We start from the raw sequence: 144,179 nt of genomic DNA on the forward strand, positions 1-144,179 counted from the left end.
TAGAAACCCAGGACAGATAAACCCCTCAGGACCAACAGTAAGAGTAGAGATACCAGAAGGACAAAGGGAAGGTGGGGGGCAGGTAGGGGGGGGGAAGGGCAGGACCAACAGTGAGAGTAGAGATACCAGGAGGATAAGGGAAAGGTGGAGGGAGAAAGAGGGAATAGATCACAAGGAGCAACATATAACCCCCTCCCAGAGGAACAAACAACAGAAAAGTGGGTGACGGGTGACAGAGGATGATGTAAGATAAGGAAATAATAATCTATAACTTATCAAGGGTCCATGAAGGAGGGAGGGGAGGGAGGGGGAAAATGAGGAGCTGATATAAAGGGCTGAAATAGAAAGAAAATACTTTCAAAATGATGATGGCAACATGCACAAATGTGCTTGACACAATGGATGAATGTATGGATTGTGATACAAGATGTAAGAGCCCCCAATAAAAGTAAAAAAATTTTTAAAAGAAGAAACAGACCTCAGAAAGACATGCACTGTCTAAAAATCAAAGCCTGGACAAAAGCATACCAAGCAAATGGCTACAAAAAAAAGTGTAACGATATTAATTTCTAGGGGAAAAAAGATTTTGAGACAAGAACAGATACTATATAATGATTAAAGGAATAGTCGCCTAAGAAGATATAACCATAATAAACATATATGCACCAATTGGAAAACCCTCAACATACATTAATCAAATTCTCACAGAGTTGAGGAGGGCTATAGAAAGCTTAACAGTAATAATAGGAGACTTCAGGAAGCTCTCAAGGAAAGACAGCTTCAGGAAAGAAACTCAATGCTCTTGAAGACACAAAAGAACTCAACAACACAATCCACAGCTTGATCTCCTAGACATGTCCAGCACATGCCATCCAACAAGAACTTACTATACATTTTTCTCCAAAGCACACGGAACATTCTCAAGAACAGACCACCTACTAGGCCACAAAACATGCCATAATAAAATTGAAAACCATGAGAATCTACAACCTATCTTCTCAGATCACAATGATAAAATAAAATAAATAAAATTCAAAACTAACAAAAAGAACAGAAAAATAAAGACAAATACGTTGAGATTGAACAATATAATACCTAAAAATTACAAAGACACCCCCCCAACACTCTACAAAAAATGTTTAATTTTTTAAAAAAGATTAACACATGCTGGCAAGGTCATTGAGGACAAATGATCATGATTAGATGTATTTTCTTTTTTTGGATAATTCATATGTACTTCAAAATTCCAAGCTTCCTTCTACATGGGACATGGATTTAGAATTATTTAGAAACTATTTTATTAGTGATAAAATGGTTCAAAGTAAAACTATTGATTTATTCTTCTACCAATTGAATGGGAGAGAAATGGTAAAGCTGTGGACAAAAGTTTATTGTGAAGTGGATTGTGTATGCATTCTGACCTTTAGGTATCTAAAGATTCATTTGAATTGAAATTTTTGGAAGAAACGAATTGTTTGTATGCTGCAGAAGGCCAAAAATTAATACAAGAAAGAGTAGTTGCAAAATATCTTAACCATGTAATAAACATTTAAAATAAGGAGACTGAGTATTCATGTATTTGGACCACAGTACACAAAACCCACTAGTTGCCTGTAAGGAACAACAGCTACTTAGAGAACATTAATCCTGTAGAAAGGGTTTGATAACTTACTTGTTGAGAGTAGAATATCTGACCTCACACACATTTCCATCAGGTCACAGGTGGTCAGCAGATAGTACTACAGCACTGGAGTTAATACGTGAAGACTTTGGGAACAATAGTTATCAATTCTGAAAAAGACACAGTGCAAGACCTACTGCCTTTTCAAGATAAAGTGGACCACATTACAGAAGTGTGCTTTCAGGAAAATGAAATGCTTATCAATTTGATGAAGGAATCCTTTGAAATGTTTATCAAGTGACCAAGTGAGCCTGCATAATTAATCTCAAAGTATGTTGAATCAAATTGGGTAATAACAAAGCAACAAATGAAAACTAAACCAAATCCTTGACAAAATTATGATAATAGTCATGTTTATTAATGGTGAAGATGTCTTTGAAGCCTTTTTATAAAAAGAATTTGGCAAAAAATCTCCTTGTTGAGGAAAGTGCCTCAGTGGATACTGAAAATTTATGTTGTCAAAATTAAAACATGAATCTGGTGTTGCTTCTCCGGCAAAACAAGGTCCATAGATCTAATAGTAAACACATCCACAGTGGGACACTGGCCAACACATTCCTATGGAAGTACATTTAACTCTAAAAATGATTCAACTTCAGGAAGTATTTAAGACATTTTATCTTCGAAAGCACTGTGGTGAAGACTCTATTGGCAGGCTACTTTGGGGCATGCTGTTTTAAAAATAGAGTTCAAAGAAAGGAAAAAGTATTTCCAGGTTTCCCTTTTTCAGACATTATTACATCTCATGTTCCATGAAGGGAGTGAATTCAGTTTTGAAGAAATAAAAATGGTTACTGGTATAGAAAATAGTGAATTATGAAGAATATTACCGTTTCTGGCTCATGATAAAGCACATGTACTGATCAAAAGTACACAAGGAAAGGATATAGAATATGGAGAAAAAATAATTTTAATGGCGAGTTCAGCACAAGCTGTTTAGAATAGAGATCAATCAAATTAAAAGAAATGAAAACAGCGAGGAACAATTTAACACCACTAAAAGAGTGGTTCAAGACCAACGAAACGAGACTGAAACTACTGTAGCTAAAATAATGAAGCTGAGACTTCTGGTTATAATCTACTTTATGAATTGCAAACTCAGTTGAAATTTCCAGTCAAATATAGGGATTTAAATAGAGAACTGAATCTCCCAGAGACAGAGACTCTATGGAGAGAGATAAAGATAATCTGAATCAATACCACTACATGGCAGAGTGAAAAAGAACTTCCTTTAGTAAAATACTATAATGCATCTTGAGAGCAATGAAAGACAATTAGGCTGTTTCCAACGGATCCAATACTTGTGGATTTGAATGAAAGGAAATGAATCTTGGACCATGCTTCATAAGATTTAAAGATTTTCGAATGGGATATGTATCTTTTCCCCACTCCTGTTCTTCTTGTTTTTGTAAGCATTTAAGTGGTTTCTACTGCTTTGCAACATAATTTTGAATTTGAACAAGAAGATATGAGTGAAAAGAAATTCTTTTGTAAGGTCTTATTCCTGTGGCAAAAGCTGAAACTTTGATTGTGTGTGTGTGTGTGTGACAGTGAATACACAATTTAAAGGGTCTGAATACTGCATTCTCTAGATGCAAATATTACTTAGGTATTTCCGAAGTCAAAATACTTAGTTGATGAACACTTAGATTGAAACTAAGAACCCTTAATTCGTGAGCATAGGAAGAAATGGTCAGTGTTAAAAGCTGGCTGATCACTGGTACTATTTTCCTAATTTAAAAATGTTGATCTAGTTTGAATCCAGCCCTTAGGGACCCAGCCCATCTTGTGGAGACTACTGGGATTTTTGACTGTTCTTTGAGAGGCACAACATTCTTCATAGGACACACCAGACAGACTCAGGTGGAAACCCCACTAAAGGAATTGGGCTTTATCTCAAACTCACCTGCAGCCCCTTGTCTACAGGTTGAAACGCTAGTGTGAGAAAAATCTGCTCCCCGAGGTTATAACACTGGGAGTCATTAGACTTTGGTTTGGATTTCTTTCCTTGGGGGAACTCAAGGAATGGAGGCCCAGGATTACCATATACTTATTATTGTATCTATTTATAATTTATTTCATTTTAAGTGAACTTCATATTTTAACTCTCTCCTTGCTTTATTATGACAGATATGAATCTGGTAGGCATGGTTCTGCCTTTGATAATGCACATTATTGAAAGTTTGCCCTACCACCAACTCCCATTGTTTGGGTAAATAGTGTCCAGTCATTTAAGAGTTTAGTCTGTGCAAGTCAACAATTCATGCATTGTGATATGTAGCCAGCCTATGCTTGCATGAGTTTTACATATCAACAGAGTTATAAATTCTACACAACCAGCAACACTAAGGATACTATCAATAGAATTGCCTTATGCCTTAGGGAGATGATTGGGAATGTTCTCTAACATAAAATGATAATGATGTCTTTAAGGTGAATCAGAAGCATATATAAACCATAAATATATGAGTGGATTAGAGGCTCGCAGTGAATTCTAGCCCCAATCTAAAAACAATCAGTTCTTATGACATGGCCCTGCCTGCAGAGATCACTGCAGTTTTGGGTGTATATCAAAGTGTGGTGAAGAAAGTTGACGGTGTTTGGCTATCAGAAAAAATAGTGTCTGGGCTCTTAAAGGCTTGCCTTCAAACAAGCAGCCATCTAAGTGAGGGGTATGGAAGAAACACACAAGCCTGTGTGACTCAATGTCTGTAAATAAAAGAATCCAAATCCGAAGGATGGAGTGTTATCAGAGCTTAAATCGTGAACACCTGATTTGAAGAAAACTACGGATGACCTTGAAAGCCCAAAATCATTAGTAGAATTCTTCAATTTCTTCATCACTAGCTTTTGTAGTTGGTATATATATTTGAAAAATAGTTGTATTGATTTTCATGAAGAGATATAATTCTATCACAGATAGCACTGTACTTCAAGATTAATTCTGTAGTGGCCTTTTGACAATGAATGCCAAACCATTCCTTTAGATTGTTATTGCCAGCATAGTAAATAATACAATTTACTGATTCAAAAAAAGCCAATACCAGCCCATTTCATTTCACTAATGCCCACAACATCGATTTTTATGTATTCCATTTCATTTTTGATGAATTCTAATATTCCTAGATTCAAACTTTGCACATCCCAAGTTCCAATTATGAACGGATTTATACAGTTGCTTCTCCTTACCTTGAATCATGCCCCATCAGCAAAAGAAGATGCCAAAGGCTTCAGTCCCCCAGGCTTTACCTGACTCACCTCACAATGGTACTCTATCCCTCCTCCTTAGTCACACTTCAGTGTTCTGCTCCAGTCATTCGGCTTTCAATATTTGACAATGTTTCGAAGCTAAACATAAGATGTTCAGTGGCTTCTTCTTCCTAAGTGATGAGCCAAGTCCTTCTTCATTGCTGTTCTTAGTATGGAAGCTCCTCTGAAACGTATTCACTTTCTGTGTCCCTATTAGGATTTGAAATACCACTGACATCGTGTCCAGCACCACAGCAGTGGTTAAAGTAATCCGTTTCCAGTGGAACGAGCGGTGGTTTGAACACACCAGATACTCTGCTGGGAAAATGTGTGGTGCTCTGTTTCCATCAAAGTCACTGGTGGCACAGCGGGTACCTGCTTGGCTGCTGTGCAGAAGAAAGATGTGGCAGTCAGCCTTGGAAACATTATGGTGCATAACTATTCTGATGTACAGGGTTTCTGTGCGTTATTATCAACTCAATACCAATAGACTTGATGCTGTGTATTTTATATGCTATTCTATAAAATACATATATTAGGATTATGTGTGTTTGAAAGTGACACAAAACCCAAGGTAAAGTTGTTTGTAATGCTCTGAGGCAAGCCGTACAAAGATGTGGCGGTTCCACATGATCGGGAAGCCAACTTTCTCCCATAGTCTTGTTCTGCCATTCTCAACATATTGCCTTCACCCCCTGGCCTTAGGTGGCTGCTTGAGTTCTATCCATCATGCTTGCTTCCCATTCAACAGAAAGCGGCAAGTTAGGAAGAAGAGTGCACCCCCATGCCCTTAGATATTATTCAGAAGTTTCTGGAAACTTCTCCTTAAATATCTGATAACCGGAATGTAGCTACATGGCTACCAAGGAAACCAAGAAATATAGTTTCAATTCTAGACTAGCATGTTCCTAACTGAAATTTAGAGCTTCTGTGACAGAGGAAGAAGATGGCAGATTGAGGAGGTCACCATGCTCTCTCTACTACACATACTTATTTCTGTAAAAACAAAACCAAACCAAAAATCCATTGTCTTTGAGTTATAAGAGTCCGAATCAACTCACTGGCAGTGGGTGGCAGTAGTGAAGTTGACTTTAACCCATGGCAATCCTGAAGGATCAAGTAGCAATGCGCATAGGGTTTGGAAGGCACACAACCACTTCCTTCTTGTACAGAGCAGTGGTCTTTCTGTTAGTAACCAAACACTTTTCTACTGGGCCACCAATTATGCACCTGATGATCTGAGGTGTTCTAGCTGAGAAGCAAGCCCAAGACATACAACTATGATTGGAATGGGGTGGACATCAATCTGAAACCTTGGGAGAATTTTGAAAATGTCGGACAAAAACGATCCAGAAAAGAACATAAACACCAAGTCAACCTCCAAACTCAACCACACTCTAGCCTCATCCCAGTTGTGAGTGTTTGCTCTGTTGATCTTCCGTCTTCAGTGGCCAACACCATTTGTCTCCAGCCTTCAGTGCCCAAGGATGACACAAGATAACATGTGTCTGTGATGTGTTCTTCTGAGAGAAACTCTTTCCAGTTGAATTGGAAACCTTGGTTTCTATTAGAATGAGCTTTACTAACGCTCTGGAGTGGGGTGGGGAAAACCACTAATGGTGGCGACTTCAGAGCATCGAGTCTAAATAATCCTCCTTCACTGGGAAAACCCAATGCACTGCCTGTAGCAGATTGTGACTTAGAGACACAGAGCAGATTCTGACATAGAGAATCATAGAACGTCCCCTGTGGATTTGAGACTCTTTATGGGAGTAGAAAGCCTCGCCTTTCTTCCACTAGCAGCTGGTGGTTTCAAATTGCGACTTTGCTGTTTGTAGCATAACCAGTACACCAGGGTTCTCATTACTTGGGAAAATAGGCTCATGGCTAGGTAAATGTGGGCAAGTGGTGTGTAAGGGAGAGAAGGACTGTGTGTGTGTGTGTGTGTGTGTGTATGTGTGTGTGTGTGTGTGTGTGTGTGTGAGAGAGAGAGAGAGAGAGAGAGAGAGAGAGAGAGAGAGAGAGAGAGAGAAGTTGCAGCAGGCAGTATGAGGCATAATTCTCAAGATGGGTAGGCTTGTTTATGGCCTAAATACTAAGGCCTATGTGTAGACTTTGGAAGGTTCTGGTCCCAGGCTCCTATATCCTCCCACATAAATCTCGCTTCCTGACCTGAACTGATAGTCACCAAGTAAGTAACAGTCATCATTACTGCTGTCTACATTCACCAATATAACATATCCCATTGATCATACGCTGCACATAAAAAGTATAACATATAGCTTTTGGAAGAAAACTCAGGAGCCACATAGTGAGTTATATGAAATTCATATAGAGAATAAATACTGATAAGAGTCATAAGCTCTATTAACACTCCATAGGGTGCCCCATGGTGAAGGAGAGTCGTGGAACAAACTCTGGGAGAAGGGGGAGGGAGGTGAGGCCTCATGAAGGAACAGTCAGCGCTCTCTCCCTTGCCAGATGCCAGCTAAGCAATGTAACAAACATGGGCTTAGCATGCAATGGGGTGCGGGTGGGTGGGGGGGGCCCTGAGAGCATTAAGGGGTCACGCATTCCCTTATGCATAGTTGGCCACAGAGACCTTTACCCAGGGGTGGAATTCAGATGTTCCAGCATAACAGATATCTAATTTTTTGTTGAGTTTGGTGAATTTGTTGTTAAAATAGTATTTGAAATTAGGGTTCTCTCTAAGGTGGGAGGCTGGGCAGCTGGAAATCACAAATTTACATTCTTTGCACTTTTTAATGTTCCTCTGGGAAACAGGGTATTCTAAGCACCAGTACTAATGTTCCTTCCATTCACAGGTATAAAAAATTAGATAAAAGTATGCTTGTAATATTTATTCATTTCATAAAACATAAAAAATGAAATGCTACATTTTTATTCCCTTGTATTTGTTACTTCAGTAAGCAAAAGTGTAACATAAAGAGAAACAAAAGTATAACAAAGAGAAAAGGTGCCAAATAATCAGGGTGACAAGCTGCCATCAGTTTAGCTTTGTGTTGTGCCTGAAATTCCCACAAGATATGTGAGTGTGCTGGTGTTCCCCATCAATAAAACCAGTAGGAATCTAGGCGACAATGAACCAATAGGAATGTATGGGGCCATATGGAAAAAATTGATAAATTCATTATTTCAGAGACCTTCAAAAATAAAATTTGCAGGAAATCATTGATTTTTTTTTCAGGCTCCTTTGGGAAAGAAACTTTTAGAAAGCACCGTAATAAGCTTGGGGGGAGAGGGAAGATGAATGGATTATGAATATTTAAAAGTAAGTTTCAAGCCAATTTCAAGTTAGGAATAAATTAAAATTTCTTAATTTTTTTGGATCCAGATTATTGGAATTTTGAAGAACTAGTCCCATGGAAAGCAGCTAAAGAAGAATTGCTCATATTTAATGAATTTTTAATTACCAAATTGATATTAATAATTATTGAGGCTTTGTGGAAAACATTATAAAAATTTCCCCAGAATCATATAATTCCCGAAAATTTCAAAGAGCTAAAAATTTGTCAGAACTATTGTTGTAAGTTCAGCAGAAGCGGAAAGGGGTTTCTCAAAGATGAACAGAATATATTCAAAGAAGAGAAATCGCCTGTACCTAATATCTCCAACACAATGACTATGAGCCTAATTGGCCTTCGACAGGAATGGGATCCTCTTCCTACAGTGAAAAGATAACCCCGGGTGAATACCATGGGTAGTAATGCTCAGATGAAAGCAGAGAATATTTCAAGTGAAGATGTCAAACAATAAACAATATGAAAATACCTTAAATAAGAGTTATATTGGTTTTGTCAGGTATTATTTACTATCTTTTCATTAATATTTTTAAACTCTTATAATCTAGTTTATATAGCTCTTTTATTGTACTTACTGAAGTATTAACTGTATGAAATAATAAACTACCTTTCAGGGTTTTTTTTTTTTAACACTTAAAGCGGTCATTAGGGCAGCAAACCTGTTGTTAAATTATTCTCACCTTTGCCTTCACTGCCCTGACCCAATGTATCCACGTACCAGCGTTCCTCCCTCTTACAATGTTCCTCCTGCGCCCTCTACTGAGCAAACTTGACATTGCGCTCAGTATGAAGGCGAGTAAATCCACGATCATCAGAGGTGTGAGGGTGATTATCTGAGAGCACTAGATTACTAGCTGGTACCGTGGGCCTGGATACAAAGAGACTTCTTGCACAAAACACCCAACAAGTAACCATAAAGCTTGATAATTGGATGTCATATCATTTAAAACCTCTGTTTCCCCCCAAATTAAGAAAATAATAGGCAAGAACATTTGGAGTAATATTTTTAAAGCATAGTATACCTGAAAATCAAATTAGCTATATGCATGGGAAGATATTATGGAGAGGTTTAATATTATCAGCAAAAAATGAGACCAGGGGCTTCCTGTGGAACAGATCATCAATTGCTCTTATGCAAACTCAGCTAAAGAAAATGAACAAGTCCACAAGAACCAAAAACACAACCTTGAGTATATTTCACCCAAGTTTAGAAAAGATGCCAAGATTATATTTGATGATTTGAACACGAGTGACACAATATCTGGTAGGTTGTGGGACAACATAAACAACATTATACATGAAAGAAGCAAAAGGTAATTTAAAAGGCAAGAAAGAAAGAAACACTAAAGTGGATGGATGTCAGAAGAGACTCAAACTTGCTCTTGAAGAAAATGGTTAGGGCAAAGAATGTACAGATGTGCTTTATACAATTGATGTATGTATATGTATGGACTGTGATAAGAGTTGTATGAGCCCCTAATAAAACGTTTTAAAAAATTTTCAAAGGGAAGCTCAAGAAGATGCTAAGTTTTCTAATGAAGTGTGCAGAGACCTTGAGAGCATGGTCAGTGTATCTCAAGCTGAAAGAATTGAGAAAAAAGTCAAGGCTGGAGGTGTAATGTTGAAGGATGTGCTGAGTAATATCCAACACTTATATGTCAGATTGGCAGTGGCTTGTGTGTTGCTGTGATACTCGAAGCTATGGCAACGAACAGATTATGAAGAAATAGACTGCCTACTTCTGAGATATTAGCCACTGAAAATCTTATTCATAGCAATGACACAGTGGCTAAAACAATAGGCTTAAACATAACAAGTGTTTAATTCATTTTTGTGATAGCAGGTTTATTTATTCTGCCAAATAGAGCAACGGGAACATGTGGACAGAGTTTAATCAGGTCGCAGCTTGATTGGAGGATGACCAAAGTAAATAAAGACAGCTGGCAGCCCATCTCTTTCTAGCTTACTGGTGATAGGACCAGCGTGTTGCTGCTGCCTCAACCTGTGTGCGTGCGACACTCCGTGTGGGCTAAGCCAGCTTGTGCATCTTGTCTCTAGAGCTTGAGGCTCCTTCGAGACTTGCTGTGCTGCTGTATACGTTGCTAGAGCTCGAGGCTGGTAGATCCTGTTGTTGTGCTTGAGTCTGAGATCCCATCATGGTCTGCTTTGCGAAGCTCCCGAGCTATTGTTGCTGACTCACCCTGCTGTCTGCTGCCTGTGGGCAGACTCTGCCTGCCTTGCCTGAGAAGGACCCTGCTGTCTTGACCCTGATTAGACCCAGCAGCCCACGTGAGTTGAAGGACTTCCAGTACATTAACTGTTCCATGAAAGTGGGTTGAGCTGAGTCCTCTGTACTATAGCGTATGGACTAATTAACTGTTATATTCCTTCTTGCAGTATAAGTCTATCCTCTTACATATATATATAAGTGTCCTGGTTTTGTTTTTCTAGGGAACCCTGCCGAGCACAGTTTTGTTGTACATTGGGTAGCTATGAGTCAGAATTCACTTCACAGTGCTTAACAACGCAAAACAAAAACACTCAACTTCACTGCCATTGATTGATTGGTAATAACCCTATAGAAGAGAGTAGAACTATTCCAATGCTTTTCAAAGACTATAATTCTTTATAGGAATAAAGAATTTCTTCCATGGATCAACTGATATTTCTCCTGCTGGTACTTTCGAACTGCTAACTTTGTAGTTACCAACCTAATATGTATGTCACCAGGGCTCCTGTGCCTAACAACAACACGGGCAATTTATTGAACAATACAGGAAGAACCAAAAGAAAATAGAAGGAATGCATAGAGTCAGTGTACAAAAAAAAAGAGTAAGAATTGCTCAGTGTGCACCGTTTCAAGAGATAGCATTTATCAAGAACCAATGACATTGAAGGAAGAAGTCTAAGCTGTATTGAAGACACTGACTAAAAACAACGCTCCAGGAATTGATAGAATGCCAGTAGAAATGTTTCAACAAACTGGTGATGCACGGAAAGCACTCACTCGTCTATGTCAACGATTAGGAGAGATTCATATCTGAGCCTATTACAAAGTAAAATCACCCAACAGAATGTTAAAATGATTGAGCACTATCATATGCAAGTAAAAGTTTGCTGAACATAATTTTAAAGTCGTTACAGCAGCACATCAACAGGGAGCGGCCAGAAATCCAAGCAGATCCAGGAGAGGACATGGCATGAGGGATAGCGTGGCTGGCATCAGCTGGATCTTAGCTCAAAACAGAGAATTCCAGTAGGACGTTTACTTGTGTTTTGTTGGGTATGCAAAACATTCGACTGTGTGAATCATAACATTGTGATAATTTTGTGAAGAACGGTAATTCTAGAACACTTCATTACATTAATGTGGTTCTATACATGGGTCAAGAGGCAAATGTTCAAGCAGAATAAGGGCGTTTTGTGTGATTTAAGATCAGGAAACGTGTGCAGTAGGGTTGTGTCTTATCACCACATTTATTTATTCTGTATGCTGAACAAATAATCAAGAAGTTGGACTACACGAAGTAGCATGTGGTATCAGGATTAGAGGAAGCCATATTGAACACCTCCTATATGCAGAAGACCCTGTCTTGCTTGGCTCAAGGTGAGTAGGATGCAAAGCACTTACTGATGAAAATCAAAGTGTGGATTTCAGCACGACTTAAAGAATATCCTCCCAACTGGGCCAATGGGCAATATCATGATAAACAGAGATAAGATTGAAGTTGTCAAGGATTTTGAGGTTTCTTGAACCCACAATTAATGTTCATGAAAACAGCAGCCAAGAAATCAAAGAATATATTGCATCAGACACATCAGCAGCCAAAACTTCTTTAAAGTGTTGAAGAGCAAGGATGTCACTTTAAGGACTAAGATGCCCCTGACTTAACCCATGGTATTCTCAATCACTTCATACGCATGTGAAAGTTGGGCAGTGAATAAGTAAGGAAGACCACAGAAGAACTGATGCATTTGAACCATGATATTGATAAAGAAAATGCAAATGCTATCGAGTCTCAGAACAACAATCAAATCTGTCTCGGAAGAAGTAGAGCTGGAATGTTCCTTAGACATGAGGATGGTTTGATTTTGTCTCATGTACTTTGTACATGTTATTAGGAAAGACCAGTCCCTGGAAAGGGTTAACATGGTTGGTAAAGTGAGGGTCAGCCGGTCTTTGGAAGACTCTCAAGGAAATGAATTGACAGAGTGTGTTAGGCTGGGTTGAGTAGAGAAACAAATCCAGTGGTACCTACATATATGTAAGAAAGTTTTATATCAAGAAGTAATTATATATCAAAAACATCCCAGGCCAGTCCAGATCCAGTCCATAAGTCTGATACTAGTCCATAAGTCCCTCTTCAGACTAATACAACCATATGCATTGATGCAGAATGGAGGAAGATTGCAGCCCAGTGGGTGCAAAGTTAGGTGAATCCAATGGCAGTGACCACATCACAGGGCTCTGGCAGGTCTCAGCATGGTTTGCCAGCAAGAAGGTGAAGGTGAAGGTGAGGATGGGTGGGGTCGGGGGAGGTTCCCAGGACCCTCCTTATGAGAAGGCCATGCCCACAAGGAGGCACCATCAGGCTGTGACCTGATTGACAGGTTGAATACCACCCCAACACGATTACATATCTTCAAGTTAGCATGAAATTATGTAACTACCATACACAGTGTCTGAAATAATAGGCTAAATGTTTATTACTGCCAGATGTACATCATTAATGTGCAAAATATTTGGATAGTAGATTTTTTTTACTATTGGGGTAAATGCAAAATATCAGATATAGAGATAGTAAATGAGAACTAGCTATATATATGCTTTTCTTGTATTAATGTCCCCATTAGGACTTCTAATACAATATTGAATAGAAGTGGTGAGAGTGGACATCTTTGTCTTCTTCCTGATTTCAAAGGAGAAATTCTCAATCATTCTCCATAAAGTGTAATGTTGGTTGTTGATGTTTCATATATTCCCTGAATCATATTGAGGAACTTCCCTTCTATTTCAATATTCTTGAGAGTTTTTGACTCGAAAGGATGCTGTGTTTTGTAAGCTACTGTTTCTGCATTGATATAGATGACCATGTGGTTCTTATCCTTTGTTCTACCAAAGTATGTATTGCATGGGGCAAATCTGATACCTACATTCTTTTAAGGTTTTGAAGAGCAAAGATGTCACCTTGAGGACTAAAGTCTCTCTTCTAGATGTTCATGACCTAGGCCATGGTATTTTCTATCGTTTCATACGCTAAAATTTGGACAATGAATAAGAAAAAACAAAGAACTGATGTATTTGAATTATTGCCATGGGCAGCTAGGAGAACAAGCGAATCTGTCTTGGAAGAAGAACATCCAGTGTTCCTTCGAGACAAAATGGCAAGACTTCGTTCCTTAGCGACAAAATGGCAAGTCTCAAGTATTTTGAACGTGTCATCAGGGGGAATCAGGCCCCAGAAAAGGCAATGATGCTTCATGAAGTAGAGGGTAAGCAAAAAAAGAAGGACACCCTGGAGGAGATGGATTGACTCTGTGGCTGCAACAATGGGTTCAAACATCGGAACGCTTGTGAGGATGGCTAAGGACGAGGTAGTGTTTCAGTCGGTTGCACACAAGGTTGCTATGAGTTGAAACTGACCTGGCAGCACCCAATAACAACATTAATTTTATAAAGGCAAACAATCTCCACATTTCTGGAATAATCCTACTCGGTCATGATGGATGCTTCTTTTAATATACTTGAGCAATCGGATCATAAGTACGTTGTTGACGATTTCGTCTCTATAGTCATAAGGGAAATTGCCTCTTTTCTTGTGGTATCTTGGTCTAGTTTTGGCATTAGGATTATGTTCGATTCATATATAATTTAGGGAGTAATTTTTCCTTCTCTATCTTTTAGGAAGGTTTAAGCAGGATTAGTGATAATTCTTCTCTAAATATGTTTCTGAATGTTTGATGCAGGATTTTTGGGGGATAGCATGTGGCATCAGGGTTAGAGGAACACCTCCTATACGCAGAGTATACTGTCTTGCTTGGCTCAAGGTGAGTAGGATGCAAAGCACTTACTGATGAAAATCAAAGTGTGGATGGCAGCACGACTTAAGTCTGTTAAGACTTTCTGTTTCCTCTTGAGTCAGTTTTGGTAGGATGGGTGCTTCTACATTTGTCCATTTCATCTGTATCTAGTTTGTTGGCATACTGTTGTGTGTAATATTCCATCATAATTCTCTTTATTTTAATCAATTCAGTTGTAATGTCTCTTTTTTTCCCTTATTTTGGTTATGTGTGACTTTCATCTTCTTCTTTGCATCAGATTAGCTAAATGCTTGTCAATTTTATTCATCTTTTTCCAAGAAACAACTTCTGGTGTTCTTGATTGACTATTATTTTGCTGTTTTTGCTTTTATTGATTTCTACTCTTGTTTATTTTTCTTATTCTGATAGTTTTAAGCTTAGTTTGATCTACCCTTTCCAGTTCCTGGAATTGTCTAATTAGATTGTCTCTCCTCCTCCTCCTCTTTCTTCTTCTTCTTTTCATGGGACATTTTTCGCTATAGCTTTCTGAGTATCCCCTTTCCTGTATCCTATACAGTTTAGCATCTTGGGCTCCCATTACGATTTGACTTTTAAAAATTTAGAAGTTCTCTTTTGATTTCTTCCTCGATCCTTTCCAGTATTTTGTGCTGTTGTTCTTTCTGTTATTGCTTTCTAGCTTTACTCCATTGTAGTCAAAGAAAATATTTTGTGGAATTTAAATCTTCCTTAATTAGTGGCTACTGATTTGTTACCTAACATGTGGTCTATCCTGGAAGATAATCACTGTGTACTGGAGCATAATGTATATTGTACTATTTTTTAATGAAATATCCCATATGTCTGTTAATTCTAGATGGCTTATAGTGTCACCCAGGTACTCCATTTCCTTGTCGACTTCTTTCTAGATGTCCTACTCAATATTGAAATGGTGTATTGAAGTTTCTGATTATTATTGTAGTATAGTTATCTATTTCTTCAATTATAATGTGTTTGCTTTAGATATTTAGGTGTTCAAATGTTTACTGCTCTTGAACTGAGTTGTGCCCCGCCCACAAAAAATATGTGTAACTTTGCTTGACCGTGATTCTTAGTGGTTTGGAATTTACATAACTGACATATGTTGACAGTTATGTAATACTGTAACCATCCCCAATGATGTGATCTAGTATGATCAGTCAATCAGTTCACAATTTTGATTCAATGTAAGGGGTGTGGCCTACCTCACCTTTTATCTTACAAAAGACAAAAAGGAAAGAAACAGAGCTTATAAAGAGGATGAATTACCACTAAGCAGAAAGCATTGGCCCATGGTCCAAATCTATCAATCACTCTGCAGAAGAAAGATGAAGCTGTCTGCTTCTGTGAAGTCTATGATCTCAGAACCAAAGGAGTAGTTCTATTCTATAGGATAGTTATGAGTTGAAATACATTTGATAGCAGCGGATTTGGGTAAGCCTTCTTTGTCTTTGCCCTTTCCTCAAAATTCACTGACAAAGAGTTGATTCCAACTTATAGTGTCCTAATAGGACACAATAGAACTGCCTCTGTGGGTTCCTGAGGTTTTAAATTTTTATGAGACCAAGAAACCTCATCTTTCTTCTGCAGAGTGACTGTTGTATTAGAACTGCTGACCTTTCAGTTAGCAGCCCAAAGAGTAACCTGCTATGTCACCAGGACTCTTTACTATTGTCTGCTTTTGAGTTCTGTTGGTTACTTGTAGTCAGCCATTAAAATTCCCTTCTCCCCTTTCTTTTCGCGCAGTTGACTATTGAACAATACCAGTTTGAACTGCTTGGGACCACATAAACACAGGCTTAAAAACAGAACAAAATGCTAGCCATCTCTCCATGAGAAGGTTATCTCTCCAATAAATTATGTATCATAGTAAAAAGTCATCTCTCATACTTCTTGTGTCATGTTTTATCATGTTTAGTGCAATACTTTTTATTTTGCTCAGTGCATCTTCTGAGCATGGTTCGTTCAATACTGTAAATCTTGAATAACATAAAACTCATATGAAATGCCACTAGTGATGCTGGAAGTGCTCCCAAGAAGCAAAGTTATGACACTACAAGAAAAATTGAACTGCTTAATATGTACTATTGATTGAGGTCAGCATATGCAATTTCCAATCATGCCAAATTAAACAAATCATTGTGAAGGACCATTGTAAAAAATAGAAAGAAAGAAAGAGAAAGAAAGAAAACTGAAGCCATCACTATGCCTGTAGGGCGGTAGAATTTTGCACTTTGTTCAATTATTTTTTAATCTTATATGGAAAATGCAGCTTTTATGTGACTGTATAAAGTATATAATAATACAGAGTCTGGGTTAAACAACTCTTTGCTGTTGACAAGGTTTCCAGTCATTAGTAGCCATTTCGGGAGAGTCAGAAGTTGTATTCAGAATATCAACTGCCATGGAGCCAGTTCCTAGTGATTATTACAAACCTTCTACTTGTATTTATAACGTCCTAGGACAAGTGAGCTGCACATTGTGCAGGCCAGAATTTCAAAACCACCAGCTGCTCAAAGGGAGAAAGACAAGGCTTTCTACTCCCGTAAAGACCTGCCGTTTTAGAAGCCCACGGGGGCAACTGTACTCTGTCCTATAGGGTTGCGATGAGTTGGAATCAACTCAATGGCAGTGAGTTTGTTTTTGTTGTTTTTTGAGAGGGTAAGTTCATCTTGATAGCACAATAATTAAAGTACTCAGCTGCTAAAGGAGAGATGGAAAGTTTGAACTCATTAGCTGCTCTGTGTGAGAAAAAGAATATAATCTGCTTCTATAAAAATTACAGCCTTGAAAACTCTATGTAGCAGTTCTACTCTGTCCTCTAGGGTCATTATGAATCAAAAGCTTGACAGAAATGGATATGGGTAGGGTAAGTTGGTACCAATTTGACATCAGCAATAAACAAGAAATTGTACACCTTTACCATTCTTCCCTTCCCCTCATTGTGTTTATATCAGTAAGTACAACTTTATATTTCATCTTCCTTGTAACAGAATCTTATCCTTGCATCTTATATATTTTTCATTAAAAACCACGAAGAACAGCTAGGAGGCAAAGGGCATTTATAGAGGTCTAAATAAAGGCATGTACATATGCAAATATATTTATATATGAAGATTGGGAAATAGATCTATGTGCATATATTTATAGGTTTAGTATTAAGGTAGCAGAAGGACATTTGGCCTCCACTCAAGTACTCCCTCAATGCAAGAATACTTTCTTCTATTAAATTGACATTTTATGATGCTCACCTTCCCGACACAACCACTGAAGACAAAGCGGGTGAATAAGTAAATGTGGTGAAGAAAGCTGATGGTGCCCGGCTATCAAAAGATATAGCGTCTGGGATCTTAAAAGCTTGAAGGTAAACAAGTGGACATCTAGTTCAGAAGCAACAAAGCCCACATGGAAGAAGCACACCAGCCTGTGTGATCATGAGGTGCCGAAGGGATCACCTATCAGACATCAAAGAACAAAACATCATATCATTATGTGCTCACCTCCCTGATACGATCGCTGAAGACAAATGGGTGCATAAGCAAATGTAGCAAAGAAAGCTGATGGTGCCCGGCTATCAAAAGGTATAGCATTTGGGGTCTTAAAGGCTTGAAGGTAAACAATTGGCCATCTAGCTCAGAAGCAACAAAGCCCACATGGAAGAAGCACACCAGCCTGTGCAATCACGAGGTGTTGAAGGGATCAGGCATCAGGCATCATCAGAACAAAAAACCATATCATAGTGAATAAGGGGGGAAGTGTGGAGTGGAGACCGAAAACCCATTTGTAGGCCACTGGACATCCCCCTTACAGAAGGGTCTCGGGGAGGAGATGAGCCAGTCAGGGTGTGATGTAGCAACAATGAAACATACAACTTTCCTCTAGTTCTTAAATGCTTCCTCCTCCCCTACTATCATGATCCCAATTCTACCTTGCAAGTCTGGCAAGACCAGAGAATGTACACTGGTACAGATAGGAACTGGAAACACAGAGAATCCAGAGCAGATGATCCCTTCAGGACCAGTGATGTGAGTTGTGATACTGGGAGCTTGGAAAGGGGGAACCGATGACAAGGATCGACATGTGACCTCCTCCCTGGGGGATGGACAGCAGAGGAGTGGGTAAGGGGAGACGTCAGACAGGGAAAGATATGACAAAATAATAATTTATAAATTATCAAGGGTTCATGAGGGAGGGCGAAGGGGTGGGAGGGGAACAAATGACATTCTGATGTCCGGGGCTTAGGTGGAGAGCAAATGTTTTGAGAATGATGAGGGCAATGAATGTACAAATGTGCTTTATACAATTGATGTATGTATGGATTGTGATAAGAGTTGTATGAGCCCCTAATTTAAAAAAAAACCATGAAGAACAAAATTATTATAATTACCTTGGATGAATACTAGCCCTTACAATTCCATTTCTTAGGAAACTTTCTTTTTATGAATAGCTTTGCATTACTTAAAGTCTGGTGTATATGAATTCTCAGCTGCTGCTTGGCTGGGAATATTTAAAATTTCCCCTTATTCTTGAAGAATAGTTCTGTTGGTTATAATAGTCTTCACTAGCAGAATTTTCTTTTTCCTTTAGCACTTTAAATATATCACTCCATTGCTTTCCCTTCTCTATTTGTGCAGTCATGTTTTCATTTTAAAGATCTGCACCCAGTAAGCCCTGTTCAAGGCTGGGTGTTGCCCTGTGGTTTTGCCCAATGCTTCCTCCCTGCTGTGTGGAGTTTACATCTGAACTGTCATTTCAAGGGAAGCACATGCTGACACCTTTCTTTTTCAAGAGGAGGAGAAGGCACTCTGAGAAGGATGTCTGCAATCTCTCTTGTTGGATGCAGAGTTCTAGTTTCACTGTGTGGACTGCTTATATGACTCACTGCTTGCATGTGGGTCATATAAGTAGATTCCACTTATATATGACCCATTTCTTGGCTCCACTGTAGGAATTCGTATCAGTTCAGTAGCTGACAGTTACCTTATAGGGAAGGGGGGCAGTCGTGCTCTGAAAAGATTCTCAAGGTCTGCCTAGTTGCTATCAGAGGCCCTAATTCCCACCCCATCTGAGCTGTAGTATGTTAGCTGTGGTTGTAATTACCCCTCAAGACACCTGTATCCTAGCACACAGTCACTTTAATCAGAAATTCTCAATCCCTATAGGCAGGGGGAGCAGACAGACCTGAGCTGATCCTCAGGGCGAAATGTCTTATTGGTAATAGAGGCCTTGGCTAGAGGGTACACAGAAGGAGCTTCATTTATTTATCTATTTATTTTCTACTGTGGAGCAAACAGCACTTCATGTGGCCTTCTGTAGCAATTTGAAGTAGCTGAGGTGATGTTGTCATGCCAGGATGTTCTGAACAGACCGCAGGGGTCTTATCTCTTTTTACAGGTATGGTAAATAAGGAAGAAGAATTTTTTTGCTAGGACCACTTCTCCAGTTAACAGCAGCTGGTGGCTATGAGGAAGTAGAGATTATTGTGAATTCATTGATTCTTTTTCCATCTGCAGTTATTTGCTGCTATTCTCTGCACACAAAGTCAGAATCCCTAAAAGCTGAGCACTGTTTTTTTGTATTTGTGGGGGAAGTGAAAAATGATGGTCTGTTGATATCAGCATCTTCCCAGTATCTTCACAGCATTGTTTTGGGAAGCTAATAATAATGATAATAATAATAATAATAAATGTTTATTAGAGCTTAAATTCTGAGCACCAGGTTTGCAGAAGTCTATGGCTTATAGTGACACCCCAAATCCATTTGCAGAGTCCCTGTGTGGATCAAATCTCCACTGAATTCCTCATGACTGCTTTTTAAAATTCATTTTATGGAGCTCCTACAGATATCATAACATCCCACAGTTCAATTGCATTAAGCAGTGCTGTAAAGTCGCTACCATAGTCAGTTTCAAAACATTTTCTTTCTTCTTGAACTCCTTGATATCAGCTCCCTTTTATCTCCTCCCTCCCCCCCCACACCCCTCCAGGAACCTTCTTCTTCTTTTGTCTATAACAGTGTGGGTTTGGTGATTGTTTGTTTGCCTTCTCTTACACAGTCCAATATATCCATTCCCACCGAGTGGGGTTATACAGTCATCAATGCTGTCCGTTCCCCATTCCTCCTCTCCCCCCTTCCCTCAGGGAACCACTACTCCTGTTACTGTTTCTGAAGTGTTATCTATCTTGACTTTCTTATATCAAAGATCTTCACTATACAAATGACCATATGCAAATCTAACATGATTAATAAAATAAAACAAAGAAAAACCATAATAGTAAGGGGAGGAAATATTAAAGAACAAGAGAATATTTATGGGGTTCATCAGTGCCACACCACACCCTGGATTTATCATCTCTTCTCTGTGGCCCTTCTGAGAGGCACTGTCTAATCATTTTACTGGTGGGTTTGGGGTCTCCACTACATCCACACCCCTTCACATTGATTTGGTTGCTTGGGTTTGAACTTCTGATGCCTCCACCTGTTGACCCCTTATGATCACACAGGCTGTTCTTTTTCCATGTGGGCTTCCCTGCTAGATGCTTCCTGCTAGAAGGCCACTTGTTTAACTACAAGCGGTAAGACATCAGATGTTATATCTTTTAATAGCCGGGCACCACCAGCTTTTTCACCACATTTGCTATGCACCCATTTTGTCTTCAGCAATCATGTCAGGAAGGTGAGAGTCATAAAAGTGTTACATTATTAGAACAAGTTGTTCTTGTACTGAGGTAAGATTTAAGTAGAGGACCAAAGTTCATCTGCTTCATTGTTGCATTTGCATATATATGCATATATAAACAAACATATTTTTTCCCTTTCTGCCTTCCTCTCCCCCCCCCTCCTACCCCACTATTATGTTTAGCCATCGTTCACCTCTCAGTAATTCCTCTCAGATACATGTCAATTGGTCAAACAGGACCAAGAAAGCTACACCCTCCTCGCCATCAATTTTAGAACACTTACTACTCCCCTGTACCCATTATTGTTGGCTCCCATTTATCTCCACCCCCACAAGAATCATTGGTCCAGTAGCTGTGCCCGTAAGATTGCCTATCCTTTCTATCTTGTACAGATAAATTAACAAAAAGAAAGAAAGAAAAAGTGAACAGAGTTGTCCTCAGGCAGAAAGTGGATGCCTTAGAAAGTGGATGGCCTCCTCTGATTTAACCAGCCTGGGGCATGATAATCTCTTTCAGATGATTGCCTAGGTGTGTGCTCGGTGAAGACATCCATACTGCGGTCTCTTAGTTATGAGTCATGCCAGGTGAGAAAGTTAAGGTTGAGTGTGCCGAGCTGGCTGATAAACACATGTGGGGTTAATTGAAGGGCAGGGAGATAAATGGCTCAATGAGCCTCGCCTTTCTAGTTCTCAGGTCTCCTGATTTCTGATGGTCAGACCAGGGTGCAGCTGCCTTAGCCAGTTCCCTGCTTCAGCTGGCAAGGCTCACTTCCTGCAAGACACCCCCAAGGAGAAGCCCATGAACCTACCCCGATGCAGCCCTGCCAGTACTGGGATGCTTACACGTTCACTGACTCGGCTTTCCTCCTGCAGTTGGCGTCACTGCGTGTGTTTTGTGAGATGGAGGAGGACATTGTGGATTGGTGTTGGACATATGAACTAATGTTGGACTTGTGGGCTTGGGCAGCACTGGGTTGGGATGCTTTCTTAATGGACACTTACCCTTTAAGTAAAACTCTCTCTTATACATATAAATTTCTATAGATTTATTTCCCTAATTTATGCAGACTAAAACACCAGGACTGCCTTGGTCAGAAGGTCCTGGAACCAATCTCAAAAGCTCTTCTGTCTAACATACTGTACTTACTCAATCGTAGGCACATCCCAGCTTCTGTAGTCCCACCTGTAATGGTGATGTATTCATCTGCCACCAATCATGAGTTTATGGCGGTTTCCTTTGCCTTTTCCTGTTTTTATTTTCTCAAATCTTAGTAAACCTTTGGAGACCATTAATAACTTCATGGTAATGGTTTCCCTTATTTGGATAATGTGTCTTTGTTCTTGCCTTGCTTTGTCCTGTTTAAGACTTAATAATATTCACCTTAAATTATATTTGAGATTTGGGGTCTCCTTTTGTACCATAAACCAAGGGGAAACAACATGAATGTTCGTCATGATGAATCAGTCATGAGATGAGGGTGTATGTGACAGAGAGAAGTGCCTATTTTCTCGCATGACCAAAAGAAGCTGAGAGAGTTGTCCTGCACTGAAGAAGGGAGAGGTGTTTTCCACTTCGGAAGGAGCCTTCCAGACTTGCCCTTCCTGCTTCCTGATTCTGATTTGCAGGCTGTTGATCTTGATCCTGATTTGTCCTGTTCCTTCCCTAATAAACCCCATAACCGTGTGTGAGTTCCAGGTGGCCATTGCAACAAGTTATCAAACTCAGCAGAGAAGTTGCAAGTGCAGTGGGAGGGAAGATGGTGTAAAAAGTTGGAGGGATGACACATGTCTGAATTCCTAGGAATCAACCTTGGGCTGATGCTGACCTTGATTCTCTCTCCTCCCCCTGGTGAAGTTAGAGGAAGTCCTAACACCATTTTCACGGTGGATCATCTCCGTCATTTGCAGTCCTGCGGTCACTTGAAGGTAGCAGCTGCACTTTATGGAATGCACAGAAGAAGGAGCGCAGTAACGTTAGGGCGGATCCTTTGGTCTCACTGCGCCGGTCAGGCTTTTCCTGTAAGAGAAACATTGTATCAGGGAAGCCTTTGAATTGTAGATATCTGTCACTTGTAACCAAGTTACTTCTTAACCTCTCCAAAACACTATCAACATTGGTTTTTAGCACATTAAAATTTTGGGGGTTTTTTTAAAAACAATTTATTAGGGGCTCATACAACTCTTATCACAGTTCATACATATACATACATCAATTGTATAAAGCACATCTGTACAGTCTTTGCCCTAATCATTTTTTTCTCTTTTCTTCTTTTACATTTTATTAGGGACTCCAACAACTCTTACCACAATCCATACATATACATACATCAATTGTATAAAGCACATCCATACACTCCCTGCCCCAATCATTCTCAAGGCATTTGCTCTCCACTTAAGCCCCTTGCATCAGGTCCTCTTTTTTTTTTCCCCTCCCTCCCCTTTCCCCCCTCCCTCATGTGCCCTTGGTAATTTATACCTCGTTATTTTGTCATATCTTGCCCTATCCGGAGTCTCCCTTTCCCCCTTCTCTGCTGTCCCTCTCCCAGGGAAGAGGTCACATGTGGATCCTTGTAATCAGTTCCCCCTTTCCAACCCACTCACCCTCCACTCGCCCAGAATCGTCCCTCACACCCTTGGTCCTGAAGGTATCATCCACCCTGGATTTCCTGTACCTCCAGCCCTCATATGTACCAGTGTACAGCCTCTGTCCTATCCAGCCCTGCAAGCTAGAATCCGGATCATGGTAGTTGGGGGGAGGAAGCATCCAGGATCTGGGGGAAAGCTGTGTTCTTCATCGGTACTACATCACACCCTAATTAACCCATCTCCTCTCCTAAACCCCTCTATGAGGGGATCTCCATTGGCCGACACTTGGGCCTTGGGTCTCCACTCTGAACTTCCCCCTTCATTTAATATGGTATATATATATACATATACATATATACATATACACATACATACATACACTTATATCTTTTTTTTTTTGCATGATGCCTTATACCTGGTCCCTTGGCACCTCGTGATCGCACTGGCCGGTGTGCTTCTTCCATGTGGGCTTTTTTGCTTCTGAGCTAGATGGCCGCTTATTCACCTTCAAGCCTTTAAGACCCCAGACACTACCTCTTTTGATAGCCGGGCACCATCAGCTTTCTTCACCACATTTGCTTATGCACCCATTTGTCTTCAGCGATCCTATCATGGAGGTGTGCAGTCAATTATATGATTTTTTGTTCTTTGATGCCTGGTAACTGATCCCTTTGGGACCACTCGATCACACAGGCTGGTGTGTTCTTCCATGTGGACTTTGTTGCTTCTGAGCTAGATGGCCGCTTGTTTATCTTCAAGCCTTTAAGACCCCAGTCACTATCTCTTTTGATAGCCGGGCACCATCAGCTTTCTTCACCACATTTACTTGTTCACCCACTTTGGCTCCAGCCGTTGTGTCGGGAAGCACATTAAAATTAAAAAATATATTTTTAGGTGCCAAATAGAACCTAATTATTGTTTGAATGTGCATATTTGTAGGGATATTATAGGCAGAAGAAATAATACAAGCAAGGTTGTACAAGATGGAAAAGATAAGGCATTTTCAGGAACACGTAGACTTCACTTTCCTGGGCCTTGAGCTCTCTCTGATTCCTAAGAGAAGAAAGGTGAGGCCATCTGGTGGGGGCCCTTGTATACTTTGTGAGATTTAAATTCTGCAGGTAATAGGGAACTATTAAGGCAAATGTCCCAACACAGACGTTTCCCTTCTAAACTCCCCACCGTCTGATCTCCCTTCCTTGCCTTTTCTCTCTTTCTCCCCTGCAGCAGCAGAAGTGCCCAGGAGTTCTCTGTCCAGGACAGGGCGGATAGCTAGCTCACTGATGCATATGGAAATTGCACAACTTGGAGAAAGAGTCGGAAAACTGACACCCTCTGGAGTAGGAGAGTCCCACCCTGCTGGCACTCTCTGAACGGCTAATTCTGTCCTCTCTGCTCAGACAGAGACACACCAGGCCAGCACGATAAATGCCCCTTTGTGCAGACCAGGCTCTCATCAACTCCCGAGAAGCCCTCATCTAAAGCTTACAACATTCTGCCCAGCAACCGGCCTGCCAGGGCCTGGCCCTCTGCCAGTCAAACGCCCTCAGAGCCAGAGGCAGGAAACATTACACTGTAGGGTACTACCTGGAGGCTGTAGCCCTTCCAAAGCACAGGACCTCTTAGTGTTGTGATCCACAAACTGCACAGGCCACTCCCCGCAGGATTCCTATGTGGGGTCCATTATAAGAAAGGCTGGGCAGGTACGTGTGGGCTAACCCGCCTAGCTAGCTGTGATGAAATGTGCGGCTGATTAGGATTGAATGTGGGGTGGGAGATGCCAGGGGCATCACTGGCTCTGCCTCTTGCATCTAGCAGGCACCCAGAGCTGCTCAAGGTGGCAGTAGCCACGCGGTAAGGTGGGCTTCTGCCACACCTGCCACAGCTGGACTACAAGGGCACGCTGGGTGCCCACCTGCTCCTGAGTGGACAGAGTAAATCTCACAGGCCTGTTTGGGTGGGCAGTGCTGGCTTCCTGAGTAGGCCACGCCACTCCCATACCTCCATATCCAATTCCTTAGAACAAAGACAATGGCTGTGGAAGTGAAATATATATCAAGTTCTTCATTCAAGCCTTGGTTAAAAGTAGGAGGTAGTACCGATGAAGAACACAGCTTTCCCCCGAGTCCTGGATGCTTCCTCTCCCCAACTACAGGGAATCCAGGGTGGATGATACCTTCAGGACCAGGTGTGTGAGCGGCGATGCTGGGAGAGCAGACGGTGAGTGGGTTGGAAAGGGGGAACTGATTACAGGGGTCCACGTGTGACCTCCTCACTGGGAGAGGGATGGCAGAGAGGGGGGGGAGGGAGACTCTGGATAGGGCAAGATATGACAAAATAACGATGTATAAATTACCAAGGGCACATTGGGAGCAGGGAGTGGGGAGGGAGGGGAAAAAAAAAAGAGGACCTGATGCAAAGGGCTTAAGTGGAGAGCGAATGCTTTGAGAATGATTGGGGCGGGGAATGTATGGATGTGCTTTATACAATTAATGTATGTATATGTAAGGATTATGATAAGAGTTGTGTGAGTCCCTAATAAAATGTAAAAAAAGAAAATGATTAGGGCAAAGAATGTACAGATGTGCTTTATACAATTGATGTATATATATGTATGGACTGTGATAAGAGTTGTATGAGCCCCTAATAAATTGTTTTTAAAAAGTCAGCAGTCAGCAATATCTCAACGACAAACTTGGAAGAAAAAAAGCGAGTTGTTGACACACACAGTTTGAGAATACAACGCACAGGCTAGCCATTCAAATTAAGGTGGGCACTGACCAACGGGAAAAACACAGAAGGTATATTTAAAGCTAAATTATTGCCCTGTGCCCTGCGTTTGGCCATCCTGAAAACAAACTCTCCTGGGACAGCTGCTTTTCAGAGCAATTGTCTCCCTGATAGTCTCTCCTTACCTGAGATTCTGTCATTGTTTGCCTTTCTGTTAAGTTAGCATTGTGCCCCAGCTCCAATGAGAAGGCATCACTAGTCTGGTTATTATTGACCCCGCATGCGGACACTGTGGGGATCAACCATAAAGATTTGGGAAAGGATTCCTCTTTAGGTCTCTTCCCTTCATGGATTTAGGTAAGTGGAATAATTTAAAGTAGTGTTTTTTTCATATGTTTTCCTCTAAGAGACACACAAACGAGTCTTGGCTTCTCTGCAGGGAAGTGATGGCTGACTTGGGGTGAGAAAGAATTAACAAAGGGGATCTTTGTGAAAGTAGTGGCAGGGACTTGCTCACTGCAGGTGCTCAAAAGTGAGTCTCTTTCCCTCCTTTTGCCCTGACCCATCTCCACACCTCCACAACTTGGCCCAGATCCTCCCTCCAGGAGCTGCCAAGGATGACCCAGCCCAGTGTGTTAAACACACTCCTGGGAATTGGCTAGAATTGCAATTCTTGGGTGTGCTTGTATTTTAGCAGGTCCTCCAGGGGATTCTGATGTAGCTAGACTTTGAGGACCTCCCCACCCGCACCCCAGCCAACAAAGGGCTAGGTAAAGGAGTGCTTCTCTGGAAGGCAGAATTCAGACTTCCTGTCCCCATCTGTTGGAGATGTCAGGCTGCCCCCTCATGAGGTCTCAGAATGGCTGGTTTGGCTTCACGTCCTTTATCACGTCCTTTATCACCTGAACTGTACTGCCATGGTCCTCAAAAGGTGGCAGGGACCACTGGGCTGGGATCATACCAAGGTTGTCTTGAGATGTCAATCCCAGGGCCTTCTCAGGTAAATAGGCCCCTTTGAATCCTCAAGGTTATAGAACAGACTGTGACTAAGGGGCTGAGACTGAGACCTCACTGCTCTTTCACACCAGGTTGCAAAACATCCTCCATGGGGTCCCATTCTCTTCAGAGGTCTGGTTTTACAAAGGTGGGAAGGCATCCCAAGTTACACAGCTAATAAGTGTCAGATGTGATTCAACACAGTGCTTGCCCTCCAATAATTACAGAGCCCCAATATCAACAGGAGAGGGTTATATGGAGGAGGCTCTCTGGCCTGCTCATCACCCCCTGTTCACGCCTGCTCCCCCAGTCTCCCGGGGACTCCTGCACACACAGAGAATACCCTGGGAATTGTGTCCAAAGAGGTGCTCTCTGGATACTACATAAGACCCTGGACACAAAAAGAATCTGAAGCCAGTTAGGCCAAGAATAGGCTTTGTGTTACTCTGGGGACTTTAGAGAAACAAATCCACAGAAACTCATGTATAAGAGAGAGTTTTAGATAAAGGTTAAGTGCAAATCAAGAAAACATCCCAACCCAGTGCTGCCCAAGCCCACAAGTCCAGCATTAGCCTATTTGTCTGATACCAATCCACAAAGTCCTCCTCCATCTCACAAAACACACGCAAAGATGCTGACTGCAGGAGGAAAGCTGAGTCAGTGAATGTGTAAGCATCTCAGCACTGGCAGGGGTCTCCACACAGCTGCTCCAGCACTCAGGGCTGCATCAGGGTAGGTCCATGTGGCTTCTCCTCAGGGATGTCTTGCAGGGAGGGACCTGGACACTGTTTTAAAAAAAACTTGACACTGGATATTATTCACAATAGCAAAAAGATGGAAACAACCTAAATGCCTATCCATGGCTGAAAGGATAAACAAACTACAGTATATATGTATATATGCAATGGTACATACACACAACTATGCTAAAGAATGATTTTGAATTTGTAAATCACCTTATAACATGGATAGGCCTGGAGAACATTATGCTTAATGAAATGAGTCAATCACCAAATCACAAAAAGACAAATAATGTATCAGAGCTTTATTATAAAGTCAGGATCAGGTTTACTCACAGAAAGAAACAATTTTGAAGTTCATCAGACTAGGCGAGGGAAGGAAAGCAAATCTTTAACTGGAAGATAGATACTTATTAACTCGGGTGAAGGGAAAGGCAAGAGGAGGCCAGCACATGTGCATGGCAAAGGAAGACACTGGCAAGACCTTAGGAGTTAAAGGCAACAAAATATAAGTATGATTACATGTGTGATCTTTTAATAAGAGTAATAACAGTGATCTACGAGATTATTATGTATCTACACCGTACACATACTCATTGAACAGGGATGGAAAGTGGAGTGAGACACTCACAAATAGCTAGCTAGCTAGGTAGCTACATATATGTTTGGTAGAGGATACTTCTATCTATGTATTTATATTTGCTGAAAACATATCCATGAATATAGTAGAGTGTGTAGGGGTCAAAGTCATGAAAACTTCAAACCCAGAACCAAACACCTTTGAAGGAGGAGTCATTGGTGTGGGGCATATCAAGACCACCATCTTAGGAGGCATCAAAGTCAATTGGCATAACCCGGTCCACCATGATGATGCTCTAGAGCAGCGGTTTTCAATCTGTGGGTTGCAGCCCCTTCAGGGTGTCGAATGACCCTTTCTCAGCAGTTGCCTGATTCATAACAGTATCAAAATTACAGTTATGAAGTAGCAACAAAAATAATTTTCTGGTTGGGGGGGGTCACCACCACATGAGGAACTGTATTACAGGGTCACAGCTTAGAAAGGTTGAGAAGCCCCGCTCTATAGCCTGCTTTGCTGAGTAGAAACTGGAGTCTTAAGAGCTTCTGAGAAACTATCTAAGGTGCAGCTATTGGTCTACTCCCATCCAGATCAGAGCAACTAATCTGACCTTGAACCCCAGCCTCCACTAGCCTGAGACCAGAACCACCAGAGGGTGCCCAGCTGCGACTGCTGACTGGTCTGACAGGGATAGCAATCGGAAGTCCTGGATAATGTGGGAGGAAAATGTAGAACGAAACGTTACATACTCGGGCCTACTGATCTCATAGAAACTGGTGGGACCCTTGACAATAGAGCTCCTTATCACCCTGGAACACTTTAAGCCACCCTCATGACTCAACTGTCAGCTAAACGTCACTAGCGCAGCTCGGTGTGGCCGAGAAGAAAACAAAAAGACTGGATGAAATGAAAGGGGAAAGCTTTTCTTTTGGTTGATCAAGAATGAGCAAGCCAGGGCTAACACCATCAACGAAAGCACCCGGAAAAGGAGACCTGCAGTTTTCTGTGTGTGCACCAGGCAGTAAGGTGAGGCGCTTGGGAATATGTGACAGATTTCACAGGAGTGGTCGTGAAGACACTTTTGTCAGTAGTATGATTCTTGACAGAATATGACTCATCAGATGCCTCGCTTTCAAATGTCTTCTGAGACGGTCTGGTGACGTCTTTTTGGTGACTCTGGCTTCCTTTGCTAGAGTACTTTTGTTCCAGGATGACCTGAAAGTTGTGACTCTCCTTTCTGCACACGGTCGCTCTGGCCATAAATGATACTTGCTTGTTGTGAAGAAATTCTTTCCCCTGAGGCGAAGGGCTCAGAAAAGACCAGTTATCAGGAAGGAAAATACAGGTTAATTATAGACAATACATGATGTATAATATTCTAATAGCCCATGAAAGCATCTGATGTCTTACGTGTAGGCTCCTTGGCCAAGCTATAGAATTTACGTTACACAGTACTAATCAGGTTGGGGAGCAGTCTGGGTAACAATAGACTGGATTAGAAGGTGACCAAATAGCCAGGGAGGTGTGCACTCCTTAGAGCAACCAACCATGTGAGATCCAAAGGGTAGTACTTGCCCAGGAAGAAAAGTCAGAAGGCAGGAGGGTCAGGGAAGAAGGTCACAGGGAAATGGCAAACACCGGGAGAACCAGTGAAGCATGCTGCTACATTGTGGGGGTTGTAATGCAATTAATATCACAAACCAAAATGTGTATAAATTATTGAATAGAAAATCAACTTGCTCTGTAAACCATCCAAACCACATTTTTTTAAGTTAAAAAAAAGGTTTAATAAATAAATTAAACTTGTCACTGGAGTCATGCCTGCCTGGTAAACACAATCCCTGCCCATTATACAGCTGAAGACTCTGAAACTCAGAAAGGAGATGTGACTTGCCTGGAGCCAGTGCCAGCCAGTGGGAGAATGTACTTACTAATCTGAAATCTAAATTTCGAATTGTTATGACACAATCTTTCCCGACTTCTTTATTTTGAAAAAATGGGGGTGATGAACCTTGAGTCACAAAGGGTGAAACTGAAAGCAAGCCCAAGATAAGAGCCATAACCCCCTGAGAGCCCCTGGCACAGTGGGAGCCTCATGTCAGCTCAGAAATGCCTCCCAGGATCCAGTACATTCCTGCCAAAATGCTTCTGATGTGACCAGACAGAGACAAGCCCATCTATGCTTCTCCCCTCTCCCCATTCAGCCTTCTCTCCAGGGGACTCTGGCCCCCGGGTCCGTTTTCTCCCCTTGTCCCTTTCAGACAGGACATTTTGGGCCAAGCTTTCTGGTCTCTGGTTTCCAGTAGAGTGAGCAGCTGTCCCCAGCAGACCGAGTGCTGCCTCCTGAAGACAAGGATGATTTTGTGTTTGTGAATGGTGCCAACATTTAAAACTGCCCATGGAGATGGACAACAGGAAAGTGGGTGAAGGGAGACATCGGTCAGTGTAAGACATGAAAATATAATAATAATTGATAAATTATCAAGGGTTCATGAAGGAGGGAGGATAGAACAGGCCAGGGAAATGAGGAGTCGATACTAAGGACTCAAGGAGAAGGAAAATGTTTTGAAAATGATGATGGCAACATATCTACAAATGTACTTGATAGAATAAATGGACTCAATGGCAGTGAGTTTGGCTTGGTTTGGTGGCCCCTCTTCATCCCATCTGGCCTCAAATGCCTGAGAGAGAGGAAGTGCCTAGACCTGCTGCAGGTATGGTGGGACCTCCCAAGGAACAAGGAGGGACTCAAGTAAGGCTAGAAGAGCTGAGGGCTCTGGCCTGGCAAGGGAGTCCGAGGGGTAACTATGAGGGGTGCTGGTGTCAGTTGGAACAAGGTGCATTCTGCCCATGCCTCCTCCCAGAGCTAGGGCACCTGAAGACTGATCTAAGAGGAGGCAAGGGGGCCGGGTAGGTATATCAAACAAAACTGACTGTCATTGAATCCATTCGGATTCATAGCAACCCTACAGGACAGAATACAACTGCCCCCTGTGAGTTTCTGAGACTGTAACTCTTTACAGGGGTAGACAACCTCAGCTTTCTCCTGGGGCAACTGGTGATTTTCTAATTGCTGACCAACCTGTAAGCCAGTACGTCACCAGGGTTTGGGGGAGGGCACATAGTGGGTATATATATATATATATATATATATATATATATATATATATATATATATATATATATATATATAGAGAGAGAGAGAGAGAGAGAGAGAGAGAGAGAGAGAGAGAGAGATCCCTGCTCTTCTCTCCCCTCCTTCAGCCCATGCCAGGAATGTCATACCCCTTCCATCTTAGAAAGCTAAGGCGCAGTGGGAGCCACGAGTTGGGGCACTCCAAACGGTAATCTGACTCGGTTACAAAAACACAGTGGGGAGCGAGCGCAATGGCAAGCCAGCCTGGGCAGTTTCACGCCCTGTTAGTACTGGGCCTCCCAGTTTGCCAAGGGACTTGGAAACCGGAGACCGGATATGGAGAGTATGCAAACGGACAGGGCACTTGGGCCGTCCCAAACACACACAGGAAGAACTGGGAGCGGCAGGATTCCGGGAGAGTGACTTCCACTGCCTAGAATAATGTTAAATCTTAATCTAGCAGTCACCCGACTCCTAAGCTAATTTTAAACCCCGACATCAGCAACCCTGTGAGCCTTTTGACGGACTCTAGCCTGAGTCTGAGTACATGCTCCTGCAAGACCCCAGGGTGGACACACAGTGAACCGGCTCGTGACAGGACCAGGTCCTGGATTGGTCCGTTCCTACCCTGGAAAGACAGGCAAGCTGAGTGCCCCACCTCTAATAAATAAACTCCTGAGACAGGGCTCTTTCAGTGGCAACTCCAGAGCCCACCCGCTGTGTCAGCGCTTCTGGCCTTTCTTCTTGCTATTGGTGGTTGATGAGCCCGTTTAGTCGGAGAAACCAACTGGGGGGGGGGTGCATCAAAGCAGGTGCAACAAAAGGCTGATCAGAGGCTCCCTTTTATAGATTGGAGACCAAGATGGAGTTTCTGAGCGGGGGGGAGGGGCAAGAGACCAGCGTCTGGGAGTCAGACTGGAGGTGCCTAGGAATGGGGGGAGTGCGCGGGGGAAGGGGTTACAAGTCTGCCCTAGCAGGGGGACGCCTGTGTGGTGCCCTGGAGGCCCCTCCAGACCTTAGCTCACCTTAGGGGGGCATGCTAGGCTCGGTCCCAGAGTTGCACCTGCTGTGATGCGTCCCAGGGAGGGGTTCGTGCTCATGTGAACCAAAGAAAGGACCCACGGATCACGGCGAGAGGAAAGCAAAGTTTATTTAGAAAGAAGTCCTCGACGCAGCAGGTGGGGGTCTCTAGTGAGTTGCTGTCGCAAGAGCTCTGTCTAGGGGTTTAATGAGATGTGGGGTACTTGGCCTGTGCCTCCAGGTTCAGAACGGACGGATCCAGGATCTGGTTACATTTCTCAGGTCCGGCCTTGAACCTGTCCACCGGCTGCCCACCTCGGGGTCTTGCAGGAGCCTGGGTGAGGAAGTCCTCAGGCAATGGGTGTGCAGAAGGGGTCACGGTTTGCTGGCTTTGGAGTCTGCGATTAGCCAAGGGGACGGGGAGCCTGCTGGTTGGAGGTTTCCAAGGATCCCAGGCCGCGGAAGTCCTCCCGGCCGCTCCAGCGCTTCCCGCGGGGCCGCTGGCCCTCTCTGCCGCGAGCTCTCGGTGCAGGCGCCCCGCGGGCCCAGGCGGCGGAGGAGTCGGGTGTCAGGCCCCGGCAAGTTGGGGCCTCCCCGGTCAGGTCCCGCCCCGCGGCAGGGCGGGGTCTGCGGGCTGCGAGCGCGGCGGCGGAGCCGGCTGGGAGTCGAGGGAGGCGGCGCCCGGCGGGAAGCCGGCCTGGAGGCGGTCTGCGGCGGCGGCGGAGCAGACGGGCTCTTAGGCCGCGAGCAAAGCGGTCCCGGCGGCCCCGCCATGGACTCGGGCGCGGAGGAGCACGAGCTCAACGGCGTCCTGCAGCTGGGCTCCCCGGACACCTCGGTAATCCCCGCCCCATCGCGGCCACGCGGTGTGACCTTGGCAGCGGCCGCCGTCGCCGGGCCCCTCGCGCGGGCACCTGTGGCGCTGCGTGCGCACTGCGGTCGGCCCCCCGCCCTAGGGCGCCCAGCGCTGTGGGCTGCGTCCCGGTGTTCTGTTTTCCCCGGGGGAGGTAGGAGCGGGCGGCGCCGAGGGGTTCGGGGGCCACCGAGTCAGCCCCAGCCGGCTGGCACCCTGCCTAGCGGCAAGCTAGAGCGCGCACCCCAGTGGCCTGCCGGCGCCCACACCTGGCAGCCTGCGCTGGCCGCCAGCCGGGCGCCCCCTCGAAGCCCCAAGCTCCCCCCTACTCATCTCCGGCCTAGTTCCAGTCCGCCCGTCTCCCCTCGTTATCTTCCTAACTTCCAACCGCACTGTCTCCCAGTGGGTGGAGAGATGTCCCGGCTTCCCGGGCGCCAAGCCAGCAGCGGCCAAACAGTTAGGTCACTGCTCAGCGGTGACCACAGATTCTGATGCGTAACTTTGACCCAGCTGCCTTGTTGAGCCCCGGTCTCCCCAGAGCTAGGGAATGTCGTCTCGTTCACACTCACCCCCAATCCAGGCTGCGTAGCGCGTCCCCACAGACTTCGAGGACAGAGTGCCTGCGCTTCCCCGTGGCATGGACGGGCAGCGCCCCGCCTCCCCCAAGAAGGCTGGTGGCACTCCGGGCACTATCTTCCCGTTCCCCACTCCAGTCCGCAGCCGCTCCCCCCGCCCCCCATTCCTCCCACCACACCTAAGTGGAATTCGTGCCCTGGGCTTCATCCCAGCACACACACGTCTCTTGTGTGCCCGACTGGCCCTCTGAAACTTGTTTGTTGACTTTGGACATCCTTTCGTTTTCCAACTGCTTGGGATGGAGGTAGGGGATAGTGGCCTCTGGGCTCTTCATACCCGGGCAGACGCTGCTACAGCCCAGAGGCTGCAGATGATGGAGACCTCCTGGGCCCGGGCAGTGGTGACAGGCAGTGTTCTGAAGCAGGGCCCAAGAGGTGTAGGGAAGTTGAGGCACCTCCTTGTGGCCCCTCTGGCCATCTGCCACACTCCGCTCCATCTTTTTGGAACTTTTCTAAGTCTGGAACCACTAGGCCAGGGCCTCCACATGTCTTTTCACTAAGTGCTCAGGCCAGCCCTGACTTACCTGCGACTACCCATTCCCGAACGCACCGTAGAAACCGAGGACAGAGGTGGCCAGGGGTCAACAGCCACGGCTGGGACCCACCCAGGGGCCCTGCACTCTCCTCCCCCTTTCCGCCAGAGGCAAATCTGTGGGAAATAGCACGAATGACAAGCACTGGAATTGCTCATCTGACGCCACCTTGTAGATAATTTTATCAGATCAAATATTTTCAGCTCAGAAATGTGAGTTAAGCTCCGTAATCTTTTACTTACTGCATTATGGCACCACAGAAAAATTAAAACAATGCCTTCCGTGCTTTACTGATGAAAAGTAGTCTAATACGTACTCAAAGCCAGTTGTCAGTTTTTTCTCTTTCTCTACTCAGTAGAGTGAGCTTACGTCTTGTGCCTGGACCAGTACAGGCTCTCGAATGTGAAAATACTCATTTTAACCTTTTTGTGTCCCATGGGACACAGGGTGCCCACCTACATTTTCTTCCTCTTAGGTTAAGTGGGAAACTGGTTTCCCAGTTTTAGTGCATCCAGCCATTTGGTGAAGGCCTGAATAACTCTAACCCTGCAGGGATGGGCCTCATCCCATCAGTCCCAGCACCAGAGACTCTTCAAGAGTTACCTACATGGTCCTACTAATAGGATCAAATCCATATTACCTAAAAAAATTTTCTCATTTCATTCAAAATGCCTTTCATTATCAAAAACACCTAGTTTCAGCAAAAACAAAACAAAGCTGAAAACAATTTGATCTTAAAAGTGTTAACTTACTGATCTCTCACAGCTGGTGAGTGAACCAGTTCTGACTAATAAAAACCACTCAGTGGCACCCCTTTCAAGTGACACTCAGGGTGTGTGTCACCCCCCCCCCCCCCGCCACATTCTGCCCTCCTGGGGCTGGCCCACCCCCTGTGGTTGCAATTCGAGGCCATGTTGGGGGTACATCCTGGCTGTGTCACCTTGGGGAAGTTAGCTCACCTCTATGTGCAGTTCGATTTGTAGTTTTACAAGGCGGAACAAAGAACCCCTGCCCTGCCTGCCTCCCAGGGAGGTGGCGGGTAACAAACCAGCTCACAGACTTAGCCTGTCTATACGCTGCCCAGCCTTAAAGATGGCCTGGCTTTGGACTGGCCAGCTTGAGGCTTGGCCGCCTCTCAGTCCCCCGCTGAGAAGTTAGGTTGGCCTTGTGCTGGAGTCACCACATTGACTCTGGACATTAGAGGTGAGTGAGCCATGCTCCGGCCCCAGAGTTTAATCTGATAAATGAAACCACTCCCAACAAGGATGTGAGAAGAGACCCCAAGGGAAGAAGGCCTGCGTTCCCCGGATCAGGCTGTGGAGGAAGGGTCTGTAGGGGTCATGGAAGGTTTCCCGGAGGAAGTGGTAGACAGGAAGGAGTGCTACGCCCTGGAGAGAAGGTTCTGGCCTTCTGAGATGTATGGGAGGGCATCCCAGGCAGAGGGAACCATAAAAGCAAAGGGCTAAAGGCTGACCCATTGGAGCACATTCATGGTTGGGTCGGATGTGTGTGTGTGTGTGGGAGGGGGGGAGGTGGGGGGGTGTCGGTGTTTGTGGGCAGTGGGAGAAAGGCTGGATAGGAGAGGCCTCCAGGCTCGGCCACAGGTCTCCTGGGCCACGAGGGCCACGGGAGTGCTGTGAGCAGGGAGGAAGGAGGCTTTGTTCTAACAATGGAGCTGGGACACTCAGGTCCGGCAGAGCCCGTGCCTCGTCACATATATGGAGGCTTCCTGGAGGGCTTGCCAGCCCCCAAGAACACAATGCTGATGCAGCCTGGGGTCCAGATACCACAGGACCCTGTTTGCCAGCCTTCCTGTTCCCTATCCCAGCCTCGGGACCCCATTGCCTCACTGTCCAGGTGCATCCTCACTCCTCTTCTCACCATCCTCTCTCTGCCTCACCTGTTAAATGGGGGATGGGGGATAGGGGTGGCAATTGTGCCTTCCTCCAAGTTTGGCATGAGGATTAAAGTGCTTGGATCAGGGCCTGGCATACATCCTCATTATTGTCATGATTGTGATTTTCATTGTTATTATTACCTTAAGTATTTTTTTAAAGGAAGCTTTTCATCAAAATAGAGAGGTTTGTTTGTTTTCTGGTTTTCATGTAGGGGAAATGAATCAGTATGATTATGTGATTAAACCCGAGCATATGACGCTTGGGTTGACTATGTTGAGGGTGGCCGAGCCCCACAGTGACATTTTCCTGGGTGGCAAGGGCCCATTGTCTTGAAGTTGTTGGATGGGGATGCATTCTCCAGGGTAAACCCTCTGAATGCCAGTCTCCCTGGGAAGTCAGAAGGCAAGGAAGTGCTTGCGAAAAGGAAGGGCAGGCATTGGGGAGGGATTCTCTGCCCCAGAGTCATACCTTGAAGTTACTTGAAGTTACACGAAGACAAGCTCTAGGTGTTCACACCTGTCGCTTTGACAGGAGAAACCTTGTCAGGACAGCGCCTCCTGTAACCCCAGCTCCCACCGCCCACCTGCACACAGTAGGTGCTCAGTGAGCCCTTGTGGAGAAACTAGCAGGCCTCAGATCCCTGCTAGTCTTAGGAAACCCCAGCTGTGTGACCCTAGGCTAGCATACAACCTCTCTGAGCCTCTGCTTCCTCTTCTGTGAAATAGAGAACAAACACTTCCCGGGGAAGGCTGAGCCAGTCACTGTGAAAGCCCCTCATCTGGAGCACAACACATGGTGTGGCCACAGCAAACTGTGTTCCCAGTGTCAGGAAGTGGTGTGCCCTGAGGCCTGGAGTATTGCTTCAATTCGGGCTTTCCCTGGTGACAAATGAATAGTGAAACTAACTCTTACTGGTGAAACAAGCGTGCCATGTCCTCTAGGGATCTCATGACCACCATAGGGAACTTTTGGGGAAGCACTGATCCCTTTTATGAGTGGTGGCCAGTGACGAGGCTGGAGTGGCCCTTCCCTCCCTGGATCCTTGGGGACATTCTGGCCCTGCCTCCTGCATATCCACTGGCTTTTCCTTGCTTCTGCTTTCTGGCAGTCACTGAGGCTAGCCATGTCTTGGCTAAGTTCTAAAAGACAACCCGAACACAGCCATTAAAATCCATTAAGAGGTCTCTCTTGGAGAGTAGTAAGCCCACAGGCGTGGACCATCCAACTGCACGGGAATCCCAGCCTAAGCAGGACTTTCTGCTGTCTTTGTGGGCTGCCTGCTGGGGGCTTCCTGTCGGTCTGCCCTGCTGCTATCGGAAGTCCTCTCTCCTGCCCTGGTGGGGATAACTCCCTGGATGTACAAGCCACTTTCTATGTGATCCTAGAGAGATGTCCTTTCCATTGCCCCACCCATGGCGCCTCCAAGTGCATGCCCGGGGGACCAGCATAACAGTAATATGGGCCCTGTGACCCTTGCTCTGGCAGATGAGGTAATACCTGAGACCTAGGGCAGATCCTGGCATACCGTGAGCACCTGTGGGAGGACGGATGAAGTGCCCCACGCCAAGGGCCAGGACCTGGAGCCTCAGGCATTCCTTGTTACTGATTGTAACAATTAAATGTATTAATTATGAAGTAATAGAGTTAATTAGTAGTAAGTTTGGCTTGCTTATAGAGTCTTCAAAATGGCGAGAGCTGGGGCAACAAGGTGGGGTAACATCTCAGTCCTATCGGCAGCACCAGCTGAACAGCTCAGACAGGCCCGAGGCAGAGTGCTGCAGGACCACCAGTTGCATACGCCCTCGCAGTACTCTGGGCCGCTCCCCTGCACAGATGAGAACACCGAGGCACCGCTGTGGCCAGGTTGAGAAAAGAAGGGAAGCTTACTGGGTGGAAGATGCAAGCTTGTGGTGGAGGCAGCAGCGCGGGCAGAGGAGGAAGCAGGGCGGAGCTCTCTGGAAGATGCTACAAGGATAGAAGTGGGGCCGGGCAGGATGAGGATGGGCACCATCAGAGGGATTCTCTGGCAAACTTGGTGGAATTAAAAGCCCGCACACTGCAGCTGGTGCCTTCTGACATCTGGGGGGTCTTTGCAAGAGCAGAGCTGACACCCTGTGCGCTGTTGGGGGCATCGCGTAGACACACCCCCTGTGGACACCGCATCCCCTGCAGGCTTCAGGGGCAGCTCCCAGGGGTACTGGCCTGGCCAGAGCACGAACGCAGCCAGTTGGAAAGGGGCAGTACAGGTGATGCTTCTGCGGTGACTCCCTGGGGGTCGGGGGCAGGCGGTTAGCAGAGAGGTGGCTTTCCCTCTGTGCTCCAAGTCTTTGGAATTTTGGAACCTGTGAATTCACTGCCTCTATAAAAAGCACAGAAGTTAGGTCGGTAGCAGAGCCTGCCTATGTCCCTAAGAGCTAGCCTCCCTGTCTTCCTGCACACTTAGTTAAAAAATTTAAGTACTTATCACAAACAACCCCCACCCCCCCCCCCCAGCCCCTCTGTTAGCTCTGTATCACTGTCTTGTGCTTTCCTAGAATGTGTATTTTTAAAACGATATTATTCTGAGATATTTCAAGCTAACAGGAAGTGGAGGCAGTTGCTAACTACCATGCCTGGCTGCTGAGCTGTGGGAAGCCCTGCATCCATTCTCCATCATTATTGTTTCCGCCGAACCGCCTTCTTGGGCCCAGGCTGCTGGGCTCCCAGGCCTTCCACGTCAAGGCCTCATGCAGCGTTCATTAGTCTCCGAACAAGGTCTCCCAGGGCAGCCCAGGGCTAGCGTCGCCAAGTCCTGGCTTAGAGGCAGTGGTCCTCTTCTGATGGCCTAGGACAGCAGTTCTCAACCTGTGGGTCACGACCCCTTTGGTCACAGGGGTGGCCCGATTCCTAACAGTAGCAAAATGATAGGTCTGAAGTAGCATTGAAAATAATGTTATGGCTGGGGGGTCACCACAACATGAGGAACTGCATGAAAGGGTCGCGGCATGAGGAAGGTTGAGAACCGCTGGCTTAGGAGCATTGTCGACAGAGGGTAGGGCTGGGAGGTTGAGAGAGGCACATTTGTCCTAGGTCATTAGGGAGGGCGTGGACCAGGTACAGCCTGAAGCGGACTGTCCTCAGTGAGCCTGTTGGGCCTACGAGGTGAGCACCTGTGGTGAGGAACCCTAGGAAGTAGGGACAACCCAGCCAGCATTGGGATAGGCTGGTGATGGATGCAGGCCTGTGGTGTTCCTCTGCGGTGGTCCTCCGGGACCAGGGAGATTTCTCGGACTTGCATCCATATTTTACTCACCTAACACGTAAGACAGAGCTCAGTTGAAGTATAGTATGCCACTGCATTAATTGAGCAACTCCCAGGTGCCAGGTGGGTTCTGCCTGTTCCCTCGGGTCACCCAGGCAAGTGGGTGGGCTTATGGCAGAGGGTCGTGCTATGGCACAGATCAGAAAATTGTCTTGAGCCCCCAAGGGAGGCTCTGTTTTCAAGCCGGGGGAGGGGTACAGGGATCAGGACTCCAGCTCCCCCCGAACATGTACCTCCTCCCTGTGTATATGGCCAGGCTGTACAGAGGGGCTTCAGGCAGGGCCGGTTAACAGGGAGGAAACTGAGCTCGGAACTGGGAGGAGACTGCTCAGGCCCTTGCAGCTTGTGACAGGGGGGAGGAAGGGTATTGGAGATGGGGCTCAGGCAGCCCTGTCCCACATCATCTGACTGGCCTTCCTTGGCTGATTGTGCCTCATTCCACAGCCACCTCATTTGGGCTGGAGAACCCGGCCCATCAACGTGAACCACTATGCCAACAAGAAGAGTGCGGCCGAGAGCATGCTGGACATTGCCCTGCTGATGGCCAACGCCTCCCAGCTCAAGGCCGTCATCGAGCAGGGTCCCAGCTTCGCCTTCTTCGTGCCCCTCGTAGTCCTGATCTCCATCTCCCTTGTTCTCCAGATTGGTGTGGGCGTGCTGCTCATCTTCCTAGGTAAGTACTTGCTCACCTGACGGGGGAGGTCCATCTCTGCCGCTTCCTCTTGTCCTTGTGCCCAGAGTTGGTGGACTTCTCCACTATCTGCTGCCTCTCCCCCTCCGTCCACCCAAGCTAAGTACTCAAGAGAATATATTGTAGCCACACTGAGTTAATATTCATGAGCACCTACTGTGTGCTTCCCAGGATCCCTTTGCAATGCCAGGCACTAGCACTGCCCCCACCCCTCCCTTTTCCAGAGGTGGAAGCTGAGGCACACAGAGAATGGACCTGGCCCAGTGTGATCCTGTGATGCAGAGAGGGATGGGTGCCTGGGATGGGGGAACTTCAGTGGGTCAGAACACGTGGAGAGCACCAGAGCTGCTGGAGCACATGAGGATGGGGGCCTGGAGGTTCCTCTGAGTTGAGGGGAGTCTGGCTCACATCGTGACCTTTCTGAACCGGCCTCAGTGACTCATATACCAAGGGGCTCCTGGTCCCATCCACGCCCTGGGTGCCTGTAGGATCAAAAGAGAGCACATTCATGCATTCATCTGTTTGATTTTTTGTATCGCTTGTATATGTATTGTGTTATATTCACAAATGAGATATACAGTTTGAATAATAATTTTAACCAACACTCTTCTTGAATATTGACACAGGTCCTTAAGAAAACTTTTCTTTTTCCAACTATATTTCGTATTAGGTATTCTCAGGTACACCGAGACGTCTTCTACTCTCTGGTTCTCGGATACCCTGCTTCTCCTTGCCCACTCTAGATGTTGCCTCTAATTAGTTTCCTGAGTGCACTTCCAGGGGGGTTTACTTCAATGTAAATCAATATTCTTACTATCCCTCCTTTCTTTCCCCCCGCAAATCTTAGCATGGTGTACTATACTCTGGTGTGTATATGATACATCTTTTTACAGCTTGCTTTTCACTTAAAATTAGCACATGGCCCTCCGCCTCCACTGCTGCATGTTGCTCACCAGTCTGTGCTGCAGCAAGCACACTGTTCACCTGCCAGGTGACTCAGCTATCGGCATGCTGCTGATGCTTCTTGAGGGCGGAGTAGTTCCTGGAGATACCGAGAACGGGACAATCTAGGTCCCTGTTCCATGGGGCTGACATCCTTGTCAGGGATCCAGCACACCTGGTACATGCCGACTAGAGACACTGACTTTGAAAACACCTTGCCTAGGAGAGGTGGAGTTGGGGCTGCTTTGGTCGGCAGAGAAGGAGGAGATGGCCATGTGTCTGGAATATTCCAGGCAGAGGAACAGTGAGTGCAAAGGTTGAGGCACTTTTGAGATTTGCTCTGTGCCAGCCTCTGCACTCTGCATTGGGTAGGGGGCAGTTTGATGTAGGGTCTTCCTCCTCAAACCTCATAGCCTGGTTGGGGAGAGAGAGACATGGGGATAAGCCAGGATGGTGGGAGCCCCAAGGATGCTCCTGACCAGTCCAGAGTGGTAAAGGAAGAATTCTAAAGGGGAGATAGACAGGAGGGTCCAGGATCCCAGGCAAACCATTCTCTATGTGACAGGGCACGCCATTGCCTGCCAGCCAGTGGACAGGGTGAGCGAATCCAGCAGAGTGGCTAGGACGGCGGTCACTTCCTTACACCCTTTCCTGTGGGAACCGTATCTCTTACACAAGAGGCCAGGCTGCCCTGCTCAGTCATCTCCCCTGGAGTCTTGCTTTGTTTGGCCATTCAGCAATCATTTCCTGAACACCTCTGGGTGCCGGCTACCCTGCTTAGTTCATCCCAGTGTCCAAGGAACTCAGTCGAGTGGAGAGTGGCTAGTAGACAAGAAATAGATACCAGGCTCAGCACATATCTAAGTGTCCCAGCACACGGACATTTCGTTGCTCAAAGTCATGGACTAGCAAGAGTGGAAATTAAGTGAGTCTTCTGCATGTCATACATCAGGTACAGATGATATTAAAGGGAAAAAAACACAAACTGTACTGGAGGTCTTAGTGAAAAACAAGGCTCCAGGAATTGACAGAAGACCAATTGAAATGTTTCCACAATTGATCAACACTAGCGGTATCACTCATCTTCCAACTGACTGGAAGAAATCTGTATTCCCAGTAACAGATGATCCAATAACACATGAACATTATTGAACAATATCATTGCTATCACAGTTAAAATGTGACTGAAGATAATACAACAATGATTACAGCAGTACAGCAACAGGAAACTTCTATAAACTCAAGCTCTATTCAAAAGAGGGTGTGGAGCAAGGTATGTCAGTGTTGCTGTCAGATGCATCCTGACTGAAAATAGAGAATACCAGGAAGATGGTGACTTGCTAATCGTGCAAAGGCATTTGATTGTGTGGCTTATAACAAACTACAGATAACATTGGGAAGAATGGGAATTCTAGAACTCTTACTTGTGCTCCTGCGGAACCTGTACATAGACCAAGTCGTTGCAACAGGACCAGGGTATACTGCATGGCTTCAAACACAGAAAGGTGTGTGTCAGGGCTTCATCCTGTCATTACTCTTGTTCATTCTGTATGCAAAGCAAAGGAGCTGAGAAGCTGGACTCTGTGAAGAAGAAGACCGCACCAGGAAAGCTCTTTTTTTTTTTCTATTCACAAAGGAAAAGCTCCAGTTCATTTTTTAATCTTTAAAAAAAAATTCCTGAACTACACTTAACTGTATTAATATTCCACTCTTACATATCCATAACAAACAGGAGAAAAATTCATGTGCCAAAAATAAAAGATAAAACAAAAATAAAAAACCAGGAGAAGCTTATAAAACTAAATATGGATTTCAGCAGTCACAGCTGAACAGAGAAAGGAATTAAAGTGCTTTAAAAAGCCGCGAGTGGATGATAAAATGTAGAAACTGAAAATTCACAAACTATTTAAAACCTGGAATCACTGACTGTTCAGAAACTACACAGATGGATCCTGGGTGGTGGTGAACAGCAGAAAGGGGCGATGGATGAATCTGCATGGTTCTAGCTGCTCCCCCTGCCACCCATCTCCGAGGAAAGCCTGACATTGATTAGATATTGGGCCAGGCGAATGCTGGCTGCAGGTCCAGTGATGGTAACCTGCGCCCCAGACATCTGACGGATCTCATTGATTTTGGTGCCTTGGCGCCCAATTATGCTGCCAATCAAATCATTTGGAATGGTGAGTTCAGGGGTAGTGTGAACAGACACATCCAAACCTGCCCAATAGCCTTTCTCCTGTGGAGAGCTGGATTCAATGCCACTGAATGCGGTGTTGGCATGCGTCATAGGAACATGAGAGTGCTGCATTGCCAGCTGGTGCATCGTGGTCAGATCTGGCTGTGGAATGGCATACTGTCCTTGAGTGGTATAGGCCTGACCACCTGCAAAGACGACTGGAGAACTGGATGGCTTGGGCCGCTACGGGAGGGTCACGCCCTTGGCGGGGGGTTGGGGGGGTGGTTCCAACATGACCATGCAGATCTGTTTGGCACACTCAATGATGGACGGCAGAATGCCAGCAAGAGTGATGGCCCGCACAGTTGAGTTGGGAAGCATATCTCCAGCCACCTGGACCTGAGCCCCTGTGCTTTCTCGAATGTCTTCGATTTTGTAACCACCTTTCCCAGTGAGAGAGCCACACTGACTCGCAGGGACCACTAGCTCCAGGGTGACTGGGGGTCCATTTGTCATAGAGCTGCTGATGTCCTCCTCCAGTTTGTCAATGTCAATAGCAAAGGCTTTAAAGATGGCATTAGTGGGTCCAGCCAAGGTGATCATTGTCTCAGGACAATTTCCTTCTGAGATGTTCATACGGGCACCACTATCTTCGCACATCTTCTCAACTGATTCTCCTTTCTTTCCGATGATACTGCCAATTTCCTTTCCATGCATAAGTAGCCGGAGGGTGAGTGTGACATTATATCCACCTTCGATCACACCGGTGTCCGTGTCGAGCAGTGTTCTGGGGAGCTGGACTTTGAGTGGTCATGTCTTTGATCACTGGTGGGGGTGAAAGCCAAAAATGGGTGGAGGGTGGCGGAGGGTGGGCTGGCAGGAGAGGGCTCAGGGGGCAGCTGATCTGGCTACTGCCTCTGCTGGTCCGGGCAGCAAGCTCATTAACAACCTGTGATGTACAGATGACACATTGCTTGCTGAAAATGAAGAAGGATTTGAAGCACTTACCGATGACCAGTCTTTTAGTATGAATTACATTTCAACATAAAGAAACCAAAAATACTCAAAACGAGACTAATAAGTACTATTGTGATCAACAGAAAAGATTGAAATTGTCAATAATTGCATTTTACTTGTATCTATAATCAATACCCATGGAAGCAGCAGGCAAGAAATCAAAGGACATATTTAATTGGATAAACCTATTGCAAAAAGACCTTTTTAAAGTGGTAAAAAGCCAAGTGTGCCTTACCCACTTTTAAATTTGTCAAATGAATGCAAAAGCTGAATGATAGATAAGGGAACTGAAGAACAATTGATGTATTTGAATGAAAGTGTTGGCAAAAACACTGAATATGAGACAGATTCAAAACGTTCACGGAAAAACTCTATTATCTTTCCATTCTACTGTTCTCTGATATTTTTGAAGACGCCCTCATGTACCATGGAATGAACAAATGTGTTGTGGAAAAAGTACCACTAGAATGCTCCTTGGAAGGGAAGATGGCGACACTTTGTCTCTTGTGCTTTAGATCTGTGACTCGAAGAAGCAGTCCCAGAGAAGGACATAATGCTTCGTAAAGGAGAGGGTCACCAGAAAGGGTGAACTGACCCAGTGGCGCAACAATGGCCCAAACAAAGCGATTGGGAAGACGACCCAGGACTGGGCAGTGTTTGGTTCTGTTGTATGTGGGATTGTTATGAGTTGGAACTGAGTTGACAGCACCTAGCAGCAGCCCCTGTGAGGGATTCTCCAACCTCGCAGAGTGCCCGCACAGTGATGATAGGGAGCCTGGTTCAAACACACTGGGCCCTTGCTGAATGCCAGGCACAGAGACTGTCCCTGTTACACAGGCCCTCTCTTTCTGGATGAGTGGGAGCCGGTCAGGCCTGGAGCTGAGATTTGGATCCAGGAAGGTCAGGGAACTCAATTTCCCTGCATCGTAGTGGTCCCTGCTCTAGTTGATGCTATCAGAGAAACCTGCTCAAACATAACTGTATAAAACAGCACCTTAATTACGTTCGTGGCTTCTTTGGGTCAAGAGTTTTAATAGTACACGGCAGGGATGACTGACTCGTCTCTGCCACTGACATCTAGAACTCCAATGAGAGCGGAAGGGCTTCCACACAGCATGACCACACACTTCCTCTTATTTTTTTAAAATTCCTTCTTTTTTTAAAATGCTGTATGCCCATAATAGTGAAGTCATGACTATTAGCCAAATACTCATATACTTGGGAAGAAAACATAAAATCAAACTATATATCCAGCTTCCATTCACTTGATATTGTATACTGATTATGTGCAGAACACTCTACCAGGCATTAAGCAAGCTACAAAAGATATCTAAGAACATGATCCCTGCCCTCTGGGAGATATGCTTAAAAAGATGTACACACACCATTATTCATGTGACTATTGTGTGAACCAAAAGCCATTAGTTTGTTGGGTTTTTGCCTGTTTCTGGCAAACTTTATTGCTTTCTACTCAGTCCTGAGAATCAACAGTCTTTGTTAATCCTGATGTCATTCTCTTTCCCCTAACAGTTTTATTGACATATAATTCACATAGAACACAGTTCAATCACATCAATAAGTTATACAAACATCACCACACTCAATTTTAGAACATTTTCTTCATTCTTGCACTCGTTATTAGAGCTCTATCTCCACCCTACCCTGTCCCCCACTATCATTCTCTTTCCGTTTCATTTTTCTTCATTGTACACCAAACTGGAGCAGAATTGACTCATTTTTTCAATGTGATTTCCAAAGTTTTGTACTTGTGTTGTTTTTCAGTTTCTCTATCTCTATATACAATATTATATTGTATATACACATACGGTATTATATATGTAATATATGTAATAATGGCTCACTTCCTCTAGCACTCAAAGGGGAACTGGCAGAAACTGCATCACCTTATATGATGTGACCTTATTTGTCACTGCGTCACTTCTGCAATAATTACAAAACCAAACTCGTATGTAATCTATTTTAGAGAATGATCCATGTGCATGGAGAAGAATGTACTCTGTGTTCTTGTTGGATGGCGTGACCTGTACATGTGCAGGAGGTCAAGTTTGTTGATTGTGTTGTTGAGCTGTTTGAGTCTCCACAGAGTTTCTTTCCTGATAATCTGACTTTCCTTGAGAGTGGCAATTGATGTCTATCTTCACTTCAGTGAGGATTTGATTAATGGAGTTCAATGGCCTTTCATTAGGTGCATATGTTTATTATGGTCATGTCTTCTTGGGCTGTTTTTCCTTTAATTATTATGCAGTACCCATTCTCATCTTTCATACAATTTGCTTGGAAGTCTGTTTTGTTTTTTTCAGAGATTAATTTTACCACACCTATTTTTGTTGTTGTTGTTTTCATTTGCTTTTATCCAGGCTTTGATTTTCAGTCTATTTTTATCTTTGTTTCTTGTAAGCAGCATATTGATGGGTCTTGTTTTTTATCCATTCTGTACTTGCTGTCTCTGTACTGGTACATTTAGCCCATTACCATTCAGTGAGATCATTGATATGTATGGGTTTGCTACTTTCATTTTGATTTGTCTTTGTGTGTGTGGTGTGTGATTAGTTCTTCCATGTGTTTCCTGTGTTTTTGCATTGTTTTTGTTTTGAGGGTGTTGGTTTTTGTAAGGAATTGTCTTGTATGTTGGTCTTAGGTTTGTGTGTTGCTCTTGTTGATTTTTTGGCCATAGTGCTCCATATAGTGGTTTTTGTAGTTATGGTCTCACTTTTGCAAATTCCCTTAACATCTCCTTGTCTGGAATTGCATTTGTTTCTCTGTCATATTTGCATGATTATTTTGCTGGGTACAAGATTCTAGGGTCGACAGTCTTCCCTTCCAAGACTTGAAATATGTTGCTCCATTGTCTTCCTACCCGCATGGTTTCTGCTGGAAAATCTGAGCTTGTTCTGTTGCTGCCCCTTTGTATGTGACTGTTATTTTTTCTCTAGCTGCTCTTAGAAATTTTTCCACTTGTCCTTGATGTTAGATAGTTTGACTAAACTATATCAAGGAATTTCCTTTTGGGTCCCTTTCTGCTTGAAGTTCATTCAATTTCATGGATAGCTATCTTGCCATCCTTCAGGCAGCGAGGAATGTTTTCTTCTAGGAGTTCTTGGATTATTCTGTTTGGATTGTTGTTTTGCTTTGCTTGTTTCTTCCTCTTTTGGGGATCCCTATAAGTTGTAGGTTGTTCCTCTAGGTTGCCCCACATTGTTGTTATGCTTTCCTTGGTCTCCTCAGTTTTCTCTTGTTGTTGTTGCTTGTTCTCTTAGATTTGAGTCTAAGATTTGTCTTCAAGCTCACTAATTCACGTTTCCATCTCCTCAATTCTGTTTCTCTGTTCTATAGTGTTGTGTAATTCTCATATTGTCATGCTTGACTTCTGTGTTTCTGTATGGAGTTTTCCTTGTAAGGCTTGTAGTGAGGTTTCTGGCTTTTCTAGTCTTTCCATTTTTTCTCTTAGATTCGTTTTTCATCTGTTGTATATGCGTAATCTTTCTTCTGAATTCTTTTTTGGGTAATTCCATATCCTGTTTGATTTCAGCCATTTCTTTTAGGTCTGGGTGTTGTTCACTTATTTGTGTCGATTTCTTTTTGTGTGTGTGTGGACCAATATTTATGTTGTTTTCTTGACATCTTGATGTAGCTGTTTTTGGTGTGTAGGGACAGTTAGCTCTGTTGGTTGGCGTAGTGGAGGAATGGTGGATACTTCAGATAAAGTATGTGGGAGGAGAGCAGTACAGTACAGAAGAGGTCAGAATATGGAAGGAAAATATTACAGTAAAGAGAAATAGGAGAAAAAATGGAATCAGGTAGTGCTAATTGGTGGATTACAAGAAAAGAAAAAGTGACAGGTAAAAAATTTCCTTATTTTTCAAGGATGAAGGAAAGGATAATAATGATGAAAAAGGCATTTTAAAAATAGGATGATCTTCTGTGTTTAAAAATAAGGGAAGGGAAAAGGAGGATTGACGAGAAGAAACACAAATTCACTGCCATCAAGTCGATGCTGACTCATATAGGACAGGGTAGAACTGTCCCCTTTGAGCTTCTGAGACATAACTGTTTATGGAAGTAGAAAGCCTCATCTTTCTCCCGAGGACTAGCTGGTGGTTTTGAACTGCCAATCTTGAAGATTGAAGATCAATACATAACCATCATGTCAGAAGGATTCCTTAAGAGAAAAGAAAGAGAACTTAAATTAAAAAATATTTTTTCATAGAAACTTTAAAGTGAAAGAATAAGAGAAAGAAATAAAATATAAAATGGAACACAAGAAGGAAGAGCTGTTAGTGTTTGTTTGGGGTCTAAGCTTTGCCCAGGGACTTTATCGTTGATGTGGGCGAGAGAGAGGGGCATTTCCAGGAGAAGGATGGGGGGATTGGGCGGATTCAGGACCTGTGTTAGAAGCACAGAAGGCGAGGAACAGGTGAGCAGTCATCGTCTGTGTTGGGGGTAAGTGGTTCACCCTGTTCAGGTATTTGGGGTAACTGGAATCTGCTTCATGTTCTGAAGTGTCCTGAAAGTGAGGGGGTTGAGTGGAATGGGAGAGTAAGGAAAAATTTCTCACGGTAGTCCTCAGCCGAGTGGCATGAATGGGGTGGGGCTCACACATTACAAGTGTCTGGGGTCTCTGAGAAGGAATGGAGAGGGGGTAGCAGGGCTGTGTGGTTTTATTTGGGTGATGGAGGGGGATGGAAGGTAGAGGTTGAGCTGTCTCAGGGGAAAGTTATAGATCTGAGAAGTCTGAGGTAGTCTAGGGTGACCTAAATGAGATGTGTTGGTCAAGAGACAGGGTGTTGCTAATTTGGGAATTGTACATATCTATACACAAGGGGGTATCCCTCCAAAAAATGGAATTACACTGGGTGGAGTGGAGCTTTCATAGTACATATTTTTCCTACTAGGTGAGCATCAAACAACTCACTCTGAGTTAGTGCACCCAGTGGTGTCACCTGGGAAGGTGCTCTCTAGTCACAGTGAATTTTTTTTGTAAAAGCAGCTTCACTCAAACCTCATTTTGTTTTTGTGATGGTTGATTTAAGAGAGACTGTGCTGCTGTGAAATTTTGTTTCCTGCTTGGGAAAAATGCTGCAGAAACTGTTGTGATGTTGAACACAGCTTACAAGGACAGCACTATGGGGAAAAACTTAAGTGTAAAAATGGTTTTATTGTTTCAAAAAAGGTAAAATGACAAACCTTGTTCTGGGCATCCATCAACTTCCCAAATGGATGAAAATGTCAATTTGGGGTTTGTTCCATCAGGCCAGATTGTTAATCAAGCTTTCTATTTAGAGGTTCAGAAAAGATTGCATAACAGTGTGCAACATAAAAGGCTTGATTTGTGGCATCTCAGTGTGTCAGTTTTGGGCAAAAAACAGCATGCCTCTCTTGCCCCAAACACCTTATTTACCTGACCTTGTTCCATGCGACTTCTTTTTGTTTCCTCGAATGAAGAGGGACATGAACGGACAGCGATTTGACGACAAAGTAGAGGTGACGAGAGAACAAAGGAGGTGCTGTCAGCCATCCAAGCAGATGAGTTTGAAAAATGTTTCCAAGATGGATTCACAGATTTGGCAAATGTATTAAATATAATGAAGAGTGTTTTGAAGGTGATCAGGCTGTTTTGTAAAAAAAAAAATTTTGAAATACATAGCTTTGAAAAAAATTCCATATATGGGGGGTTTCCCCTTATGTAACACACACACACACACACACACACACACACACACACACATCTCCTCAGAGAGATCAAAACTGTGAAACAGAGATCTTTTGAGTAGTTGCAGGCAGTGCTTGGGAGTGAGTGGTTCTGCCCTTTGGGGTGTTTAGAATGCGGGGTGGAGTGTGTGTGTTGCTCTAGGCTAGGGGTTTAAGGAAATGGGTGGCTGAGATAGCTAAGAAACCTGAATTCTAGTAGATTGAGGTTAATTGTAGCTGGGTCTCTTAAAGGAATAGAACTCAGGTGGCTCAGGTGGGAGGGGTGGGGTTCGCTCTTTTTAGATAACCGTGATCTCCAAGAGGGGGTGGAGGAGAGGGGCATGTATCTCACCCCCTCCTAGGTGGCCTAGCTGTTTAAGAGGGGCAAGAGCCTTTTCAGAGGGCAGGCTATTGCTCTGGATGGCCTAGAGTGGACTAATGAGTATGCTGACTAGGAGATGGGATTTTGAGGGCAGCCAGTGTTGGAGAGCTCAGTTTAACTGGTGCTTTAGCCAGGATGTGGATCAGTAGCTTGTACCTTTTGAGCTTAGAGCTTTTGGCTTGTGAGCACTTGTGTACTTGCTGGCAGAGGGGCAGAGAGAAGCTATGCTGCAGCGAGTTCACCAAACAGATCCAAACAGATCCTTCATTAACCGAGCAGCCCAGGGGTACACGTGTGCCTGGATATTGGCCAAGTACTCAACTAGTATTTCAGCAGGATGTGCAGCAGTTGCTTGAACTTCTTGTGCTTAGGGCTTTTGGCTCCTTGGTACCATGCTAGCTGCCAGGGGGATGTTATACTGCAAGGAGTTAGCCAGCCAGGATCCTCGTTAGCTGAGGTGGCTCAGACCAGAGGTGCACATATGCCTGGGTGTTTGCCTGTTCAGGGGACCCCCTGCCAAGGTATAAGTTGGGTGGATAGGGAGCCAGGTGTGTGGAGTTCACACATGTGGGCAGTTACATCTCTCAAGTCTGCCTGGTGATCTGGAGTGCCGCAGAAAGAGGGACTTGGGTTCACCCTCTTCCCTTTCCCCTGACTCTACCATTCCCACTGCCCTACTCTTCAGGGGCACTTGGATCACTTATGTATTGGATTGACCTCTGGATGGCTTGCTCCCCTCTTTCTCTTACCTGGTGATTTTCTCCTGGTTCTTGGAGGGGGTCTCACTCTCCATGTGACCTGGAACCTAAAAAACCAAACTCCCTGCAATTAAGTCGATGCTGACTCACAGGGGCCCTGCAGGCCAGAGTAGAACTGCCCTCCTGAGTTTCAGTAGCCACAGGCCCAGTCACAGTTCAGGTGAGCGAGCCCAGGTCCTGCAGCTCAGTGCCTCCATTAAGCCGTGCCGGGGTCATAGACTGAGAGGAGTGTACTTGAGGCATTTGAAGAGAATATAGAGGGCAGTCTATCTTCCTGCAACAATTTCAGTTCCTCCCCATGCATGGCACATCTCTCCAAGGCCACCACATCTCAGCGTCCGCTTGAAGTCCAGGGTCATGTCATCTAAGTGAGGCCTAGGGGAGGCCCTCAGACACAGCCTCTTGTTCTGAAGAAATGTGAATGACACCAACAAGTTATCTACTTCCTCTCCCCACCCTCATTTTGTCCCATGAGGACAGGGCTCAGGCCAGCCACAGTTCACTCACCAATTCCACAGAGCAACTGCAAGGCATGCACAAGACGTGAGCCCCGTTTTGTTCTCGGAGTTATTCACTGTGTTATTCACCTGGTTCTGCCGAGTCATCCTTCCTTTTCCATTAGAATGGAATTTACAATCAAGTCCTTTTCTTTGCCTGCTTTCTGCAGGTACAAGGCTGCGGGACCAAAGACCTCCTTCAGTGTATTCTGTCTAAGATTGTGGTAATTCTTTCAGACAATTAAAAAAATCATTTTATTGGGGGCTCATACAAACAACTCTTATACAATCCATACATGCTTCCATTGTGTCAAGTACATTTGTACATTTGTTGCTCTCATCATTCTCCAGAAATTTGCTTTCTACTTGAGCCCTTGATATCAGCTCATTTTCCCCTCCCTCCCCGCTCCTCCCTCCCTCATGAACCCTTGATAATTTATAAATTATTATTATTTTGTCATATCTTACACTGACCGATGTCTCCCTTCACCCACTTTTCTGTTGTCAATCTCTCAGGGAGGAGGTTATATGTAGATCCTTGTCATTGGTTCCCCCTTTCCACCCCACCCTCCCGGTGTCGCCACTCTCACCACTGGTCCTGAAGGGATCATTTGTCCTGGATTCCCTGTGTTTCCAGTTCCTACCTCAGACAGTTGCTTTTAATGGTAGGTTTTCTGTGAATTACACTGGGGTCCTCTGAATTCAGTGGGGTTCTGCCACATGTCCCTTGTCTCTCTGAAATGAACCTTTCTCTGCCTTGGGCCTCCTGCCGGCAGGTAGGACTGGAGCTGACTGTTGAGCAGCGAGGGCTTATGAAGCGAGTTCTTAGGGCTTTATCTGCCCGGAAGGCCGATCTTTCCGTGTTGGATCTCATGCTGCTATGAGTTAAGTCAGAGGAGCAGGTCCCCTGAGATCCAGGACTATGTTACCTCTGCCCCAGCTCAGGGCCATGCCTAGTTCTCCAAGATGACAAGAGCTTTGGCATTACACAGCAGATGGGTTTACTGAGACGGAGATCCTTGGCTTGCCGCCATCCCCACCAACACAGCTACCTGCCCCTGGCAGCTGGCCTTTTTAAATAGTGAAAACCAAAATTACAGGCTATCGCCACTTGGGCTACTAAATACCATCATTTCAGACTCAGACCAACTTCCTCCAGTGGAAAAACAGAGGGCCCCATGAGAGTGGGAAGGTGGGGCTGGGAAGCCTGCCCGGTGAGCACCGTGCCCAGAGGAAGCCGCAGCGCAGCGTGCCCCTCTCCACTGCAGGGTGCACAACCCTGGCTGACTGTCCTGGCTTACAGTCAGACAAAGAGAAGGACAACTCTCCCTCTGTGGCTCGTCTGGGAAGAGTGGGAAAGCCGCCAAGGGGGAACGAGCCCCTCGCTGCCCACTCCGTAGAGAGTGTCCCATGTGGGACCGGCTGGGGTTGCTGGCCGTTCACAGGTAGGGGCAGGAGTTCTGAGGCTGGGAATATCGCCCAAGTCCAAGCAGCAAGCACAGCAGCAGGATGTGTCCTAAGCTGCTCCTGCCTCCTGTGGGGACCCACTCCCAGGGACAGAGTCACCCCACCCCACCACTCAGTTTCCTGTGACATGCGTACCCTTGTGCTGTCCTGTTCACAGCCTGGGCTCAGCGGATGTGCGCCCCATCCACTTTGCCCGAAAGACAGGCACTGGACAGACCCTGGGACAGGCATTGCTTGCAGCTCAGATGCCTGAGTGGTTGGTCCTCTTCAATTTCAATTTTTCGGAGAATCAAATGGGGTTACCAGTGCCTAGCGCCCAGGTGGAGGTTGGAGGCCATCATGGTTGGTATTTAATAAAAGCACATCTTTTTTTCTGCGGGGCAAATTTCATCATGTAAACAAAGCTGAGGGTCCCCTGACCCTGTTCAGGTAGAGCTTGGCCATGCATGTCCAGGGCATGGTGGGATAGCTGCCTGCAGGCTGGACCTCTAAAAAACAAGCTTGCCCACTGTCCTTTCTCCATCCCCAGTCAAATACGACCTCAACAACCCAGCCAAACACGCCAAGTTGGACTTCCTTAACAACCTGGCCACAGGCCTGGTGTTCATCATCGTGGTGGTGAACATCTTCATCACGGCTTTCGGTGTGCAGAAGCCCATGACCGAGGTGGCACCCCGGCAGTAGGGGATTCAGGTGAGCAATGAGAGGGTGCACGAGACCTGCCTAGCCCAGGGGCAGCCTCCGTGCAGCCCACTGTCCACGGGTTCTCGTCCAGGGGCTGCGGGAGGCTCTTAGCTCGATGCTGGCCACTGGACCCAACCTTTCGCATTTGAGCAGAAATGGTTTGGAGTCACAGTGAACAATCTTCATGCAAAAATAAGATTTCTGGTTTCCCTTACGACATCAGCCCCACTATCAGGCCATTGCCCCTGGCGGCAGGCAGTAGGAGCTGTGCCTAGCCCAGCTCACCATGCCCCTTGCCATTCATAGAGGCAGCTAGGCTGGGCACTGCTTACCATGCCCCTTGCCGTTCATGGAGGGAGCTAGGCTGGGCACGGACTCTGTGCCCATCACCTGCTCAGGTAGGCCACTGATACTCAGGCTTGTAGGGGACAGGAAGGAAAACCACGCTGGGAGAGAGTCATGCACCCTGCCAGCCTGCCCAGTCACCCATTCCTGTAGAAAGTCACCTCGGTGCTGGCAAACGATAGGCTGGGACCCCACCCCACCCACTCTAGCCCTGGGGGAGGTGGGCAGGAAGACATGCTTTCTCCAGAGTTTGTCAGAATGGCTCCTGGCAGGGCCCTGGGCCCTGCTCCTGAAAGTTCCCCGTCACCTGCAGAACCGCAGTGGGCTTTGTGCATGCATCCTGGTCACAGGAGCGCTGGCCAGCTCTTGGCATCAGTTTCTAACCCTGACAGTGACTCAGGAAGACCGCCCTCCTGAGAAGCGATTGACGTGCAGACACTGGCATGATTGTCCCGGTCAGGCAATCCCTTCAAGTTCCAAGTCCAGCCAGCCCTGGTAGGGGGAGGCTGGAGCCTCCTACCGTGGAGGCTGCTCCTGCCCTGGGCACTTGGGGGGTGGGGGGACTCTGGCAGCCAGGCTAGCACTCATGCCTCTCTTCTCCCTTCTTTGCAGGATCATTTGGAAAATTCTACCTATCGCTTGGTGCCCAGAACTAGGAGCTGCTTGTCTTTGCAACATCTGCATTCTGCGGTACCTCCCACATTGCCAGGGCTGGAGCACTGGACGCCTCAGGAATGAGCTATGCCTCAGTGGCCTCAGCTGGACCTGCATGCCGAGGGGACCAGTCAGGGGCCATGACTTATTCCAGAACAGGCCAATCCTTGGCCATGTGGTCCTCTGTCTCAGGACATTCCTGGCAGACAGGGAAATGCCCCCTCTCCCCTGTACTGATGCCACCAGCTTGCTGGGCTCTATGAGGACATACCTGATTCACCTGGATGATGCAATCGCTTCTACCTGCTTCCTAGCCATGGGACATGGAAACCCAACCCCCTTCTTGGCACTGGGGTTGGGTTTGGTACCTTGGCTGTAGTAGACACCCCAAAGGAGTCTGCTGGCTTAGACTCAGCCCTGTGTTTACTCACCCTCAGGCCTGTCTACCCTCCACCAGCAGTGATGGGGCAGCTCTGAAGCTCATCTGTTTTCAAAGCATAAAGTGACCATTAAGCTCCTACTTCCTCTGCCCAGCTCCCTGTGCCCGGCCTTCCACTGGCCAGGTCAGGGGGACCCAGTCTGCTGGAACAGCTTGCAGGTTCCAGGCGTGGGGCTCTGTGAGGTGCTACCCGGCTCTGCTTGCTGGGGCCCCTTGCGCTAGGTGCCGAGGGTCAGGCCCCAGCCCAGGCCTGCTGCAGACCTCTTTCCTCCGCCTCTTCCAGCCAGGAGACCCTGGGCCGAGATTCGGGTTGAGAGTGCATTCCAAAGGCTGGCATAGACCAGTGGTTCATGCAAGCCTTGCTTCCCCACCCCCTCCACCTCTTTAAATGTTGGCGTGACATGAAAATATAACAAGGTCCCTATATGCTTTACCCAAACCCCCCATGGTTCACCTGCACCACATTTGTTTTACCACTCATGCCAAGCCGGTGATCTTCCAAAGGTGGGCCCAGGACCAGCATACACCCTGGCCTGTTGAGTCATTGTTAGAATGGCTTCAAGGCCAATGCTTCCCTGTCCACAGTGTCCCATGTAGGAATTCACAGAAAACCAGCCCACCCAAGGCCTCAAGGCAGTGTGGGACCATCCTCCCTCCACAGCTCCCCCTCCATAGAAGCTCCTCACCTACGTATTCATGTGACCACCGCTGTGTCCTCATGACAGGGCCAGGGGATTCGCTTCCAGAAGGCATGACTCCAGCCCGCCGGCACTGGCTGGTGACCCGACTGCTGGTGGTGCCTTTGATGACTTTGGGTCAAGAGTTTGCTGGCTCATTGCTGTGCATCTCACGTTGGGGGCCACCGAGGGCAGGGCCAAGGGCACATGCACTTTGGGAGAGGAACATCCTCTGCTCAGAGCTCCATTAGCACCCGTGTGCTCAGAATAGGACCGTGTGACCCTGGCAGTGATGCCAAGAGGTCTGTCCCTTGAATGCCACAAGCAGCCCTAAGCTTCTAGTGACGACCCCCTTCTGAGGCAGCCAGCTCTGAGCACTTCCATTGGCGAATTTTTCCTGTTGCCTAGATAACCAGAAAACCCAGCACTTTCCGCATTGGGCTCAATGGCGTGTCACATTCCTGGGCCCAGTCGAGTTGGCTCCGGTATCAGTGTTTGCAATCCCTCCTCTCTTCTGTCCATGGACTGGAAGGGCCGCCATGCTTGCAGAACCGAGGGACCTTCTGGGGCCTTGCTCGGCCCTGTAGTCAGGCCAGTGCTATCTCATCAGTTAGTGGTGACATCTCAAGGCCATGGAGGAAGGAGAAATTGGGGGTGTGCGGCATGGTGACATCTCAAGGCCACGTGGCTCATTTGTGCCATTAGCTCATGCCATCCACTCTGAGCAGGGTTTGCAAGGGCAAAGCTGGGTATCACAGTATGGGAGCCCCACCATGTCTTCACCTCATCCACTCTGAAGACCCCAGCTTAACTCCTGAGGCCCCATCCCATGTTCTTCCACCCCCTGCTCCCTTCTTTGTCCCTGGGACCCTATCCTCCCCTCCCCATTCCACTAGCCATCCTTCCCCAGAAGCCAGTAGAGTAGGGACATTCCTGTGGCCTGTCCCATCTCACCTCTGGACTTACCTTGGTGGTCCCTCTGTGGTGTCCTGCCCTCACCTGGCATCCTATGCCCTCCAGCCCCTCTTCCTCCTCCATGGAGCCTTCCAGGGACCTGTGCTACCAAGCTCCACTTTATCCCAATCTGAGACAGAAGATCAAAAAACTTCCATCCTTAAAGTGGTTTATTACAACTTCAGGCTTGCATGTGGACCTAGTTCAATCTCCTAGGGGGAAAAGTCTTCTAAGCAATCAATAAACAAATACTCATGGCCGCCCTGATCTGATCACGTTTGGGAAGCGAACACTCTAGGACAGAAAAGGCAAGGGCAACGAGACTGAGAGATGGTGACTGTAGCGGTGACCCCACTTTCCCTCTCGGGGGGGATTCGGGTGCTCCAGCAGAGTGGGGTTAGAGATTACTACCTGTGTGGAGTGGTCCCCAGGTGCACTGGGTTGAAAAATCAAGATACAGAACTGCTGGCGTGAGCGTGCTTGTGCATGAAGTGAGACGGCAGTGTGGGCATCTGATGGGTAAGTGCTGTGATAGGTTTTTTTAGGTGGGGTAGGAGAGGGCACCTGGGAGCAGATGCCCCAAGAGCACCCCAAGAGTGCTGCTGTGGGTGGGAGGGCTTGAGTAGCTGGAAAGGCAGGGCAGGGCTTAGTTGCAGACTCCACCCCTCAAGCTGTGTTGGGAGCATTTACTCCCTTAGGGCCCTCAGTGCTTTGATGAGAGGGCCTTCCCCTAGCACCCCTCGGTGACCTGTCCCTCCTCTCTCCAATCACCTACCCTCACTTCCTAGGTGCCTCCCAGTGGAACAGCTCCTTGGTCTCATTGCACTCCAACTGGCCTTCACCCCATAAAACCCTCTTGAGTTGCCTGCAGGAAGCTCTCCTGGCATGTGTTGGCACTCTCCCAGAGTCTGTGTCCCACACGTGTGGCCTGGTTGTATGTGGAGGACCTCCACATGTCCCTGTCCCCATGTGGTGGCAGAACAGCATCCAGTTGCTCTCTATAGGCAGGTGGTGGGTCCAGCCTCTTGGAGTAGCAGTGAACTAGCAGACATTCATGGGGCAGCCCCAGCTGTGCACTTGTTTTCATGAGGCTGCACCAGGTCAAGGGTGTTGGCCAACACACAGCTAGTTCCTCTTTTGGCCAAGACATTGAGTTCACCCAGATAAGAGGCTGGAGGATCTGATAATGCTCAGTTCCCTAAGCCACAAGGCAGAGGGGATAGCCCATGCACGAGTTCTCGGGGTTCTCAGGTTCTCGGGGTTCTCTCGGGGTGCCCCTAGTTGTGTGGGGTGATAGGGATGATGATGGAGTCTGGAAAGGTGATGAGATACTGGGACTTGGAGCAGGAGCTGGGTTAGGTGGGCGAAGAGTCCAATCCGGGGATGTTTATTTAGAACCTAGTATGACAGTGTTTGCTGCTGGAGTAGATGGGGCTTAGTTGATATTTCCCCCTCCATCATTCCCCGGCCCGCACCCCATGATAGAGCGCCCGGGCACCAGAAGCCAATATAAACAAGAGATCCCGCAGGCCCAAGCACCCCTGGCTCCTAGTTCTCTTGCATTCCTCTCCATGCTTTCCCCACCCCTCCCCCTTTCCTCCTCCCCTTCCTCCACCTCACTCATCATTTTTTACCCAAGGGACTTTCCTTTTGTCCTCCCTCCATCTCCCCTTTCCTCCTCCCCTGGGCTCCTTGCATATAAAGTACGTGCTGTTCCCATTTCTTCATCACATCACTGCGCAGTCAGGGGCTGGATGGCTGCACATTCTCCATCTCCTCTCCATTCATCTCAAGGAAGCACTAAGCTAGACGGTGGTGCAGCTGCTGGCCCCCGCGCAGGGACCTGGCCTGAAGCAGCAGCCTCCGCAGCAGCTCCATCGGACCTCCTGGCACCGAGACCACCGCCACTGTTCCTGTCATGGCACGGGCACCACCTTTCCGCTGAGGCTTGCAGATGGCTTACAGCTCCCTGTACGCATGTCTGCCACTCACCTCTGCACACGAAATTTAGAGCCAGGTCCAGCAGCTGGAGGACCTCCACATGTCCCTGTCCCCATGTGGTGACAAAACAGAATCCACTTACTCTCTTTAAGCAGGTGGGGGGGCAAGTCAAGCCTGGCCCTGGCCGATGCCCTTCCTGCTGGCATGAAGTCCCACATGGCTTGAGGAGGGGAAGGGCAGTCAGTGGCTATGGGTTGCTGGGGGACCCTGTTCCCAGGGTCCCCTCCCATGTACGAAGAGGCTTTAAAGAGTTCATAGAAAGATTCGATTATCTTTAAGTTCCATTGTAAAGGGGCGCAGCACTGGCCTGCCAAGTCTGTGACCCAATGGAAACTGGAAGTGTGACCCAAGTTTTCAGTAGTGTCAGCACCCAGGCCCCCAGCCCCCGAAGTCAGAACCTGGAGTCCTGCCGAGTCAACATGTTTGTTTCCTCTCCCAGGAGGGGAACCTGGAGTTGTGCAAGATGCAGCTGTCTCTCTAGGCCTGAAGGTCAAGACCTCTCCTCACTGGTCTGTGTTCCGGCCCCTCCCTCTGGGCCTCGGAGCTACAGGCAGTCAGCGCAGGACATACTCCTTCATAAGCGGGCAGTTCCTCCCCTGCCAGCCCATGCAGCTCTGGACATGGGATGAGGTGGGAGCCCAGGCCCTGCCGCAGCCAGGGGCAGGGAGTGGGGGAACAATATGTTCCTACTGGAGTGCCCAAGAAGGCTTCTTGGAGGAGGCAGCATTTCTCCAAGACCTGAAGGATGAACAGGTGAGGTCAGTTGGTAAAGAACATTCCAGTCATAGGCGTGGAGGCACATAGCACAAATGACTCCGGCCAGGTGACAGGGATGAGAGACAGTGAGGACCCTGAGCCCCAGACCTCATCCCGAGGGCGCGACAGGAACAAACGGGGCCTCTGGAAGGGAAGATGTAGTCTGTGGTGCCTTTAACACCCTTAGGGGTCTCAGTCAGCCCGTATCTCTGACATCGACTGATCCAAGTAGGTAGGGGATGAGCTGAGGCCTAGATCCATTCCCACCCCCGCTCTTGTCCACAGTCTGAGCGACACACAGGCTCCCAGTCCAGAGGGAAGGCCTTGGGGGGAAGGCCAGCTGGGAGGTGGGCAGATCAGAGAGGCCAGGCTGGCTGAGTAGCAGAGGCTTTGCGCATGAGTGGGGATGTGGCCACCCTTAGCTCAGGTATGGTCAAGGATGGGGTCACATGTGGCTGAGGGCAGGGAGGGGCTTAGTGACAACCTGAGGCTAGAGATCGGCAGCTCCCGGTCTTCAAGGGCAAGACCTCAGTGAGTTGGGGACAAAGAGGGTAGGTGGATTACAGAGACAGCCCACCTGCCTCAGACTGGGAACAGAGTGCTCCAGCTCCACAGTCCCAGCGATAAAGCCTACAGGTTGGAAGTCACTGCCCAGTGGCATCTGCAAAAAGGGCATCCTCTCAGGCAAGGTCTGCAGGCCCTCGTGGGCTGGCCCTGAGGAGGTGCCCTCTCCATGCCTGCTTGTCTCCGCTGCCATTCATTTTCCTCTGGCATTAGGCCTCAGGGCTAGCCTTGAAGACCTTCCATCAGCCAGTTTCTTTGCTTACTTTCCGCCAGGAACCTTCAGCTGATGTAGAGCCAGAGTTGAACACCCCAGAACTCCTCTCTTGACCTCCAGAGCAGATCCCTATCCTGCTGGCACCTCCTATGTTGGCCTTTCATCCAGGTATTTCAGTCAGGGAGCAGATCATGAACCACACCGGGGGCGGTGGGTGGGGGGGAAGAGGAGGAGGAAAGCACCCTGAGCTGGCAGGATGCGTAATGAATGGGTGAAGAGCTCCAGAGAAGGGCTCTGGACTGTCTCCAGATTTCTAGGCTGTGCCCAAAGGCCCTGGCCTAGATAGCTCCTGAGGTGGAAAGCAGAAAGCAGACTTTGGGACTCAGGCTGCTGCAGAGTTGGGTTGCCCTGCCCCTGTCTGCCTGCGTCTGCCACACCCGAACTGTCTATCAGGCACAGGTACCTGGGATTAGCAGCGCACACAGACAGACAGCAGAACTCCGCTGCCAGGTAGCCTGGAGATGCTGTGCTCAGCTCTCTGGCTCCCTCTCCTCTCCTCTCCACCAATCAGGAGGGAGACCTGCAGAGAGAGGGCACAGGGTCACTGTATCCTTCTCCCTAGGACCCAGAGTCAGATACAGAGCTCATAATGTGGTTGGCTCATTCCAGTAGAGGGAGGGAGTGGGGGGGGGGAGTTGTGTGTGTGTGTTTTGAGTGTGTGTTGGGTGGGAGGGCAGTCAAGGAAGGTCAGCTGGGTGCAGGTATTCCAGAAAGTCCTGAGAATAGTTCTGGGCTAGGCTTGAGGGGTTCAGATCCAGGCAAGGGCCCTGCATGCAGCTGACTCACAAGCCTGCTTCACTGTGTCAATCCACAGGCTACACCAGCACACAGGCATGAGGATGGCCCCCCTGGAGCCTTCAATCACAATTCTCCATAGGCACCACTGCTGTCAGCATCACGATCGGTAACCTGGTCGTGCAGGTCCGAACCCTCTGCTCCTCCTGTCCACCCCAGCCCCAGGTCTTGTTTCCCCTGTTCCCATGGGAGCCCGCATCTCCCACGGATGCAGGAGCGATGATGAGCTGATGGGCAGGACTAACCTCACCACTCCAGGCTGCATCAGCCACACTGTCAGCATCCCCAGGGGCGGGGCTTGCTGGCCCTTATGTTCACGTCCCTCAGCCTTGGAAACACACTCAGGGTGATTCTGCAGACTGACAAGTATTCCTCTTTACCACGCCCACTGCCACTTCTGCCAAAAGGCCCACGTGGGTAGAGCTCATGGGAAGGGGTCAGTAGGGAGGGTCAATGGGGTAGGGGGAGCACCAGAAGCCAAGGTCAGGATGCCCGTGGGGTGGGGGTGGGGAGTAAGGATTGGTGGTAGCTGGGGGAAGCAATTGGGAGTCCCTGCTCATAGCTACCACGTGGTCTGGGGCTCCCGGCCTTGTCTGTAAAGTGAGGCTATCCAGGCTGGCATCGAGCCAGCATCAGGTCCGTCGGGGCTGACAGTCGAGGCTGGGGGGTTGTTGCCCTGCACTGGAGGGTACATGGGGGGCTGCTATGGTCACAGCTCTGTTGCCTAGTGCCCTTCCTCTCCGAAGGACAGGGCGGGGCGGGTCCACTCTTCCCTTTGAAACTACAGCCTCAAGTCCACAGGAATATGTCCACAGTGGGATCGTGGGACTCTCGGCTGGCAGGTCATCCAGAACATTCATTCCACTTCAAGGGAGAAGGCACCACTTTGCCTATTTGTCTCGCTCAGGGCCGGGTTCCTTCCTGTTAGCACTAAAGAAGGGCTGACAGGAACCAGGCCCTGAGGGAGACAAATAGGTGAAATGGTCAAACTCTAGGCAGCAAGGCAGAGTACGAGGAGCCTGTGTGAAAGACCTAAGTCACATCACATTCATCACCTCTACAAATTCTAGTAGGTCCCTTGTGTTGTTTTATCCCCCAATTTTCCCCTTTGGTCAGAACTTATATACAATCGTTATGTTTTATAATCTCTGCCAGGGAGCCAATCTCTGCTCTTTTCAGGGAGTGTGAATTCTTGGGGTGAGACTGTACTGTGGGTACCCATGATGCTCCCAGAACCGTAGGCAAGGGTTTTATGTTCATGTTCAGCCCCAAGGCTCTGGGACTTAAGAGTTACTATACATCCAAGTGCCAGTTCCAGAAAGCATCAGCATCCTGGCAACAGACCCTTCTGACCGGCTATTGCCTGAGGGTGGGCGGGCTATGCGCCTCCAAGAATCTTAGTTCTCAGTGTGGGCTTCCTTTCCAGGGAAGGAAGTGGGAAGGGGAGGAGCCAAGGACTCAAAGCGTTCTGTGGCGATGACAACGATGATGTCACCAGGAAAGGGCGATCTGGAAAGGGAACTGGTGGAGAGACACGGGGTTTCCGAGAAGGGCAAGGGTTGGGGAGAAGAGGCAGTAGACAGATGTGGCTGGATTCTAGACCAGCTTGGAGCCCAGCTTCTGCCCCTTGCGGGCTGCGGGCCCTTAGACTGTGGGCCCAAAGTGTAGGCTCGGCATGCACGGGCCTCCTTGGAGGCTGAGACCTCATGGCTCGTATCCCATCACAGGCAACGTCCCCTTGGGTTCAGAGAGCAATGGGTGGGTGGTATGGGGGTGGGGGGATAGACTTGTGTTCAAACCTAGAATTCCCAGGCGAGAGGGTGCTTGCTGGTCATGGGACTTGGTGACGGCAGGGTGGGCAGAGGCGTGTGGTGGGCAGCGGTGTCGTGGGGCACCCTGGCTGAGAAGAACTGGTGCCCGAGCATGGAGTGGTGTGAGGAAGGGCAGTGGCTAGAGTGGACTATGGACTTGATCCTGGGAGGGGAGGAGTGTGGACAAGCCCAGGCTCCCTCGCAGAGGGTGGGAGAGTAAGGCCAGAGGGTAGCCAGAGTCAGAGTCCCTGGGACCATCTCTGGAGGGGAAACACAGGCCACTACACAGAGGAGTCTCAGACATTTAATAGCAATGCAGTTCTTTCATACGACAAGGTCGAAGTGAGTCACAGAAACGATCATTACAGCCTTTAGAAAAGAAACTCTCATCCGCTTGGTGGGTGGGCAGCAGACTGGCAGAGGACGGTCTCAGCAGCGGGGCAGCTCCAACAGGCCAGGTAGTTGGTTGGTGGGCACCTCTGGGTTGAGCAGTTGGAGGGGCCCAGTGTTCGAGGCCATGCCAGGGACTTCACAAGTCACCTGCCAGGAAGGTCAGCAGATAGCGGCTGACATGCCTCTCAATGATGACAGGAGAGAAGCCGAGGACACGCCGGGATCTGGGCAGGACCTTGAGGTCTGGAAGCATGGTAGGTGCAAAGGAGGCAATGAGAGACAGGAGTGAGGCCCACAGATCAGATCTTTCACCGAAGACACCCTCCCCCCGCCTGTGCCCGAGAAGGGCTTCAGCCCCTGGGAGCTTTCTGCAGGTCCTCAGTGGCACTGCCCATGGTTTTCGGTAAAACAACAAGCATGACTCTCAAACCTATCTGAGAATTTCTGCATTAGCCACCTGCAAGGGACTGCGAAGGACCACACCTGCTAGCACCCAGGACATACGCACATATTCCTTCTAGGGTCAGTGGGTGCAAACTCTCCTCTGTAAACTAAGGAGTGGTGGAAATCCAGCCCAGACTGGCCATGAGGAAATGGGTCTCCCCCTGGGACATGGGTGGCTATACTAGTAGCAGGCCTGTCTGGTGAGGGTTTCAGAGTTGCCAGGCCTGTGTCCTCAAGGGCACGATATTCTCAGGTGTGGCTAGGCTTAGGGCCCATACACAGAGCCAGTGAGGCAAGGCCTGGGGTCCGGGACCCTCTCACCAGTCTCCTTGGCTGGGCAACGGGCAGAGTACTGGGGCATGCTGGTCTGTCATGAGGACACCTGGAGGGACCTACTAGAGGGATCCCCTGGCAGGACTCACCTGGAGGGCAGCAGTACATGAACAGGGCCAGTCCTGCAGCCACACTAAGGCAGACCAGGAAGCCCAGGGGTCCTGCAGAAAAACAGGCATGCATGAGTGGGGTCCTGAGGCTGCATATGGGCTGCACTGGCAGGTGTTCTCTGTGCTAGGAAGCAGGATGTCTGGGGGTCAACAGAGCCCAGTCCAGGCAGCAGGGGAGGACAGCCAGGGCAGGGATGCCAAGCCTGAGAAAATGCCTGGAGGCTTGGCAGCAAGCACTTTAGAAGGAGTCTGTTCATCAACAGAAAGCTAGGAACAGAGCTGGAAAGGAACTGGTGCTGGGGTCAGGTACTGCGAGAGAGGGAGAGAGAGTGGGAGAGAGAAGGAGGCAGAGAGATGGTGGGATGGAGGTGTTACCCCTGTCACTCAGCTCCCATCTCTCCGTGCCTGTGTCTAGATCTGTGCCATCTGAGTTTTCTAGAAACAAAATCACAGAGCAGGTTAGTTGTGGGGTGAGCCGGGGAGAATGGTGGGCCCCACACCCTCAGCCATTGCCCAAAGGGAACATCCAAAGGCCTGAGACAGGCATGTGAAGTTGGAAGACTGCTGGGTCCAGGGAAACAACACACAGCACCAACCCATGCCTCTATGGGTAGGTGCGCATCAAGCACGCAGGCGGCTGATGGCCCCTGTCCTGGACCCATGCTCCGGTTGTCTCTAGGTGGAAGACCAGGTGCTTGGTCTAGGAGCACTTTCTCCTCTGCCCAAACCATAAGAGGGGCCATTATACAGTGTGACCACAACGCAGCACAACCAGCACGTGCCAGGAGTCCACCTGGTGCTAGCATCCCAGCTGCCTTCACAGCCTACACTTGGAGGTGTGGGGGACAGCCTTGGGGCAAAGGTGCTTCCTTCCCACATGGCTGTTAGGAAAGGGAGGGGATTAGTAAATGGCAGGATGTTGAGCAACAAGCTGGACCAACTCAAGGGCACCTGGGACCCAAGAAAGGCGCTTCCTTTAAGCAGAGGTGCGTTTTACGCCTTGATGGGGAAGGAGCTTGTCCCCGCGGTCTGAAACCCAGGGCAAACTCCGTTGCCTTAAGCGACACACTGCACCACAGCATAGCCCCGCCTGGGTTCGCACAAGGAAGACAGGGTTCTTGGTGTTACCCAGCCAAGCTACCCTTCTCTGTGTGCCCTATGAGGGTCGAAGGACCACAGGACCCCCCAACCAGGAGGGCAGAGCAGGGGTCCTGGGACGTGCCTGGTAGCCAGGCACCAGCATGGTGGTGGCCCCTCCAGCAAGTAGCCCGAGACCAACAGCACACACACCCATTGACCTGGCCTTTCCCACCTGAGAATTTGTTCTCTAGACGGTGGCATCGACCAGGGGATACAGGAAGAATGTGTGTGTGGAGACCACGCCTCCCTGGACCTCTCAGAGGCTCTGACGCTAAAATGAGTCCTCAGCAGCAGTGGGGGTCAGGCTGGCGCTGCAGAAGGGGCCACCAAGCAATGAGGTCATAGGGCTGGTGTCAGCTGTCACCCAGTGCAGTAACCTCCCTCCTCATCCCTTCTTTAGTGCTGATGGCCCACGCAGGTGCCTGCCACCGGACAGAGGAAAAGCTTTCCACCTTGGCCGAGGGGAAAGGGAGAGAGCTGCACAGAGCCAGGCCACAGAGGGTGTGCTCAGCCCTGAATGAGGAGAAGGGAGGCGTGGGGATTCACCGGCAAGCCCTGTCCACAGGAGGAGGATGTCCTAAGTTCCTGCACTGGATGACACCAAGTCAGTGACCCCACTGCCTATAGACATATTCACACGTGATGGGCGTGTCAGTGGAAGAAGCCCAGTGCCCGCCTTCCCTAGGGACAAGTTACAGAGAGATCTGGACATCCCCATCGAGTGCTAGGCAGTGGGGAAAAGAGCGGGATTGCTCCAGTCTATTAGAGGAAAGGTCCAAACTGCACATGGGATGCTACCCTTTGTGTACGAGAGAGCCAGCTAAAGACATGGATGAGGCAACACTCTTTCTGGGCAGACACGTGAGACCTGGTCAACAGCAGTGATATCTGAGGAAGAGTCGCGCAGGGGGGGGCGGGGGGAGGCTCGGAGTCCGATGTGCCGTGCACACACAGGAGCCCCCTTCCTTTCCGCTGCCAGGGCTGGAAGAGGTAGCCCAGGGATGTGGGGGGCACCGTGCTGCGCGGGCGTCCTGAGTGCAGGGACTTACGTAGGGTGTACCGGCTAGGCAGGCAGCTGTGCAGGGGCTGGGCATGGATGTACAGGGCACGGTAGAATTCCTGGCAGTCCCGCTCACTGCTCCGTTGCAGGTGGCTCAGGAGGTTGCACAGCCGTATACGTAGAGCTGCCTTGGGGTTCCGGAACTGGGGGGAGAGGGTCAAGCCAATGGGGCCAGCAGCGGGCAGGGCTGAGAGAAACTGGGGATGGTCACCCCTACTCTCCATGTCTGTCCCCAGCCTCAGCCTCCTCCTGGGTGGAGATGCATGACTTCCAGTGCACCCCAACAATCCATTTACTCAGCGCCCACAATGCCTGAGCTCGGCGGCATGGTTTTAGGATCATGGCTACCCACGCCCTGCCCACTCCATGATGAGGAAACTGAAGCTTGGAGAGGCCATCAGGAGATCAGTGGGCAGGGGCACCGTGGCAAGTGCTCTGTTGAATTTGGCAAGCAGCATCCCTCTAACCTAGGTGGTGGGGCTGTGCTAGCTCAGGGGACGGCATAAACACACTGCAGCGGTTTCCGTCGTACAAAAGTCGGATTCAAGTGCTTACGGATAAATCAAAACTGAAGTGAAAACAAGTCTTTGGGTGTTTTTGCGGAACCGGGGCTTGGCCCTGACCCTGACGGCTCTGCCACCTGGTGGCATCCCCCAGTTCTGCACTGCTGCCTGCTAGCTGGTATGAGTCACAACATGCAGGAACAAGGGAGGTGTGTGCCAGGAGCCCCTGCTTGCCATGGGTTCCCTGCGAGCAAAGGAACGTGTACTGGGGAGGGGGTGCCCAGGGGGAGGTTCACTTTTCAAATATTTTTACAATGAACATGTATTAGAATTTCTATTATACTACTCAGATATGAATATGAACCTATTTAAAAATTGTTGCACTATTTTCATAAATTCAGGAAGTATCTTCCAACCAGGGTGCTCAGTCCCAGGCCTCAGAGAAGACTGCATGTGGTGTCCTAACCACTCTTCCAACGGAGAAACTGGAGGCTTGAGAGATGAAGGGAGTCACTCCAGCCACCCAGCTAAGAAGTAGACCTGGACCACAAGGCCACGCTGGCCTCAGCCCTTTCCATGCCCATCAGCTGGCCTGCTTGGCATGACGTTTGAGCTGGCAGGGAAGGGAGTGGGGGGCAGTGCTCACCACCTTTCCCACCAGGGTCTCTGAAACCCAAGGCCCCTCATGGACATGCGCCCCTAGAGCGGCGGTTCTCAGCCTGTGGTTCGCGACCCCTTTGGGGGTGAACAACCCTTTCACAGGGGTCACCCAGTTCATAACAGTAGCAAAATTACAGTTATGAAGTAGTGATGAAAATAATTTTGTTGTTTGTGGGGGGCACACAACATGAGGAACTGTATTCAAGGGTTGCAGCTCTAGGAAGGTTGAGAACCACTGCTCTAGTGGGAATATGGGCTCGACGCCGGGCTCTCTGCATTTGAAGGATCAATCTCTATCCTTGGCCCGGGATGGTATAACTGCCACAACAGTAGGTGCCCACGGGCACCCTCCCTGCACACAGAGAAGGTGGCAGTGCGGTTCTATGGTCTGGAGCCCATCCCCGTTTAGACACACCCTAGATGGGGACCCAAGGGCAGCAAACAACCCGGCTCCAAGGGCCTAAGGGTTTCCTGTCCCAACTAGCATTCTTAAGCCAACCAGCATTCACGTAAGGGGACACCTGGTGGGAGATGGGACAGTGACTCTCAGCAAGTGTACATCGGAGTCTTAGGCTGCCTGAGCATCACAACCACCCTACAAGCACAGAGACGTTACCAGCCCCTTTCAAGACGAGGGCCCACGTAGGACCACCAGTATCTTCCACCTTGGGGCCTCTGCTGGAGCCCCACAGCACAAGGCTGGTACCTTACAGCCCGAGCAAGTACAACATGGCATTAACAAGGACAAAAGCAACCGTTTGGACCTCTCATTTTGAACTTGTGGAAGATGCAAGGGAAGAACTGCACAAGGGGTAGCAGAGGTAAGGGGGTAGGGGATGGCATATTTGGGTCCCTTTGGCCCTTCCTGGGCACCAGCCTTGGCTCCAAGGTCTCCCTCTACCCACCTCTCCATGTGGGACAGTCCCAGGCCACTGGGTGGACATGAGCGTGCAGAGGTCTCACTTGCAGTACTTTCCAATGCCAGATTTGAGGACGCCCTCCCATAGGGTCCCCTTCCCCTCCGGCCCTGGGCACAGTCCCACAGGAAGCAGACATGGGCCCTGTGTCTATCACCTGTGAACTTGGAGGCACTGCTGAGGGCTGTTTAGCAGCCCTGCTTACAATTCTAACAATCTGTGAACAGATAATATCCCTCCCACTGGCAGAAGGGGAAACTGAGGCCCAGAGGCTCAGTACCTATCCCATGCTGTCATGTATCCTCACCCACAACACTCAAGGCGACTTGAGAAGGGCCAGCAGTCCCACTGACAGATAAAAGCTTGTGGATGAGGCTGGCTCTTCAGGCCTAAGGGCAACCTGGAGTCCTACATCTCTAGAGGCCCGAGAAGACAGGAAAGGAAGTCAAACGCAGCCCAGGCCAGCCCACCCGCAACTTCGCAGCACCTTTTCAGCCTCTTGGTTGGTGAGAATCTGTGGGTAGTAGCGGTTCAGCTGCAGGATGATCTTGTCCACCTGCTGCTCACTTAGGCGCCCATGGCCCGTCAAGAAAGGTGTGTCCTGGACCAGGCGGTCACAGTAGGTCTGATCTGAAACCCAGGGGCAGCAAACATGAGGTGTGAGTAGGCGGCATGGCATGAGATAGAGTGCTACCACCCCCATCACAAAAATGCCAGTTCTGTTGCCAATAGTGAAGCCCGCACACCATGGCCCGCCTGCTCCCCAAGAGAGTGTGAGAATATACTACCATGGCTTTAGGTCCCAGCCTGTGGAGCACCCCACATGTTGGATAATCCCCCCATCTTCCAACCCCTCACCAAAGCTGGAGGGTGAACAGATGGAAGGAACCAGACTGAGCCCTGCGCAGGGCATGTGGAGCCAGGCAGCAGGCCAGGAAGTGCTTCACCCTTAGTCCCGCAATTCTACTCTGGAAGGTTGATCAGAAGAAATAAAATCCAAGAAGCCAGGTACCCTTTTTCTGAGGAGTCCCCAAAACGCCATTTGGAAACAGCAGTAGCCAGGACAGGGAGGAGAGAGGGGGGCAACAAGTGCTTAAGTGAGCCTCACTTCCCCCAGGCAGGATGATGTCTGCCATACAGCACAGATGTGATCTATAAGCCTTCCTCCAATTCTGACGCTGCAGTCTTCTGCATATAATCCAGCCTCTCTGAGGATATGCTCAGCATATAGACGGAGTAAGTATGGTGAGAGAATGCAACCGTATGCACACCTTTCCGGATTTTAAACCGTGCAGTATTCTCAATTTGTACCATGGCCCCCTGATCCATGTGGTAGGTTCCTCGTGAACAAGACGTCGTGTCTGGGACTCCCACTCTTCTCAAAGCTATCCAAAGTTTGCGATGGGCCACACAGTTGAGTGCTTTGTATATTCACTAAAACACAAGTAAACTTCGCTCTGGCATTTTCTGCGTTGAGCCAAGACCCATCTGACATCAACAGTTCTATCTCTTGTTCCATGTCCTCTGCTGAATCTGGCCCGAACCTCTGTCAAAGTACTGCTGCGACTGTTGTTGGATGAGCTTCAGCAAAGTTTCACTTGCCTGCGGTATTAACGACAGTGTTCTGTGCGCTGAGCATTCTGTGGGGCCACCTTTCTTTGGGTGGGTTCAAATACGGATTCCTTTGAGTCAGTTGGTCAAGCAGCTGTTTCCCAAATTTCCTGGCAGAGATGAGTGAATGCTTCCAGTACTTCATCAGCTTCAGTAGGTATTGCATCAATTCCTGGAGCCTTGTTTTTGGCTAATGTTTTCAGTGCAGCGTGACCTTCTTCCTTTAGTGCTGTGGGTTGTTGCTCACGTGCTATGTCCTGAGATGGTGGAAGGTGGACAAGCTCTTTTTGGTGCAGTGACTGCATGTATTTTTTCCATTGTCTCTTGGTGTTTCCTGCATCATTCAATACTTTGCCCACAGATTCTTTCAATATTGCAACTCGAGGCTTGAATTTTTTTTTCTTGAGTTTTGAAGGAGAATGACTCACAGAAACATCCTGTTCGGTGATTTCTTCTGCAGGCAGCAAAGACACCCACCTGAAGAAATAGCTTGTTCAGTAACCTACACCTGCCTGCAGATGACCTGATTCCTGGAATTAGGCAAATCACACAGCCCCGCCCACATATGTACCCCCGTGACTAATCCTGTACCACCCTGCTCGTCTCTATGGAGAGGGTCTTTTGACTCAGGCAAAGGCCTCTGGCAGATTTCCTCCAATAAGCCTGTCTCCTGCTGTTGAGCCTGCCTTTCCTATTACTTACATCTTAGCATTTGGTACCCAACCTGGGCCTGCCTTCCCGGCTCCAAGTGCATCAAGCGACAGCTCCAGAAACTCTCGCTTCCCTTCTGGGTCCGGCCTGGGCTTACTCTGGCATTTTGGACCTACTCCCTTTCTTTGAAGCCTGCATGCCCACTTACCCTACAGATGACACCCCTCAAGAAGATAATGGGGGGGGGCGTTCTCTGTTCACAATTGATGTCTGCCCCCCTATTAATAGGCATGGGGTCCTTTTACACCTGGCCCTGGATAAGGACAGAACAGGGACATCTAACTGCTAATGGAACAGTGAACTTTAAGGCCAGGCCTGGCAAACATCCTAAACTTGAGACCAGGCCAGGTAAAGATCCTAACAGGGAACTGTAGCCTGACATAAAAGGGAAATGTTCAGGAGACCCAAGGTCAGACCAGCAAACTAATTTGAAAATTGTATGGCCATCTACAGAGCTGCAATTTCCGACTCTCTGACTGTGCCTTTAAAAGTAAGCAATGTTTCTCCAGCCTGGAGTCCTTCCCAACTCATGAAAGGGGCATGTCTAATTTTTGAAGCATATCTATTTATCTGTGCTTAAACAAACTTCTGCTTCACCCTTTGTTGTGATGTGTGCATGAGCGCGCACGTGCACATGTGAGAGAGAGAAAGAGTGAGAGAGAGAGAGGAGAGAGCTCTGTACTTGGCAAGGTCCTATGCCATCTTCAGTGTTACAGCTCTTGGCCCATCTTGCAATTCTTTTTGAGACTCCTTCTATGTCTCTATCTCACGTCTTCTCTAAAAGAGAGAGGCAGACAGACAGACTTTCTCTGGTGCTGTCACCAACTGCTCAGAAGGGACTCATTATTACCTTTAAGGAAGACCCATCTGATGCCAGCAGGACAGAACATCACTGGTCTCTGAGCCTTCATAGTGCACAGGTCCTCCCAACGGCTTACACCGTTCTCGTTAGCATCCCCTAACAGTAAGGAGGCGGAGTACTGGGACAGCCAGTGACCTTAGTGTCATATAGTCAGACCATCTTCAGTCTCTGGCTTCAGCGCCTGCTGCCTCTCTCATTAAACAATAAATTAAAAATGCAACCCAGGTATGTACCAAATACTAGGCATTCTTCTGTAGGATCTCACACATGAATCAACCTGACCCTTAGTAATCTAGGGTCAGGAATGGTCTACATGCCAAGGGCTAAGAATCAGAATCAGCATAAAGCTGCATCCTATGAGGTCAGACATACCTCCACTGTCAAATTGTTTCACCATTCTGACACCAGCCACCCCACCACGGTGCTCGCTACCTCTCTGCTGGGTTCAGTAACTCCTTGCAATGGCCCCACAGAACTCACAGGCCATCCTCACAGCCATGTGATTTATTAGGAAGATAATGATACAACTTGAGATAAGGACCAACTTGCAAGTAACAAGAACAATTCAGGAGATAGGATGCAATCTGTCAATCATGATAGCTTACACCCAAAACAGCTTTCTCAGCTGCTCTCAGCCATGCACACAAGCAGGACACCCTTCTGGGCTATGCACGCCTGGGTGCCTTTGGGTACCACCATGCTGCCTGGGGATCCTGCTGAGGCTTCTCTCTGATGCTGGGCCTCACTGGCTTTGTCTCACCACTGAGCAGTCTGCACAGGCTCTTCCACGCCTCTGCTGCTAAGCCCTTTTAGGCCTTCGGGCTACAGTACTCAGTAAAGGCAGACCTGTTTGTCTCTTCCACTACTGCTCGCTCTGCTCATGTGCCCATTTGCAAGGTGCGGGGTTGTGGCTCCTTCCCCTTTACATCTCTTGTTCAGAGATGCCCCAGCTCTACTCCATGGGCCAACTCTCCCACCACTGCTGTATGCCAGCCTCACGGGTCCTATCGCTTGCATGACTGCATAGTTTCTCTGCTGTGCTTGGCGAGGTCCTAGGCCATCTTCAGTCCTACAGCTCTTGGCCCATCATACAAGTCTTTTTGGAGACTCCTTCTATGTTTCTGTCTTACATCTCTTCTCTAAAATTCTCTTTGGGATTGTGTGATTATTTAAACAATCTTCTTGTCAATTCCAGGGCATGGTCTTCCTAGCACCACCATGAATCAACCAATCCCTCCAGCAGACCACAAATCAGTTAATCTTACTGAGTGGATTTAAAAACCTCTAGATGGATAGTAAATACACCCAATCCCTACAAGATATGCAAAATATACCAAGCAGGGGGCAGACTGTAGCCCAATCTATCAGTTTGGGCAGTGCCACAAGCCCAAGACCCAAAAGAGGAATGAACCCGCCCACGGCACCGCACCCTTCCAACATCTCTGTAACACAGTGCCCCACTACTCCCGTTTCACAGACAAGAAACTGAGGTAAAACATGCAAAGTAAGGACTGGCCCCCAAGTCCAGCCAGCCAGGAAGTGGGGATCCCAGGTTGAGATTCATGCACAGCAGAATCAAGGGGACTCCAATTACGGTCTTCAAAGCTATGCCACTAGCTATTCCATGGCTGTCTCCCTGACTTATCCGATGGTGGGGACCTACAGCTGCCTTGCCGCATGCTGCCTCCTCAGTGTGTGCACTGCACTGTGTGCAAAAGACTGGGCACACACTAAAGTTTTGGGGGAATGAATCAGTGTCAAGGACAGGAGGTCAATGGAAAGTAGGTGGTAATCTTCAGCAACCTTTCCCCTAGTCCTGAGGCCTTGGCAGGGTGGGCCTTTGATGCTAATATTCGCGAGTCACTGGCCTGAGTCCCCTGTCCGTAGCATAGATCCAGCGACTGGTATTTACTATGCGTTGACATTCATGAGTTGTACACACAAACTGCACACACGGGCCACTGAAGGAGCACTAAAAAAGGCACAATAAAAACAAATAAATCTCCAAAGGTCCAGGACTTGATAAAGAAGTCCTGAAATGGGTTTCACAGGATTAATGAAGACAGTAAAACTTTAGCCCCAAACCTCGTGTCTTTGTTAAACCTCCCCATCAGGTTTCCAAAGCCCATCCCTCTTCTTATACCCAATCCCTCGACCTGGCATTCTGGGTTCTGGGGGCACTGGCCCCACCTACTTACACCTGGCTTGAAGCAGCCTGGCCTCATCAGTGCTCCTGCACCCTGCTCCCCACCCTTACCCAACTTCCTGCCCTCTGGCTCAGCTGAGAACTTGTCTTTTTAACATCTAACTAACTCTTGCATAGCTCAGTGGACCCCCAATTCCTGAGTTCCCCTGGCCTTGGTGCCACTGAAGCCCAGATCTGTCTCCAAAGGATCCAACAGGTCCTTCTGTCCCAACAACAGATGTGACCTCCAGTGCTGCAAGTGAGCTGAGATCCTGAACTCTGAGCCATGTCTGGAGGAAAGGGGATGCCACCCCGCCCTGAAGTGGGTCACCTCTGATATTAGCAGAGGCTCTGAGGACCACACATCTTGAGTTAATATGCCACAAAGAACTGTGGACCGGGGCCATGCCCAAGGCAGACACAGATGCTGGGGTCAGGGTCCCTGCCCTGGCTCAGATATTGAGCGGCTAAAGACTTTGGGCTACGCCCAATATAATCCTTGCTTCCTCACTGTACAGAGACACTATTTGGCACATCCTTCTATTATGTGGATGGGAAGTGCCCAGCACAGGGAATTGCTCAGAATCAGCAGCCACGAATGAAGTTTAGAGGAGTGGCGATAAGGGCGGGATGGCAGTTGGGGTCTCTTCCCATCAAGGCTGCTGTTGTCGGGTGTCACTGAATGGGTGCTCCGACACACAGTGACTCTGTACAACAGAATGAAACGATGCCTGGTCCTGTGCCATCCTCCCAATGGTTACTTCGGAGCCCATTGTTGCAGCCCATTCTGTCAAGGGTCTTCCTCTTTTCCCCTGCTCCTCTGCCAAGCATGGTTTCCTTTCCCAAGGACTGGTCTCTCCTGATAACATGTCCAAAGTATGTGGCTTCTCCAGATCTATAGAGCCTGTCACTGGGGCCACTAGGGCGGTGGAGAATGGCTGGACTGGAGAGACCAATCCAGGAAAAGAAGTCTGGGCAGTGGGGCTGTCCAAGTGGAGCACAAAAGCTTTGGGGGACTGTAGGCACTCTTTCTGAGTTGTCCAGAGAGCCAGAGGGGCTAACACGCCACTCCTCCGGGCTTCGTCTCTGTAAACAAACATTAGGGGCTGTGAGCATTAACAGCTGTGACCATTCCAGAAACCCAGTGAGTGTTCACCTCCTACTTTCGAAGGAACCCTGGTCACACCGAAATTAAGCACTGGAGGCTAACCAATGAGGAGGGAGTTCGCACCCATCAGCAGCTCAGCAAGGGAAGGCTGTGACACTCTGCACCTGTAAACACTGCTGCTGCTGTAGGCGCCACTGAGGCATTTCCAAGGCATCAACCTTAGGTCAACATGCCGTTGCCGCCCTCCAGTGCCCAGGGCAGCTCCAGGGAGACCTTCCGGATACTCCCAACTCCAAGGTGGATTCTTCCCCTGCCCTCAGTCACCACTCCCGCCTCCCTCCCTCCCTCTCCTGGAAACCAGGGCAACAGACAGAAAATCCCTCTGAAAAAGGAACCCTTCATGAAAGGAGGCCTGGTGGCCCTGTAGTTAAAGCGCTCCGCTATTAAACAAAAGGTCAGTGGTTCGGATCTAGTAAGGATGTGGCAGACTTAGAAACTCTCTGGGGTTCTGTGCTACTCATAAGCTCAGTGGGTGTGAAGTAACTCCAGGGCTATGGGGTTAACAATGACGACCAGAATCAGGTACAGTGACAGTTAGGGGCCAGATTCGCCACAGCTGTCACCTTATCCAGTAGGCCTAGATGTAACAGTACATCCTACTTAGATGCAGTCATCGTCGTACTACTTGGCAGAGGCCAAGGTCACACACACCGCCAGGTCTGCCGGGGCTGCTTCGGGCTCCCTTCCGCTACTGCGCATGAACGGCCGCGTAGACCAGACCGCAGCGGAAAGCGCCGCGTCCTCCGAGCCTCCGCGGCCCTTCCCGGGCTGTGCACGTAGTGGTTCCAGGGCAGCTCCGGGAGCTGACGCCGCTGACCCGGTCCGCACTGACCTGTCATGGCGGCAACCGCTTTGTCTAGCTCGGCCGTTCCTGGAGGGACTGTGTGCCCGCGCTTCCGCCGGCCCGGTCACCTGCGGCCAGGAATGATCTGCCCTGAGGGCGGAGGCGCCTTGCAAATGCCTGCACCCGCCGGCGTGGGTTAGCGCGCTGCCTGGGACCCACGCCCGGCCTGCCCCAGCGAGGAGCCTGGATTCCGCCGGGGGCCCCGCCCTGGCGCTGTGAAACCTGACCCTACGCGAGCCCGCCGCCGACGTCAGCCCCGCCCTCCCCGCCGGGGGCCCCGCCTTGGCGCTGTGAAACCTGACCCTACGCGAACCTGCCGCCGACGTCAGCCCCGCCCTCCCCGCCGGGGGCCACGCCCTGGCGCTGTGAATCCTGACCCTACGCGAGCCCGCCGCCGACGTCAGCCCCGCCCCCGGCGGGCCCCGCCCGGCCCTGGCCTGGAGAGGGGCTTTCGTCCTCGGAGGGACTGGCAAGTCCCCTTGCAGCGGCTGACTCCGCGCCACACCGGGAGCCGTGCGCAGGAAGCAAGACAAGACGACAGCGGAGCAAAGTTTTAAATAGCACTTTGTCTCAATCACGAAGCGGCCCGCTCAAGAGCGAGGGAAGACATGGCCCCCTCCCGCGCCTTCCTGGGATTTTATAGGGATTGGGTGGAGGGACCCTTATTGGCTCACTTCCGCCCCTGTCCTGCTTTCCCATTGGCCCCTATTCCTGTGTCCTGATTGGTTTCCTCGTCCACAGCTTGTACACCCCATTATCATGTAGGGCGGTGTTCCCATGAGTCATGCGGCCCGCTGGTGGGATGGATGCCTGCGGCACTTTGGAGTAAGTCATTCAGAAGATGGCCGATCCCTACAAAGACCGCAGTTAGAGAGCCTATGGAGGGTTTCCAAGAATGTAAATCTTTTATGAGAGGAAACCGCCGCCTCTTTCTCGTGGGAGGAACTAGTGGGCTTGAATCATCCATATTTCCATTAGCAGCCCAACACTTAAAGGGCAATGCCACCAAATGTGAGTCAATGCTGAGGAACTCCTAGGGCCGTGCTGGAGTCGGGCAGTGCCTAGTGCAGCGTCTAGGCCCTTTGTCCCCCAGAGGAAGGAAATGCTGCTCAGGAGGCTTCGCACCTTCCAGGAGAGGAGAGGACTGGCTCAAAGATAGGACCTCGGGATCATTCCTCTCTTGGCCTCCAGTCCCCTCTCCACTATGGGACACTACCCTGGTGGCATGAATCAGACTAAGGGGGTCATTTAACTTATTGGAACCTCAGTTTCTCAGTCTGTAAAATGGGCGACCTTCGGCAAATCGCTTCCTCAGCATAATTTTCTCTAACCCTATTGTCCTTCCCAGTTCTGGTTCCCACCACAGCAAATGCCAGGCCCCAATCACTCCTCAAATGGAGGCCATTACAGGGGAAAGAAAGTCTGGGTTTTGCACAGCCTGCAGTTGAGAGCATTTTATTTTCACCTCTCTCCTCTGCTTGCACAGGTTGTTTCCCATTAAAATCCAAACCCATTGTCCTGGAGTTGATTCTGAATATAGTGACCTTATAGGCTGAGGAGAAATGTCCCACAGGGCTTACGGAAGCAGGCTGCAACTTTGTTGTCTGGAGAATGGCTGGTGGGTTCAGTTAGCAGCCAAGATCATTAACCGCTGCCTCACCAGGACTCCTTTTATCCCTCTACTAACACTTTCCAATTTCAGAGGCTGAAGCTCGCCCTGAAATGGGATCTGGAGCTGTTTCCAAGTTGTCAAAAAAGGGAGGCTGTATAGGGCATGCCATCCATGTAACTTCCTCTTCTGCTTCAGATCACCCTCTGTAAAAGGGACAGAGTCCTTCAAGCTTTGATTTGTGTATGTCGAGAAAATGGGTATAGATGTTGCATGGAAACCCCAAAGTGTCTTGGGCTTAATCATGGTGGTCACTAGTTGGGAGCTGTGTGCCTGCTCGAGCCACTGGAGGTAAGCGGAGTACACATTTCTTCACAAGAGCCTCGCTACACCCAGCCTGGGCCTGAGAGACAGTGAGTGTGGGAAAGAGACAAACACAGATCAGAACCTGCCATTTGGGGGGTGAGGGTGGGGGTGCCCAGGCCTATGTGCAAAACGCCTTTCAATTGATTGGTTGCCCAGAGCGGATGTCCTTATGGAGGTGATTACGTTGTATTAGAGCGAATCATATGCAAATACTTAACAGCCAAACGACTGAGAATCCTGGTCCAGACAAATAGACACAAAACCTTACCTATCACAGAGCCTAACTAGATGAATGGGAGGCCTGGCACTGTTGGAATACACAATAGCTTCTCACCCAAGGAGATTTCTGTATCTATGCTCAGTGGGATCCACACTGACCTGGCCTGGTTCCCAGCCAATACTCCTGATCTGCTGCTTCAGATTCGGGATACTAGAGGATGCATCGTCATGACAATCCTCTTTAAAAAAACAAGGATGGGCACAAGCCACCAGGTGACCTGGCTCCCAGCCTCTAGGGCCCTGCATAGAACACCACCTCCCCACCCACCACCCCTGCCTGGTGCTCTTTAGCCACAGCACAGCAAACTATCTGGGAAAATGATGGGACACTTTGGGTTAATCATAAGTGACTTGACATCCAAAGACTCAGTGGTCCTCCCTGACATCACTGTGGCAGTGCTTAATCTATATGCCTCTTTTATCTATAATCTCCGACTTCCAAATACACCAGGCAGCCAGCCTTTGAACCCCCCTCCTCGACCTAAGCCCCCATCATATTTCATGGGGACTGTAGCAGTTCCACTCTGCTGGCTTTCCTCCTCAGCACAGAACCTATTTCTTGAGCTAACTTATCTCTGTATTTTGTGCGTGCTGTGCCCATTGTCTGGAGTGCCCATCGCTGGATTCTTGCTCGATGCAGTGAATTCTTAATGTGGTTTTTCCAGCCAAAGTCTCTAACTCCCACCAAATGACTTTGTCCTCCAGGATCTGGTAAGAAGGTAGGGGAAAATACTGATAGGATTCAATTGTGAACAGGATTTCCTGGAATGCCATTCTACTGTATATAAAAGGAGCCCTGTGAGAAGCAGGAGGAGGGATCTCATTACCAGCAAGATCCAGGAGTAGAGTGTATTCTCTGGACCCAAGATACCTGTGCAGTGAACCTCCTGGATCCAGAAGACAACTATAGCATCAGAATACCAGAACCAGGAGCCAGAGCATGGAACAGAGTGGTGGACTCTCCAACTCAAGGAGCAAGAAAACAGAATGCTTTTGTGGGGGAGGCTGGCTTTCAGAGTGGTATGCCTCAGGGCACTTAATTGGGGAAGCTTGGCTTCCTGACCCACAGAAGTGGAGCTGACTGCCTTCTGACTGAGGCTTACTGGAGTGGGGTACCTCTGGGTACTTAATTCAGGAAGCTGAGTTTGCTGACCCATAGATATTGAGCTGAATGACTTTGAATTGAGGTTTACAGCTGACTGTTATGCCCCTTTGGCCACTTATTAGCAGATCTGAAATAACTTTGTAACACATCCTGATAAACCACTATCCTTAGCTTCTCTCATTGTCTCAGGCATTTCAACCTGTTAACTTCCTTAACAAACTATTTAATCATGATTTTTTTTTCCTGTGTGTCCTGTGTAGCCATGGCAATGGATAGTAGCTCCCAGAGAGGTAAAATAGACAACACTGATGAATCCCTCACTTCCTTTGGGCTCTGCAGGCTTCCTTACTGGCCATCATCTGTACTGACACAGCGGCTCCACAAGGAAGGCACATGGTCAATCGATAACTTGCTGGATGCACACACAGGTTTACAGTTGAGGAAGGGAAATACCAATGAAAGACAGAGGGACAAAAAGGCCTCCCACTGAGGCTGAGGCTGAATAGGCTTCATTGGAGAATAGTATTCATTGAAGAGGGGGAGCAAGTGCACAGGCCGGAGGCAGAAGGACTCTGCTGTGCTGGAAGCTGAGGAGCACACTATGTGGCTGGAGTGACAGCAAAGGAACAGTGGTCTGGGAGAGGGTCAGAGCACCAAAGAGGGGCAAGAACCTTCTCGCATGGTCTCTTCTCACCTCCCATGCTCAGGGGCCACTGTCCTCAAAAGGTAGACTTCAAGCTTTGGCTGGTTTACTCACTAATTCATTCAGCAAATGTTTCTTAAAGTGCTGCCATGTGCCCAATGCAGAGATACGTCATAGGGAAACCAGGTGAGCCCCCACCCTATGGCCCACCATTCTAGTTAAGGAGAATGGACAGAGTGAGACAAATCAATGGCTCAGTGTAGGTGCTAGGAAGAAGAACCATCGTGTAGATTAGGCTACAACAGAGGTCAGGAAATTTTTGAGACAGAAGAATCAATCCTGTTCCTCACAACAACTTAAAAATTATTTGAGAGACGTATATTTCTACAAACAAATGAAATCACCATTATCTGAATAGTATCCTTTAAAATTATTCAATTCTGCTTCTGAGCCAAATATATATACTGAAAGAACCTTAGGGTATATTACTACCACACCCCTAAGCCAGCCCAAGAGGGGCAGTCTAGCCATTAAGGACTTGCCTGTGAGTGCCCTTGGTGACATCTGGGGTACCTGAGTCTGTGTAATCATGAATCATATCCTGATGTCTTGGTTGGAGAGCCCCAGAACCAATTCTATAAGCTTTTCTATCGAACATAATTACATGTCTCAATCATGGTCCCATTCCTGCTTCTATAGGCTGCCTACAATTGTGATGTCTTGATCTGCCACTGATCATGCTTTTGTGACAGTGCCCTTTGTCCTCCCACGTCCTATTAAAGCAACTGTGTTTCTGTAAGTCCTTGGATGCAATCATGGCCTGATGCCCATGGTCTCCCTCCTCCGGATCAAGTGCCTTTGGCTTTGTCCTGTTAAACACTTAAACATCTCTTTATAAGTATATTTGAGGTATCTTCCGCCCGCACAAAAAGCATCGAAATTGTTTAAATGCAAAAGCACAAAAATTGTTTAAATGAACCAAATGTTAATGAAGGAGTTAAAAAGTACAATGCATGTGTTTTAAAAAAAATCTTTTCTACTCTCTTAAATTTAACTCTTACGCATTCAAAGAAATGAAGCACGATGACAGAAACAGTTCTGAGAAAAAGGTAATTACTTAGAAAAGGCATAGCCAGCCAACAGAAGGCAGATACGCAAACCTACTAAAGCATTTCAAACTGCCTCTCTTTGATTGAGTGAATGACAACCAAGCCTTTCAAATTTCCCTCTCCTGAAATTCCCTACCACTTGGTGGTGTAGATCAGCTAATCAAAATTACGAGATGACAATCTCATTTTTTGAGAACTGTGATCCATTTGTGAACAGTTTTTGGTATATAATAAAACCTTTTAACTAATTGAACTATCGATCAGATTTTTCCTTTGAACACAAGAAATAAAAAAATCTAGTGTAGAGGAATTCTGGGAAGAGGGAGGTATAAGCAAACCGTAGTTCTGATCCTCTCCCACAGATCCATCAAACAGTGCTCAGCCTTATGACTTGAGGAAAGCATCGAGACACGAAGAAAGGCAAACGTCAGCAAGCCAAGGAGTTGCATATCGTAGAAAACTCCATTTACCACCATCTCTTCCCCTCCCCAGTCACAAAGCCATTTGTTTTCCCCACTCCCATCGAAAAAGAACCTGCTTCCCCAATTGCCACACTCTTGCCTATGCAGAACCACAAACTTCTGCCCCCAAATAAAGAAGGCAGACCTCCCAAGAGTCTGTGTAGAGTGGGCCAGAACCTTCCTCACTCAGACACTAGCAATTGAAAGCCGATGTGGGTTAGTGCAGTGCCGTCTGCTCTCCTATCAGCATTCTCCCCACCTCCTTGTGAACAACGTACTTCAGACCTCCGAAACCAACAGGACAGACCAGCCGGGCGTCAGTTCTCATCTGTCTGCTTCCCCTTTCAATTAGTGCCGAGGATTAGTACCCGAGGCCGCTTGTGCCAAGAAACAGGCATCATTACTGGAGGCTACTCTGCAGTATTGCAGAAAGGGATCTCCTAGCAGCAAGGCTGACCTTCCTGGGGGGTTCCATGTACAGGTTGCCAGTAGCTCCCCAACACAGACACTGTTGGCTGTAAGCCTATTACAGATTGCAAACGAGAGCCCCAGCATTACAGTATGCTCCAAAGGAAACATTCCTACATATTCCATAGGTCAACAAGCAATGCTTTTATGTATATGTATATTCATAGGTATGAACGGAAGAAAAATCCATTGCCATCAAATTGATTCTGACTTAAAGTGATCATAAAGAACACAGTAGCCCCATAGGATTTCTGAGGCTGTAATCTTTATAGAAGTAGATTGCCACATCTTTCTCCTGTGGAGTTCAAACCACTGACCTTTTGATTAGTGAGTAACATTAACTCCTGCACCACAAGGGCTCTCCTTGCATGTGTATCAATATATGTATATACATTAGTATATATAGGTGTAATAGCACAGTATAAATCAAGATCAACTCAACAGGAGTAGGATTAAAAAAATAGGTGTAGCCACATGTACATGTAATTGTACACCTGTGTGTGTATGTGATCATAGAAAGTGCATGGTGAAGCTGAAGGAAATTAAAACATGTGCACCAGAGCCAAAACACAACGCTGAGTCTATCCCACCTGAATTTAGAGAACATCTCAAGAACAGACGACACATTGAACACTAATGACAGAAGACCTGAAGAGCTATGAGATGACATCAGAGACGTCATACACAAAGAAAGCAAAATGCCATTTAAAAGATGAGAGAAAGCAAATATCAAAACAGATGTCAGAAGACACTCTGAAACTTGCTCTTAATCATGGGGTAGCTAAGGCACATGAAAAAATCGATGAAGTCAAATTGCTGTACAGTTTATTCAAAAAGACCTAGATTTATAAAATCAGAAAGGAAAACACGTTCAGCATATTATAAATGTAAAGAACTCAAGAAAAAAATTCAAGTCTTGAGTTGCAATATTGAAAGACTTTAAGGGCAAAATATTGAACAGTGCAATAAACATTGAAAAAAGTCAGTTTACCCAAAAGAATTAGTCAATAATCCAACATTCCAAGAGGTAGTATATGAGGAAGAATCAAAGGTAATGAAGTTCAAGCTGTCCTGAAAGCGTTAGAGCTTTACCTAAAGCATTGCACCAAAAACAAGGCTGTAGGAATTGAGATGGAATACTAATTGAAATGTTTCACAAGCCGATGAAGCACTGAAAGCACTCACTCCTCGATGCCAGGAAATTTGGGAGACAGCTACTGGGCCAACTGACTGGAAGAGATACTTATTTATGGCCCAACATTCTGTTGGAAAGTGGTCCAACAGAATGCTCAAATGACAGAGCAATATCATTTATATTGCATGCAAGTAAAATTTTGTGGAATGTCACCCAACAAGGATTCTAGAAGTACATTAAGACAGAGCTCCTAGAGGTTCAGACCAGATTCAGAAGAGGTCATGGAACAAGGGATATCATTGCTGATGTGTCAGATGGCTCTTGGTTGAAAAAAGAAAGTACCAGAAAGATGTTTACTTGTGTTTTATTGACTATGCTAAGGCATTCGGCTGTGTGGACCATAACAAGCTATGGGTAGCCTTGAGGAGAATGAGAATCCCAGAACACTACATTGTGCTCATGTGGAACTTGTGCATAGATCAAAAGACAGTTGTGTGAACAGAACAAGGGCATACTGCATGACTTAAAACGAGGAAATGTGTGGGTTAAAGTTACATCCTCTCACCATACATATTCAGTCTGTATGCTGAGTGTGATAGGTAGTTTATTGTGCCAACCTGGCCAATAAGAACATGTGTGATTAGAAAGGTCACAGTTTGACTGGAGGGCAAAGAGATAAATGGCTTGGCAAGCCCCACCTTTCTCTCTCTCGCTCTCTGGTGATTGGACCAGTGTGCAGCTGCTAGTTCTTTGCCTCAACTCCTGAGTTACACTACCCGTGGGACTGCCAACCTGTGGATCGTGTTGCTAGAGCATGAGGTTCCTTGGAGACCTGCTTCACCATGCTGCTGGTGTATACATCCCTTGAGCTTGGGACTGTCGGACCTTGTCATCTTGCTGACTGTTGGTGACCTGCCCTGCTGTTTGCTGCCTGTGGCCAGACTACCTGCATTGACCTACTCAGACTCAGCTGTCTGCTTCCTTGACCTTGGACCCAGCAGCCCTCATGAGTTGAAGGGCTTCCAGTACATTAAGTGTTCCACAAAAGTGAGTTGAACTGAGACCTCTGTACTGCTGTGTGGCCTTATTAACTGTTATATTCCTTTGTGACATATCTCTTTCTATCTATCTATCTATCTATCTATCTATCTATCTATCTATCTATCTATCTATCTATCTAAAATCATCAGTGCCCTGGTTTTGTTTCTCTAGAGAACCCTATCTAACACACTGAGCAAATATTCAAAAAGCTTTATGATACGAAGGAGGATGGGGCATTAGGATCGGAGGAAGGCTTGTTAACAACATGTGATAAGTAGATGATACAACCTTGATGTTGAAAGTGAGGAGGACTTGAAGCACTTGCTGATGAAGATCAGGATTGCCGCTTTCAGAATTGATTGCAACTCAATATCAGGAAGACCCAAGTCCTCACAACTGGACGAGTAGGTGACATGATAAATGGAGAATGATTGAAGTTTTCAAAGATTCTGTCTTGGTTGGATCCACAATCAATGCTCCTGAAAGCAGCAGTCAAGCAATCAAAGGACACATTGCATTGAGTAACTCTCTTGCACAAGACTTCTTTAAAGTATTGAAAATCAAAGATGTTTATTTGAGAGCTAAGGTGCACCTGAACCAAGCCATGGTCATTTCAATTGCCTCATTTACATTTAAAAGTTGGATAATGGGTAATCCATGCATTTGAGTTAAAGTGCTGGTGAGGAATACTTAAAGTACCATAGACTTCCAAAAGAAGAAACCAATCTGTCTTAGAGGAAGTATAGCCAGAATGCCCCAAAGAGGCAAGGGTGGTGAGGGCAGGGGCGGGGGGGGGGGGGGGAAAGAGCTTCATCTCACACATACTTTGGATATGTTGTTAGGACATCAGTCTCGGTAAGGCAAAGAAGCAGGGCAGCCAAATAGAATAAGAAGGATTTGACAAGAAGGATTGACACAGTGGTCGCATCGATGGGCTCAAACATAAGAACATTTGGGGCTCTTTGTGTGGACCTGGCTGCTGAGATCATGGCCACCCAGGAGGGTGACACCCACCCCCCCCACCCCCCCCACCCCACTGCCCCATTTTCTTTATAGTGCTGGTTTTTGCACAACCTTTTAAATGTTTTGACGAAACATCTGATCAGAGCACACAGGAGTAAACAAAGAAGGAAGGAGAGAGAGTGGAACACTTCCTGGCCCACCAAGCCCTAAGGACGATACTCCTGCTCAGAGCAGCCAATGCACAGAGAGGACCATAGGACCAGCCCCACCAGGAGACATGATGTGCCTCACTGAGCTATAGTGCTAGGGGGCACAACATGGAGACACAGTGCGGGAATTGTGCCCTATCTGACCCGACCACACCAGGGTGAAACACAAAGAGCATGCAACAGAGGAGCAAGGGGAGCAGAGCAATGACATCTCTGGGGAGTACCAAAAATAGACTTTGGGGCCAGGGCATGGCATCCCATCTGCCTTGACTGGAAAACCCTCCTAAAGGTCAACAAACAGATCTGAAACTATTTATAGGCTTTTCTTTTGGGGTTTTTTCTTTTGGGGTTTTTTCCCTGTTGTTTTATTTTCTTTTGTTGTTTTGACTTGTTTTTGTACTTATTATTGTCTCTGCATGTCTATCTAGTTAAGATAGGTATGATAAACAATCCAGAGCAGAAAACAATGGGACCGACAGTTTGGGGGGGACACAGGAGATGGGGAGGTGGGGGGAAAGGAAGGCGGGAGCCAACAAACCCAGGGACAAGGGAACAAATGATCTAAAATTGATGGTGAGGAGGGCATAGGATGCCTGGTGGGGCTTGATCAAGGGCAATGTAACCGAGAGGAATTACTGCAACCTGAATGAAGGCCAAACATGATAGTGGGACTAGAGGACAGAACTAGGAAGGAAAGGACATTTATAGAGGTCTAAATACGGGCATGTACAATTGCAAACATCTATATAATGATAGGGAAATAGATCTATGTACATATATGTTAAGTATTAAGGCAGAAGACAGACATTGGGCCTCTGCTCTACCTCAATGCAAAAAGACTTTGTTCTAATAACCCAGCATTCTGTGATGCTCACCTTCCTGACACAATTGCTGAAGACCAAATGGGAGCATAAGCAAATGTGGTGAAGAAAGCTGGTGGTGTGTCCTATTCTCTACACTTGTGACCACAGGGCTTGGAAAACCAACTCTAGTGTCTCAAGGAAAACCTCCACAGTCCCTAGACAATTAGTACACATTCGTCAGGTGGAGAGAGTTCTCCATAAGTGCCCTCCATTTAAAGGCTAATATAAAGCTTCTCCTGCCCATCTTTGAAGAATAGTCAGATTCTTTTGTCCCTCTCACTGAAGGAGAAATCTACTTGTAAATGCCTGATACTTATCATGAAGTGTCCCCTAAAGAGCTCAGGATATCCAAGATTAACATACTGCCCCTTCTATTGTGTATGTGCTAACTGGAGGTTTGCAGGCCTTGCAAACCCAGAAATAAAAGTGTCCACCTACAGGCAGCTTATTTTCAACAAAGGGTCAAAAACCAGTGGTGAAACACCTCATGACATGGAGGGACCTGGAAACCATTATGTTAAGTGGAGTTAGTCAATCGCAAAAGGACAGATAGAGTATGAATTCACTGCTATAAGGATAAACACCAATACAGATGCAGGCTCATGCTCTCAAGTGATGTAATCTTCCAATCCAGTCCACCAAGCAACAAGGTAGAGAGCCTGCCTAATGCGCATGAACCACGAGTCACCCATTTTATGGGTTTGTTGTGAAAACCACTTTGTCAGAGAAGACCTGCCCTCAGGTAGGATCACTCATCAAGATAGGGGGAGAGTGAGAAGACCATTCAGTTGCTGCCATACAACCTCGTGATAAGGTCACCCAAATTAATAGCCCCTCCTACCAGACTGATAAGCAAACCTTTCTGGAAAGGTTTTCAGCAAGGTTTCAAGTCCAATATGAGGAATAGGGGCATATGTGTCTGAGAGAGGTGTTTGCATTTCTGTTGGTGGGAAAACCGGGAGAAGCAACCTCACTCATGGGAGAAAAATGCACGACAATCTTACGGAGAACTCCAGGGGAGAACACACCTGATATTATGTTCTAAATTGGGCACTTTTGACTTCATTTCTGTCCAGCCTTTGGTGACCCAGGCCAGAACACTGGGTCACTAAGTTCTGTCCTTTCGAGAAGCACAGCATTCTTCATAGGTCATGTCAGAAGGATTTGCTATAAACTGGGCTTTCTCTCAAATTCACCTGCAGCAGATTTAGGAAAGCAACATACCCCCTGAAATGTCCTAGTGTGAGAAGAAGCAGATAACTGCCATCCCAAGACATGGAATCAGTGGTGTTGGGCTTTGCTTCTGACCTGTGGCTTTGAGGGTGCCCAATGAGAGGTGTGCTGAGACCACCATACATTTGCTACTTTAGTATACCCCTGGCTTTCTTATGACGTGTATTAATCTGGTAGGCATGGTTCTGCCTTCGTAAATGAGTCTTCTTGAATGTTTTTCGGAATCACCAACCCATTGTTTGAGTAGGTAACGTTTGCCATTTAAGAGTTTATTTTGCACAAGTCAACTACTATTCATGTATTGCAGTCTGAATTTGTCCTATACTTGAATAATTTCCTTTTCCCAACAGTGTTTTAAATTCTGTACCATTGGCTAACCTAATGCCACCATCAATACTGAGGGAAGTTAGTATTAGTTAGTGAAGGATAAGTACTGTATGAGACCACTGCTAAGGGATAAACACCAAGACAAAGATAGGCATCTGTTCTCGGATCATGTAATCACTTAATCTGCTCAAGTAGTGTGGTGATATGTCTATTTGATGCTTATGATCAATTTATCATTCTCTTATTTGTATTTTATAAACCACTTCTTCAAAAGAAGTCTTACCTCAGCTGGGAGTAGTTTTTCACTTCACTGGGGAGATGGAGAAGACTAAAAAGTTCCAGTCATAGAGTATTGTTCCACAGTCAAACCAAATTAACAGATACTCCTTCAGTGGTGTTCAGTAACTTTCAATTTCAACATTATGTGGCATGAAGTTAGTCAATACAATCTAGTGAAGTTAGTCAATGGCCATAAATTTCAATAGAAATTCATGACAGGGTGGGGTTGGGGCTCGTGTGCCTGACTCTGAGGAGGTGATTCCACTTCTGTTGGTGGGTAACCCAAGGAGGGGCAGCCTACCCTTGGAGAAAATGCTTAATTTACTTAAATAAAATCCCAATGGGAGAATCTGCCCTGTGCTCTGTTGCTCATCGGGTAAGAGGGATACCCTCCAAAAGGGACATTTTTTCAAAGCTATGTATTTAAATTACAAAAACAACAACTCTATCACCTTCAAAGTATGCTCCATTGCATTTAATACATTTTTCAAATCTATGATTCCATTCTTGGAAACATTTTTCAAACTCATCTCTTTGGAACGCTGATGGCACCTCCCTCATTTTTTTTCACCTCTTCTATGTCATCGAATTCATTTGAGGAAAAAGAAGTCACACAGAAGCAAGATCAGGTGAGTAAGGTGCGTGGGGCAAAAGGTATGCTCTTTTTGGTCAAAAACTGGTGCATTGAGAGGCGTGCGCACAGGTGCATTGTCATGGTGGCAAAAGCAGTCCCCCATCTGCCACAAATCAGGCCCTTTTGTCGCACACTCTTATGCTATCTTTTCAGAACCTCTAAATAGAAATTTTGGTTAACAATCTGACCTGGTGGAATTAACTCCAAATGCACTACAAGTCGATATTTTCATCTGTTCTGGAAGTTGACAGATATCCAGAATGAAAGGAGAAAACCACTTACACATTTGAATTTTTTCCACAGCGTTGTCCTTGTAAGCAGTGTTCAACATCACAACAGTTTCTGCCGCGTGCTTTTTACTTAAATCAGCCATTGCAAAATAAATGAGGTTTGAGTGAAACGGCGTCTATGAAAAAAGTTACTGTGACCAGAGAGAACTTTCCCAGTCAACACCACTGAGTGCACTAACTCAGAGTGAGTTGTTGGCTGCTCGCCTAGTGGGAAAGTGTGTACTATGAAAGCTCTGCCCAGCAGAGCCTTTTTCTCTTTTGGGGGGGTGGAGTGGGGGTGGGGTACCCCCTCACATTTTTGTCCAAGTGTTTTTCAACTTTTGGTGACACAGGTCTCAATATATAGACAATCTAGATGTGAGAGTTTGTCTTTTTTGAGGTTTACAGCATTCTTCATAGGACACATCAGAAGAATCAGATGTGTTCATCTCACTAACTAAACTGGACTTTACATCAAACACATCTGGTTTAGATTATAGCAACAGAAATACTCCTTCGGATTTAAAGCTGAAATGTCCTTGGGTGAGAAGAAGCACAGGGACTGCTATTCCCAAGGTTGTGAACTTGGAAATCATTGGAATTTGGTTCATAAATCTAGTTTTTGACACTACCCACTACTTGGCAACTTAAGATTACCGTGTATTTGCTACTTTAATACTTTCTTTGCTTTTTGTGTCATGTCTTAGTCCTTCAGATAATAGTTTTGCCGTAACAAATGAGTATTGTTTATATCTTAGATTTATATCTAACCCTCATTGTTTACTTAAATAGTGTTCAGTCACTTAAATTTTTAATATGCTTCAGTGAACATTGCACTATTTTACTGTAAAAAGCTTTTCTATATATGAATATCATCGTTTTATAAATAGTATTTTAAATTCTATATATTGACTGGATTAATTATTATTAGAATTATCAGATTTTCAATGGAGTTTACTTAAATTATTTCTCAAGAAGTTGATAATGCTATCTCTAAAATGGATGAGAGATATATGTAAACCTTAGGCATATGAATGGATTTTGAGCTTGTACTTAGTTGTAAACCCTTATCTGAGAACAATTAGGTCTTATGATTGACCCTGCTTGTAACTTGACCTCATGAAATGATCACTGAAGATATGGGTGCTAGAACAAAGTGTGGTGAAGAAAGCAGATAGTGACCAGCTACCCGAAAGAGTAGCATGCTGGGTCTCAAAGCCTTGTATAAAAACAAGCAGCCATCTAGGTGGTCACTAAGTCTATGTATAAGGAGCACATCAGCCCATGTGACCCAAGAATTATAAATAATAAGACATAACATCATAGGAGAGAATTGTATTAGATCTTAAATTCTGAGCACCCGTTAAGCAGAAGTCAGTGAAATTTTGAAATCCATTTTCAGAGTTCCCAAGCAGTTAAAAATCCATCTAATTCCCTCAGACCATTAACCAGGTAAGTGAATAACCTTGCCCCAGACAGAGTGCATTAGAACGTAAATTATTCTAGATATCAAACTCAAACTCACTGCCCCTGAGTTAGTTCTATTTGGAAGGACCCTGTAGGGCAAAGTTGAGTAGTCTTTGAGTTTCTGGAGCTGTGAATCTTTTTGTGAGTAGATGACTTTGCCTCTATCTCAGGGAGCACATTGACCTGCTTACCTCCCATGGTCCACTACACCACCAGAGATCCTATTCCAGCTGTAGTTACCATTTAACAACATTTTCCCTTTTGACTCCATTTTAATTTGTTGTAGTTTTTATTATTTTCTGCTCTCTTTTTTTTGAACTGGAGATTTTTGTTGTTTTATTTATTTATTTTTGGTATGATTGTCTTTATATGCAATCTAGAATATGTAGAGAGAGGAACTAGATTAAGAGTTTCTTAGTGTTATGACAGGGGAAAGTGGGGTAAATGGGAATATAATGATGGGTACAAGAATGAAGAATATGTCCTAAAATCAATTGTGATAATGATTATGCAATGAGGTTTAATATATTTAACCCACTTGGGTGGGGGATGGAATTATAAGGGTAATGTATTGTATTGATATTTAGACTGAAAACCCATAGAATTATATTATTTGTCTTAAAAAAAAAACCCAACAACTAGTTTTAATACAAATTAAGGGGAAAAAGATAAAAGGGTCAAAATGAACACATTAAACCTACTTTGCCAACAGCTAGAACAAGAGAAGCAAAATAAATAAAAAAACCAGGAAAAAGAAACTATTAGAGCAGAAATAAATGGTTAAGGAAATAGAAAAAAATAAAATTCATAGCATAGGTTGGTTTTTTGAAAGGATTAACAAAGTTGACAACCCCCTGAAAAATTTAAGGAGAGAAAAAATGATAAAAATATCATGAATAAGAAACAAAATGAACAATATCACAACAGACCCAACTGAAATAAAGAATGATGGCAACACAATATTATAGAAATTTGGAAAACAAGAAGAAATTAATCTGGTTATTAAAAAACTCTCAACAAAAAAATTCTATAGTCATATGGCTTCACCAAAAATTCTACCAAACATTCAGAGAACTGACACAATTCTAATATTCCAAAATATAAAAAAGGACAGCATATGCCCAATCTCATCTGTGGTAGTTACATGATCTGTTGTCAATTTGAGACTTAAGAGTGAAGAGGTGAAGCTTAACCTGTCTATCAGATCTTAGCTTGATGATCATATTTGGAGGCAGTAAAAAAATAAATAGCTTGCTGGAGGTGGGGCACTCATTCATTTCCTGTGAAACACTTGCTGACAAGATACATGGAGCTATGCTAGAGCACTTGAGTTGAAGGAGCCACATGGAGACCCCTGCCAGTACTGAGATGCCTCTACCACCACTGGATCCACAAGGCTTTCCAGCTACTGGCCTGTGATCTTCCTGCATTCAGCATCATTGCATGTGGTTCATGAGTCTGAAGAGGACTTTATAGATTGGTACCGGACATATGTGCTAATATCGGACTTATGGACTTGATCTAGACTAGAATGGGATGTTTTCTCAATATTCAATTGCTCTTGTGTATAAAGTTCTTTCTTATACACATATGAGTGTCTCTGGATATGTTTCACTTGTCAACCCAACCTAACACAAATTCCCAGCAAAGATATTACCTGAATACAAAATTATACAACAAAATCCCTTATAAATATAGAAGAAATAAATATCAACAAAATTCTAAGTAACAGAATCCAACTAAATATCCAACAACACCAAAAAAAGTAGAAACTGGCATAATATAGTGGTAGCTCACCCAAATATGCAAGAATAAGTCATCAGAAAAATAATCAATGTAATCCACCAAATAAAACAAACAAAAACCTACATGATCATAATTCAATTGGGGCAGAGAAGGTATTTGATAAAAGCCAACACATATGATTTATAAAAACACTTAACTCAGAGAGAAATTCCTCAAAATAAAGGGCATATACACAAAACTATTACCCAAATCTTGTTTAATTAGGAGAAGCTGAAAGCACTCCACTTGTGAATGGGAACCAGATAAGGATGCCCTTTATCATGACTCCTAATCAATATTGTACTGGAAGTCTAAGCTAGAGATATTATACAATAACAGAAAAAGGCATCCATATTGGCTAAAATAAAAAGAAGAAAATCTCTATTTGCAGATGATATAGTTCTATACATAGAAAACCCCAAAGACTCAACAAGAAAATTGTAAGAACTAATTTAAAGTTTCAACAATGCAATGGCAGTATGAAATCAACATGCAAAAATCATTAGCTTCCTATAAACTAAGAGAACTTTGATTGATGGTATAAACACATGATGCAACAGAATGGAAAACATACAGCAGAAGAAAGAACCGACAACTGGAACTTCTTTTTTTTAAAAAAACATTTTTATTAGGGGCTCATACAACTCTTATCATAATACGTACATACATCAATTGTGTAAAGCACATCTGTACATTCTTTGCTCTCATCATTCTCAAAGCATTTGCTCTCCACTTAAGCCCCAGGCATCAGGTCCTCTTTTTCCCCCTCCCTCCCCGCTCCCACTCTCTCATGAGCCCTTGATAATTTATAAATTATTATTTTGTCATATCTTGCCTTATCCGATGTCTCCCTTCATCCCTTTTCTGTTGTCCTTCCCCCAAGGAGGAGGTCACATGTAGATCCTTGTAATCAGTTCCCTCTTTCCAACCCACTCTCCCTCTACCCCGCCCAGTATCGCCACTTACACCCCTGGTCCTGAAGGTATCATCCGCCTTTGATTCCCTGTGCCTCCAGCTCTTATCTGCACCAGTGTACTTCCTCTGGTCTAGCCAGACTTGCAAGGGAGAATTCAGATCATGATAGTGGGAGGGGGGGTGTAGGGGAGGGGGAGAAAGCATTTAGGAACTAGAGGAAAACTGTATTCTTCATCGGTGCTACATCGCACCCTGACTGACTTATCTCCTCCCCTAGACCCCTCTGCAAGGGGATCTCCGGTGGCCAACAAATGGGCTTTGGGTCTCCACTCTGCATGTCCCATTTCATTCACTATGGTAAGAGTTTTTGTTCTGATGATGCCTTATACCTGATCCTTTCGACAGCTCATAATCACACAGGCTGGTGTGCTTCTTCCATGTGGGCTTTGTTGCTTCTGAGCTAGATGGCCACTTGTTTACCTTCGAACCTTTAAGACCCCAGACGCTTTATCTTTTGATAGTTGAGCACCATCAGCTTTCTTCACCACATTTGCTTATTCACCCACTTTATCTTCAGCGGTTCTGTCGGGAGGGTGAGCATCATAGAATGCGAAGTTAATAGAAGAAAGTATTCTTGCATTGAGGGAGTACTTGAGTGGAGGCCCAAAGTCCTTTTGCTACTTTAATAGTAAACTTATAAATATATACACATAGATCTATTTCCCCATCCTCATATATATTTGCATATGTACATGTCTTTGTCTAGACCGCTATAAATGCCCTTTGCCTCCCAGCTCTTTCCTCTATTTCCCTTGACTTCCCCCTGTCCCACTATCATGCTCTGTCCCCACCTGGGTTTCAGCAATACCTTTCCGTTACATTACCCTTGATAACTGGAACTTCTTAAGAGGAAGAAACTTTTTTTTAAGAAGAAAAAACTTATGTGTATCAAAATATTTAATCAATAGAATTAAAAGAATGCACAGACTGAGAAAAAATGGTAATGGCATGTTAGACAAAAACCTAATCTATAGAAAACTTCAACATCTCAAAAAGAAAAAGAGTTTGAAAATGGGCAGAAAGAACAAAGCATGCTGGGATATGTGCACAATCATATTAATCACAGTACTATTTATACTAGGAAGAAGATGAAAACAATCCATCAGTGAAACAAGTTCATCTATGAAAGGATGGATAAATAAGCTTTCATACAAAAATTAAAAATTATGAAGTTGTGAAACATGTGATGACATAGGTGGATGTGGACAACATTATGCTGAGTGAAGTTACCATACATACTCGAATATGAGCTGACCCAAGTATAAGCCGAGGTACCTAATTATTACCTGGGAAACCAGAAAAACTGATTGACTCGAGTATAAGCCTAGGGTGCAAAATGCAGAAGCTATTGGTGAGTTTCAATAATCAAAACAAATGAAAATAAAAATACTGAAAATTGAGACATCAGTGGGGTAATGTATTTAAATATTTTAAATAAACAACAAAAAAGGATAAGTCATTTAACATTAGTAAGCCAGCACAGTAAATGGAAAATAGGTTCAACAAAAGCAATAAGGTATCAACAATGATACCTTAAGAGTATTATTCCCTGAGCTCAATCAACAACCAAGCTAAAATGTAAAGAGTTAAAAATCCTTCAAAACTGGATTCCTTATCATCATCCGTATTCCAATGCAGAGCTTCAGCTGGTGGGAGGTCATCATAGACGCTGTCCTCACTGAGATCACCATCACTGCTGTCATTTTCATACAAAGCACAGTCTTCACTGCCATCCATAGCATTACTAATACTACATTTCTGGAAGGCATGTTGCACCATGTCTTCTGGAATGTCTTCCCATGCATCTCGAATCCACTTTGCTATTAACTCTATGTCAGGCTTCATGAGATTTCCCCCTTTTGTTAGTCGGGCTTGACCACATGACATCCATTCGTGCCACATCCTTTGCACACGGTCTTGAAAAGGCTTATTCAAAGATGCATCCAAAGGCTGCAGTACAGATGTAAGCCCACCTGGAATAACGGCTAAAGTAACTTTACTAGATTTTGCCAATGTTTTTTATGTCATCTGAGAGGTGGGCTCTGAACATATCCCAAACAAGTAACGATGGCTTTTTCTTTAAGGCTATTCCTGGTCGTCGGTTCAAAATTTCTTCCAGCCATTTTTCGGTTCCGTCTTCATCCATCCTGCCTTTAACATGTGCATGTGTAAACATGTGTAATTCTTGGTGGGAAATTGATCTTTTTAGGCAAGGTCTTTCTTTTAAAAATAATGACAGGATGCAGCTTAGTTCCATTAGCCAAACATGATAGAAGAACTGTAAAGTGTTTTTTTTTTTCATTTCCTGTGGTTTTGAGAAAAATGTTTTTTTTTCTCCTAAACTTGCCACAGTTCTGTTACTTGGAAGATCAAAAGTCATGGCAGTTTCATCCATATTTCCAATACCTGCCAGGTCATAATTATAAATCCTTCTTTGTTTTATAATAAATGACTGGAATGACATAATTTTTTCTTCAAGGTCTTGTGACAATTTCTGGGAAATCTTTGTTCTTTGTCTCAAACATAATAGGCCAAACCTATTCATGAAGTGGGTACACCATCCTGCTGATACAGGAAATTTTTCAATGCCTGATGCTTTATATTTGTCATCCTTAGCCATTTGTAGAGCACGTATGCGGTTTCCCATGCGTGTTATGCAGTAACATAACCATTTGGGCTACACTCCATAACCCATTTATGTAATTCACTCTCTAGAGCCCCATAAAAAGACATTAAACCACGATGAGCTTTTTTAGCTTTTGGAATCTGTTCCAAGTCAGCCTTCATTTTCTGCCACTCCCTCACTTGCTTTTTGTCAACACAGAATTCCCTACTTGCAATACTATTATTGCTCTCTCCTGCTCTTGACACAACCTTCATTTTGAAACCAGCCTCATATGACCGGCGTTTTTGTTTTGGTTCAAGAGTATCCATTTCTAATAGGATAAAAAACCAAGACTTTGAAAAAGAACTTTCATGGTAATGCCCCCCGCCCCCACCCTCTGCGACATGTTAGCCGGGAGGCGGGGAGAGTCCGTGCTGGCGGGGGATGCAGGATGTGAACTAACACAGAGACCAGAGGGGAGAGATGGAGCGCAGCCACAGACACATCCTTACCAGTTCAGCTCCTGGCATAATTGAATTACTACAGGTGCTTCTGCGAATTGGAGCCGTCCACATCATAGGACGGCTCTGATTGGTTAGATGTGAGCAAACAAACATTGAAAGCCCTGCAGTGTCAGTGGGGATTTGAATGAACAGCAGAGAAATGGCAATCACTCGCGAGATAATGGGGGCTCGTCCTGTTACCTCGGGGGCCCCAGCGAGATTTTACACCTCGCTGGGGTACCACTGACCTATGAATATGCCAAACCCCAGTTTTTCAGCACATTTTTTGTGCTGAAAAACTCGGCTTATCCATGAGTATATGGTAGTCAAATACAAAGGACACATATGATTTGAGACCACTGTTTAAAATATATATCAAGAAAATGTTTCCATATCAAAAGAAATAGACTTTGATGGCTACCAGGAGTAGGAAGCGATTAGAGGAAAGAAGCAGCAATAGGCTAGAGTAGGCAGATGTTGACTTGGTTAAGTGAAATGGAAGCTAGTCTAAAGAGATGGACAACAAAAGGGTAGAAAGCCACCTGGAAGTTTGATGAGTTTTTGAGTTGTTGAATGGAAGATGATCTGATTCACAATAAAATGTTTGGTGGGAAAAAGAAAAACATGGTGAAACAATCATTGAAGCCATTAAAATACTATATGAGAAAAGTTCACAATACAAACAACAGAAGCAGTAGAGGAAGAATCAAATAGACATGATGTATAAGAAATACAAATGGTAAGATGGCTGACATAAAAGCAGCTATATCAATAACAATAAATGTAAATATGTTAAGTTAGCAATAAAAAGAGTCAGATTGAATAAAACACATACTCAAACTCTGTTTTCTACAAGAGACATACTTTAGATTTTAAAACACAGATCAATTAAAAGTGATAGAATGGAAAAAGGTATATTCCAGCAGCATCCACAGGGAAGCTGGAGTAACTATACTAGTATCAGACAAAATGTACTTAAAAACCTGTGAGAAACAGAAAGATTTCTCCCATTTGTCTTCCCCCAATATATCCCAAACTTAGCTGCTTGCTACACGTGACAGATGACTACACACTTGGAGGTCAACAGAAGTAGGTCAGGGGTTATTCTCCCTAAGGGTTATCAGCCATCTAGAGCAAGCAGACACTAGTGTTTATCCCACAACAAGTAGGGCCCACTCCCTTCTGATAAGCATAGTAGTAAATTGTTTCCCTGAAGGAGAGCCCAGGGAGGTCAAGCTCACTCAAGGGTGACCAAAGTTAGGCCACCATCATGATCTACGGTTCGCCCATCTTGTCACATGTACACCCCTAGCTCATCCCCTTCCTGTTACGCTTATGCCCATGGTATAGTGCCCTCCTAATGCTTGTACTATCTATTGTACAGCCCCTTCCTGTGACGTGTGGTGACCTGTATGTAATCACACCCCCCTAAGTAGCTATGAGCCTTGGTTAGTAATATAGTTCTCCCCAGCTCGCACTCTCTCTCCGGCTCTCTCCGGCCCTGCACAACCAAGAGAAGCTGAGGTGAGCATGCTACCATGAAATGTGTCTGACTCCATTATTTCAATTTCTCTTGTATCTCTCATGCTCTCTATGACTTTACTATAGTCTTTATATATCTCAACTGTACAATTTTACTTACTGAACCCGTGATTAGTTGTGGGGGGCTGGCCTTTCCCCCACAAAAACCAATAATGTAAATAGAAATAAAATGGCATTTCCAATTATAAAAAAAATCAGTACATACCAGGATGCTAAAAAAATATAAAGAAATATACAGAAAGCAAAAACTGACAGAAATGAGAAGAGAAATTAAAAATTCAACAATAGTTGGAGACTTCAATATTAATTTATCAACAATTTGCGTAACAATTAGGCACAAAATCGATAGTAAATAGAAGATTTGAACATCACTATAATCAGCCAGACTTTACAAAAATCCATATTAAATATAACCCCAGCAGAATATATATAACTCTCAAGTGTATATGGAATATTCTCTAGGATAAGTCTATATATGTTAGGCCTTAAATTAAACCTCACTAAACCTAAGAGGATATAAATAATAAAACATTCTCTGACTATAATGGATGTATTGGAAATCAGCAATAGGGGAAAATCAGGAAAATGAACAAATGTGTGTAACCTAAACAACACACTCTTAAATAGTCAATGGGTCTATGAAAATATTTTTAATGAGTGAATGAAGACACAAATAGGAAAATTTATGATATGCAGGTAACGAAAGAGTGCTTAAAGAAAAAAATATTAACTGTAAACGCTCATTTTAAGAAAGAAGAAACATCTCACATCAATAACTTTACCTTCCATCTTTGGATACTAGAAAAGGAATTGCACACTAAACCTAAAACAAGCAAGAGAAAAGAAATAATAAAAAGTAGAGTGGAAATTAATAGACAATAGTTAGACCAGAAGAAAAGCAGGCGAGACTCAACTTACTAGGATCAGAAGTGAAAAGGGGGTCATTACTACCCAACACACAGAAATAAAAAGGATTTCAAAGGAATACTATGAATAAGTACCTACCAACAAATTAAATGACTTAAATGAAATAAACATAAATATCAAAACATATTCAAGAAGTACCAGTCCATTTATATAATTTATAAGAGATTGAATCAGCCATCAATAAACTACTCACAAAGGAAAATCCAGGACTGGATTGTTTCATAGCTGAATTATAACAAAGAATAAAAACAGAAGAGGAGGGAATGCCCTTCAACTCATTCTATGATAGCAAAATCAGACAAAAATATCACAAGTAAAGAAAATATGGACAAATATCTTTTATGAATATGGGCATTCGCCTGCCCCAAGTCCATGACAAATACTATCAAACTGAATTCATCACCAGAGACAAGGAATAGTCCATGTGGGACACTATCCCTAGCATCACACTAAGGAGTAATATACCAGTGAGACAGTGGGTTAGGTGTTGGGTGTGTGTTCATCTGGGTACTTTAGAGAATTAAATCCACAGAAACTCATGTATGAGAGAGAGTTTTATATAAAAGGTAAGTGCACATCAAGAAAACAGCCCAACCCAGTGCTGTCCAATCCTACAAGTCCAACATTAACCCATTAGTCCAACACCAATCCACAAAGTCCTCCTCCATCTCACAAAACAGACGCAATGATGCCGACTGCAGGAGGAAAGCCAAATCAGTAAACATGTAAACATCTCAGTGCTGCAAAGGGTCTCCACACAGCTGCTCCAGCACCCAGGGCTGCATCAGGATAGGTCCATGTGGCTTCTCCTCAGGGATGTCTTGTAGGAAGTGAACCTTGCCAGCTAAAGCAGGGAACTGGTTAAGGTAGCTGCACCCTGGTTCGACCATCAGAAAGCAAGAGACCCGAGAACTAGAAAGGCGAGGAGGCTCACTGAGCCATTTATCCCTCCGCCCTTCAATTAACCCCACATGTGTAATCGGCCAGCTTGACACAATAAACTAACTACCTCAGGGTGCTAACCAAAAGATTGATTGTTTGAAACCACCAGTCACTCTACAAGAGAAAGATGAGACAGTCTGCTTTCCTGAAGATTTACATATGGGGTAGGAACCTATGGGGCATCTCAGCTCTGTCCTATATGGTTGCTATGAGTCGGAGTTGACTGATGGAGAGGGTAACACCATAGTGAATAGCATAAAATAGAATTAAATATTTAGGAATAAATGTAACAAAATAAGTTTAAACTATATACTCTAAAAACTACAACGCATTGTTGAAAGTAATCAAAGTTCTTAATAAATGAAAAATATCATATGTTCAAGGACTAGAAGGCCTAACATCATTAAGCTTGCAATATTCTCCAAACTGAGCTCCAGATGCAACTATTTATCTACAGATTCAATCATTTTTATCAGCATTCTAGTTGACTTTTTATGTATAAATAGGTAAGTTAATTTTAAAATGCATGTTATTTCAAGGAACCTAGAATAACAAAGATACTCTGGAAAAAGAAGAGTAAAGTCGCCTCAAGGCACATACACCTGGATTTTGAAACCTACTAAAAGGCAATAAAATGTTGTTAAATAAGAATGGTAAAATCCACATTTTGTTCATGTGTGTATACATACAAAGTTATGTATAAACAAAGTAAATATCAACATCACTGGAAATAAAACTGGAAGGTGAGATACATATTCATGTTTAAAAATATATCATTGCTATTACAAGTGTAATTGGGTTCAATTTAGTGCTTTGAAAACTTGTTGGTACATTTGTGGCACTCCTCCTATCTAGAAGTCAAGTCTAATTCCCTTCTCCCTGATTACAGACTGACCTGGTGGTGTAGTGGCAACGTATTAGGCGGCAGTCCACATGGTCGGTAGTTTAAAACCATCAGTGGCTCCTGGAGAGAAAGACTGGGCTTTCCATGCCCATACACTATTCGTCTCGGAAACCCACAGGGGGTCTCTGTGAGAGAGTGTTTATCCTTCTGTTTTTTTAGTTTGCAAGCTGCTTTATATGTTGAAATCAAGGTAAAATATTTTAACTTCATAAGATTCAATTTTTGTTATTAAAGATCCTAGAGGAGATGGAAGGAAATATTAAAATAAAGTTATTGCTAAGAAGGAAACAGTCCTTCCCGCCAGGTACTGACAGATCAGGTAGGTATAAGTGTGTGAGGAGGGAAGTACGATTGGGAAAGTATGAATATTGTACTTTTACTAATAGAACCGCTGGATATGGGATTTGTGGTCTGGGAAGGAGTGGTCTCTATTCTTAATGTAATGCATCACGTGGCACTTCCTTGGTCAAGTTATAAAAGGCAATGCCGCTTCTACCTGGTACTTGCACTTGGGGTCCTTACCCTCAGGATGCAGCTACTATGTTGTAAGGAAGTCCAAGCCACATGGAGGCAGCCACAGGAGGGTGTTGTGACCTGTACACGTACTCCATAACGTCTCAGTCACCAGCCACCAGTAGCCACCAAACGAGTGAACTAGTCTTTGCTATGTTCCCAGAACAAGCCAATGCCTAGCTGAAACCACCATGAAACTCTCTGAAAGGGAATACCCAGCCGAGTGCAGTCCAGTCACGAGCCCTGAGAAATAATAATCAACGACTAGTGTTATACAGAGGAGGGTAGTATCTAACATTGGGGCAGTGATTTCTACCTTTGTGTTTTCCAGAATTAGGAAGAAAATCATTTCATTTCAGATTTCCACACTTAACTTGGTAGATCATGGATGTAGACCCTCTGCATGAGTCCCTGCTTGAAAACAGAATTTTGTGCTGAAGAAGAGGCTGAGTTTTAGAATGACCATTTAATTGCTGAACACAAGAGTTTATTGCTGTTTTCTTAACCACTTATACAAAACTAGATTTTCTGAAAAACAAAAAGAATCTCCCCAATCTCTTTAAGGGAACCGAGATTAGCAAGAGGCTACAGCTAGTTGCTTAACCTTATCAGTGGTTTTGAGGAAGCCATGTATATATAAATAGCTAGTCAGCCTCCCTTGGGACAGAGCGCCCCCAATGAAGTCCCTAGCCCCTGGTGTGGGCTCAGTCCTGAGAGGTCACCACCATTTCCAATTAGATACACATGGGAGACAGGTGGAAGGCCGGTGGGGTGGGCCTCATCCTCTAGGTCTCTGTTGTGTTCTGGGTGGGCAAGAACTGGCTGCAGCTTCTTGGTGACCCTGGGATGTGTGCGGCTGCTGGTCCTGGCGTTTCTAGGATTGACTCAGAGGCAAGCAGGATCTGTGCAGCGTTCTCTCTGTGCACCATCACCTGGCTGGGAGCTGTGCTGGGGCTCAGAGCATTGGGTGCAGGAATCCTGGGGTCTTTATCCAGGCGACAGCCCATGCCAGTCGGTCTTCTTGTGCCCTCATAGTCTCTGTGGAAAGAGGAAGCACACGCTAGAAAAAAAAGTTGAGCAAGGCTTAGCAGGCTGTCTGAGCTAGGCCTTCCCTGGAACAAAGCAGTTAGGCTGATTCCAGAAGCCCCTTGCATCTCCCAGTCAACTGTCACATGTCAGCTGTTGCTTCAGTGGCTCAGAGGATTCCAACTTCCAGAAAGCTTGGCTGGAACCACATCCCCCACTGGCCCCCTTAAGGTCAGGGCAATTGTTGACCCTGTTGTCACTCAGACTGTGATGACATCACCAGTCCCACCCTCTAACCACACACAGACTCCAGAATACATTCAAGATCCTGATGAACTGAGCCTGGTCAAGGGACTCGTAATGACTAAAAACTCCCACTACTCCTCCACCCTTCCTGACCTCCAAAGCCTAACAGTAGAACTTGACCCCCAAACTCAGTATCTGCATATGGTCCTTCCAAGTCCTGACTAGCTCCAAGGCCTTACCCCCTGCTGGCAGGCTCAATGGACTGCCACTGCACTTCACCCCAGTCAGCCCTCTTACAACTTGGGCATGGTTTACAGGTCATTGGGCATTCCAACGACATTTCCTCTGCACCTATGCACCTGAAAGCTTGAAAGAGGTAGCAGCAGAACTACAAGAGGCTGAGCTTGGGGCAGGGGCAGGTCTTAGGACACCTGGTTCCTCCCTCTTTGCCCTGAGGAAGGACATCTTCAGCACATGGGAGGGGCAAGAGGTCAAGACCCCTCCTGCATTGTCTGCTGTCCCGGACCCTGGAAGGGAGGGCTTCCTCTCTGGGCCTCTGTTTCCGTACACATTCAACAAGGAATCTGGCTCCAGTGAGGAGATGCTTGCCTTCCTGAGCTTTCTGGGGCTCCTGTCAAGGAAGAAGGCTTACCAATGTGTTCTGCTACCCCGAAGTGTTCTGGAAGGCATTCAGCAAGGACATATGTGTGTGGGACTTAGCATCAGGCTGGTACCTTGTGCCTGTGCCTAGTGTGAGCTTTGAAACATGCTCCTCACCAAAAGGGGCAAGAAACTTTGGATAAGGGCTGCGTTCTGTGATGGGTGGAAAAATACTAGATGAGCCTGGAGCATATTTTGCAAGAAAAGAAATGCTCAGAGGATGATGGGACATATCAGGCAGACACAGGCCCAGCTCGAAGGGCTCTCGCTGATCAAAGTACTGTTGGAGAGAAATAAAAAGTGATTTACAGTAAGTAGAGAAGAGGGTTGATAACATGGCTCGGCCATGAGGTCGTCATTGTTGAAGCTGCGACAGCATATCATGGCACTTCTCTGTATTTGTGTATTTGTGAAATTTTCCTAAAGTGAAAGTTTTGTATATCCATGAGTTCCCATTGATACTAACAATTACAATGAAAAAAATCACCATAAAGGAAGGGAGGGGGGACAAAGACCCCCACCTTCATCCTCACGACCATGGCATAATTGCAGCAGAATGATAAGATTGCCATTTGGCAAGCTTCTTGGGTAATAACTAATCCCGGGATGATCTCCTGATGTGAGGCTGTGGGCCAGCATCTGTGGGCTCAAGAGTGGCCCCACTCTGAGTAACTTCTTAGTTAATTGGTGGGAGAAGCCTGTGGCAGACCTGCCTTACCCAAACACCAGCCAGCACCGGTTGACCAAGGGTTACTGACTCTGTGCCTCTGGATGAATGTAAAGACACAGTCCCCGTGCACTCCTTGTGCTGGGAGTGCCTGCCTGTATCTGGCAAGGGAGCCCAGATAGGCCCAGGTGGATCCTTTGCAGGCCCCCTGCTGGAGCCTCCTTACCCCTGCATGAAAGAGAGACCCAGAGACCTGATCATGTCCTGAACTGTGCATGATCCTGGATAGATCCTGTACCACAGCATGCAGACATACATTCACTGATGATCATGACATTGGGAAACAGTCTCTATCTAACATAGTCCTTATTCCATAAAGATCAAATGTCTTAAGTCAGAGAAAGAGAGAGAGGGAAAGGAAAAGGAAAAGGAGGATTGGTGGGGAGAGAGAGTGGGAGTGGATGGGGGGGGGAGGCGGAGAGAGAAGGAGAGAAAAAGAGGATGTGGTTGAGCCAGCTACTGACTTCAGGGGATGCAGGTGTCGTGTGTACCTCCAGTTTTATGTAGGTTTGAATTCTCAAAATTAAAAGAAAAGACGGGCGGCAGCTTTATTAGAAATCCTGACAGTGAGAACAAAGCCAGGAGTCCCTCAGCTTGTTCCTGCAGGGGTAGAGCTTGGATGTTGGGGGATGCTGAGGCCTGGAGAGGGCAAGGTAAGTCTAACTTATCGCAGGATGTAGTCCTAACTATTAGCAGGCCCCAGGATGGACTACCCAGGACAGATGGCCCCACAAACCCCAAGCCTAGGCACCCATACCCACATGGTGAAGCAGTGGTTGTCATATGCCTGTGTGGCAGCTTCTCCAAAGCCGAACTGGCTCCTGGGGTGGATGTTATTGTTGTCGTTAAGGCCCTTGAGGCCGAGGTAGGCAGCCCGGACCGTCTCCAGGTCCTCGACTCTGAGCTGGTACCACAGCTGGACTGTCCTGGATTAGAGAATAAACACACAGCATCTCCAGGCAGGGGTCCTGCCACACCAGGTGCGTCACGCAGCCCAGGCAGTGCACAAGCCTTCACACATCTTCCGAAATGACCAGGAAAAGGGTCCCGCAGACTCCACAAGCCAGACAACTATTCAACTCCTTGCTATAGCACAAAAGCAACCATAGAGAGTATCACGCTAAGGAGCCAGCCCCCACAGCGTGGACTTTATTTATGAGAACACCGGTGGGCTCTGGCTAGCCCACCCCTGTCCACAGTGGGAGTGATGGCCTGGGAAGAACTGTAGCACACCAATTGTGGATCGTATGGGTCTGCAGGGGAAAGGAGAACACACATTTGCTGTGCACCTCCGTGAGGTGGGCTGCTTTGACTTATGAGTTGAACCACTCCTCAGGTTTTCTTTATGGGCTCACTACACATGCACAGGTCTTGGACAGGGTGCCCTGTATGTAGGGCTTCCGGGGTCCCTTCCATATCACAGTGCCAAGTCTGCCAGCTGCAGTGACATACACCCCAATGCTACAAGTTCAGGACTATCTCCCATCCCTTAGGCAGCCCCTCACTAAGATGATCCCCTTCGAAGCCTCCTGGAGGCCAGCAGTTCAGCAGGAATACACAGCCCACAGGATTCTTACCTAAGTAGACTTAACAGACAGCTACAGACCAACAGAAGAATACGATTTCTTTTCAAGCCCATATAGACCTTTTTTTTTTAATATGCCTTACATAGGTAGGCCATACGTGATCTACCAGACATGCCAAGGGCATTTCCTGTAATGTACTCTTTGCCCACTTCTCTGCTGGGAATGTGGGCACCAAGCGGGCAGCAGGGCTCAGGGCTGCCGGACCGGTCTACATGGAGGGCCTAAGGCCTAGAGACCATGGACCATCGCCACAGCTCTTCCCACCCCCACCCAAGGGCCAGGCGGTACCTGTCAGAGCGATGCTGCCCTTCTCGCTTCACACATTTCATGAGGCAGCAGGTGAGGAAGGCCATGGCCATAAGCAGGATGATGGCACAGCTGATGATGGAGGCAATCACTGCCACCCTGAAGCCAAAGGTCTCGTACGGGGGCACAGCTGTGAGAGAGAAACAGACTGACTCTTGGGCAAGGCTTCTGCAAACCCACTGGGGCCCCAGGGTCAGACCCAGCCTGGCCTCAAGGAGTCTGTTCTGCGGACCGGGCACAGCTGTGTACAAACTGGTGTGGGTAGGACTACCAAAAACGATTCTCCCAAGACCCCTCCCACCTTGGGAGGATTTCTGGAGCGTAAGGAGTTTGCAGAGTGGAAAATTGCCAAGAAGCTCTGATGAGAAGTCAGTGTACTGGTCTCCCTTGTTCCAACCAACTGGAACCTTGGCTAAGAAACAGAGGAAGGGTAGGGCCAATACGAGCAGATAATGGCAGGCACGCTTGTCAAGAACTCGCCCAGCCCAGGGCCCGAGTTTTCCCATTGGTCTGAACTGGCAAACACCTTTAAAGACCTACATGCCTTTTCTAGAAAGGAACAAAACAAAAAATAATTCTGTCTCTGGGGACAAACAGCCTTGGTTTAAACCCTGCCATTGTCATGCGTAAGTTGTGTTGAGAATAGGGTTTATTGGATTCTAAGGCATGTACTGTAGGAAAAAGAAGTGGGCATCTTCATGTGAGCCACAGTGTGTACTGTGCCATCTTGGTAAGGACTGCTCACGCTGCCCATGATTCGTTTTTCTCTTGGCTCCTAGTTCGACATCATCCAGGTAGTATCAAAATTGCATTTCCCAGCCTTCATTGAAAAGCATGTGATGGGAGATGGACGGCAGAGAAGGGGGGGAAGGGAGACTCCGGATAGGGCAAGATATGACAAAATAACAATCTGTGGATTATTGGGGCTCATGCGGGAAGGGTGAGCGGGGAGGGAGGGGAAAAAAAGAGGGCTTAAGTGGAGAGCAAATGCTTTGAGAGTGATTAGGGCAGAGAATGTACGGATGTGCTTTGTACAATTGATGTATGTATATGTGTGGATTGTGATAAGAATTGTATGAGCCCCTAATAAAATGTAAAAAAAAAAAAGAAAATGATTAGGGCAAAGAATGTACAGATGTGCTTTATACAATTGATGTATGTACATGTATGGATTGTGATAAGAGTTGTATGAACCCCTAATAAAATGTTTTAAAAAAAAGAAAAGCATGTGACAACAAGACCATGTTCTGACAACAGGATAAAAGGAAAATGATATGGAGTAATTTCCAAGGACCTGCTTTAAGACATTGGGGAGTGTTCTTGGATGGCATTTGTATTCCTAGTTCCTGGGACACCAGCAGTACCATCTGGATCACAAAGTTGAGGTCACATCCATCAGAGCCCCAAGAGGAAAGGAAAGGGCCTGAGTTCTCATCGTTATGGCGTACCATAGAGCCTAGGACTACCCGCCCTGAGGTTGATGGGTAACACAATCTTTCATCTTGGTTAAGCCCCTTTCTTTCAGGTTTGTGACTCTTGGAACTTAATCCTAACACATATCCATTTTCTGAGATTTAGTCACTATCTTAAAGGCTCTGAGAAGTCCTGCAGCCTGTAAGTTCAGCACTTCCCAAGTCTTATTGACTAGAAAGCCTTTTTTTAATGCACAGTACACAGTAATGTCTCATGGCCTCACTCTGGAAATGTGCTAACCCGACACCCACAACAAAAACAAAATCTGTTGCTGGAAAGTCAATTCTCCCTCCTATTGGTAAAAGACAGAATAGAACTGCCTCTTCGGCTTCCAAGGTTATACATCTCTGAGAGGAAATTGCCACAGCTTTCTCTTGTGAAGCAGCTGGTGAGTTTGAACCATCAATCTTCCAACTTGTATGGGAAGACTCAACCACTGTGCCATCAAGGATACCTAGATTTGTTCAACAACTAGACAAACTAGAAAACGATCTCTTCCCCTGAGACTAAGCGCTGCAGGGCCGGGGCACATTGTGGTCTCTGTGTCAAGAATTCTCTGCATGTGGAACAACTTGATGAGTACATACACGTTCCATGCAAGCGTGAAGTAATGAAGAGTGAAGATGAGCTTCCTCACTGGCCAGGTGGCGAGGTTGAAGTTCAGAGAGCACTACTAACTTCTTGAAGGTGATAGGGCAGGTCGAAGGCACAACTAAGGTTTGAAGTCAATGCTGGGATTCAACTGTGGGAGGTTTCTGCCACCCTGAAAATGTGGCACTCTGATAGGTAGGGGCCACAGTCAAAAAAGCTCAACCTCGTCCTAGGTTATGGATCTAAACAGAAGTCTAGCCTTTGCCTTCTCTGCTACTCCTTCTCAGGGAACACCAATGGCCATGACATGGCGGGAACATTGGGCCACCCACCCAAGATGATCACGGAGTGAGCCTTACACTTGCACACAGGTATCCCTGAAGACCAGTCGGCGATGTTCCCCTTCCAGGCACAGGTGAGGAGACCAGGCCCCCCCATCTGGTGGCCAGAGGGGCAGTGGAATAGAAGCACTGTCCCCAGAGAAGTACCATTGCCACGTAGGACTTGGAAGGTTCCCTGTAGAGATGGCTTCAGTTGACTACAGGTGCCTAGAGAGTAAGAGAAAGACATGAGCGCCTGACTTGGAAGTTCCTTGGGGAGGAGGTTGGGGCAAGACTCAGTGGGCAGTTGTTGTTTTTAAAAAGGGCTGAGATGCTGTGGCTTCATGTGGCTTGTCAACAGGAATGTGTATTAGAGAGAGTGTCTATCCTCCCTCCCCCCACCCTAGGGAGGAAGAGAGGAAGTTCCCAGAATTTTCATGAGAAGGCCAGGCCCACAAGGAGGGATCAGGCTATGACCCGATTGACAGGCTAGACTTCACCCCTTCATTCTTAATATTCTCAAGTTGACCCAAGCTTCTGTAGCTACCACAGTGATTGTTACAGCTCTGGGGTTTACATCTCGATCTCTAGCCTATCTGTTTCGTGCACAGGTGGAGGATGGTTCCACAGATGGAGACCTAGTTTTGTCCAGCATAAATTGTTACAGAAGATGTCCTTTTATCATTTAATGTTTTTTTAGTTCTTTGTCAAAAGTCAGTAGTCTGTGCATGCTTTCATTTCTGGGTTTTCCATCCCATTCCCTTGGTTTATGCACTTAATATTATACTAGTACCAGGTTTTTTTGACTACTGTGACTGTGTTAACAGGTTTTCAAGTCAAGCCATGTAAAACCTTCTCCTTTATTCTTTTTTTCAGTTCATTGCTTATCCTGGGCCTCTTTCCATCCCCATAGGACTTTGGTAATTAGCGTTTCCTTTTCTTTAAAGAATGGAGTTGGAATTTGCATCAGAACTGTGTTGTGTTTCTCGATTACTTTAGATAGCATGGACATTTCTATCATATTCAGCCTTCCTATCCATAAACATAGGAAATTCTTTCATTTGTGTCGGTCTCTTGGTTTCTTGTAGTTTTTTGTGTCAGGTCTTTTGTTTCTGTGGTTAGATTTACCCCTACATTTGTCATCTTTTATGTGACTATTGTAAATGGCATTGTTTTCTTGATGTCTTCTTTGAAGCTCTTTTGATGGTGTATAGAAATCCAATTGATTTCTGCTTATTAATCTGTATCCTGCCACTTTACCACATCCCTCAATTGTTCCCAACAGTCTTTCTGTGGAGTCCTTGGGGACTGTATGTTGTTGTTAGGGGTCATTGACTTGGCTCCAACCAATATTGGCACTATGCTCAACAGAACAAAACATAGTCCTGCGCCCTCCTCACAATTGCTCCTATACCTGAGCCCATTGATGCAGCCACTGTGTCAATCCATCTTGTGGAGGGTCTTCCTCTTTTTTGCTGCCCTTTCACTTTACTTAACACGATGTCCTTCTCCAGGGACTGGTTGATCTCTTCTGACAGCATGTCCAAAGCATGTGAGATGAAGTCTTGCCTTTCTTGCCTCCAAGGAGCACTCTGGCCTTACTTCTTCAACACAGATCGGTTTGTCCTTTCAGTAGTCCATGCTACTTTCAATATTCTTCTCAAACACCACAATTCAAATGCAGGGATTCTTTCTCTACAAAACCATATTGTCTAAAAATAGTGAGAGCTTCACCCCCTGTTTGCCCAAATGTATTCCCTCGATGCCTTCTTATTGTCTAATCCTCCTGGTGAAGACTTCAAACACACGTTGAATAAGAGTGGTGATAAAGGGCACCTTTGTCTGGTTCCCATTTAGAGGGGAAATGTTTCAGCTTTTCCCCACTGAGTGTGATATTGGCAGTTGGTTTTTCAGATATGGCCTTTGTTATGTTGAGGAGTTTTCCAGCTATTCCTATTTTATTGAGTGCTTTTATTAGAAATGGGTGTTGGATATTGTCAAATGCTTTCTCTCCAGCTATTCATATTATCATGTGATTCTCACTGTCTTATGTATAGGGTAGATTATATTGATTGCTGAACCATCATTGCATGTCTGGTATGAATGAACTCCGTTTGGTCATGATGAAATATGTTTTTGGATAGGTTGTTGGATTCTATTGACCAGAATTTTGTTGAGAATTTTTGAGGGATATTGGTCTTTGGTTTTCTGTTTTTTGTGGGATTTTTGCCTGATATTGGTATTAAGGTTTCATAGAATAAGTTTGCATATTGAAGTCCCTTTCTATATGCTAGGCTAGTTATGCAGAACTGGTGACGTGAGTCTTTTCAGGTTTTCTACATTGGTTTGCATCAAATTGAGTAGGTGGTGTATTTATAGATATTTGTTCATTTCTGGTATATTATCAAACTTGTTGGAGTATAGCCTTTTGCAGTACTGTGTTACTATTCTTTTGTTTCATTTCTATCTGTTGAAATGACACCCCTTTCTCTACTGTTAGACATTTGTATCTTCTCTCTCTTTTTTGTTAATTTTGCCAGCAGTTTGTCAATTTTGTTAATCCATTCAAAAAGCCAACTTCTGTCTTGTTGATTTTTTCCATAGGCTTTCTGTTTTCAAGCTCATTTATTTCCACTCTATTCTTTATGATTTTCTTCTCCTGTTCTTGGAAGGTTAATGTTGTTGACCTTCTAGTTTTAGAGATGTGTTGAGGTGTTAATTTTGTATTTCATCCCTCTTTTCATGTGTGTGTCAATTGCATTAAGTTGTCCTTGATTTCTTTTGCTGTGTCCAAAGGGTTCTGGTATGATGTGTTATCATGATCAATTGTTTCAAGAAATTTCTCTCTTATTTGATCTATTTCCCAGCCATTTAAAAATACTATATTTTTCAGTTTCCATGTTCCTTATCTTTTTCTTGTTGATTTTCAGTTTTATAGCACTGTGACCTGATAAGATGGGTTACATGATCTGTGATTTCTTAATTTGTTGAGATTGCATTGTGGCCTAACATGTGATTTACTCTAGAGTATGTACTGTGTGGAATGGAGAAGAATGTATACTAAGCTGTTGTTGGGTCTCTATATTTCTAGGATAGTGGTTCTCAACCATCCTAATGCTGCGACCCTTTAATACAGTTCCTCATGTTGTGGTGTTCCCCCCCCCCCCATAAAATTATTTCCACTGCTACTTCATAACTGTGATTTTGTTACTGTTATGAATCATAAAATAAATATCTGATATGCAGGATATATTTTCATTGCTACAAATTGAACATGATTAAAACACAGCGATTCATCACAAAACAATATGTAATTATATATTGTGAAATATTTGTGTGACTGTTCTCCCACTTTAAGAAAGTCGACCTAGTGTTATTGTTAAGTTGAAATTTTTGAAGCCAGGAAGTGCAGGATATCCCTTATGGTAGAAGTTCTTTGGTAGTTGTTGAAGTGAGGTTCCTGTGCTCGTTATCTGAAAGCCACATTCTTTCCCTCTTGACCACGTTGTGTTGTGGGAAAGACTCCACAGTAGCCAATACAGTTCTGTGGGGAGTAGCAGCCATTCAGCCAGCAATGAGGATAAGCCATTGGAAAGTGGTAGGGCTTAGCAGATAAACTCCAAATGCTCAGAAGACTGGTGTTGGTTGCAATCAAGTGGATTCTGACTTAGGGTGACCCCATCTGTGCAGAGTAGAACTTCCTTAGGTGTTCAAGGTTGTGACATTTTTAAGCAAATGGCCAGGCCCCTGTCTTGATGTACCGCTGGTTAATTCAAACCTTTGAGCTAGTGCTGGTGTATTTATCCATTTATACAAAGCAGAGACTTTAAGATGATGAATCTCTTATGTTGGGTTCTCTAGAGAAGCAAAACAAGTGACACATGAAGGTGTAGGTATAGGAAGAGAATTATACCAAGAAATAGCTCAAACAGTTGTAGAAGTGGGTAAGTCCAGTCCAGTTCAAGTCTGTGAGTTAGATGTAAGCTGCAGACTTCTGACTTATGTAGCTGCAGGGGCTGACAAACAGGAAGTAGGAAGATTACAGCCTGGTGGATGTATAGCTGAATGAATCTGAGGTCAGCTGAATGGATCTAATGTTGGTAATCTGCTAGTGGCTCTTGGGATCAGAAACTGATAAACAAGATGCAAGATACAGATTCAGCAGAAATGCGCCAGCTTCTGCACAGTGTCAATCTATACAAAGAGTAGGCCACATCCCAAATTAAACCTCCCCTCAACTGTATCAAGGCTGTGACCAGCATCTACAACTGCATACATGCTTCCCAGGACGTATCATATTAGAGTTGACCACACTAAGTTAGAACACGTCATGGGAGAATCCTGGCCCACCCAAGTTCACATAAAACCTAACTATCACAATGAAGGTGTTAAAAAAGAAACTAGGCAAGTGTTAGAAGAAAATGAAAACAAATATTTACATAATAATTGTTATAACTATGGCTCCAAAGACAGAAATCATTAACAAATAAATAAGGGGGGTGGGGAAGAGATCGACAGCTTTGGATATGAAAAACAAAAACGTTTGCGTGTCTCTAGTTAACAAAGCAGTATCAGATGCTGTGGGGAAGAACTGTACAGTGGGACCAGCATCTTCCCCCAATCCCTCTTCCCCAGCCCTCCCGGAGAAACATAGAAACCTATCCAGTGGTGATCCTTCCTTTGGTCATCTCGTGTTGAGTGTGAGCCCACAATCATGAAGGTGTGAAAGCCAGCCCCTCATGCCTTTATCTCCTCTCATTTTAGATAACAAATGTTTCAAATTCCCATTCCAATTCTCTATCAAATCCTTACTTCGAGGGTGGTATGCAACATGGTATGTCTATCTACTCTGATGGTTCTTGGCCCACTGCTGTGCTCTGTGAGTTGTAGAGTGTGCTCCTTGGTCTGAGGAGGAATAACATGGTGACCCAGACTGGTATATTATCTTTTGTTCTAACCCCTTGATGGTATTTTTAACGTGTGCAAGTGTTACTTGATATGCAAAGCCCAGTCTGGAGTGTCTATTCTGTGAAGATTTCTTTGTAGCTAGCTGGTGCCGCTGGTTTCATAGGTCAGATCGAATTGATTTGTCAGCTATGTATAGGGGCTTCTCTCCCAGAGACTCTTTCCCACAGCCATATGCAACCTCTCTCTTTCCTGCTGGTTGATAGAACAGTCCTTATTTTATGCCTTAGAAGGTGACAAGTGTGTGGATTCAGTCTATCTCTGCATTGCTGTAGCAATCCTCAAGTCTACTCCTCATTCACCCAATTGCCACCTGAAGGGAGCATACCAATATGTCTACCTGCAGGTTTAATCCAGGAAGGAGGTTCTTCTGATGGGCAATTGATATATCCTACTCTGTTGTACCCTTTAAATTCCCATAGTGCTTTCCATGGGCCACAAAGGTGTTCCTTTAATAGTCCATTTTTCTGTTGTCTATCTGCCCAACCATATAGCCAGGCCATTGTCCATGACAGTAACAATCCAAACATATGGACTCTCACCATTGTCCAGTGTTTCCATCAGAGCTAGGAAAACAGTGTTCAGTTCATCCTATTGAGTTGGTTCTTCCCATCTTCAATTCAGGTCTTTACACTTGTTGGTATTATTAAAACAGCTGCTTTTCACATCCGGTGTTGTCACGTACCCTTGGAAATGTCATCTGTAAACCAAGCACCTGTCTGCTGGTCAGCAGAATGTTGTTCATAGGACACTGTCCATGTGCTTCAGCTCCTGGAAACGTCCTGCCCTGGAATCCTAATGGTCCTTGTAGGGCAACACTCTCAGGTTGTAGCCAGAAGCTCCAGTCCACATAAGCACATGTGTGGTCAACGCTTCCAACATCACATCTGAATGTGGGCCATACGGCCTAAAGGCAAGACGAGCGAGACTGCTTTCTGTAACTCAGACACAGCCTGCTGTTGCTCAGGCCCCCCTTCAACACAGTTTCCTTCCAAGTAGTTTCATGGAATATGAGTCTTCCAAAATCCAAACAGACTAACCCTACATTGGGTCTTGCGCTTAGTCTAGGAACTAGGCAGTGACAGTGACTCCTTCTTGGTTGCCTGTGGAATGCCATGAGTCACTCCTGCCCAAGTTATTCCCCGGAACATCACCATTTTGGCAGGGCCCTGGATTGCTGTTGGATTTGTTAACCAGTGCATTGGGCTGCTCACTGCAAATTCAGCAGTGCAAAACCACCAGCTGCTCACAGGGAGAAAGATGGGGCTTTCTACTCCAGTGAAGACTTTAACTCTTTACAGGAGAAGCTCACAGGGCCAATTCTACCCTGTCCTATCTGGGTGCTATGAGTCAGCAGTGTGCTTGATGTTTTGGAGTTATTGGTCATATGAGCTACTACTGTTTTCAAATCTGCCCTAGCCTCTTCTTTTGTGTTTGGTATTAACATAATATCAATGTAATGCAGCACTATATCTAAGCTCTCCGCCAAGTCTGAGTCTCTTCTAACAAAACTATGACCAAAGGCTGAAGAATTTCAATAACTGTGAGCCAGTGTGGTATATTGTGATCCCACATGAAAGCAAGCGTGCTTTTCTGAGATTAGGATTGAGAAAAAGGCATGTCCAAGATCAATCATGGAGTACCAGTCTCCTTTAGACTGCTATGTTCTCGGCATTGTGGGGACCATGTCTGGAACAGCTGAAGTCACAGGTGGCACTATTTAATGTAGGCTTCGATATCTACTGCCAGTTCCTCAGGAGTTAGAGCTAAACCCACCAGTTCTGTATCCCAGGAACAACTGTAGCCTTGGGTAATGGACGGCAGCATACGAGCTGCTCTACTCCATGGGAATTCTTTATTCTATCCAGGAACCACAGGTTTCTCATTTGTCCTCTTTTCCCCAATCCACATTTTCCTGTGAGTCTGGGCTGCAGTAGTGAGCTCCCTATTCTGATAGCAACTGTTATAATAATTTCTTTTCAAAGAATCAATGCCGGATTAGCCCCAAGGAATTGGTGATTAAAGAAGAATTGACATTTGAACTGTTTCTATTGGTGAAGAACATTGAAAGTACCATGGACTGCCAGAACAAGCAAATCTGTCTTGGAAGAAGTGAGGAAGGCAAGACTTCCTCTCACATACTTTGTACATGTTATCAAGAGAGACCAGTTCCTGGGAAAGGATATCATTGGTAAAGTCAGTCAGCGAAAAAGAGGAAAATCCTGTAAGAGATGGATTTCCAACAACGGACACAACCACAAGAACAATTGCTTGGATGGTGTATGACTGGACAGTAATTTTTTTCTGTTGTGGAAGAGAATGTGATGAGCCGGAAATGACTTGATGGCTGTTGAGTGAGGGGAATGGTGGTGGGAAGAGATGCAGAGAGGGATAGAGACTAAGGAAAAGTATATTCAGCGATCAGCAGAACTAGCTGCAGAGAGGTCATGCAAGGGACAGCTTCCCTGTAGGAGAAACTTGCAGTGATGCCAGGTTAAGATCAAAGGCATAACCTGACTTGGACCAGTTAAAACTCTGTCAGTGGTTCCACTATGACGCAGACCGGCCCTGATCTGGTTTCCAAAATTTTCTCTATTTCTGGTTTGTAATGTTTTGTTTGATTTTTTGGGGTACATATTAGGGTGTATTTCAGAGGTGTTATGTCATTGGAGGTCACCCCTTGAAGTTGGGTTATATGTTACCCTGTTCTTCAGTATATGAAATCCAGGGTTGATGAACCTGTGAGGACAGCAAGTAGAATAGGGTACAGTGGAGGTGATGGGGATAATAGGGAGATGATGTCAAGGAGTTCAGGTAGAAAAACAATGTATGGAAACTGATTGTGGTAGCAATTGTACAATTCTACTGGATGTGATTGAAATATGGAAGGATATGGCATATGTATTAAATCCCAATAAATAAATAAATTTTTTTATAAAGTGTACGGTAGATGCCAGTAGACACTGACTGGGTATCCATTATGTATCAGAAAGTGCTAGACACTGCTCTAGATCTGAATTGTTCAATGTCACCCTAGGCTTAATCTTACTAACTTTGACTTTCCTTGTCAGACTGGATCCAAGCTCACATGACCCGACTCCAAAGTCTGAGCTCTACTTAACTGCTGTCTTCTGTAGGCAAGAGATGGGTGTGAATGCAGAAATGAGTGGAGCAGTGCACACCACAACCCAACATAAGGGCAAGGTTCAGATGGGATGAACAGAACAGAGAACCTAGAAATAGACCTACCGTGTTCACCTACAGACAACTGACCTGGGCCAAATACATGGAAAAGAGATGGTCTCTTCAACAAATGATGCTGGCAAAATTGGATTTCCATTTGCATAAAATGTATCAACAACCAAAATGAACTCAACATGGATTAAAGACCTAAACGTAAGTAGAAGCATAAAGATCATCAATGAGAAAACAATGACAAACTTAAGGGCCCTAATATGAGGCAAAGACACACACACACACACACACAGCAGAAGACAAAATCGATGACCGGAGCCTTCTAAAAATAAGAAATGCGTGTGCGTTAAAAGACTTCATCAAAAAGAGTAAGCAGAAAACCCATGCACTGGGAAAATGTCTGGCAACAATCCATCAAAAAAGGAACTTAACTCGAAAACCTATAGAAAACACCTCAAGAAGAAAAAGATAAATAATCCAATTTAAAATTTGCAAGACATGAACAAACCATTCACCAAAGAAGCATCCAGGCAGTCAAAAAAACAGATAAAGAAATGCAAATCAAAACAATGAGATACCACCTGACACCAGCATGACTAGCAAAGTTAGAAAAAAACAGCAAATAATACATTCTGGAAAAGACACAGGGACACTATGAAACTACTGTAGAAAGTGGTACAGCACTTCCTCAAAGAACTGGGAAAAGGAGGTCAATTTCCTTGAAGCAGGAGAGCAGCAGGAGCCCCACGCCTCCCAGCACAGCCAACTCTTTTCTCTGGGGGCAGCTCTGCATAGGCAGCTTGGTGCAGACACAATCAGTACCCAAGCTAAAATTTTCTTCTCTCTCTCCTTTACCCCTTTCTTGCTTCCTTCTCCGGTGCCCTTCCCGACCCCCACTAACCTCACCTCCCTACACAGAAAAAATGTTCACAAAACAACACCCTTAAAAAGCAGGACAACCCACCCACAAGGCAGTTTTATCCTCTACTTTATATTATTTTCTTCTACTTTGTGCTTTTATTCTATTACAACACTCTCATTATATTTTTAGAGTTCTCTCTCACTTCCTCTTCCAGTACCCTCCTCTGGTACAGCCTCACCAGCCAGTGAATATTCATTCTCCCCAGGCAAAAGCAGGCTGTGCTTTAGAATCAGGCACACCACCCAAACAAAGGCTTTTTCCTCGCTCACAGTGCACTGACACACGCACATTCGCATTGCCCTAGAAATCAGCAACCACGCCTGACACTATTTGTCTCTTTTGTCCCTTGTCTCCCTGGACATTCATCCATTATCCCTCTCTCCTCCTTTTCCTCTTGAAATATATTTCAGTGGAACGTGTTAATACTGATTAGCTCTCTTAAAATACACTTCCCAATTAGTTATACAAATTGGTCAGCCTATCCTGACAGCCGCTTATTATTACTATCATTGTTGTTGTTACGTGTCATCTAGTCTGCTCTGACCCTTCACAACCCTTTGTGCCAGAGAAGGACACACTGCACGGACCCGCACCATCCTCCCAACTGTTCCTGTGCCCGCGTCCATGGATTCAGCCACTGGGCCAATCTGTCTCGTTGAGGGCATTCCCCCTCCACTTTCCAAACACGATGTTCTTCTCCAGGGACTTGTTCTCCTGACAAAATGTTCAAAGTATGGAAGAGGAAGTCTTGCCATCCTTGCCTCTAAAGAGCTCTCTGGCCACACTTCTTCCAAGTCAGATAGGTTTGTCCTTTTAGCAGTCCATGGTACTTGCAATGTTCTTCTCCAGCACCACCATTCAAGTGCATCAATCCTGCTTCAGTCTTTCTTATTCAATGTCCAACTTTCACATGCATATGAGGCAATGGAAATGCCACAGCTTGTGTCAGGCACCCCGAAGTCCTCAGAGTAACATTCATGCTCTTCAATACTCTAAAAAGGTCTTGTACAGCAGATTTGCCTAATGCAATGTGTCTTTTGATCTCTCGACTGCTGCTTCCATGAGCATTGATTGTGGATCCAAGCAGGACAAAATCCTTGTCAACGTCAAACTTTTCTCCATTTATCATGATGTTACCTATTGGACCAGTTAGTAATCCACACTGCAGGCTACAATCCTTGATCTTCATCAGCAAGTGCTTCAAGTCCTCCTCACTTTCAGCAAGCAAGGTTGTGTCATTTGCATACTGCAGGTTATAATGAGCCTTCCTCCTATCCTGATGCCACGCTCTTCATATAGACTGAACAAGTATGGTGAGAAAGATACATCCCTGATGCACACCTTTCCTGATTTTAAACCGTGAAGTATTCCCTTGTTCTGTTTGCACAGCTGCTTCGTATTCCATGTACAAATTCCAAATGAGCACAATGTAGTGTTCTGGAATTCTCATTCTTCTCAAGGTGATCCACAGTGTGTTATGGTCCACACAGTCAAAACAGAGATTACCAGAAAAATGTCTACCTGTGTTTCACTGACTATGTAAAGGCACCTACCTGATTGTGTGGACCATTCTCTTCCTCCCACTACCTATCTCGCACTCCCTTTCCTCCATTTAACCATTATATATTGTTTATTTTTAAGACCACTTCAGGGGATATTTTGGTTTAAAGTTATATACGAGAACTTGAAATTATTTGGTATTATCTCCCTTTTAATTAATATTTCTCTATTGAATCAAACTGTAGTTGGGCACCATTTAGTTTTTCTGGTCACATGGCAAAGAAAGAAACTGTTCATGGAAGCAATTAATCACACATCCCATTTTCCTCTTTTCCTGGCTCTCCTTCCTTTGTTACTCCAGGAAAGTAGAAACCAATTGTGCTGTGTTTTGGATGGCTTCTAACAAGCTTTTAAGGCCCCAGGCACTTTACAACTCAAACTAGGAGGCAGAACAGAGACACTAAACATGATTATCTGCCTAATTAACTGGATGTGTCATGAAACCAACACCCTAAACCTCCAAACCAAGGAACCGACTCCCATGAGGTAGCTGGTTGTATATAAGCAGCATCAGGAGCTACTCTATTTTGTTGTTACTGTTGTCAATATAGCTACCACGCAATGTCTTCCATATCAATTTTTTACAGGTATACAAATTACTGACAGTAATTATATTAATCAGTGGTGCAACTTTACCCTTAATCAATACGATTTATCCATCACTGTAAACTGTCAGTGCTCCATAAGCAATAACCAACCCCAAATTGCTCTCTGTCTTAAGCATACACATATACACACCTGGAGAAAAATCATAGCAGTTACATAAGTGTGTTAATCTGGGTTGACTAGAGAAAAAAAATCCAGAGGCACTCATAGATGTATAAGAAAGAGCTTTATATCAGAGTATTTGCATATTAAGAAAACATCTCAGCCCAGTCCAGAACAAGTCCATAAGTCCGATATTAGCCCATAAATCCAATACTAGTCCATAAATCCCTCTTCAGACTCACACAACACATACAATGATGTAAAAATGCACAAAGATCACAGGCCATTGGATCACAGGATCCAGTGGCAGTGGAAGCATCTCCAGAGCTCATCATGGCTCCACATAGCTTGTCAACAGGAAGGTGAATTTGAGAGAGAGGGAGACCAGCATCCAGAGAGCCAATTATCTCAGTCGCCCTCCAATCAAGCCACACCTGATTGTCAGGCTAAACTCGCCCCCATGTTCCTACAGGAGCCATGTTGGCACACACAAAAAACCAAAACTAACTATCACAATAAGACTGGAGAAGAGATTAACATTTAGGAGGACCTGTTGTGCGTCTGAGTGCCTGGTTGGTGCAAACCATCAAGGTGCTTGACTGCGAACCAAAAGGTTGATGTCGACCCAGAGGCACCGCAGACTAAAGTCCTAATGATCTGTGGAAAAATCAGCCCAGTTGATTGAACTCTATTGAAACCTTTGTGAACAAAGTACTACTTTGTCACACATGGGTTACCAAGAACAGCCATGTATTCCATGGCAACTAGTTGCTACTAAAGTTAAGTACCAGGCTTCAATTATGTTTTCTCACCATGGGAGCCTAAGAATTTTAACCTCCTTTATCCATCTGTTAGTCTGGGTAGACTAGAGAAACAAATTCATAGACACTCATATGTGCATAGGAAAAAGCTTTATATAAAGAGTAATCATGCATCAAGAGAACATCTCAGCCCAGTCCAGATCAAGTCCATAAGTCTGATATTGGCCAATATGTCCAGTCCCAGTCTGTAAATTCCTCTTCAAATTCATGCAACCAACACATGCAATGACGCCGAGTGCAGGAAGATCACAAGCCAGTGGGTGGAAAGTCTGGTGAATCCAGTGATGGTGGAAGCATCTCAGTGCTGGCGTGGGTCTCCATGTGGCTCCTCCAGCTCCAAGGCACTAGCTGCCATCAGCATAGCTCCATGTGGTTTGTCAACAGGAATGTCTCACAGGGAGTGAGTGTCTGTCTTGCCTCCAGTGAGCTATTTATTTCTTTAGCACCTCCAAATGAGAACATGAAGCTGCGACCTGATTGACAGGCTAAACTCCACCCCTTCACTCCTAATAGTCTCAAGTTGACAACAGATTATGTAACTACCACAACCCATGGGCCAGTCCAGAAGCCGAAGTCCTATCCAGCCTGGAGAGAGGAGTGGAGGGGGACCGGACAGGCTTCCTGGGGAAAATCTAGCCCCAAGGACTCTCCTGGAGTCTGAGTCCCAACACCTCCTACCACATTCGATTGGTAGGTCTTAGAGCATCACCTTTCTCAGCTTCAACTTCATTAGCTGCCTACATGGGGTATTTGCTCTCACAAGCCACAAGAGGAGTAAGGTCACCCAGTGGTGATCTTAGAATGGCACATGGTGCAGAGGAAACACTCAGTGGGAGAGGAAGGAAATGGATGTCTGCACTAGGATGATCCCAATACTCCAGATGAGAAAAGGGAGGCATCGGGCCTCAGGGTTACACTGGCATGACCAAGGGCAGGAAACTTGTCTTTTGGCCCTTTCCCTAGGACTCACAAAGACTCCACAGGAATGGGTCATTGAGTGGTGCAGATGTGAGAGGGCTTCAGGGACATTGCAGTTCCTCAGCTAGGGCTGCGTACAGGAACCACCAAGGCCCAGAGGGGCCTATCAGCTGCAAACCTGGCCTCCTCAGTTACTCATATGGAAAGGCTGCTCCCCCATTCCTACCCGATTCTACAGTCTCCCCTTGATGTCCTCTCTTACAGTCCCTTCCCTAAGAGGTGAATCCCACCAGGCTCAGGATCCTCAGTGATGCTCAGCGAATGCACTAGTTCTCCTCTTGTTCACTCGCTGCAGGGCACTGTAGTCGTCACCTAATTTCATGTCAGCTTGAAGAGATGTAAGTGTGGGGGTGGATATGTAAGTGTGGGGGTGGAGTCTAGCCTGTCAATCAGGTCACAGCCTGAAGGTACCTCTTTGTGGGCATGGCCTTCTCATAAGGAGGACCCTGGAACACCCCCTCACCTACCTTCCCCTTCCTGCTGCAGCCCCCGCCCTTGGATTCACACGACTCTGCACCCACAGGTCTGTGATATTTCTGCATTCTGCATCACTGCATGTGGCTGCATGAATCTGAAGAGGAATTTATGGACTAATATCAGAATCGTGGACCTGAGTTGGACTGGGCTGGGAAGTTTCCTTGATATGCAATTACTTCTTGATCTAAAGTTCTTTCTTACACATAGACGAATGTCACTGGATCTGTTTGTCTACTCAGCCCGGCCTAACACAGCCACTCTCTTGAGGTAAAGTTCTTCCTGCATTGGCACTCTTCCTCACAGCCTCTGCAGCTCACACTCTGGCAGCCTCACCTGAACGGGGTATCCAGCTGTGCCCTTCTCCACCAGATACTGCACCCGCCAGCCCTTGGTTCTAACTGGAGGCCTCCCCAGTTCTTCATGACCTTCCTCTCTGCATGAACTTGTAAAAGCAAACACAATGAGTCCAGAAGTCCATTCCGACTCCGGAAAGCCTATAGGATGGACGAGAACTGCTCCACAGAGCTTTCAGGGTTGCACATCTGTACAGAAGCAGACTGTCACATCTTTAACCTGTTGGGTGGCTGTGAGGTTTGAACAACTGACTACTGAGTTATCAGCCAAGTGCATAACCACGACACCATCAGGGCACCTATCTCTTTGCATGGCTGCAAACAAATCTTAAAGGGATTTAGCAGATGTGATGCAGACAAGACAAAGAATGGAAACAGATAGGGCGCAGTGTGGGCTGATGGCTTAAAGGACAGAGGAGGCTAACGGCACCCTCCCAGGATCACTGCAGGGTCCTTCCAAGTCTTGGGACTCAGAAGTGGCTGGATGAACCACTTACTCAGGTCATGCCCTTGCACCTGCTCCTGCCCCAGACCACCGGACTATCCAAGCATGCTACCCAGCTCAGCCTTCTACTTCCAGGCCCAGGATGGGCACCGAGGGCAGAGCTGGCCAGGTGTGCACAGCCTGAGGGGTGGGTGCCTTCCTCCTGGACGGTTCTGCTCAGAGTCTGCCTAGCTAGCAGATAGCTGAGAACGCTCTGTATTTGTTCATCTTTTATTTGGAACTTTGGACCCCACCAGCCCCTCAATCTTTCTCCCTGATGCCTTCACAGCCTCCACACTTCAGGACCAGGTAATCAGTAGCCTCGGTTTGGGTTCCACCCCAAGATGAGGAGAGACTCCCTACACGTGGGTGCTAAGAGAAAACTGAGAAAGGATCTGAGAGCATCCTTTTATCTGCAGGGAGGGGCTTACAAACCTACATGCAGCGATGCTTCCAGTGCTGGCTGGCTAGACAGGCAAGTTTCCACCTGGGAAGTTTTTGTGGAGAATGGGTGAAACGATTCACATCTTATTGCTCTTGCTGATCTAGCGGAAACTCTGGGCAGGAGAGGAGAAAATGTGCACAGCGCTCTGGCTGAGGCTGCTACACACTGCTACCTGTTGGATGTCATGCGAGTTTCAGGTTCTTGCCTTCCCAGCATTAAGATTTCCTTTGCGAGGCACAGAATGGGGGTTTTTACATAGAGACATTTCATTGAGAGTCTCTCGGGAAAGAGAGAAATGACCCAACCAGCCTGCGTGACTACGGTGCTTCTCCGCCTACTCACTGGGCTAACAGGCTTTAAATATTCACACTACAGAGACTGTGAAGAAGTTCTGGTCCTGGTAGTACAATTTCTGAGAAATGTTGTCCCAAGAGGGTGCACGGGTTCTGTGCATGTTCAGTTCTAGTCCCCACCTTTGCCCCCAGGCCCTACCGTAGGGGCAATGGTCTCCTCCAGCTGGGCCCAAGGACACATGAAGGAGAGTGCCTGCGTAGCTGAAGCAGTCAGTTCTCAGTGTGGTTGACTTGTGGCTCTGTACTTCACAAGGGCCTGGGACTTCTTGATTCCTGACCTGAAAAGTCACTTCTAAGTCTGTTTCCCTTAATATCAAATAGGAACCCTGATGGGAAATTTCTTGGAGGATTCAGAGGGATGACATCAACACACAGGAGGCAATGTATAAATGGAGAGCGGTGCCCAGGCTTGAATCGGGCCTCCACAGCAAGGAGCAGGTCCTCTGGGCCAGCCCCTCCATGTGCGCATGGGTTTCGAGTCAGCCGAGAAAGATCCTCCCTTGCTGGTCTTGGGCCTTCTGAGGGCAGAGGAGCCGCAGTCCAAGGCATGCTGTCTTCTCCTCCAGAAGCCTCAGTGCTGATTCATCGATGGGAGTAGAAATCCCAGTCTTTCTTACCTGGAGCTGCTGCCCCCGTGAGAATCACAGCCTAACATGTAACCACTATGGCATCAGGTCTCCATGCTAATTCAAACTGGGAGAACTATTTCTCCATGATCTCTAGGGTAATGGTGATTGAGGCTTCCAATAAACCATGCCCCTTTTATGCAACAGCTCAGCCAACATGCCTCAAGGGTTGTGTAAACCTTGTTTTGATTAATACCCATTTCTCACTAGATCTCCATTTCTCCTTGGTAAAATAGGCATTGCCCAGCTGGGTGAAGGTTCTTCTGTTGCTGGGAAGCAAGGGTCTAGGATTGCCTATCACTGTTCCAGCCAAAGACAGAAAGACCAGGTTGACTCAAGGGACGCTTAGCCTTATTTCTGTCGGCCCCAGGCAGAAGGAAACTGTGGGGTTTGCTGCTGCCAAACTGATTTAAGAATCTAGTGACAATCAAGAAAATTATATACCTTAAACTCTGTGGCAAAAACCAGGTCTTACAAAGATTGCTGGAATTGATGATTAGCAGGTTTTGCGATGATCCCAGGACCCCAAACAATGTGAGAAAAGATCCCGCTCCACAGGATTGCTACATTTCCCCAGGGGTTATCAGACCACCAGTTGTATCTGTTTCTCCAAGGTTGTCACACTGCATCCCTGAGGTCTAAGGCTCCCCTGTTTATCTAAATGGCCTTGCTTTCCTCCTGAGTTAGAACATTCCTACTCAGTAATTTTAATGGGATTTTTAGTGCAAGGGTGGAGGCTGTTACATTTTGGATTTTTAACAAATTAAATTTTACATTATGTGATATTTTCAGTCGTTTGATTAACAGTGGACTCACTTTTCCACCCCGTCTATCACTTCTCCTGTACTGCCCAACAATCCTCCGGTCCTTTCTCCTCCCACTCGCCTACTTACTTATTCATCCTTCTGCCTCCCCTTTTCCAAGGCCCTGTCCTTCAAGGTCCCTTCCCAGAGTATCTGAGGGGCCACCTCTGGCTGCTAGAAGCTTGCGTTCCTCCTCCCACAGCCCATGTTCTTGGGTAATCTCCTGATAAGGGAGAGTTGGAGCAGCCCTGGGAACCAGCAAGGGAAGTGGGTATAGCATGGCAATTCCCCTAACCAGGGACCTGCAAGCGGTGGGAAGTAATCATGATGCCTAGTGAAGAAATTAGATTTGTAGCCTAGCTGGACTGACTGGCTGCCTAGGCACCCAAACCTCCCAGTTAGTCCTGCAAAACCCAGTTTATAAAATCCTGCCCTGAGCAGCCTCCCTGCACAGCCCTCTCCGGGGCTGGGCACTGTAGATATGGGAAGAGCAGGAAGCCCAAGATGCAGAGGCTGTGTGACCGAATTTCCTCATCAACTAGGAAGAACAGAGTATTGGGCCCATTTTATAAATTGGGAGAAAAACACACGTATATCCCAATGGGCTATGTTTTGGACAGTGCCAAACTATCACCATGCTGGTTGTCACTTCCATTTTCACAGCTAGAAATCATAAGCAGGGGAGTGATAGAATTCTCATCACCACTATTTTCCGACAGCAGAACCTGACTGCACAAATGGGCACGCCAGGCATACCGTGGGCTCAGAGTCTCCTGATCGGTCCATAAGTCTGGTTCAGATATATAGCACTTGCCACTTTACACATGGAAAAACTGAGCCATGGAGGTAGGGGGGTGACTCATCCAAGGTCAGAAATGGATTTCAAACACAACCTCCAATGAGGGACCTGGGGTGTGGGGCCAACAGAGCCCAGCTGAAGCCTGGCAAATCCTAAGCGCAAACATTGGAGCAGTGATGGCGGAACAAATCGGCTGGCACAAAGATCTGAGTCACCTGGCAGCTAGACTCTCAGGGTCTTTGAGACCCTCTGTCCTCTTCACTCATCATCCTGGTGGTGCAGAGGTTAAGCACTCAGCTGCTAACCAAAGACTGGTCATTTGAACCCACCAGCCACTGTGTGACATGTCATAGTCTACTTCTATACAGATTACTGCCTTGGAAACTGCCTGGGATAGTTCTATCTAGTCCAGTAGGGTCACTGTTCATTAGCAATAGACTTTTATATTTAGTTTTTAATTTGAGGGCCTCTTCACTGAAATGCCAACTTAAGTGGCTTTTTGTATGCATGGGTTTGAAGTTCTTGGACCTTTCAGTGGGGTCGTTGGCCATTTCCTGACCTTTGGCTGGCCTTAGGAAAGTTTTCAGTCTTAAGACAGTTACAACCATCTACCAAGGCCAAGTGGTGTTGAAAGGCTAGCTCACTTATATCAGGGTCCAGGCAGTGGAAGCAAACAGTGGTCCTTCCTGCAACCCAGTTGATAGTAAAGGGGTCTAACTGTTCTTCCATAAACAGTGCCCTGAGTTGGAGACCACACAAAACCCGAATTGGGCCTTTGTTTCCCACCTGTGAAAGAGAGTCAATCTTGCCTCCTAGTGTGTACAGTGGTGCCCAGGGGCAGTGGTCTAAGCAACCCTGCACACATGATGGCCCTCATTGGACATAAAATAATACCCAAACCAATAAGACCTCTAGGCATTGGTTCCATATCTGTGAGGAGGAGCTAAGCCCTGCCCGCCTTCTAGGATACACAGATGTCTAGAGGTGGGCACTGTTTCATGACGTCATGATGGGTGCTGTGAGGGCAGGCTGCATCCAATACACTTCTAAAGGATGTCTCTACCCTGCTCCCATCCAGCTCAGAAAGCATTCTGGAGCGCCTGCTTCTCTGTGTTGAGCCTAAACTTGGGCGTCCTTGGACTCGGTTCTCCGCTCTGCAAAGTGGAACACAAAATGCTTGAACCCAAAGCCTAACCCAGTGTGTAGACTAACCCTGGGGGCCCGGGGAAGTGAGCTTGGATGGTATTTGAGATCTGAGTCCTGGTTTGGTTTGTTCTGCTTCAGAAATGGTTATCTTTAACCCCCCGAGGGGAATGAACAACAGAAACGTGGGTGAAGGGAGGCATAGGACAGTGTAAGATATGAAAATAATAATTTATCAAGGAGTCATGATGGGGGTGGGGGAGGGGGAAAAGAGTAGCTGATACCAAGGGCTCAACTTAAGTAGAAAGAAAATGTTTTGGAAATGATGATGGCAACGTCTGTACAAGTGTGCTTGGTACAATTGATGTATAGATTGTTATAAGACCTGTAAGAGCCCCCAATGAAATGATTTATTAAAACACACACGCACACGCACACACACACACACACACTTTTTTTTTTTGAGTAAAGTAAGTATTCAAACCCCGAGTCTCCAGAAACATTTCCTACACCAAAGAAAAGAACACTGAAATGAGACCGCTTTAGAATATTCTTGGAGTTAAACACATAAAGCCCCGCTCTCTCCCGCGGTGCTACAAACCTTAGCAAACCACGAACTCTGAACTCGCTGCCATCTAGTCGATGCTGGCTCGTAGCGACCCCCATGTGGGTCACGGAGCCCGTGTGCGGGAGTAGAAAGCCCGGTCTTTCTCTCTCAGAGCAGCTGGTGGTTTTGAACTGCCAGCTTGAGGATCACGGCCCAACTCTTAATCACTGCACCACGAGAGCTCTGTCGCGATTTTGAGACCCAGGGCAGCTAATCCCCCAGGTTTGGGATCCGTGTCTCCCTGTGAAGGGAGAGGAACCAAGGAGGTGACAAACCCCAAGGGGATTTCTCCGGCGGAGCGGCTGCTAGTTTCAAAGTGCTGACCCAGCAGTTAGCCCGCTCGACTCGTGGCCACGCGGCGGCCCGGTGGTCCGGTTCGTCTCCCCGGAGTGGCGGTGCGTCCAGGACACCGGCGGCGGGGTGCAAGGCTCTGAGAGCTCTCCCCTGGGACGCAGGGACCCCGGCTTTCCGCTGAGGGAAAGCGGCCGCCCTCCCGACGGACGGGGCAGGGTGCGGGGCGGCCCCCAGGCTTCGGGCTGCGGGCGCCTGGACCGCTCAGAGGGCTCCGGGTGCACGCGGGGTCGGCGGAGGTCAGCCGAGGGTCCCCTCGCCTCCATCCCTTCCTCGCCCAGATCCCCGCCTCGTCCCGCTCCCTCCTGTCACCCGCAGGTGAGATGCGCGCAGCGACCCGCCCGGGGGCTCGCCAGGCCCGGGCTGCTCACCTGTGTGGTTCCTCGGGGCGGGCGTGACCCCCCTGGGGGGTCTCGCAGGCCTCGGTCGCCTGCGGAGGGTCGAGCGCATGCTGGGCACCCCTGGGCGCCCCACAGCGCCCGGAGGAACTGCCCTGCTGCTGCGCGGGGCGGGGCGGCGACCGCCGCTCGGACACGCCCCCAGGGCCCTCGGGGTGGCGCCCCCGCCGAGGTGCTGTCTGGCCTTAGGAGCCTGGGCAGCATCCGCGAGAGACGCCCCCTGCGCTCTGGGCACAGGTAGGTTCCCTCCGCCTATCACACCAGCTACGCCCCCGTGCCGGTCCCTCTCATCTAGAGATGGGCTCATCAGACAAGCCTTCCCTCCAGTTGGATCGTCTCTGTGGGTTCATGCACTTAAAAAAAAAAAAAAAAGGATTTGCATTCACTTCCACGGTGTGTGAATGTGCACGATTCAGCAGGACTAATGGGCAAAAGCAAAAGTTCTCCTGCTCATCCCTGACCCCAACAGCCCCGACTTTCCCCTAGAAATCATGAATTTGTGGGGAAACAGAAAACAGTACAGCGGATGGTCATCTGACTTGCCCCTGTTATTGATGCTTTATGTAAGTAAAGGCAATTTTGGCTGATACAGGCCGTGCACTATAGACAAGCAGGACTTTAGAGTCCATCCTTTCGAGGTACACAGCATCCCTCATAAATCACATCAGAAGGATTCCACCTCACAGCTGCTGCTAAGCGAAGTGGACTTTCTATAAAACACACTGGTAGCAGATTAAAGAAACTGAAAAACTCCCATGTACCTAATGATGAAGTGACTCTCTGCCTTAGAGCTTTAATGAAAGTTTGCCCTATTTCCAGTTCTCATTGTACGTGTAAATAGTGTCCAGTCACCTGAATTTTTAATCTAGACAAATAAAAAATCCAGGTGTTTTGGTCTATAAGACTATCCTAGACATGTATTCTGCCGTCTGTTCCTGCTGCCAGTCTTGCTTGTGTGACATTTTCCTTTGCCCTCCCATGTCTTTTTAACTCCTCCAATCCCTACAAACCCATGGATGCCAATATGAACTGGTGCGAATGATCTCCCCCATCCAGATGATGTGTCTTTGTCCTATTTAATATATAAGAAAGGTGCTCCTTAAATTATATTTGAGATTTGGAATTTTTGAGAAGCAAGTTTACTTAAAATAGCTGCTTATTTGAATTTGGACAAAATAATATGCAAAGTTGCTAGCTCTGCCCTTAAAGGATTTTTTTTAAAGCATGACTGGATTTTCAAAATAGTATTCATCTAAATAGTCCTGTAGTGGTTTCACATTCAGCTGCAATCGGCAAGGTCAGAAGTTCGAAACCACCAGCTGCTTTGCAGGAGAAAGACAGGGCTTTCTACTCTTGTAAAGAGTTACATTCTCAAACTCACAGGAGCAGTTCTACCCTGTCTGACAGGGTCGCTGTGAGTTGACATCGACTCGATAGCACTGAGCATATATATAGTAGATCTGCATGTATACTTGATTTTCCTCAACTGTATTTTAAATTCTACAATGACTACATGAATGGTAATAGCAATGGAATTACTACATGCCCCCTGGGGATAATTTATAAGGGCCTCTAATGAAATATTAATTATGTTCTTTAAAGTGAACCAGGGGTATATATATATATATATATATATATATATATATATATATATATATATATATATATATATATATATATATATTAGATAAATGAATGGATTTTCACCTTGCACTTAATAATATTTGCTATCTCAGAACAAATAGTTTGTTTTTTACTCAGACACAGCCAAGTAATGGCTTTTATTCCGTACTGTAAAAATACAGCAATCCTGTGGGCATTTTAAATACATTTCTATTGTAATAATAAGATTTCTATTTTGAAGAAAACATGATAAGAAAAGGTGATCTTCAAAGGCAAATAGACCTTTTGTTTACAGCTGGTTTGCATTAATGCGTGCTTGTTTTTAAGAAAGGGGGATTGTGAAAATCAGGTAAGTAACAGCCTACATATACCAAGGTTCTGTGTGTTCATTGTGTTTTGGAGACGTTCATGTACACATCGAGGACTTTTTCCCCACGGGGTTCTCCAAACAGTGGAAGAAGGTCCTCCTGGGCTGGCCAAACTCAGAACACGAGGCTTGGCCGTGACCAGACCACACAGGCCTCCCAGGAAGCCCAGCGCCCTCTGGTGAAGCAGACATGTTCAGAAATGAACAACTTTGGGCAATTTGGTTTTGGGTGCCTGCAGCTTGGGAGCATCCAAAATGCCTTCATGGTCTGCATTCATTCCCTTTTCCCAGCGACCAACCGTGACCACTCGATCGGAGGTATTCGTTCCTGGGCAGTCTTGCTGAGAGTGTTGCACGGATGCACAAAGTCTGCAGCCACCACCATCAGCATACACGCCCTTAGGGTTCTCAGGACAAGATCTGGACAGGTGCCCCATCTCCCCACACACGAAACATTTTGCGAAAGGAAATTCACCAAGAGCTATGTCCACTTTAGCTTTGCACTTAGTTATTTTGTGCTCTGTGGACCCGCATCGGTAGCATATGCCAGTGCCTGCATCCTGAGTGTCAAGGGCAGCGGGGCAGTCTGCAACGCCATGTCCAGGTTGTCTGATCAATCGTGCAGGGAAGGGCCGCGGAACAGACGCGGGGACACCGCAGCATCATAGTGCCCAGGTGGCCAGCCGCGCTTCGCCGCGCGGGACTTCTTACCGCCCAGAACAAATAGTTTTTATGATGTGGTAGCTCACTATTTACTCCCATGAAATGATTGCTGACAATGTGGGTTTTTTCTTGTTTCATTATATCATCGTTGCACAATTTGATGGTATTCCGTCTTGATTTTGCATCATTTTCTGTTTCCCCATCCTTACATGAAAGGAGCACTGTGACCTTACTTCTTACAGCACAGAACAGTTTGTCTTTTACTAGCCCAGAGTACTCTGAATTGATGCATTTGAATTACAGTGCTAGCTAGCTAAGAACAATGAAAGTACCATGAACTTCCTAAAGAGCAAACTAATCTTTCTTGGAAGAAGTACAGCCAGACATGTTGTCAAGAGACACGGGTCCCTGTGGAAGGCCATCATGCTTGGTAAAGGAGCAGGGCAGTGAGAAAGAGGACGCCACTCGCCCTTAGACACTGCTCTCCATATAGCTGGCCTCCAGACTGTCCACACACCTTACTCACTGGCTGCTGACCACTCTGGTGGGTGAGAACCTCTCTGATAGCATGCTGGAGTTATGCCCTGAGGATGGAGGATCCAGTAAGTGCCTCACAACCTGGCCCAAATGCTGACTTACCTGAGCACCCTGCCCCCCTTAGGACCCCATGCCAGTCAGCTCCCTAATTAGGCCACCCCTGGGCATCCAAAAGGAGCCCTGTTGGTATAATTGGTTACTTACATGTTTGGGCTGCTAACCACAAGGTGAGCACTCTCAAACCACTAGCAGTTCCAAGGGAGAAAGATGAGGCTTTCTACTCCCATAAAGAGTTAGTCTGGGAAATCCACAACATCAGTTCTACCCTGCCTTTCGGGCCACTTTGAATTGGCATTAACTCTTTTGCAGTGAGCTGAGCTGAGCTGAGGCCACCCAGAGCAATAGCCTGCCCTTTGAGAAGGCTCATGCTCCCCTCTCCTCTCCAACCATCCAGAGAAACAACCTTTCTGGAAGGAAGATGCTAGACACAGCCCCCTCTCTCCCATCCTCCCACAGAGATAAGGGACCTCCAGGCCGGGACACTTGAACTCTATTCCCTTAGGACAGCTAGGTATAATTAGCCTCATTGAGTCAGTATTGACTACATAGCAGTGAATTTCTACCTACCAAGCTAACTAACCCTGATCTCTTAGCTTCCACATCCCTTCACCCCAAGCCTCCTCATCTAGAGACCAACCCAGCCCTGTCAGTCCAAAGACCCAGAAGGGCAAAGGCACTCTCTGGTAGGCACTGCTTCCAATTGCTCACATGTTCTCTTCTCTGCACACTCCTGAACTCTCTCTCACAACAGAATTTAGGCCTCCAGCTCTTTATTTTTCCTTCTCTTCCTTAAAACAAAATCTTGTACTATTTTTATAATTCCTGTACAATTAGTAATATACTGTCTTTCAGACATTTTAATAAAAATATTTTTCTACCATCTCCACAATCCTCAAATCAGCAATACCCTCATCTTCCAACTGACACCTCATCTAGACCACTGCAGGTTATTCACAACAATATCCCATGGGGCTGCTTGTGCACCAACCCTTTCCCCGTGGGCCATCCCCATACAAGGTGCCAGCTCTGCCACCTCATCCCGAGTCACTGATCAGAGAGCAATACCACTGGAAAGGTGTGAGCATCACCCCTTCCTTAGTCACCCACACCAGGACTGAAGCTACATTTTCTCCCAAACGACAAGACCTCTGGGTTTCTTAGCTCTCACAGTCTCATTCAGCACCCTCGCCTGGAGTGGACCTAAAGCTATTATCGCCAGTCCAAGCCCCCAAATGGGAAGAATGAATTATTCCCAGGAATGCTTCCATCTACCCGACTGATCTCTGCTCTGCATATTCTTTAATCTCCCAGGGCAGATTAGCTCGGCAGCTTCTTCTTGTCCCTTATTTGAAACAAAGTCTGCTACTATTTTTATAATTCTAAATTGGCACAATTTATTCTGTTAGTCTTCTTTTTATTTGATTTAGTTGTTAAAAACAATTTTATTGCATATACTTCACAGATCATACAATTTAATCATTGAATCATATTAAGGTTTGGCAATTACCACCACATGGGATTTCAGAACATTTTCTTCTCGTACTCATTGTTCTTACTCCACATTTCCCCTCCTCTCCTGCCACGCCCCTATCCAGTTACCATCTCTATAGAGCTGTCTATTCAACATTTGAGATGCAGAAAATCATACAAAACAAAGCAAAATCATAGAAATGTATACAAAGCAAAATGCAACAAGATGACTAGACAAAACAGAAAAATATCAATGAGAAAGCAGAAATTATTAAAAACTGAAACAACTTTAAAATGGGTCAAAGAAAAGATCAAATGATAAGTTAATGCATTTTTACCTAAGTACATCTGCTTTCATAATCAACTTTACAACACTCTGAGGATCATATTTACGTAGGGAGCTAGAGGCAGAACTAGGGGTTGGCCCTCTACATGCCAAAGCCTCCCTCCCCCATTACAGGAAGTCGGAAGCTGCTTAAGGCTGGAGGGCAGGCACACCCTCAGGTCCTTGAGAGGAAGCTGGTCAACCTGGGTGGGACCCCATCCAGGCCAGATGGGCTTAATTCAGTCAATGGGGTTAAACAGTATCATCGACCACACCTCCCAATGGGGCCCCTGAAAAGCTAGAAGTTTTTTCTCTTGGGCTCTCTGCCAGCGGCAGGGCTGCCCAGCGTGGCCGGGTGGTGGTCCTGCGGACTCTGGCTTGTGTTCCATGTACTGTGAAACCTGAACCTGCTTCTAATCTTTATTAAACTCACTTGGATCACAAACCAGGCTTTGGCGTGAATTCTTTCTTGTGCGAGAAAGAACTGAGGTATATTTCTCCTACCAGTGACCTAACCTTTACATCCCTCAACTATGGTCAGAGAGAATTCACCTGAGACATAATCCATATGGGGACCATGAGAATGAATTTTTGGTTTCCACTTTCATCCGTGAACTTCTGCAAATTGGGTGTTCACAATTTAAGCTCTGATACCATTTCTGCCTTTAGATTGAGTTGTTATTTTTTACAATCCTTAGATCACCAGATTAGTGTGCCTCTTCCGTGTGGATTTCCTTGATGCCTCACTTAAATGGCTGCTTGTTTTGAGATAAGACTTTAAGATGCCAGAGTTATTCTTTCTTATAGCTGGGCACCATCTGGTTTCTTCACCACATTTTGCTATAGCACCCATATTTTCAGCAATCTCTTAAAGAGGGCAAGTATTGAGTAGAGCCATGTCATAAAAACTAGTGTTCTTAGATTGAAGCTAGAATTGTGAGCCCCAAATCCTTTCATACATCTATTATTTATATATGTCTCTGGTTAATTTTAGAACATCATTATCACTTTATGATTGAGAATATTATAAATCATCCCCCTGGGAAATAGAGTAATTCTACTGACAGTGTCGTTAATTCAACTAGTGGTATTAAAATTTTGCTAAAAAAGGAAGTTATACATGTATAGACCTGCTTCAGAACACAATATTTAAATTGCTGACCTGTTGCCTGTTACCTCTACTCAGTATTTCTCAGAGACTACTGTTAAAAATCAAAAGTGTGATTTCCTCCACCCCCTCCACACCAAATCAGCCCAGGACTTCCCTGAGAAACTTCTCTATATCATACCATCCCACTGGACACCCTTTCCTCTAGGACACTGTAGAGCATAAACTATCCTGCCATGCCAACTACCCAACCACATGGAGTCACTCACCCACCAGCACTGATTGTAATTGCCCAACTGATAAAAGCCCTAAACCTACCTAAGCTTCCCACAAGTCTCCTTGCACTATGAAGACAATGGAAAAAATAAACAAAACAAGAAGTTGATTATTCGAAAGGATTAACAAAATGGACAAATCTATCAAATTAACAAAGGAAAAGAAAGAACATATGCTCGTACCTAGATAATCGATGAAGAGGCATTTTTCACAATATATTAAAATGAAATAAAAGAATAATAACCTACAACTACAAAAGACTAGAATCTAACAAGTTTTTGCTTTGTTTTTAAAGATAATTTTATTGGGGGCTCTTACAGTTCTTATAACAATCCATACATCAATTCTATCAAGCATATTTGTACATATGTTGCCATCATTACTTTCTAAACATTTACTTGATATTTAAGCTCTTGATTTCAGCTCATTTTACTCTCCCTCCTCGCCTCCCACCTCCCACCTCATGCCTGTTGATAAATTATAAATTATTATTATTTTCATATCTTATACTGACCATTGTTTCCATTCCCCCTGCGGCTTCTTTCCCCCTCCTCTTCTTCCCCCTACCCTCCTGGTACTGCTACTCCCATTTCTGTTCCTGAGGGGCTTATCTGACTTGGATTCTGTGTGTCATGAGCTCTTATCTGTACTTGTGAACATGCTCCAGCCTAGCCCACAGTGAAAGTCAGGACTGGGGGCATGATAGTGGGGGGTGATGAAGTCTCAAAGAGCCAGAGGAATATTTTGTGTTTCATTGGTACTATACTTCACCCTAGTTGATCCATCCATTCCTTGAGACCCTTCTGTGAGGGGATGTCCCATTGTCTACAGATGGGCTTGGGGGTCTCTGCTTTGATCCCACTCATTCTCAACAATATGTTTATTGTTTGTTTGTTTATTTGTTTTGGGTTTCTAATGCCTGTTACCTGATCCTGTCAACACTTCATGATCACACACTGGTGTGCTTCTTTCCTGTGGACTTGTTGCTTCCCTGCTAGATGGCCGCTTGCTTAACTTCAAGCCTTTAACACCCAAGACAATATATCTTTTGATAGCCAGGCACCATCAGCTTTTTTCACCATATTTGCTTGTGCACCCATTTTGTCTTCAGCAATCATGGCAGGATGGTGAACATCATAGAATGCCAGGTTGTTTGAACAAAGTGTTCTTACATTGGGGGAGGTCTTAAGCAGAGGCCTGTTCACTTCCTCAATAAATATATGCACATGCCAATACCTTTATTTTTATGAATTAATATATTTACACAAGTGCACACATATATTTTTACCTGTATCCATAGCTTTACTTCATAGAACTTCCTCTATTTCCTTTTGCCATCCACCTGGCTCACCATCACACTTGCCCTTCTTCTACCTCTCAGTAATTCCTCTCAGCAAGATTGCTGTTGGTGCACCACCCCCAGGATCTCTATGTCCGCCTCATTGTTGATTTTAATTCCTTAGTTGTTCCCCTGTCTATAGTGTTGTTTGGTTCCATTGATTTCTCCTCAGTCTGGCTTCCCATGCCTATTTCATATAGGTAGGCAAACCAAAAAATTGACTAAAAAGAGAAAAATAGAAAAAGAAAAAAATAATTCTTGGTCTGTCCACTGACCTCTATGGCTATCTACCCACTCATCCTGGGGGGTTCGGGGAACCATTCCTCCTAGACCAAAGTCTATTTTGGGGGCTTCTCAGGAGCATTTTGACTTTGCTTTGCTCCTGTTGCTGATATGTATGTTCCCTTCTTGGTTCACCCTGCTGTGGAGGGTTCAGACTGTACTCACTCCCTGCCATGTGTCCCTAGTTTTGTTCTCTCTCTTGGTATGCTCCAGAAAGGGGATATCATGTCCTGAGCTTTTGTTGGCCCTTCAGTCCTCTCTGTGCCTTAGTAGCTCCACACAGGTATGTCATCCATAGGATTTAGTGTGCCGATTTGGGGTCTAGACCCTTACTGTCTCTTTTTCTTCTCAGTTTTCTTCTCAGTGTGGGCATGGCAGAATGATCCCTCTCCCCAACCCAACGGTTTCATGCTGTCCTCTGTAGCACATACTTCTAGAGAGCGGGTCAGTTTGGCTCTGATTGGGGCTGGCCCTGTACTTCACTCTTTTCATGAATTGCTCCATGTGGTTACATTGCCCTCCAGGTTTGGTGCGCCATGGTGGGGTTTGCATGCCCACTCCCAATGCTGTGGAGACATAACCAATACTCTCCCCCTGGGTGGATTAGTGCCCTACTCCCCCAGTGCCATGTCTCCCCCATCCTATTTCTCCCCCTTTCTCCCTGCATCTTTCCCCCTTTCCCCTTCTTTGTGTTGGAATGAAAAGTACATCCCTGGATTTGGCCTGTCCTCCACCCAACTGCCTGTATCTCAACCTGTATAGTGTGAGATAAGTGGTTTTTCATCTACTGCGCTGATTATACGTACCTCAGTGGACTCATGTTGTACTTGTCCTTTTGTGATTGGCTAACACTAATTGTACTGTTTAGCCCTGTAGCCTCCTTGCTGTGCTTCTTTCCCGGTGATCTATCTTTCTCTGATAGCAGTGTATTAAAGTCACCTACTATGATTGTTGAGTCTGATTTCCTTTTCATCTTTTGAATACTGTATATACTTGAGTATAAGCCGACCCAAATATCTGCCAAGGTACCTGATTTTACCACAAAAACTACATTAAAAATGTGCTGAGAAACTCAGCTTATACTCGAGTACATAGGGTAGTTTGTTTGACAAATTTCACAGATCTCTCTTTAGGGATATATATATTTATTATACTCACAAGTTCATGGTCTGCTGATTCTTTGAGCATGACATAGTGCCCATCCTTTTCTCTTGTTATGGTTTGTACTTTGAGGTCAATTATGTTGGATTGCAACCCCTGCTTTTTTTAAGTTGCCATTTTCCTGGTATATTTTCTGCCAGCCTTTTATTTTTATACTATTTTTGTCTGCGAGTTTAAGAGCTGTCTCTTGCAGGCAGCAGATTGATGAGTTATGTTTTCTGAGCCAGTCTTTTCATGGGCAAGTTGAAGCCGTTGACATTTTTTTTTTAATTTTAACAATTTATTAGGGGCTCATACAATTCTTATCACAGTTCATACATATACATACATCAGTTGTATAAAGCACATCTGTACAGTCCCTGCCCTAATCATTTTTTTCTCCTCTTTTCTTTTTTTACATTTTATTAGGGACCCATACAACTCTTATCACCATCCATACATATACATGCATCAATTGTATAAAGCACATCCATACATTCCCTGCCCCAATCATTCTCAAAGCATTTGCTCTCCACTTAAGCCCCTTGCATCAGGTCCTCTTTTTTTTCCCCCTCCCTCCCCTTTCCCCCCTCCCTCATGTGCCCTTGGTAATTTATACCTCGTTATTTTGTCATATCTTGCCCTATCCGGAGTCTCCCTTCCCCCCTTCTCTGCTGTCCCTCTCCCAGGGAAGAGGTCACATGTGGATCCTTGTAATCAGTTCCCCCCTTCCAACCCACTCACCCTCCACTCTCCCAGCATCGCCCCTCACACCCTTGGTCCTGAAGGTATCATCCACCCTGGATTCCCTGTACCTCCAGCCCTCATATGTACCAGTGTACAGCCTCTGCCCTATCCAGTCCTGCAAGGTAGAATTCGGATCATGGTATTTGGGGGGAGGAAGCATCCAGGATCTGGGGGAAAGCTGTGTTCTTCATCGGTACTACCTCGCACCGTAATTAACCCATCTCCTCTCCTAAACCCCTCTATGAGGGGATCTCCATTGGCCGACACTTGGGCCTTGGGTCTCCACTCTGCACTTCCCGCTTCATTTAATATGGTATATATATACATATACATATACACATATATACACACACTTATATCGTTTTTTTTTGCATGATGCCTTATACCTGGTCCTTTGGCACCTCGGGATCGCACTGGCCGGTGTGCTTCTTCCATGTGGGCTTTTTTGCTTCTGAGTTAGATGGCCGCTTGTTCACCTTCAAGCCTTTAAGACCCCAGACACTATCTCTTTTGATAGCCGGGCACCATCAGCTTTCTTCACCACATTTGCTTATGCACCCATTTGTCTTCAGCGATCCTATCATGGAGGTGTGCAGTCAATGATATGATTTTTTGTTCTTTGATGCCTGGTAACTGATCCCTTTGGGACCACTCGATCACACAGGCTGGTGTGTTCTTCCATGTGGACTTTGTTGCTTCTGAGCTAGATGGCCGCTTGTTTATCTTCAAGCCTTTAAGACCCCAGTCACTATCTCTTTTGATAGCCGGGCACCATCAGCTTTCTTCATCACATTTACTTGTTCACCCACTTTGGCTCCAGCCGTTGTGTCGGGAGAGTGAGCATCATAGAGTTCCAATTTAATAAAAGAAGGTATTCATGCGTTGAGGGAGTGTTTGAGTAGAGGCCCAAGGTCCTTCCGCCACCTTAATACTTGACCTATGAATATAGACACATAGATCTATTTCCCCATCTTCCTATATATATTTGCATGTACATGTCTTTGTCTAGACCTCCATGAATGCCCTTTGACTCCTAGCTCTTTCTTCCATCTCCCTTGACTTTCCTCCTGCCCTACTACCATGCTTCATTGCCACCTGGGCTAGAGTATACCTCTTCTCTAAGCAACCTTACCCTTGATCATTTCCCACCATGCCTGCCACTCCCCCTTCTCTACCATTTGGGGTCCCGTGTTGTTCCCTTGTCCCTGGGTTTGTTAACACCACTTCCTTACCCCCCCTACCCCCCCACCCCAAGTCCCCCCGGAACTGTCGGTCCCGTTGTTTTTCCTCCAGACAGTTCATCCAGCCTGTCCTATTCAGACAGACCTGTGGAGTCACTAACATGCACGAAAACAAGACAGAGGAAAACAACGCAACAGTATACAACCAGACAACAAAACAACAAAAACAAACCACTGACAAAGAACAGAACAAAACAGTTCACAAGAGAAAAGCTTGTAGTTAGTTCAGAGGCCATTGACATTTTTATCACATCTGTGAATTCATTGCTGTTGGCTGTTTTCTTTTCTCTATTCATATCAATGTGCTGTGTTTGTGTGGGGAGCTTCATTCTAGCCATTTCCCTGTGTGGCAATGCTATCTTGATAATTGTTTTCAACGCATTGACTTCTGGGTAAAGTTGTGTTATATGGTGGTCTCTGCTTGTGCGTGGTGGATGTTGATCTTCTGACCATAGTGAGTCAGCTAGGATTTTCCTGAGTGTTGGTTGTCTTTTGGCATATTCTTTGAGTTCTTCCTTGTCCTGGAAGACTCTTTCCTCACAGTCTATCTGTGAGGGTAGAGAATTCTCGGGCTGGCATTTCCCCCCTCAGCTTTTGGAATATGTTGTTACTCCACTTTCTTCTCTTCATGATTACTTCTGAGAGGTCTGAGCATTTGCTTACCTAAGCACTATTGTATGTGACTGCCTTTTTTATTCTCTTGCTGCTCTTAAAGTTTTCTCTTTTTCCTCAAAGTTGGATAATTTAATTATTATGTGCCTGGGTGAGCTCTTCCTAGGGTTTAGTTGAATGTGTCCTCTTTGCTTCCTGTATGAGTGTCTGATTCTCATTCATTAAGGTGGGTAAGTTTGGTTCCAGAAATTCCCGTGCTAAGTTAGCTGTTGACTTCTTTGTTGTGTCTTGTTCCAGAAGGTCAATTATTTAAATATTGTTCCTCTTCATAGCATCTGTCATTGACCTCAGGTTTTCTTCTGCCTCTTTGATTATTTTGTTTGACTGTCTTTCCCATTTGTTGAAGTCTGCCTGAATGTCTTCTAGGTTGCTGGTATGATTCTTTGTCTCTTCTAGCCTGTTGGTGAGGTCCGTGATTTTGTGTTTTACTTCTGTTACTTCATCTTTTAGTTTTTGTATTTTCTTTTGATGCATGGACTTCCTCCCCTCTGTTGTGAACTTTATCCCCTCTATTGTAGACTTCATCTCCTCTATCATTGCATCCTTATTCTGCCTTGATTCCCTCATATCCTGAATTGCTCCCAGCAGCATTCTGAAGATTTCTTTTTGTTGTAGATCAATGTGTGATTCTTCTATGAGCATTGTTAGGTTTACAACTTCCTCTGCTCTTGAATTTTGTTTTTCTTGTTTTCATGTTGAAGGTGTTGAAGTATTTAGGGATTTTCATGTCATTTAGACACTGGGTGCCATGAGTCTGGAGAATAAGGGGCCCTGAGTTCTTGCTCTGTGTGACTGGTAAAAGTATTTTTGAGGACCACATGTGGCCTACTATGGTCGTGGGTTGGATTGCTATGTAGGTAGGGTGCCATGGGAACTCAGTGACCACCAGTAGTGGGGGAACTAGGAGTCTGGGCTGAGGCATGTAATTGTAGGTTTGCCACTGGGTGGTTTGGGATGGAACTTCAGCCAGGGAAGTGCCCTGATCTCAATTGTCTGGCCACAATTTGCAGACTTTTAAAGACTCGCTGTAGAGTCCAGAACTGGTAGAGCCAGTTTTGGGCTTGGGGAATGGCTATCAGGACTTGTCCACTCTTCCTGTTTTGTAATGTGAAAATCATAGGCTATGCTCTGGAGATTAGAGTTGTTATGTTAATGCTATGCTAAAGGACAGAGTTCTGACAACTTGCATTCAAAGTTACACCAAGGACCACAGCCTGGAATTGAAAGCAGGCTAAACCCACTCACCCCACTTTTTTATAATGAGCTTGTGGGGGTGCCCTGATATTGGGGCTGTGTCATGATATCCCCTGGGGAAGAGGAACAGCTTAGAGAGTGGTTTGGGGTTGACTAGAACTGAATTCTCCCCGACTGTACTCTTGTCTCTATCCTGCACATCCCTGTCAGTTATGTTCTGGGGAACTATGTTCTCTCATAGGTAAATATGCCAGCAGCTCTTCAATTGCTGCAAGTTATCATCTAATTATCTATCCTTACCCACACTTGCAGGCATGGAGCTGGGGAGAGCAGGTAAAGGAGTGACCTATGTAGTCACTCTATTCCTGGACTGCATGAGCAGAAAGGATAGCAAAGAGGGGAACTCCAGCGTGAGGTCTTGTGGTTAGTGCTCTAAGGCTCTTTGCCAGCCTGGGATTATGAGCACTTTTAGACAGCAGCTCGCTGCAGGTCTCATATTTTGGGCGCAAGAAGAAATGGTGGACGCCATCCTGCTGGACCTAGCGAAGGTTAGTAGAGCCTGCTGACAGACACAGTGAGCTTAGGGTGTTTCAGTGAGTTCTAGACTTGCTTCGTGGGTGAAAATCACAGAGGGAGATTTGAACCAGACTCTAGAACACTGAATCTACTTTTAGCCCTCAGACTTCCAGTATTGGCCTCCTTATCTCTTAATTTTTTCGTCTAGCAACAGGAGCGCCAGGCAGGTGATTCTACCTGGGCTCCATCTTGACTCCTCTTCTTTCTAGCCCCAGCTTCTTGAAGTCTTCTTGAATGTGCTCCATGGGGAAAGAACCCACTCCAGAAAGAGGGCTGGGATGGAAGCAGACTCACTAGGAAGTTTGGAGGGAGGTCAAAGATGTTTTGTCCACAGCCAGTTAGAACTGTTAAAACACCAACTACTAATATATTTGATGTGCAAGATAGTTGTTGTTGGTCTCTAGTTGCCTAGAATAGAATAGGTCTCCATTCACCACACCTAAGAGCTACCCTCGTGGGACCCTCACTCTGAGCCTTCTCAGTCAGAGGAAGTCTGTAACAAATTTATAATCTAGAAGAAATGAACAAGTATCTAGAAATATGACATCCACCAAATTAATGGAGACAGATTCAAAAACCTCAACAGACTCGTAACTAAAGAAGAAGTAGAGAAGGTAATTAAGAAACTTCCAACCAAGGAAAGCTCAGGATCAGATGGGTTCACAAGCAAGTATTTTTCTACCAAATATTTAGGGAAGAGCTGTCAGCAGTGCTACATAAACTATTCCTGATTATAGAAAGAAACAACAAAGTCCCAAACTTATTCTATAAAGTGAACATAATCCTGGTACCAAAACCTGGCAAAGATACCAGCACAACAGAAAACTACAGACCATGTTCCTCGTGAACACAAAAACCCACAGCAACATTATGGCCAATAGAATCCAACAACAAAGCAAAAGAGAGCTCATTGATGATTGTACAACTCTTCCTGAAATGATTGATTTATTGAATTTTATGGCATGTGGATGAAGTGATAATAAAAATTGTTTTAAGAAATAACTCATCATGACCAAGTGGGATTCAAGAACAGCTCAGCATTGGAAAAACAATTAATATAATCAACCACACAAACAAGACAAAGAACAAGAACCACATGATCATATAAGTAGATACAGAAAAGACATTGGACAATATCCAACACATATTTCAGATAAACGTTAAAAAATACAAATAGAAGGGAAATTCTTCAGTACAATAAAGATTATATATGAAAAACCAACAGCCAACATCATGTTCAATGGGGAAAAACTGGAAATATTTTCACTGAAAGAATGAACCAGAAAAGGATGCCCCAATTACTATTCTTATTCAATCCCGTAGTAGAAGTCTTAGCCAGAACCATCAGACAACAAAAAGAAATCAAGAGAATACAAATGGGCAAAGAAGAAGTGAAACACTCACTATTTGCAGGTAATATGATTCTATATAGAGATAACCCAAAAGATTTCACATAAAGTTTGTGGGAAACAAGTGAGGAATTCAGCAAAGTAGCAGGATTTAAGATTTATAAGCAGAAATCTATTGGATTTCTGGATACAAGTGAAGAGAGCTAAAAAAAGACATCAACAACAATATGATTTACAATAATAATACAAACAATGAGATAATTAGGAATAAACCTCCCAAAGAAACAAAAGATCTGTACAAAGAAAACTATAGAACACTATTGCAAGAAACCAAAATAAACCCACATAAAGGGAAGACCCAGATGTTCATCAACAGGCTGGCACAATATTATGAAAATGCCATTACTCCCTAAAGCACTCTATAGATACAACACAATCCTGATCCAAATCCCAACTTCATTGTTTAAAGAAATGGAAGCACTAATTATCAACTTCATTTTGAGAAAGAGGAGACCCAGCATAAGGAAAACTATGTGCGAGGCCTTGTATTTCTGGAACCCAAAATCGACTACATGGCCTCAGTAATCGTGATAGATACATAGA

The 144,179-nt window shown here is 45.9% G+C and overlaps 3 protein-coding genes and 2 pseudogenes across 3 annotated transcripts; 2 read left to right on the forward strand and 3 right to left on the reverse strand.

Moving 5' to 3' along the window:
- The first annotated feature begins 1,135 nt into the window (after positions 1–1,135).
- Positions 1,136–2,899, forward strand: LOC142449176 (cullin-4A pseudogene; annotated as a pseudogene).
- A 30,527-nt stretch (positions 2,900–33,426) lies between these two features.
- On the forward strand, positions 33,427–57,645 carry NINJ1 (ninjurin 1). The gene is made up of 4 exons (XM_075549744.1): positions 33,427–33,612; positions 40,439–40,667; positions 54,163–54,326; positions 55,275–57,645. Exons 1-3 carry the CDS (start codon positions 33,547–33,549, stop codon positions 54,315–54,317), a joined length of 450 nt encoding a protein of 149 aa, XP_075405859.1. The 5' UTR covers positions 33,427–33,546; the 3' UTR covers positions 54,318–54,326; positions 55,275–57,645.
- LOC142448164 (poly(rC)-binding protein 2 pseudogene) lies at positions 43,505–44,607 on the reverse strand (annotated as a pseudogene).
- A 6,228-nt stretch (positions 57,646–63,873) lies between the features above and the next one.
- On the reverse strand, positions 63,874–76,737 carry CARD19 (caspase recruitment domain family member 19). Its single transcript, XM_075549743.1, has 6 exons — positions 76,517–76,737; positions 69,635–69,777; positions 67,057–67,210; positions 65,243–65,302; positions 64,847–64,918; positions 63,874–64,223 (listed from the first exon to the last, which is right to left on the reverse strand). The coding sequence occupies exons 1-6, from the start codon at positions 76,521–76,523 to the stop codon at positions 64,117–64,119; spliced, it is 543 nt and encodes a 180-aa protein (XP_075405858.1). The 5' UTR covers positions 76,524–76,737; the 3' UTR covers positions 63,874–64,116.
- A 25,635-nt stretch (positions 76,738–102,372) lies between these two features.
- Positions 102,373–119,313, reverse strand: SUSD3 (sushi domain containing 3). Its single transcript, XM_075550858.1, is given in 6 exon segments — positions 102,373–102,722; positions 105,105–105,269; positions 106,218–106,365; positions 108,659–108,847; positions 116,830–116,888; positions 119,255–119,313. Coding segments are annotated over 6 exon segments (873 nt in total). The 3' UTR covers positions 102,373–102,469.
- Between the last annotated feature and the right edge of the window lie 24,866 nt (positions 119,314–144,179).

The sequence above is a fragment of the Tenrec ecaudatus genome, chromosome 5 (genome assembly GCF_050624435.1).
Source record: "Tenrec ecaudatus isolate mTenEca1 chromosome 5, mTenEca1.hap1, whole genome shotgun sequence".
Taxonomy (NCBI): domain Eukaryota; kingdom Metazoa; phylum Chordata; class Mammalia; order Afrosoricida; family Tenrecidae; genus Tenrec; species Tenrec ecaudatus.

Bases quoted from the DNA above. Each gene is read 5' to 3' on its own strand.
- CARD19 (XM_075549743.1), bottom strand. The intron at 67,211-69,634 runs GTGCTGCGAAGT...CTCTCCCCCCAG, and splicing joins CCAACCAAGAGGCTGAAAAG to TTCCGGAACCCCAAGGCAGC. The intron at 64,919-65,242 runs GTAACACCTCCA...GTTTTTCTGCAG, and splicing joins ATGGGAGCTGAGTGACAGGG to GACCCCTGGGCTTCCTGGTC.
- NINJ1 (XM_075549744.1), top strand. From the start codon at position 33,547: ATGGACTCGGGCGCGGAGGAGCACGAGCTCAACGGCGTCCTGCAGCTG. The intron at 33,613-40,438 runs GTAATCCCCGCC...CTCATTCCACAG, and splicing joins TGGGCTCCCCGGACACCTCG to CCACCTCATTTGGGCTGGAG. The intron at 40,668-54,162 runs GTAAGTACTTGC...CTCCATCCCCAG, and splicing joins CGTGCTGCTCATCTTCCTAG to TCAAATACGACCTCAACAAC.